This window comes from Cololabis saira, chromosome 21, assembly GCF_033807715.1.
Source record: "Cololabis saira isolate AMF1-May2022 chromosome 21, fColSai1.1, whole genome shotgun sequence".
Lineage (NCBI taxonomy): Eukaryota > Metazoa > Chordata > Actinopteri > Beloniformes > Belonidae > Cololabis > Cololabis saira.
Window position 1 is genome coordinate 34,064,913 of NC_084607.1, and position 144,179 is coordinate 34,209,091.

At 43.0% G+C, this 144,179-nt stretch overlaps 2 protein-coding genes across 4 annotated transcripts; both read left to right on the top strand.

Moving 5' to 3' along the window:
• Positions 1-4,190: 4,190 nt before the first annotated feature.
• On the top strand, positions 4,191-59,687 carry LOC133422209 (zinc finger protein 239-like). Of its 3 annotated transcripts, XM_061712152.1 has the most exons (4): positions 4,191-4,259; positions 4,381-4,441; positions 41,662-41,731; positions 57,929-59,687. In XM_061712152.1, the coding sequence occupies exons 2-4, from the start codon at positions 4,416-4,418 to the stop codon at positions 58,538-58,540; spliced, it is 708 nt and encodes a 235-aa protein (XP_061568136.1). In that variant the 5' UTR covers positions 4,191-4,259; positions 4,381-4,415; the 3' UTR covers positions 58,541-59,687. The 3 variants fall into 3 exon arrangements, with proteins under 3 accessions (XP_061568136.1, XP_061568138.1, XP_061568137.1); XM_061712154.1 differs by lacking the exons at positions 41,662-41,731; positions 57,929-59,687 and adding an exon at positions 27,782-28,026 and having other exon boundaries at positions 4,381-4,487; XM_061712153.1 differs by lacking the exons at positions 41,662-41,731; positions 57,929-59,687 and adding an exon at positions 18,021-19,774 and having other exon boundaries at positions 4,197-4,259; positions 4,378-4,487.
• LOC133421592 (zinc finger protein 665-like) lies at positions 41,437-113,769 on the top strand. The gene is made up of 5 exons (XM_061711244.1): positions 41,437-41,503; positions 74,571-74,749; positions 83,611-84,541; positions 96,187-96,299; positions 111,673-113,769. Exons 2-5 carry the CDS (start codon positions 74,606-74,608, stop codon positions 112,702-112,704), a joined length of 2,220 nt encoding a protein of 739 aa, XP_061567228.1. The 5' UTR covers positions 41,437-41,503; positions 74,571-74,605; the 3' UTR covers positions 112,705-113,769.
• Positions 113,770-144,179: the final 30,410 nt, after the last annotated feature.

Here is a 144,179-nt window from a genome sequence, read left to right on the forward strand (position 1 = left end):
CCAGACGGAACAGCATCCATTACAACTGCAAAGTCTTTTGGGGTCACAGGAACACCATAAACTGTAAGGAATTCAGTGTAATTTAGCAGATTACCATTTTCATTGAGCAGTTGGGTAACTAAAATAATGTTGTTGTTGAACCATAAGTTAAGAAATAGAGATTTATTTTTATATTTGATGTGTTGATTGTTCCAAATAAAGCATCTATGTGGAGAGAAATTGTGGACCATGCTAACAACATTTGTTTATGAAAGTTTGACAAAGCTAAGGGAAGTTTTTCTATTTTATAGTCACATAATAACACATATTCAAGACCTCCAATGGTAGAAAAAATAAATTTGGGTATAAAATTCCAAGTGGACGTAGGATTATGTAGGAACTGCTTTATCCAGTTAACTTTAAAGGTGATGTTGAGAGTGGTAAAGTCAAGAAAATTTAGACCACCAGAATCACAAGTGTTCATAATAACAGACTTTTTTACATAATGCGACTTGTTTTTCCAAATAAAATTAAATAGTAATTTGTCAAGGCATTACAGATTTTTTTGTCGACAGACAAGGGAATAGCTGCATAAGTAAGACGAGATAATCCTTCTGCCTTTGTTAGTAGTATTCGACCTTTTAGAGATAAATCTCTTTGAAGACATTGGTTTAGCTTTTTCCTTGTCTTATCAATAATCACATTAAAATTCTCAGAGCATCTATCTGTCTGATTTTTTACAATGGTAATCTTTTTTTTAGATTTAGATTTATTTATTTGCACAGTTAAACATTACACAAATAAAATTACCAACTTTACAAATTAAAGTGCAGGAAGAGGCGAAAACTCAAAAGAGCTTATCAGGTGCCTCCACCTATAGTTAACATAAAATTTAACATCATACAAAAATACAAAATATACAAATGAGCAGTTAGAAATCTATAAATGATAGAAATTAAAGGAAAATTACAAAGAATTTACACAAAAGAGAAATGATCGGATATATGAAAAACGATAGAGTACAATTTAATAATTAAGAAACAATCAAAAAATAAACGACTAAATAACAAACCAAATGAACAAAAACAAAAAATAATTTCAAGGAGGTTACACAAAACGATAAAATGTGTCGGTACATCCATTACTCATGCCGGAGCAGTTCCATTTACAAAACAAAAATTAAGTGGTGTTTCAGACATCCTTTAAAACCTTGTACAGAGAAGCATTTTTTTGCTAAATGGGAATATGTATTCCATAGTTTGACCCCCCTGTACCGTAGTGCATATTTAGCCCTGGTTGTAACACATTTTGGAGGATGCAGATCTAACGCTCGACGGGTTGCATAAGAATGGACCTGAGAGTTTGTAGTAAAATAATCTTTGAGGTGAGCAGGAATGCTTTCCTCCTTTAAGACCTTATAAATAAAAACACATGTCTGATAAATATTTATGTTATAAATGTTGAGAATATAAAGTTTCTGAAACAAAGGAGTGGAGGGGCTGTATGAATCTGAACAAGTTTTTATCCTGACAAAACGTTTCTGACAAACCAAAATTTTATGTAATGTTGTGGGAAAAGTACTGGCCCAGACTATATTACAATAAGAAAGATATGGGTAAATTAGACTATAATAAAGAGTGAGAAGACAATTAGTTTTAACCAAATGTCTAATCCGTCTAATAATGCCAAGAGATTTATGAATTTTTGTATTGACCCAATCAATTTGACCTTTCCAATTTAAGTTCTCATCAACCAGAATTCCCAGGAATCTAATTGAAGATACCTGGAGCATATCAACAGAGTCAATTTGAATTTTGGATAAAGCTTTTGGATAAGATTTTTTGCCACTGAAAATTATAAATCTGCATTTCTTTATATTTAGAGACAATTTATTTAACTTAAACCATTTCATATAGGCAGTTAGACCAACATTTGTTTCTCTTATCAATGAATTAAAATTACCGTTAGAGAAAACAAGGGTTGTGTCGTCAGCAAACATAATTGGTGAGAGGGTATTTGAAACATTTGATAAATCATTAACATAAATAAGAAATAGCAATGGTCCCAGAATAGACCCTTGAGGGACCCCACAGGTAAGCCTAGCTTTGTCAGAATAGCAATTATTAATGCAAACAAATTGATACCTATTGAAGAGATAATCTTTCAACCAATTGTATGTTGTGTTCTGAAAACCATATTTGACCAATTTTTGAAGCAAAACCTGATGAGTGACTGTATCAAAGGCCTTGGAAAAGTCTAGGAAAATACTACAAGTGAATTGCTGATTATCAAGTGCAGAAATAATTTTGTCAGTAAGGTGAAGCAAAGCCATGTAAGTGGAATGCTTTTCCCTGAAGCCATACTGATGTTTGTAGAGGACTGAGTTGTGGTTCAGATGAGACAGAATTCTGTTATATACAAGTTTTTCTAGTATCTTTGAAAAACAAGGCAAAATTGATATGGGCCTATAATTGTTAAAAGAACCTGGATCGTCTGCTTTAAACACCGGAACAACTTTTGCAATTTTTAAATCCTCCGGTACAACTCCTGTAATCAAGGACAGGGAAAAGATGTAAGTGAGTAATCCCTAGGTAGGTGATTTTGATTTTAACAGGTATATTGTAAATCACTGAAACATCGCAGTTTTTAAGAGGGAATAACTCACATTTCTTCAGGTTTAAGGCAAGGCCAGAGGCTGCAGAAAATGCATCTATTGTGTGGATAGCAATGGGAACCTGTGAAGCATTTTTTAAGAATAATGTGGTATCGTCTGCCAACTGACTGATTATAATTTCTCTGCCTGCAATAGAGATACCTTTTAATAAGCTATTTTTAATGTGAATAGAGAGTAGTTGAGTGCAAAGAATAAATAGATAAGGGGAGGCGGGACAGCCCTGTCGAATTCCCCGCTGTAAATCAAATCTCGGGGAGGTCCCGCTTTTTAGTCTGATGGAGCTGTTACCTTTGAAGTACAAAGTTTTAACAGCTTTATAAAAAAAATCACCGAATCCAAAATGTTCAATTGTCTGAAATAAAAACTTATGTTCAATGGTGTCAAATGCCTTGTAGAAATCAAGGAATAAGATAAAACTGTCATCAGCACACAGAGAAGAGTAATCAATTAAATCTAAAACAAGTCTAATATTATTAGAAATATGTCTTTTTCTCATAAATCCTGATTGGGTCTCATCAATAATTGGGTCTAAAACATTTTTAAGTCGTTTGGCAAGTACTGAAGCAAATACCTTGTAATCAGTGTTAAGTAACGAAATGGGTCGCCAATTATCAATAAGAAGATGGTCTTTTTTAGGTTTTGGAATCAATGTAATCAGACCTTGTGTAAGTGTGGGAGGCAAAGCTTCTTGTTCCACACTTTCTATAAATACCTTAAGTAGAAAGGGTACTAAGTCTTCAATAAATGTTTGTTAAAATTCCGCTGACAGACCATCAACTCCAGGAGATTTGTTAGTTTTGAGGCGTTTGATGACATAAGTGATTTCCTGTAAAGTAAAAATTCCGTCACAGAACTCTTTGTCATCTTTAGAAATTTTAGTGATGTTATTCAGAGAATTGAAAAAAGAAGCTGACTGATGACAGTATTTTGTTTTATACAGCTCACTGTAAAAGCTGGAACAAAAGTTTGCTATTCTATTAGAGTCATCGGTTATATCACCATTAATATTGAGTTGTTGGATTAAATTGAGTTTTCCGTGATTTCTTTCTAGGTTAAAGAAATAAGATGAATTCTGTTCTCCTTCTTCGATCCATCTCTTTCTTGATCTTACAAAGGCACCTTTAGCCTTAAGTAAATAGATATCATTTAGTTTAGTTTGTTCTGAGATCAAGTCAGATCGATCCCTATCTGACATATCAGCTGGCTCTTCTGTGATAATAAAATTATTTTGGAGACTACTCTCTCTTCCTCTAATCTTTGATTTTTGGTGTGAGTACTACCATAGTTCCTTAAATATTCAGCAGCTTTATATTTCAAAAGTTCCCAGTTGCTACCATAAACACCTTCAGCACTTGCCTTAGTGTTTTCCAATCCTGCTTTTCTAAATAGGCTGCGAGTGACGTCAATGTGTTTTCTCAAAACAACGACTCTGATTGGCTGAAACGAAACAACGACTCTGATTGGCTGAAACGAAACAACGACTCTGATTGGCTGAAACGAAACGCTCCTCCCTAGAGATGCGGAAGTAGAGCGGGGAAAAAAATAAAACAAGTAAAAGAAGCTGCCGTGGTTCCGTGAATCCAGTCCGTACCGACGCTACCAAGAGGTGAGTTTCTGTTAGACTCTATTAAACACTAGAGTGAATACAGCGCTGTCGGGGGGAGAACATTTCCCTCTAAATAGAACATTTTATGTATCCGGAACGATAATCCTACATTTACCAGCAGGAAACACTCGAGTGGTGGCCACGTGTTTGGAGGAGATGGACCGGGGTCAGAACCAGAACCAGGAGTCCAGCAGGACCAAAGCGGACTCTTCCTCCGCTGGTCTGCAGGTCAGTGTTCAGGTCCACGTTCCTCTTCGGTCTTTCTGTTGCTGCTGATCATCCAAACGCTTTATTTTTTTTTCAGTAGTTTGAACTGAGCAGCAGAAAACACAAACACGTGACCTTCCCAAGAGACTTTTAAACTGGTCTACGTCTGAATATATAATATATAATGATGAATGTGGCGGCGCTCACGGACGCAGCAGTCTGGAGGTTTACATTTATCCTTCAATTAAACGAGGCTGAATTCAAGGCAGAGAAAATTCCTCAATCTTGTTTTTGCAATAACCAGTCCTAAGAATGCTCTCAACATGTATACGGTAGGCAGGGCATTAGTGAATGGGATATGTGTATATATTTGTATATATATATTTGTATATATATATATATGTGTATATATATATATGTATATATATATTTATATATATGTATATATATATATATATATGAATTTTATATAGTGGGTTCAGTCCAGCCCTGATGGGATTCAAATTCAAAAGTATTTTTATTCATGTAATGACAAAACCTCTGAATAAACATTTCCATTTGGAGATTAATAACTTTATTCTCATTAATGTATTGAATGCAACACAATACATTTAACGGTCAAGGAATGAACAATAATAATAACTTAGGCTCATCAGTAGTAGTAACAATGAACATATCATTTTAAATGAACATGAAAAACCTTAAATTGGCTTCAAATCAGACAAAACCGTTTACTTTTATGTTTGCATAATTTCCACAGTTCAACTGTAGATAAACTCAACTTGTATTTCTTATGACAGTTTTCTTTTATTGCACCTGAAAAGTTTTTTTTGGGGGGGGGGTCTGGCACTTGTGGACTTTATTTAAAGTATGCGGACAGGAAATTGGTATAATAAGAGTCGGGAAGACGCACAGGAAAGAGCAACAGGCCAGGGGCCTCGTGTACAAAACGTGCGACGCACAAAAAACGTGCCTACGGCACTTTCTACGCTCACGGTCGGATGTTCAGAAAGTGATTTGAACGTGGAAAGTTGCGGTCCTTCACGTACAAATAATTTCTGGCTGGCGCACTTTTGGGAGGTTTTGTCCGTTGGCAGGGGCTGAGCATATGGGCTCAAAAGTATTTTGTATCTGTAAATAAACTTTGTACTTGTAGAAATATTTTGTGCGTGTGCAAAAAATATTTGTACTTGTAAAAATATTTTGTGCGTGTGAAAAAAATATTTGTACTTGTAGAAATATTTTGTGCGTGTGCAAAAAATATTTGTACTTGCAAAAAATATTTGTACTTGTAGAAATATTTTGTGCGTGTGAAAAAAATATTTGCACTTGCGAAACATATTTGTACTTATTGATACAAAGCTACAAACTTTTTACAAAGCTACAAACTTTTTTTTACAAAAGCTACAAACTTTTTTTCAAAAGCTACAAACTTTTTTTACAACTACGAGTTATGGCACTGTTTTGACGTGCCAAAACTAAGAGCCAATCAGCGATCTTTGGCACGGGTTTCAAAGCGTTTCTGGAGAGCCAATCAGCACATTGCATCGCCTACTGACGTCGCCGCCATATTGGATGTTCAAGACTGGGCTGCAAACTAATACAAGTAAATGGACTTATTTTCATAAAGCACCTTTCTACAAAGAAATGTATGTTTTACGTCTCATTTATTCATTCACACACGCACTAATATACTTGGGAAACAGTTAGGCACCAAATATAATATACCGTATTTTCGCGACCATAAGGCGCACATTTTTTTTTTTTTTTAAATGTCCCGGGCGCCTTAAGAAACGGTGCGCCGTGTCTATTACCTGAATTACGGTAATGTAAGGCCGCCCACCATGAGAACGGTAAAGGGGGCGGGTGAAGCCCCCGTGAGTTGCGACGTGAATGAGACTCCACTGAGCTGTTTAATGTGAAACAGATGATGAAGACTTTTAAGGATTTGCTTGATGTGTAAAGTGAAATAAAATACAATCAAACTAAGTTTTGCTCCGCTCTATTTAAATAAGCACACTTGTTCTGCAGCGCGCGTGTGTTTTGCATGTCGGGAACCGAGCATGCACCTGCCGTGGGTTTGCGGGGTCCGATCGCCGCATCCCCACGGCAGATCCGGCTGAAATGCCGGTGGTCTTTCCCCGGGAGCCCCTACTACCAGTCCATGTGGGTTCCTCCGGTCCCGGCCGGTCGGAACCGTCCACATTCCCCGGTTAAAGCCGCAGTGATCCGCGCTGCTGCAGCCCGACTTCCTGGTTCCCAAAGCGGTCCGATCGACCTGGTTCCCGGCCGCTTTAAGAGCAGAGATTTCTGGGGTATGTCTCAGGTCAGATCAGCTTCACACTCCGAGATTTGCAGCCAAATCTGTCGGTTACAAACCCGGTACCGGATCTCGACATGCGCATGTGTGTATTCGCGGTGGGAAACACACACATACTTATTTATGTGGTGCTTGCCTGGCGCAGCTGATGGACAGAAACTGTATGGGGATTTTTAAAAGAAAAACTTTAAATAAGACGTTTCCAGCCGGAGTCATTATAAGGACGAATGAAAAGGGGTGGCTGGATGAAGGGATGGTGATGATCAAGTGGCTGAGACAGGTCTGGAAATTCGGACTGGCGCAGCTGAATCAGTGGAGCCGAGCTCCTGTCGGATACAAACCCCAGTACCGGCTCCCCGACAGCGCGTGTGTGTGAGCGGGACCCGCGCGGGGGGCGGAGGAGGACCAGCGCGGGGGGGGGGGGCGGACCGGGACCGGGACCCGGGAACCCGGTCCAGCGCGCGGGGGGGGCGGAGCGGGACCCGTGACCCGTGACCAGCGCGGTCGGGATCCGCAGCACAACGGGGTATGAAAAGTGTATTTAGTCTTGTGCTTGCCTGTCACGCTGATGGACAGAAACTGCCGGCTATGGTGATTTTTAAAAGAAAAGCGTTGCCTAAACAGACTTTTCCAGCCAGAGTGAAATGAAAAGGGCTGGTGGCTGAGACAGGTTTATGTGCGGCGCCCCGGTGGTTTTTTAAAATTCTTTAATGCAGAAACAGAATATGAACCTTTTGAAGGGTTTGATTGATGTGAAAAGTGAAATAAAATATCAAACTAAGTTTTGCTTCTGCTCTATTTTTAGCGCGTGTGTGTTTTGCAGCGTGCGTGTGTGTGCAGCTCCGTCTCCGTAGACGGCGTCTTTTGGGTCGGTGCGCCGTATGTGTGTTTTAAAACCAAAAATGACACACAAAACTGAGGGTGCGCCTTTCCACACAGTGCGCCATATGGTCGTGAAAATACGGTACTTAATTTTCTCAGACGGCAAAAATAAGAACTTTATTGATCCCACATAGGAGTAATTCATGTTATATCAGCTATAGAGAACAAGGTAGTGTCGAAAAACAATATATATCCCCCCTCACAAAGAAAGACATATTTTTTTTATCAACAAAACAAATGAAAAAAAATTCAAATTACAAAATAACATATTTGAGCCATTTTTCAGACAATAAAATAACAATAAAATGTAATGTAACGTGTAAAAATGTAAAATATGCTTTGTTAATGAGAGAATATGTTTCTCTATTTTTCTTATTTTTGTGACAACAATGCTGGGAACGGCCAATGAGCCGGCAGCATGGTGGTTTATAAGAATCTTTTTGCCCAGAAGAAAAAGGAGTGACAACAACGACCCATAACTGTGTTCTTCTCTTGAAAAAAACACACCTGCACCACGGGCTTTAGAAGAAAAAGACTCTACAGAGCGAGTCAGAAGAGCAGTTTCTCCCGGTGATGGAGTCTGGGACCTGGACCGGTCTCTCCTCCCGGTGATGGAGGCCGGGACCTAGACCGGTCTCTCCTCCCGGTGATGGAGGCCGGGACCTAGACCGGTCTCTCCTCCCGGTGATGGAGGCCGGCACCTAGACCGGTCTCTCCTCCCGTTGATGGAGTCTGGGACCTGGACCGGTCTCTCCTCCCGGTGATGGAGGCCGGCACCTAGACCGGTCTCTCCTCCCCGGTGACGGAGGCCGGGACCTCGACTGGTCTCTCCTCTGGTAACGGAGGCCGGGACCTGGACCGGTCTCTCCTTCCGGTGATGTAGTCTGAGACCTAGACCGGTCTCTCCTCCTGGCGATGGAGGCCGGGACCTAGACCGGTCTCTCCTCCTGCAGCTGCACAACTCCAAGTTACAGCAACTTTGTTCTTTATTTCTCACGTTTGCACCTCGATAATCCCGTTGGCACAACTTGTCTTTATTTCTGCAGCAGAGGAATCAGATCGTGATGCTTCATGTTTTAAATATAAGTTTATGTTGTTCACATTGTTTTACTTATGAGAGAGGTGATCGCGGACATCCACAATGTGTAAGACTCAATAAACGTGTACATTGGGCTTAATCCATCAGTAGATAATATAATACGTCTGACCCAAAATGGAGGGATAAAGGAGTCTGGGTTTTTAAAGACATCATAGGAAGAAGTGGGCTTCGTGAATTCCATGACTTAGATAGGTCTTACAACCTACCAGGTACTTTTTACTTTTATTTACAGTTACGTGCAGCAATGCGCGCTCAAGGTGTTCCGTGGGGCACTGAGTTGGAAAACCATCCTCTCCATGCTCTTTTTGACACTAAAGGCAAAAACAATGGTATTGTTTCTTATTTATATAAATTCATAACCAAGGCGTCATACAAACCTCTATTTCTTAATAGACTCTGGAAGACGGATATTAGTACTCCCTCAGATCTAGATTGGCAAACTATATGGTCAAATGTATCTTTGTCTTCCAGAAATCCTGATCATCAAATGATACACTACAAATTTATTCATAGATCTTACTTAACTCCTCGGAGACTACAACAAATGAAATTCAGAGATAATCCATACTGTGATTTTTGTCCAGACAATACCATTGCTACTTTCTATCATATGGTTTGGCAGTGTCCGGAGGTAAATAGTTTCTGGAATAATGTTTCGTGTATCATGTCTAACTTAACTGGAAAGGCCATTCCTCACTCACAAGCTTTGCTTTTACTTAATGACACCTCATCTCTAAAACTAACTATAAACAACAAGTGTTTATTGTTGGCTGGTGTTACAGCCAGAAGCCAAGAATGATAGCCTGTCGCTGGAAACCACCACATGCACTGTCTGTGAGGGAATGGCTTTATTGCTTACCGGGATATTGCACAGCTTGAGCTTTCTACAGCTCGTCTACATCATGCCAAATCACCAAATATCAATTGCTGGTCAAATCTATTAGAGAAAATTTCTGAGAGGTTATGAATGTTTGTGGTCCAACTCGTCCATGGTTTACATGATCTTTGTCTGTTTGGTTTTATGTTTAGAATGGCTTATTTAGTGAATGGGAATGTCATGGGATTCCTGGATGGCAAGGGGAGGGGGTTGGGAGTGGTGTAGTGCTTTGTGTTTTGTTGCTGCTGTTTTGTGCTTTTTTTTTTTTTTTTTTTTTTTTTAATTTATTTATTTATTTTTTGGCTCTCTGCATTTGGATTCATTATTTGGGGGGGTATGGGGTGGGGGTGGAGTGGGTTGGTGGGAGTGGGAGGGTGTGGGAAGGAAGGGGGAAGAAGCATCTGAGCAGGTGGTGTTTTGTTGTATTTTTTTTTTCTCTCCCTGGACTGTGGGGACGCTTCTCTATATATATATATAAATGAAAAATAAATAAAAAGTTGATCACAAAAAAAAAATATAATACGTCTGACAAAGCGGAGCCGTTTTTCGTCCCACCAAGTTAGTTCTGGTGTCGGTTCTTAAAATACAAACAAGAAAAGGAGAGTGTAATGATGCACTAACGCTGCCCATAAACATTCACAAACCCTTACGATCATAATAAACCCACAATTCTTCACGGAACGCAACACAAAGCAAAGGACAACAATACCCATTGTAGTGACTATCTTTAGACTTAAAGGTATAGTCTGTAATTGTATTCAAAAACATTTATTGTTATACTGGGTGAAATGGTCCTTCCATCCTGAGAGTAGCCAGTGAATAATGTGTTCAGAAAAAGGAAAGAAAAAAATCCGACCTCTCTGACAGCTTTAATCCTGTAAAAACTCTGACCAATCTGTTATTTGCGCCCCGAATGGCACGGATTGGTCAGAGGACCAGAGGCTTGGCAAGGGGGAAAGAACCAATCAGATGCCTTCATTTTAAGTCCCGCCCACGCCCCCCTCCTTCCCATGCGCACACTCGTCACGTTATGTCTGCTTCCAGCCTGCACTCTGCTTCCAGCCTGCCTCCAGCCCCGTGTCCGCTTCCCACGGGTCCTCCTCGGGTCCTCCTCTTCAGAGTGTCCCAGTGTAACCCGCCCCCCCCGCTCCTCCAGACCGACTGGCAACCGCAGCCTGACATCGGAGGGCCCCCGCCGCTCCCGGCTTCACGTCGAATGTAACGGCTCGCCCTGCTAAAAAGGCTAAAAAAAGAAAGCCAAAGTGCGATTCTGCGGCGCAAGTTGTCCGCTACTGGGGTCTGCCACGGACGGTGGCTGCGGTGCTGCGGTGCCCTGGAGGCTCTGGAGGCACGGCTACGCGGCGACGCGCACCATTCTGCGTTGGTGTAAAGCCGAGGACACACCAACCCAACGTCGCCCGCTGTCGGCCGACTGCTGTGTCGCCTCGTGTTGCCTGTGTCGGGCTGGGTCGGGCTCAAAATGAAGTACTTGGACACACCGCAAAGACGACACCCAACGGCCAACTAACCTTCTGCGCAGTCTGCGTTTCAATTTGCTGCGATGTTTTCGGAGAAGAGCCGCCGGTCCGTGGTGCAGCAGCAGCTCACGTACAGACGTGATCGCCAGGTCAACCTGCCGTCGTCCCGGGGAGAAACCTGCAGCTCTGTGGAGAATTACCGCTGGCTGAAATAAATCATTTAGGAAGATAAATGTTGGTTTAATAGTTGTAGTTGTAGCTACGCCTGTTAAGAAATTTGCTCCGAGATTTCTGCCTGCCTGCTGGCTCGGGAGCTGATTTATGGTTCCGCGTTAAATCGACGCAGGTCTGAACAGCCAATCACAGAGTGAGCTGTTTGACCAATGGCCGACGCCGATTCGACATGTCGAATTGGCTGAAAAGCTGCCGACGGGCGGCCGACCTGTGGCGACGTGCGGGACACACCGGGAAAACTAGGCCGACAGACGCGCACCGACGCTCATCGACGGCCCGACAGTCGACAGTCGGCTTGGTGTGTCAGGGCCTTAAAGCAGAACCATAAATCAGCCTTACGGCGATCCCTATGCCGTAGGCTCTGCGTTGGTGTAACGCGGAACCATAAATCAGCTTTCAGTGTGTGCTCTGTGCTGTTCTGAACTTCTCTGCTGTGCTCATTTTGCTGGGACGTCGGGTCCCTCCGCCAAGACACAACTTTTGCGGTATGCGTTCTTTGTTGTGTCTAAAAATAATGCGCAGTGCCCACCCAATCAGAAACGGTATAGATATTCTGTGATATTTTTTTATATTTATAAAAAAATTAAATTATAAAAAAATAAAGGATCCCCATAACTTTGATTGGGTGGGCAGGACGCACGTTTGGGTGGGCGCAGACCACCCCCCCCCCCCCCCCCTAAAACCGGCCTCGCTTACAGGTGAATGAGACATGGGGTAGATTTGTTGAAAATGTGCTGTCCAAAATGTCCTGGAAAACTCGACTCCTGCAAATGCGCGTTCCCCAAAGTTTGTGGGGGCGTGGATTTTTAGTGACTCCTCCGCTCCCCCGCGCTGGTCCCGCGTCCCGGTCCGCTCCCCCGCGCTGGTCCCGCGTCCCGGTCCGCTCCCCCGCGCTGGTCCCGGGTCCTCCTCCGCTCCCCCGCGCTGGTCCCGGGTCCTCCTCCGCTCCCCCGCGCTGGTCCCGCTCACACACACGCGTGCATGTCGGGGATCCGGTACCGGGGTTTGTATCCGACAGGAGCTCCGCTAATTCAGCTGCGCCAGTCCGAATTTCCAGACCTTTCTCAGCCACTTGATCATCATCCCTTCATCATCCAGCCACCCCTTTTCATTCGCCTTTATAATGACTCCGGCTGGAAACGTCTTATGCAAAGTTTTTTTTTTTTTTTTTTAAATCACCATAGGCGTTTCTGTCCATCAGCGTGGCAGGCAAGCGCAACGTGTGTGTGTGTGTGTGTGTGTGTGTGTGTGTGTGTGTGTGTGTGTGTGTGTGTGTGTGTGTGTGTGTGTGTGTGTGTGTGTGTGTGTGTGTGTGTGTGTGTGTGTGTGTGTGTGTGTGTGTGTGTGTGTGTGTGTGTGTGTGTGTGTGTGTGTGTGTGTGTGTGTGCCGCGCCGCGAAACGCACACACGCGCATGTTGGGGATCCGGTACCGGGTTTGTAACCGACAGATTTAGCTGAAAATCTCAGAGGGTGAAGCTGATCCGACCTGGGACGGAGTCCAGAAATCCCTGCTCCCAAAGCGGCCGGGAACCAGGGGTGGACTGGCCATCGGGCATACCGGGCATTGCCCGGTGGGCCGATGGTGATTTTGGGCCGGGCCAAAAAAAAAAATTTTTTTTTTTTTTTTTTCTTTTGGCCCGGGCAGCCCCATCGCCCCATTTGATTTTGTTTTTTACCTGACAACAACTGGTACCACTGGCCGATTGGTTATGATGAGTTAGATTGGTTATGGGCTGGAGTCAGGGCCGCCGCAAGGGGTGTGCGAACCGTGCGACCGCTAGGGGCCTCGCGCTACGGGCCGTTTTTTTTTTTTTTTTTTTCTCTTTTTTTTTTTTTCGTTTTTTCCCTTATAAATATCAACAGTCACGTTCCATTACAGACCTAAATGTGTACTAGTCTGTGCATATCAATAAATATATGTGCAATGATGCGCGTGTCTGTTGTTCAGTACAACTGCGTCAGACCAAGCGCAGACACAAGCTGCTCTGATCCAGACGGGTGGAGTTGGAACAAACTGTCACACAATGTCGAGAGAACGAGACAGAATCAGGAAATTTCCATCAGGGGATGAAAAAAGAAAAAAAACTAAAGAAAATGGAAGAGTTTAATGCCTCTCTGAAAGGCTCGTTCGATAAATTTGTTACAAAAATCACCGATCTGACCGGGTCTCAAGCAGCCGTGGGGCCCCGCGTCGAGGCAAGCCAAATGATGATGAGGCAGGGTAAGGTGTCGAGTATTTTGCTAATTGAAGAGTTAAAATTGCGCATATAGACACCCGATCCGACCCAAAAAACCGAAAAAAAATTTGCGCGCGTGAGCCCCCCCCGGCCATTCCTCACAGGGCCTCGCAAGTCTCCCAGGCAGCTCTGGCTGGAGTAGTCACAACATTAGAGCGCGTGGCTTATTATTGATATTATTTATATTATTTGAAGAATGATGAGTTCATATTCAATATCTTATATATTCTATAAAACTAAATTACCAACTCCAAATTTAAGTTGCTTTTTTGACAGGGACAGTGGTGTTTGGATTCCTGATTGTCAATAAATTTTAATAATGCTGTGATTAATAGTGGGTGGGTGAAATAATACATCAATCTTTTTGGAGAAATGTTTACCTACAGTGATGCCATCGCAGCAAAGACTTTGTGTATATATACATATATTGGAAGAACCCACTGTTTAGGCAATTCATGGTCATTAGTTAGTAAAAACAGAGGCAGCGCTGCATTCCCCCTGTTTAAAATGGTCAAATATGATATCAGCCTGAAAGTCACAGGACTTATCTGTGGTGGTGAAAGAAGTCAGCAGTATGAATTTGAAAGATGTGTGAGCATCCCTTCATGATAAACAGAGGGGGAACGCATTCTGACAGCAGTATTTCACGCTGTCGGAATGCGTTCCCCCTGTTTAAAATGGGTTAATATATCATTGTAGATATCTGAAATGTTCTTTTTGACTAGGAAGAATTGAATTACAGATATCTGCAACACATATCCAGTCTAGCTATTAAATGTTAAAACGGCTTGCCATACATTGCTGGTCTACACAGAAACAGTACTAAGTACATCTATAACGGGACTGGGGGGGATGGTGTAGGTTTAGGTTTATTAGACAAGAACATACACACCAACAAGACAGTGTACAAGCGGTGTCACAAGAACGTTTGTTTTCATTCATAGGCTTCATTTTCTTTCCATCAATACATGGTGGGCCGGTCTAGGCTCAAAATGCCCAGGCCGATTTTTTTGTCCCAGCCCTGCCGGGAACCAGGATAATTCGATCGGATCCCGCTTTGGGAACCAGGAAGTCGGGCTGGAGCAGCGCGCATCACCGCAGCTTCAACCGGGGAATGTGACCGGTTCCGACCGGCCGGGACCGGCAGGGGCTCCCGGGGAAAGACCACCGGCATTTCAGCCTGATCTGCCCCGGGGATGCGGCGATCGGACCCCGCAACCCCACGGCAGGTGCATCCTCGGTTCCCGACATGCAAAACACACACGCGCTGCAGAACACACACACAAGGGAGCAAAACTTAGTTTGATTGTATTTTATTTCACTTTACATATCAAGCAAATCCTTAAAAGTCTTCATCGTCTGTTTCCGCATTAAACAGCTCTGTGGATGGTCTCATTCACGTCCGCAACTCACGGGGGCTTCACCCGCCCCCTTCTCTTTTTAGCGTTCTCATGGTGGCCGGCCTTACATTACCATAATTCAGGTAATAGACACGGCGCACCGTTTCATAAGGCGCCCGGCACATTTAAAAAAAATAATAATAATAATTTATGTGCGCCTTATGGTCGCGAAAATACGGTACCAAAGCAGCTGCCAAACACTCCTAAACAAGGTAGCCTAAGATGTGGGTTGTGCAGAACTGCGGCAGTAAATCCCTTCTAAAGAGTGGAGCTCCGACGAGGAGCTCCACTCTTTAGAAGGGATTTCATATGGATCCAAACCGTTAATAATCATTATTTTCTCCATATACTGCTTCCTGGCTTCTTTGTTTAAGGTATCCCGGTAAATTCCAGTTCCTTTCCAGCAGTTTAACATCTTTTTTTTTGTGTTCCGTCTGTTCACTTGGTGAAACAGAAAAGTCCGTCCCGTCTTCATTCACTATCAAAACAAATGCACGCGACGGGACAGGATCTTTCCGGCAGTACCCGCTGATGCTCATGGGAAACGTAATGTTCTTTCTGGTAAAGCACTACCGCTTTCGTCCAAAGGAGCCGCCAAACTCAACAAAAACTGAAAGTTACGTTGTGCTGCTTTTAAGTATTAATCACTAAAGTATAAAATAATAACTCTGAAAAATTTAAACTGAAATATATTCCCTCTGTGTAAACAACAAGGCATATTATGCAGTAAAAGAAATACATAAAAAATGCATGGCGCTTACACCCATAATGCAATGCAGCTTAAATCGGAAGAAATGCCCCCAAATAAATTATTTTTTCCAGGCCTCAACTTCTGACAGGAGGTTTTTTTTTTTTTTTTTTTTTTATTATCTTTGCAAGTTCCTTGTGAAAATGAACAGATAATTATCCTCATTATCATATTCAAATATATCTATTGAGAGAGGAGACAGGGCGGAGTGTTATGCTCCTGCGTGTGTGCTCAAATCCACGTTGATTGTGATGTTCAAAGAAACGTGTGGATTTGGGCGTACGCGCAGTTTTGAACATCAGAATTTTTTTTGCATACGCAAGAATTCCAGGCACGGATTCACATTGAAATCCATGCACTCTTTGTACATGAGGCCCCAGGATTTCAACCCTTCGCTCCCTGCATGAGGGCAATAGCCTTGTAAATGGGGCCTGATTGTTTACACATTGAGTACGGCAACAGAACGCTAAAACACTGTGTTGCTCCACCGTCACTTGTTTATTTAATGACTCACAAAAAACACAGTCCCGCACTTCCTCCTGCTACGGAAGCCCCACAGGCCCAAACTACAGAAACCGTTAAGGCAAAATAATTCTCAGTAGTATTATTTAAGTATTGATCAATAAAGTATAAAATAATAGCTTTCAAAATTTAATTGAAATATATTCCCTCTGTTTGAAACAACAAGGCATATTATGCAATAAAAGAGTTAAATTATAAGCTATACATGGCACTTACACATATTAAGGTAGTTTTGTAAAGATGGTCATACTACAAGTAAGGGATAATTCCAGACGAGGTGTACATTAACATAAATATATGGACGACACAGGGGCGTGAACCATCTAACGCGAAGCAGAGGACGGTTTGCCTCCGCGAAGTCCATATATTTATGTTAATGTACACCTCAAAGGGCATTATCCCGCTCATACCATGGTCACTTACCAAAGAAAATTAATATTGAATCAGTTATTCATGCTTTAATGTGTTTTCAGTTGAAATCATTAGTTTTATAACAAGCCACAGCTGAGCGAAGTTACAAAGTTTTTTAACAAACCACAACTCAGTTTCCCTGGTAACACCTGAGGGTCTGAGTAATACCTGGAAAAATCACTACCGTCCTATAAGGTCCTTATGCAAAGAACACAGTGTTGACTTCTCCAGTAACTAGGACGGACCTGAGGTACGACTTAGCAACGGGAGATATTCTAGTCCGCTCAGCTCCGCTCGGATATTTTCTTTTCTCTCCTCTTATGCATACCAGTCTTCAAAATTGTTAAATTCACAAAATAAGTTTAAAAGAAATTACAAAATCACTCATGTCGCCGTCCTGAGGTAGCCAGCTCTTCTTCTCTCAATCTCTGTTGCCGTGGTTACCACCTGGCAGTTGATCCAGCGCAATGATATTAAAGATATCAGGGAATTTGACCGAACTTGTTTTCTAGGTGTAGATTATCACTTTTAATGTACACCTGCCAGCCAATCAGAATCAATTATTCACACAGACCGTGGTATAATTGGTGTTAATCTATCTCAGGGGTAGGCAACCCTGGTCCTCCAGTGCCACTGTCCTACATGTCTTAGATGCTACCCTGCTTCAGCACACCGTGATAAAAGTACCTGTGTCATTAACAGAATTGTGCAGCCCTGGATGACAAGCTGATGACGATGATTAGTTAGAATCAGGTGTGTTAAAGCAGCGTAGCATCTAAGACATGCAGGACAGTGGCACTCGAGGACCAGGGTTGCCTACCCCTGATCTATCTAATGTAACTACTGTGGCTGACATTTATTGTTGTTTCTGTGTTGCTGTTTCTGTTGCAATTTCACTAAAGTACTTCAACTATAGATACCTAAATTATCCTTATTGCGTCGGGGTCTTTATTGGAGTGTGTTTAGCTCGCTGTATACACTGTGTACCACACACACAAGGTCAGGGCAGAAGAAGTGCTGACTAAGGACATTTTGAGTTTGTACAGAATGCATTAAACACACCATCAGTCATCTCAAGGAATTTATATAAACAAGTTATGATTTTGTTCTGAGGGTGGGTAACTTTAGCCCTTCACACTTTTGTTTTGACATATTGAGATGTTTTATCTTAATGTTTCTGGCTGTCAAGAGCCATTGATAACAGAGCATGCTTAACATAGCACTCAGACATAAAACTCTTCATTGTTTCACTGCGAACATGACAGACAGCACTTGACTTGAACTGAAAAAGGATTTGTCCGGTCAGCCAACAACAGGATCTAAGTCTTTTTCTCTTTCCTTACAGAAACATAAAGTCAAAGAGAGAACCACAAGTTACTGCTGTGATAGGAGGGATAAAGTCCTCACCACTTCACCAGGTCTGAAGGTCCGAAAGAGGATTCACACTGAAGAGAAGCTGTACAGCTGTGAACAGTGTGGGAAAGCTTTTACCACATCAACTATTTTAAAGATTCATCAGCGTATCCACACTGGAGAAAAGCCGTACAAATGTGATCAGTGTGGGGCAGCTTTTACCCAACAAGGTGATCTAAGGAGTCATCAGCGTATTCACACTGGAGAAAAGCCGTACAAATGTGATCAGTGTGGGGCAGCTTTTACCCAACAATATTGTCTAAGGAATCATCAGCGTATTCACACTGGAGAGAAGCCTTACAGCTGTGATCAGTGTGGGGCAGCTTTTACCAAAAAAGATAATCTAAGGAATCATCAGCGTATTCACACTGGGGATAAACCTTACAGATGTGATCAGTGTGGGGCAGCTTTTACCCGACAATATAGTCTAAGGGGTCATCAGCGTATTCACACTGGATTTAAGCCCTACAGATGTGATCAGTGTGAGGCAGCTTTTACCCTACTAGGTAATCTAAGGCGTCATCAGCGTATTCACACTGGATAAAAAATTGTCTGTTATCAGTGTGGGGCAACTTTTACTCAGAGAGCTCAGTTAAAGGTACCAATTTAGACATGAAATCCAGAGTTTTGTTTTCAGTTTCAACTGAAAAAAGTTTTTATCTTACCGTATTTTCACGACCATAAGGCGCATATTCTTCTTTTATAGCCTTTTTTTTTTTTTTTTTTCCAAAATGTGTGGCGCGCCCAATGTGTGTCGTTATTGTAAGGCGGACGTAGTTGAGGCCACCATGAGAACAGTAAAGGGAGAAGTATGGGCGCGTGATTTGCGGATGTACCTGAAGCCACCATGAGAACGACCAGGTGATTTCATGAATCACCATCGCTGTTGATCTGTGACTGTTACATGCCCATCTCACAGCCGATGTGGAAAAAGAAGTGAAACAAATGAACGCTGCGCTTGCTGTTATTCTGGGAGGTGTCAGGACTCAGCCCGTCGGGCTTCATCCGCAGCCTGATCGCGCTGAGACCAGGATAACTGTTAGAGAGTATGGTTACTGTTATATATATATTTTTTAATAAATAACAGTAACCATACTCTCTAGCGTAGCCAGGACACACGAGCTGTTGGCAGTCCCTCTTTTTAACTCCCATAAACAAATTAATTAATGCGCAGCAGCTGAGTGTTCAGAGCGTCAGAGCGCGCCCAGCTCGTGCCCATCGCCGAGCGCGCAGCTCTGAGCTGTTCTCCTGGTCTCAACGCGATCGGGCTGCGGATGAAGCCCGGCGGGCTGAGTCCTGACAGGAGGTCTGACAAGGGAACTCCAACCGCTGGACGTTGGTGTGAAGCGGCCGTTCAAAGTGAGGCTGCGAGCGGCATGGGAGCGATGGATCAGCGATGGAAACCAGTTTCACAAAGAGTGGAAGGCAGCGCCGGGCAAGTTACGCCACAGTCTGCGGATGGATTGTAGATGCGTGGGCTAACGTGTTTGCTGGGACTGTTGTTCGAGCTTTCGCAAAAGCCGGCATCATTTCCGAGGGGCCGCACGGCACGGAAAGTGACTCTGACAGAGAGGAAAGTGGAACTGGCATATTTGATTTAGCGCAGCTGTTTCATTCAGAAACGGAGGATGAGGACTTCGATGGGTTTGATTAATGCAATAATGATTGTAATAAAGACTTAAATAAAGCACAATCAAACTCAGTTTTGCTCCTGCTCTATTTTTAAATACGCGTGTGTGTGTGTGTGTGTGTGTGTGTGTGTGTGTGTGTGTGTGTGTGTGTGTGTGTGTGTGTGTGTGTGTGTGTGTGTGTGTGTGTGTGTGTGTGTGTGTGTGTGTGTGTGTGTGTGTGTGTGTGTGTGTGTGTGTGTGTGTGTGTGTGTGTGTGTGTTGTTGTAAGGCGGCGCGCCATATATGTGTGTAGACGGCGCCTTTTCGTACGGTGCGGCGTATTTGTGTGTTAAATACAGTAATGGCACACATAACTGATACTGCGCCTTTTTTATACGGAGTGCCGTATGGTCGTGAAAATACGGTAAATTTGACTTTTCACCAGTTTATGTTTCATTGTTATGCGTCTAGAAAGACATTTAAATAAGTTCTTTGTTTGCCTGCTGGATTTCAGTTTCCTGCTCACTGCAAACTCACAACAAGACGGTTAGAATATTAGAAAAGAGACACAGTAGTGCGTTTTTCATGTGGTTTTTATCACCATATGTACTATGGGGCGGCAGCAGCTCAGGTGGTAGAGCAGGTCGTCCAAAGATCAGAAGGTCGGCGGTTCGAATCACGCTCCGTCCCAGTTGCTGTCGTAGTGTCCTTGGGCGAGACACCTTACCCACCTTGCCTCGTGTGAATGTGTATGAATGTTGGTGGTGGTCGGAGGGGCCGTTTGCCGTGATATGGCAGCCACGCTTCCGTCAGTCTGCCCCAGGGCAGCTGTGGCTACAAATGTAGCTACCACCGGGGAGAATCTGTGTGAATGAATAATGATCGCTCTGGGTGCCTTGAAGGGCGCTATATAAATCCAAGTCATTATTATCATTATTATTCGTGCTGGATTTAAATTAGCTCTGGACCTGCAATAATTCTAAAATGACACCATGACATCTGTATTTTGTTCAGCTGATTCACACTAGATAAGTGAAGTCTGTGTTGTACTGCCCTCATTCTGTTGAACAATTCCCTTTATTTAACACTACATTTCAATATTGAGTCAAAAGCAACTGAGCAGACACTAAAGCATTAGATTTCAGTGACTACCACGTCACATTCTGAAAAGGGACCAAATTAAGAAAAAAGCGTTATTGGCATACAGTATGTTTTAAGTTGTTATGCTTGCGGTAAACTTAATGGTACCGACCTTTGTTAGACCCGCGTGGCGCCGCTAATAATGATAATGACTTGGATTTATATAGCGCCCTTCTAGGCACCCAGAGCGCTTTTACAGAGATCATTATTCATTCATACACATTCTCCCCGGTGGTAGCTACGTTTGTAGCCACAGCTGCCCTGGGGCAGACTGACGGAAGCGTGGCTGCCATATCGCGCCAAACGGCCCCTCCGACCACCACCAAACATTCATACACATTCACACGGGGCAGGGTGGGTAAGGTGTCTTGCCAAGGACACTACGACAGCTTCACCAGTTATTCGAGGTTTAAACACCGTGTCCGCTATTTCTCTTTTGTTCCACGTGGCGTAGCGCTGTTTTGAGACACACACACACACACACACACACACACACACACACACACACACACACACACACACACACACGCACACAGATGATCGGAAGATTTGCATCACATGATTTATTGTTTTTCTCCTTTATGTAGTTAACGTTTTATTGTTCTTTTTCTTCATAGTTAGTGTTTTGTGTTTTTCTATGTAGTGAGCCATCGGAATTTATCCAAGGTGTCGTTTTTTTCACCTGCTTGACACCTAATGTAAATAAATTCTGATTGATTTAAATGAGAGAAGTTGTTTGTGTTTGTTTTGCACGTATTTTATTACAAATGCTGGTTTGCCGGAGTTAGTGCCGAACTCGTAGCTGCCTTTACTATTATTCTGGTAGAATAATTCATACTTTGAGACTGATTTCTGCTGTTAAGTTATAATTTTCCTGATTAAATCAGGTGGTGCCCCGTTTTGATGAAGTAGTTTTTTGAAGTAATTTTGATCATTCAATTTGATAAATAATCGACTTTATTAATTATTAATAATTGTTGAAGGACAATTATTAATAACTCTTGATAACCTAAACTACGCCCCCTCCTGTTGCACAACACTTACCATTTTTCCTGATTCCATCAAGCGGTGCCCTGTTTTGATTAAGTCATTTTGATGATTCAATTTGATAAATAATGTACTTTATTCATTATCAAGGACTGTCGTCCGATAGTCATTAACTCTTTGATAACTGAACTAGTACCCACTGTGTGGCACAACACAACTTAAGGCAAGTTTATTTGTACAGCACATTTTAGCATCAAAGCAGTTCAAGGTGCTTTACAGAATAAAAATATTGAAAAAATAGTGTCAGAATAAAGGAAAGACTTAAACTAGAGTTACAATTTAGGACCAAAATGAACATTGTTTAAAGATAAATGAAGTATAGTTTACAAAGGCAGTTGTAAACAAATTAGTTTTTACCATTGATTTAAAGGAATTTAGGATTTCAGCGTTCTTGCAGTTTTCTCTTCCCGTAGTCGTGGGGGCCCCGCCCGCGGGTCCTTCAGCTTTCATATGTAACATATGTTTTTGACAAATGTTTCTCTGTTATTTCACTTGTAACGTTTAGTTCATGACTGTTTGGACTGTGACGGATACTTATTTCTGCTGGTGTAAATTGCTAAATTGGAATTTAAATGAGACAGTAAAGATTTAACATTGAAGTTTAAAAACAAATATAGAAACAGGATTTTCACAAGGTAAAAAGAGGAAGGGGTTTAGCGGCTTTTAGGGGCCTGCAGATCTTTTGGGTGAATGGGTAGTTTTGTTTATATTTATGTTCAGAAATGGGCAGCTAATTATATGTGTATGTATGCATGTGTATATACAGTATATGTGTGTGTATGTGTGTGTGTGTATATATATATATATACATATATATATATATATATATATATATATATATATATATATATTTATGTGTGTAAGTAGATATATACATAGATATAGAGCAGATGTAATTAATAGAGACAGTATGGTGTAAATAAGTATATTTATATAAATATTTATATGGGCATGTGTGTACAAATATATATATATAGAAATATTCAACTATGTGTATGTATGTATAGGTATCTGTGAGTATAATTACAGTATATAATAATAATAATAATAATACTGTTATTTAGCAGTGGGAGTACAGAGTGTGAGTATTTATAAATACGGGTTAAACGATTAGTGGGTAGGATTAAATAAGTTTACACTTCTAATTCTTTTTGCACATGTAAATTAAGATATCAAGTGTTAAAGTATGAAATTCTTTGTTTTGTTGTTTTGTTTTCTTATCTTCTCTTGAATTGTTTTTTACATGTACAAAATAAATCAAATCAAAATCAAAATTTACCAACGTTTTAGCTCTAATTCAAGTTCTACTCTAATTCAATTTCTACTATGGAGGGTGTGGCGACATCTAGTGGTAGAAACTGAAAACAGCAGCCAGCCCTTACTAGAGCGCATGAGACATGCCGTCTGTTCCTGGACAGTCATGTCTAAACTACAGTCAGAGCTGCAGCCACGACTAACAACATCACTGGAATATTGTCTGTATCTGATTTTGTTTGCGTCAGAGGTTTTCTTTTGCTTCAGTGTCATCACATATTAAATCTTTACTGTGGTTGATATAAACACACCTTTTAGTGGTAAATCCTGGGTCTGCGTGGTGACAATGCGGATGGCTGGATCCCAATGAGCAGCTTCCACTTGAGCTGGATCTGTCTGCCCTGGACGTCTCCCAACTAAATTTCTACAATTAAAGTACACAAACAAAGATTTAGAACACAATGCACATTGTGGATAAATTCTGAAATAAATTGTGAATAGACAATAAATCTGATGAGGGGGTGGTAAGTACAGCCAGTGCATTATGTCACAGTGTTTGATTTCCCTACAGACGGCAATGAGTAAGAAAACACTGCAACAAAGTGGTGTTGGGTTAAAGGGGCCTCTTTGTTGGGCTGTTACCTTGTTGAGCCGAGCGGCGGCTTCAGCTAAGATGCTTGTGAAGATCCTGTCAGGATCGTGATGCAGTGTGGAGAAGGTCATGCAGGTGTGCACAGCATTTCTTAAAGTCACAATTAAACACTTCAACTAATAAGTGTTCTCAAGAGATGCCTCAAAGAGTTGTTTGAATTGTTGTTGTGGTGGATAGAAGTGGGCAGCGAAAGAGGTGTTAAGTCTTTCCACCGTTTTGGGAGATTTATTCAGAAACACAAAGCACAGATGCTTCAAACATCAGCAAACAGAATCCCAGAATCCTTTTCCTGCTTCATTGCTTCATCTAGAGTTCTCACACCTCATCTACTTTTTCTGGGATATTTCTTGTAATGTGTCAGCAAAGCAGGAGGTCGGGGCTCATTTCTGCTTGCCCACCAGCTGCGCTCACATTTCTCACAATGTCAGTCAGCAGGGCTGAATCTTTCTTTGGTTCCTCATCAACACAAGCTTCTTTCAATATGTGCTTTCCTCTGTGGGATTCACTTGGTCTGTAAAAAGGGACTCTTTAACGCCCCAGTCTGGAGAAATGTGGAGGAAACATCATCGTCACACATAAATCTGTTGCCTGTGACATCCAGGCATCAGTTGCTAATGCTGGTCACTCTGTATTTTTATAGCTGTTTCTTAACATCATATTTTATTTTGTTGTACAACTCTGGTAAACAAATGTTGTTGTTTTGGTATCTCCTACCTTTGCTCCAACATCTTTATCTTGTCCCGATAGAGAAGCTATTGGCCTTTGCTGAGTTGTGGCCAAGATGAGGCTGGAACCTTTTCTTTCTACTTTAGCATTTTCTGTTTCCTTACTTGTGCTAGCTGAAGCTTCCAAAGCCTCCTCATGTCCCGTGCAGTGTTTGTCATGCCGGCTCAGGGAGTGATGAAATTTGTAGTTTCATCAAAATACTTTGTAGCAGTTCTCCAGACCATTGAAAAGGACAAAGTTTTGTCCAGTTTTCCATTCATGTTGAAAAATCCAAATTGCTTCAGAGGGTCAAATTAAAGGTTAGTGCTGCTCTGTGGTATGAAGTTTGTAGAATGTAGTGGCTTTCCTGTCCAGAACGGCAGGCTGCGCTCCACAGTCAGCTGATGGGATGTGGATGCAGATATACAACGTCTGCTGCAAACACTGAACTACATGAACTTTGTCAAGCTGAGAAGTCTGTTCTGTCCAGTCTTATACACATCAGATAGATATATAGATAGATAGATAGATAGATAGATAGATAGATGCTGCTCACATTACTAAAGACAAAGTTTTTTTTGTTTTGTTTTTTTGAAAGGGAAAGAAAAAGTAGTTTAAAAAAGGAAAGGTATCAACATTTGTCCCAGTTTTAAGGAATAAAATGTCTTTAGGAGGGTCAGCCCTCCCTAACCCGCCCTCTGACAATGATCCATCCAGCTATGTTTACTACTGCTCACATTCACTACAAGATACATCAGTTGAAATAATGTATAGAATTGATCAATTATAGACAACGATAATTTAATTGGTCAAACTGATTAAAGTATCAAAAAGAAGGATTATTTCAGTAGTTAAACCCATACATGAACTGCAGTAAATAACAGCTGGATAGAATATTGTCAGCAGACCCTCCTAAAGCTCTGTATTTTTTTACTTTTAGGTAATCTACAGTCCTAATCAAATACATCGACAATCATTCCGTAACTTTCAAACAATCTTAACATTACTAAAGAAAAAGTGTTTTTTGTTGTTTTTTTTTTGTTGTTTTTTTTAAAGAGAAAGAAAAAGTAGTTAAAAAAAGTAAAGACATAAAGCGTGGTGTTTGATGTCATATATATATTAGTGCTGGCCAACGATTACAATTTTTAATCTTAATTAATCCATGATTTCTGTAATTAACTGCGATTAATCGCATATTTATTGCATATTTATTGCATATTTATTCACACATTTTGTGCTGTTCTAAATTACCTCAAGGCATTTTTTTTTAATGTTTTTAATACTGTTAACAAAATGAGAAAGGGCAAATATGCTGCTTTATGCCAATGTTTATTCAACTTTCCACAAAATCTTTTGACCTGAATGTAACATTCCTTCATAAATACAAACATAATGTAGTCCCAACTTTACACTTGGAAAGACTAACATATATGTATATATGTATATATGTATATATATATATAATATATATATATATATATATATATATATATATATATATATGTGTGTGTATATATATATATATGTATATATATATGTGTGTATATATATATATTTGTATATATATATGTGTATATATATATATATATATATATATGAATTTTATATAGTAGTAAGTATATATTAATTTTTTTTGCTCAAAAAAGGAAAATAGAGCTGGAAAAAAGCAAAGCACATCTACAATCTAACAAGTTATTAAATAATATTTTTTAACTCTGTAAGATAAAAACTATGTACATACCTAAACCAACTTATCAATGGTAGAAGTTCTTTTTTTTTATTTTTTTTTTTAGAAAGAGCAGAAGAAAGGAAGGTTTTCCACTCCACCAAATAAAGAAGAAAAGACTGAACGACAAATGGAAGACTTCCAGGCATTAGCGTGTGTGTGTGTGTGTGTGTGTGTGTGCATGAGTGTGTGTTGGTGTGTTCAGGTGGACAGCTCACATCTCCCGCGTGTACGGAGAGTCAGTAATCCACTGCAATGTTGCTGCCCTCATCTCCTCAACCACAGAAGATGGCATATCACGAAGGTTGTGAAAGACTAGAAGCGAGGACGGATCGGGGTGATGAGGAACCTTCAGGGACAAAGAGGGAAAAAGAGAAAACTTCATCCACGCCGTTCACACTGATGCACTATGATAAGATACACTAGTGTGGGATCAATCAAACAGATGCAGTTTGTGACCAACAGAAGGGCGTGGAGCAGGTGCAAGCTAACATTTACACATCCAGATAGAGAACCCACCAGCACAGGTCCGGTCTGTGTCCCAGACGTGGACGGCTGAGGGTCGTCATCACTCTCGTACACTCTGCTTTCTGAAAGCTCTTGTGAGTCCGTCGAGCTGCTCTCCTCATCCCAGAGTCTCTGGAACAGACACAAATTACAAGATCGGATTTAGTTCCTTCATTTAAAGTCCGTTCAGACTGGTTCTCTACCAGAGGTAAATCAAACTGGGATATATTGTTTCTGCTTAACAGGAGAGTATAAAGCAGGTGAAAGGTAACATTTAAACATCCAGATAGAGACGTCACCTCCACAGGTGTGGTCTGTGTAGCAGAGGTGGACGGCTGGGGGTCGTCATCACTCTCATAGACTCTGCTGTCTGGAGGCTCCTCGGAGTCTGGAGTTGAGCTGCTCTCCTCATCCAGTCTCTACAACAAACACCAACAAAGGCACAGATTAAAAGGTCTGATTCACTTCCTTCATTTAGTGTTCTTTTAGGGTTTTTTTCAGGTTTTTTCAAGTTTTTTCAAGTTTTTTCAGGTTTTTTCAAGTTTTTTCAGGTTTTTTCAGGTTTTTTCAAGTTTTTTCAGGTTTTTTTCAGGTTTTTTCAAGTTTTTTTCAGGTTTTTCAGGTTTTTCAGGTTTTATACAGGTTTTTTCAAGTTTTTTCAGTTTTTTTCAGGTTTTTTCAGGTTTTTTTCAGGTTTTTTCAGGTTTTTTCAGGGTTTTTTTCAAGTTTTTTCAGGTTTTTTCAGGTTTTTTTCAAGTTTTTTTTCAGGTTTTTTCAGTTTTTTTTCACGTTTTTTCAGGCACGCACACACACACGCACGCACACACACGCACACATTCACACACACACACACACGCACGCACACACACATTCTCACACACACACGCAAACGCACGCACGCACGCACACACACACACACGCAAACGCATGCACACACACACACACGCACACATTCTCACACACACACACACACGCACGCACGCGTTCTGTGCTCTGTCCTCTACAATGTGTGAATTAAATCAAACCGGGAATGTTTTGTTTCTGCCCAACAGGAGAATGTGAAGCTGCTGAAAACCAGCACCTGCACCTACAAATGGAGCACTCACCTCCACCAGTCCGGCCTGTGGAGCAGAGGTGGACGGCTGGGAGTCTTCAACACTCTGAAAAGCAAAGCCAAAACCCAGTGGCACCGCCACCGAGTCAATATCGGTACGTGACGTCTGATGCGGGTCGTAAAAGTAGAAATGCAGCTCTGGCAGATCCACATCAGGGTCAGCGGTAGCCTTAAGAAACAAAGAGGGGAAAAGACAGAATAACAGAATGGTTCAGCTACACCATTAGACCCATACACTAAACACAATACGCGTGTGAGAGCCGTCACATTGAGGCAATGTTTTGGACTAAAAGAAGAGCATGAAGCTGTTGAAAACTACCATTTTCACATATAGATGGAGCATTCCCCTCCAACTAAATGACTTTGCTGCACTCCTATCGCATCTGTCCACACCCTCTACTAATACAATACTCATGGTGGATTTTAACTTTTAAATGGACAATACCAACGACATCCTACATCGTCCCTGTGGAAGCCTATCCTTGTTAGCCTTGTTTCTTAGCAACGCTTTCAAAAAAATACACAAACGCACACTCTACAGTCTACACACTTCTATGGCAAAGTACTGAAATCAATAATCCATAAATTACATGAAAAATAAATGTGCAACAAGTTATTGAAAAAAAGCATGTAATACCCTAAACAAGAGTTGATTGAAAGTTAAATCTTTCATATTAACATCTTTGGATATGTGTAATTGTACTGTACATGTACATGCCAGCTTAGTATCAATGCTGGTAGTTAACGTGCTACTTTTTATCAGTTAGCAACAAACTAAAAATTATTTCATAAAAAGTTCAAGTACTTTTATTCTTACATTTGGCGTGATGGACGATCGTGAATAAGTGAATAACAGGTAGTTTTCTGTTGAAACTGTCTCAGGAGTTTTCAGAAACCACAAGTTAATATACACATACCTTGCGTTGGCCGGCACACAGCTGATCAGAGGCGCCGCCACGGGGCAGGCAACCCAGGGAATTGCCTAGGGCCCGAGCTGAAGGGGGCCCCGAGGGACGGCTGACGACAAAATAACAGAACTACTTTAGACGCTGCAACCACAATGCATCAGAAATGCCCTGCACAGGGCCCTTTCCAAGTTGTCACTGGCTAGTGGATAGTAGGGGGCCCGACAGACGGCTGATATCGCTCCATATCAGCGACACAACTTGAAACCCCCATAGACACTGCAGAATCTCCCTATTGGGGCGCCCTTAATAGCCAGCATCGATGTGCGGCAATAGTGATTCACAATTTGAAAAAAATGAACCGAATGAACAATACATGAAAAAAAAAAAAACAAGAAGAGGAGGAAAAGAATAAGAGTAAGAGGGAATGTGTAAGCTACGTGTGTTACATTATAAAAAAGTAGTGCTGCAAACCAGCCTGCCACTATATCCCAAACTCCCAGTCATCCATCAAGCAAGTTTACTGCACATTATAATAATAATAATAAACTTTATTAAGGACACAAGGTCCATAGCACAACAGACAACAGACAGAGGGTACAAAAAATCATTAAACATTAAAGTCTGTGTAAAGTGAATTCAGCCATTTTCTTCTAAACACATTCATAGCCACATAATACTTGTATGTTAGTAGGTATGTAAAGTTTGCATGAAGAAAGTTATGTTATTTATTATTTATCTTAATTGTTTAATAAAAGATTGTGTTCTGTGTTCCTGGACTTCATTCATCATGATTCTGGGGGGCCCCATGGTCTCTCTTGCCCGGGGGAAGTCTAGAAACACCCCTGCACGTTCCTACAGGATCCAGACGGAGAGTGGATTGTCTTTGAGGAGGAACCGTACAGATCTTCAACTACAGCCGACTGGAGAGAACACAACAGCTCAGGAGACGGTTCAGGAGGACATGGCTGAATCAACAGAACCAGCTGACAGCGGGCCTGACCACGCTGACAGTCCAACTGCAGCGTCTGCATCACCAGCTGCTGAGAGACTCTCTAGATTGATGAAATCACCAGCTATAGAAAGACAGTAGCCAGAGGTGTCGGACTCCAGTCCTCGAGGGCCGGTGTCCTGCATGTTTTAGATGTTTCCCTGCACCAACACACCTGATTCTAATTAAAGGTCCTCATTAGCTTGTCACTAAGGTCTGCACAGCTCTGTTGATGACACAGAGTTTCACTGCTTTAAAGGAGCTGTATGTAAGAGCAATAATAAAACGAATCATAAAATGACCCCGATATGTCAACAGACATTTAAAAATCATGTTCATTTTAAATACTTATGTCACTGACAACAGCACTCAAGCCAGGATATTCCAGTTTAAAAAGAGGAGTTGCAGCCCTCAACTGATGTTTATGTTGTCATTTTTTGTTTTGGCCTGAAGCTCCACCCTCCACCTATCTCCCAATCACCAAGTCAGTATTGTTTCTGAAGCTCCACCCTCCACCTATCTCCCAATCACCAAGTCAGTATTGTTTCTGAAGCTCCACCCTCCACCTATCTCCCAATCACCAAGTCAGTATTGTTTCGGCATCCGGGTTGCCAGCTCGGCTCTAATTATCGCAGCCATGGCAGCCTACGTTCCTGCTGCATTCTGCAGCCTAACCTGGTAACCTCTGGTCGGGGGGAGGAGGGGGAGGGTACACGCCGCTCAACAATATTTTGAAAGTGACTGCAGTACCAGTTTTGGCCATTTCTTACAGACGGCTCCTTTAACACACCTGATTCTAATGAATCATTGTCACCAGCTTGTCGTCAAAGTCTGGATAGTTCTGTTGATGACACAGCTCCTTGTATCACGGTTTCATAAAAAAGGGACACATCTAAAACATGCAGGACACCGGCCCTCGGGGACTGGAGTCCGACACCCCAGGCACCTACGAGGTTGTTTGAGAGTCGCTGAATAAGAATGGACTGTTTAGTATTATAAGTTGCTGAAAAGGAGCTGAAAAGGAGCAACATGGACTGTTTATAGTTTAATACTTACCGGAAAAAAAAGAGAGACTTTTAGGATTTTTATTCCTACCTCTGTTTTGAGTCACAGTCTTATTTATTAAAAAAAAAAAAAATAAATAAAATTGTTGACACGATTCTAACTTGTTATTTTGAATACTTGAAGTTTGCACTTTAATATTTTCTTATGGCAGATGCAAGTATATTTAAAAAAAGTTAAATAGAGTTTAATAAGTAAAGTCACTATGTTTGGGAAAAGCTAGTCTCAAAACACACTTGTTTTGTTGTAAGGGGTAAATATTATTTATTTTATAGGGGGGAAAGATGTGATGTTACGAATGTGACATGAAAACCACATTTCCCAGCATGCCACAGTAGTCAGGAGCATGCGCAGTAGCCCCGCGGCAGTCGGACGCGGGGCCTCGTCTGCTGATTAAAAAGACAAGACAGACAACACACACAGGTAGCTATCTTGGCTACCAGCCCAGTGTTTTCCAATCCTTTTTTTTTTTTTTTTTTTTTTATTAACAGAACAAACAACACAACAATACAAGCAAGTCTTATCAATGAAATATCAAACAGAACATCAGCCAGGGGGTAGGCTGCTAAAACAAGGTGCACAAATCACAAGTTTTCATAGCTTTCTTGTTATTCGAGTCACAAATACTTTGCATGTACTGTTCAGATTCCTTTTGGAATGCAATAAAGGATGGTTTTGAGTGAGTAAATTTACTTTTGTGTATGTGATACTTCCATAATATTATTATCAAGTTTATGACATACAGTTCTTTCTGTTTCTTACTTTTGACATCGTGGACACCAAAAAGTACATTGTTCCAATCTAAAGAAAAATCAGAGTCAATCTTCAAGGTGATGTAACGGGTTACTTCTCTCCAGAAGGTGGCAGTAGAGTTACAGAGCCAAAATAAGTGTATTACAGTTCTATTTCGTCCCTACTGACCGCCAGGCGGTGCTGTAAGCACTGGATATCTCCCCCTCGCGCATGCGCATGTCGAGTACAATACCAACAATGTCACGTCACCCGTGACCCCTGCATGACCCCCGGAAGGGTATATCTTCCGGCGTCAGCATGGGATCTTCTCCTTATTCTTCTCGCGTCGCGCTGAAGTACAGGACGGAAATAGAAGGCTGGTTAAAAGCTTCTTCCTTTCCTCCCTAAAACCGCCGGCCCCCGTGCAGCTTCGTGCCGTAAGGTAGGAGTAACGATCTCTGTCGTCCTCCAAGAGGCTGTGGCCGCGCGGTATTTATTGGTATTTATTGGTGTTCGTTGCGGCGGCGGCGGCGTCTCCCCGCCCCGCCCCCCTGGCCCAGCTGACAGAAGGTAAGCTGTTGGCTGCGCCCGACACCTGAACATTCTGTGCAGTTATTTTTTCTGCTGGAAAAAAAAAAAAAAAGAAGACAGAAAGGGATTATTTTTTTCTTTGAAAAAAAAAAAAAAGAACACCTTTTTTTGTCCTTCTTACAGCCGTGGTGAAGGCCACGCCCTCTCCCACCGGCACATTTGTGGTGACGGCAGCGTTTTGCTCCCTCTCCCACTTTATTAATGTGACAACATTGTTTTTTTCCTTGCAATTATTTTTTCTTAAAAAAAAAAAAAAAAAAGGAAAAGAAAAAGGAGAGGATTGTTCTCTTCCTTTTGAGTAAAGACGCCTTTTTTTGCCTTTTCTCATAGCCGTGGTGACGGCAGCGTGGCCCTCCCCTCTCCCACCTGCACATCGGTGGTGACGGCAGCGTGCTCGCTGTGGTGACGGCAGCGTTTCCGCTCCCCTCTCCCACTGACACACCCGTATTGACGGCAGCGTGGCCCTCCCCTCTCCCACCTGCATATCGGTGGTGACGGCAGCGTGCTCGCTGTGGTGACGGCAGCGTTTCCGCTCCCCTCTCCCACTGACACATCTGTGCTGACGGTAGCGTGGCCCTCCCCTCTCCCGCCTGCATATTGGTGGTGACGGCAGCGTGCTCGCTGTGGTGACGGCAGCGTTTCCGCTCCCCTCTCCCACTGACACCTACGTGGTGACGCAGCGTGTCCGCTCCTCTCTCCTGCCAGCACATCCGTGGCGACGGCAGCGTGTCCGCTCCCTCTCCCACCGGTCGCTGTGATGGAGCGTTCATGCTCAGGGTGCATGGCCGCCCTGGATCCTGCGGTTGACCAGGACCTCTGCGTGTCATGCCTGGGCCCTGAGCAGCCGGGGCCGTCGGCCAGCCTCCCCTCATCCCAGCCGCAGTCTTCTCTGAAGCGATCGGCAAAGAGAGTGGTGGGGGCCCCCAAACAACGGCGGATGACGAGCCAGCTCTCCTCGAAGGTGGATCGCTTGGCTGCCGACATGGAGCAGATGAAGGCGCTCCTCCTCAATCTGCAACCTGGTACTGGCCAGGTGGAACCTGCCATGCCAGAGTTTGCTCTGGGGTCGCCACCGCCGCTGCCAGAGGACGCCATCTCCATTGCAGCCTCGGCGAGCCACTTCAACGTGCCATCAGGGGACCCGGCCTCACAGCGCTCGGGGTTCTCCTCGCACTCATCTGCCCAGAGCTCTCGGGAGGGGACGGCTTGTTCCTCCGTGGAGAGCGTGATCCGCACTGCCCTGGCACACTTGCAGCTGGATGCACCGCGTGCGGAGGTGGCCTCTAGCGCCTTCCACAGGCGCAATCCTTCTCCGGTGGAATTCACCATTCCGCCGTCGTCGGATTTTTTGAGGGAGCTCCACTCATGCTGGAGAGATGTCACAGCCCTCTCCAGGCTGACAGCTGATGACCGCGCTCTGACGGCGATGGAGGACGCGGCAGTGGCTGGTCTCCACCACATGCCCCCCATCGAGCCCTCCATTGCAGCGCTGATAGTGGCTCCTGATGAGGCTCTTAAGCCAGATCCCAAGTGCCCCTCTACCCAGTGTAGGGTTACTGATGGGCATATTTGTAAGGCTTATGACACAGCGGCGCGCATCGGCCGGCTGGGGAACACCCTTTCTCATCTGCTACTGGCTCTCTCCACCTCCCTGCAGGGTGCACAGGTGGACGGTTCCACACGGGACTTGTGTGATGTGTCCCTACAGGCTTTTGCCTCCCAGACGAGGGAGCTGGGGCGGCTGATGTCCACCCTGGTGCACACACGCCGTCATGTCTGGCTGGCGCAGTCACCCCTGACAGAGACTGCTCGCAGGGCTCTTCGTCAGGCACCGGCAGAACCGGGGGAGCTGTTTGGGGCAACTGCCCTGGAAGCTCTGGACCGCACCGCCCTGGCCGATGAGACCAGGCAGCGACTGGTGCACCTTCACAGGAGGGCGCCCGCTTCCAGTACACCGAGGGGTCCTTCGTCCGCCCCTGGACGTCGCCCCCAACCACCTGCCCACGGGAGCCAGCGCAGCTCCCAATGGCCCGTTGGACAGCCTGCCGGGGGCTTTCGCCCCCCTGTGCGCGGACCGCCCCGGCAGAGTCTGGGTGTTGACCTCGACCATCGCCCCCCCGGCACGTCCAGAGGCCGGGGGAGACGACGCTAGGGCCATGGGGCCGGTCGTCGGCTGCTTTTCCCGGCAGCAGCTCAGTTACTGGGCTGCCTGCTCATCGGGGCCCGGGTGGTTTCCACCCTAGCCCAGGGGTACGTATTGCAGTTCCGACACCGGCCTCCTACCTCCAGCCGGGTTGAGATGACCATCGTCAGAGACCCGGCAAACATTCTGGCCCATCATAGCACCATCATGCCGGTGGACCCCCCGCCGCGGCCTGGGGGTTCTACTTGAGCTACTTTCTCGTCAGCAAGAGAGACGACGGACGTCGTCCCATCTTGGCCCTGAGGGACCTCGACGAATACGTGAAGGTCCTGCCCTTCCGGAGGCTTGACCACAGCAGATGCTCTGCGTTGGTCAGGAGGAAGTGGTTTGCAACTGTGGACCTACAGGGCGCTTGTTTCACGTGCCGGTCGCGGCACGTCACCGGTGGTTCCGGGGGTTCGCCTACCGGGGCCACCGTTGTCGGTTCAGGGTGCTCCTGTGCGGACCCTCCCTGTCACCGAGGATTTTTTCACCAGGTGCGTGGTGGCAACCCTTGCCCCTCTTATACCTTTGGGCCTGCTGTCGCTACGCCCCCTGCAATGTGCAGCCCTCGCCTGGATGGCAAGACGCACAGGCGCAGGCTGGTCAGGGTTTCGCAGGTGTGTGTCAATACCCTTGCACCCTGGAAAGACGGGACATTCCGGCTGAGGGGTGTGCCCTTAGATGCTGTCCCCTCCCTGCCGGGAGGCTGTCATCAGTGGTCCTCCCGGGTCCGCACGCGCCGCATCAACGTGCTGGAGCTCTGGGCTCTGCACTTCACACTAACATTTTTTTTTTTTTTTTTTTTTTTTGCAACTCCTGTGGGGGGGGGCACGTGCCGGGTCAGTCAGACAGTGTGTCCACTGTTCCTTGATCGGCCACCAGAGGGGGCCCCGACTCTGCACAGCTGCTGCAGGTGTCCCGGGGCCTCCTAGCGTGGACAGCTCCTCGCCTGCCCGGCCTTCGGGCGATGTTCCTGCCTGGAGACAGGAACCGGGTGACGGACTTCCTCTCCCGGCGCAAGCCGCCTTTTGCAGAGGGTCCTCCAGAGGGCTCACGGGCTCCTCTTGGTGGCCCCCTTCCGACCGGGGAAACGTAGTTTCCACTGCTGCGGAGGCTCTGCTGCGACACGACATGACGCCCCCCAGAGGGACCGTCTTTTCCAGCCGGGGATTCAGGTTTTGCACCCCGACCCCGTCGTTTTTGGCTCTGAGTCTGGCCGCTGCGGCGCCCGACCCATTGTTGTCAAGCTGTCCTGAACCCGTCAGGGCTGGCATCTCGAATGCCCATGTGCCTCCCACCCGCCTCTGGTATAAGTGCGAGTGGGGGAGATTCTCTGCCTGGTGTGCAGACGGGGCAGAGGACCCTGTTCTTTGCCCCGTGGCCACGATCCTGGGGTTCCTTTCGGTCCCTCCTGGATGGTGGCCGTGCTCAGTCCACTTTAAGGGTGCATGTGGCGGTCATTTCATCGCAACATGCCCTGGTTGAGAATGCCACCGTGGGGTGCCTCCGGCTGGTTTCTCTTTCTCAGGGGGGCTCTGAGGCTACGCCCCCCCCACCCCCCCGAGGGGCCCAAAGGCCCCAGTTTTTGGTTCCATTCGATTTTATTTATATAGCGTCTAATACAACAGATGTTGTCTCTAGACGCTTTCCAGAGAACCAGAACATATACGTGAATATAAACCCCCGAGCAGTGTGGGACCTGCCCATGGTGCTAGGTGCCCTCTCTTCTCCACCCTTTTGGGCCCTTGGCCCGGGTGGGCCTGAAGTGGCTCTCTATGGAGATAGCTTTTCTCCTCGCCATGACATCGGCGAGTCGATGAGTTACATGCCCTGTCAGTCAGCTCGGGGGCTATGTTGTGGCCGAACGTGGCGTTCCTGCCCTAGGTCCTGCAGAGAGTGGGCCGAGCCCTTTGTGCCCCGTACGGGCCCTTGCTGCTTATGCTACCGCGCCTGTGCGACGGTCGGAGCAGCTTGTTCTCTGCCATGGTGGCCCCAACAGGGGGCGTGCTGTTTCTGGACAGCGCCGTCCCACTGGGTGGTGGACACCGTCGAGCGCGCCCACAGGGCCAGTGGCCGCCCCTTACCAGTGGGGGTAAGGTGCCACTCGGCCAGAAGCGTCGCAGCTTCTTGGCTGCCCTGCAGGGGGTGCCTCTGGAGGACATCTGCACCGCGACTTCGTGGACGTCGCCAGACACGTTCTCCAGGTTTTACCGGATCAATGTCGCCACTCCCCAACCATTGGGCGTGGTTCTACTCCCGGGTCCTTCTGCCCCTGATCAGTGAGGTATGTGACCGGGATTCTATGTGACATTGTTGGTATTCGTCATCCAGTGCTTACAGCACCGCCTGGCGGTCAGTAGGGACGAAATAGAACGAAAGTTACGCCTGTAACTACGGTTCTATGAGTCCCGGATGACCGCCAGGCCTGCCGGTCACTCCGAATCCTCGTGCTCTCGCGAGAAGATTCTAGGAGAAGATCCCATGCTGACGCCGGAAGATATACCCTTCCGGGGGTCATGCAGGGGTCACGGGTGACGTGACATTGTTGGTATTGTACTCGACATGCGCATGCGCGAGGGGGAGATTACAGGCGTAACTTTCGTTTCAGGTTCAGATTCACACAGGGAACAATTCACACACAAATCTTTCTTAAATTTTAACAAATAATGTTTGGCAGGGTAACATCTATGAATTAGTTTGTAAGACACTTCTCTAACTTTATTCGTAATTAGATATTTGTATGGAAGGTTCCATATATGGATCCAGTTCAGTCCAGGAACAATATTAGACCAGTACGGAACAACATATGGAGTAGAGGTGATGTCAGTCTGAAAAAGAGATCTTATTAAATAATTCCTTTTTTTAGTTTTAACAAAAAAACACACTCGCCCCACTGGTGTTAATATAGGATCTAAGGGAGGACAGACTGGTTTACCAGCGCCTCTTAATAGATTTAGAATACCAGACGGAACAGCATCCATTACAACTGCAAAGTCTTTTGGGGTCACAGGAACACCATAAACTGTAAGGAATTCAGTGTAATATAGCAGATTACCATTTTCATTGAGCAGTTGGGTAACTAAAATAATGTTGTTGTTGAACCATGAGTTAAGAAATAGAGATTTATTTTTATATTTGATGTGTTGATTGTTCCAAATAAAGCATCTATGTGGAGAGAAATTGTGGACCATGCTAACAACATTTGTTTATGAAAGTTTGACAAAGCTAAGGGAAGTTTTTCTATTTTATAGTCACATAATAACACATATTCAAGACCTCCAATGGTAGAAAAAATAAATTTGGGTATAAAATTCCAAGTGGACGTAGGATTATGTAGGAACTGCTTTATCCAGTTAACTTTAAAGGTGTTGTTGAGAGTGGTAAAGTCAAGAAAATTTAGACCACCAGAATCACAAGTGTTCATAATAACAGACTTTTTTACATAATGCGTCTTGTTTTTCCAAATAAAATTAAATAGTAATTTGTCAATGGCATTACAGATTTTTTTGTCGACAGACAAGGGGATAGCTGCATAAGTAAGACGAGATAATCCTTCTGCCTTTGTTAGTAGTATTCGACCTTTTAGAGATAAATCTCTTTGAAGACATTGGTTTAGCTTTTTCCTTGTCTTATCAATAATCACATTAAAATTCTCAGAGCATCTATCTGTCTGATTTTTTACAATGGTAATCTTTTTTTTAGATTTAGATTTATTTATTTGCACAGTTAAACATTACACAAATAAAATTACCAACTTTACAAATTAAAGTGCAGGAAGAGGCGAAAACTCAAAAGAGCTTATCAGGTGCCTCCACCTATAGTTAACATAAAATTTAACATCATACAAAAATACAAAATATACAAATGAGCAGTTAGAAATCTATAAATGATAGAAATTAAAGGAAAATTACAAAGAATTTACACAAAAGAGAAATGATCGGATATATGAAAAACGATAGAGTACAATTTAATAATTAAGAAACAATCAAAAAATAAACGACTAAATAACAAACCAAATGAACAAAAACAAAAAATAATTTCAAGGAGGTTACACAAAATGATAAAATGTGTCGGTACATCCATTACTCATGCCGGAGCAGTTCCATTTACAAAACAAAAATTAAGTGGTGTTTCAGACATGCTTTAAAACCTTGTACAGAGAAGCATCTTTTTGCTAAATGGGAATATGTATTCCATAGTTTGACCCCCCTGTACCGTAGTGCATATTTAGCCCTGGTTGTTACACATTTTGGAGGATGCAGATCTAACGCTCGACGGGTTGCATAAGAATGGACCTGAGAGTTTGTAGTAAAATAATCTTTGAGGTGAGCAGGAATGCTTTCCTCCTTTAAGACCTTATAAATAAAAACACATGTCTGATAAATATTTATGTTATAAATGTTGAGAATATAAAGTTTCTGAAACAAAGGAGTGGAGGGGCTGTATGAATCTGAACAAGTTGCTATCCTGACAAAACGTTTCTGACAAACCAAAATTTTATGTAATGTTGTGGGAAAAGTACTGGCCCAGACTATATTACAATAAGAAAGATATGGGTAAATTAGACTATAATAAAGAGTGAGAAAACAATTAGTTTTAACCAAATGTCTAATCCGTCTAATAATGCCAAGAGATTTATGAATTTTTGTATTGACCCAATCAATTTGACCTTTCCAATTTAAGTTCTCATCAACCAGAATTCCCAGGAATCTAATTGAAGATACCTGGAGCATATCAACAGAGTCAATTTGAATTTTGGATAAAGCTTTTGGATAAGATTTTTTGCCACTGAAAATTATAAATCTGCATTTCTTTATATTTAGAGACAATTTATTTAACTTAAACCATTTCATATAGGCAGTTAGACCAACATTTGTTTCTCTTATCAATGAATTAAAATTACCGTTAGAGAAAACAAGGGTTGTGTCGTCAGCAAACATAATTGGTGAGAGGGTATTTGAAACATTTGATAAATCATTAACATAAATAAGAAATAGCAATGGTCCCAGAATAGACCCTTGAGGGACCCCACAGGTAAGCCTAGCTTTGTCAGAATAACAATTATTAATGCAAACAAATTGATACCTATTGAAGAGATAATCTTTCAACCAATTGTATGTTGTGTTCTGAAAACCATATTTGACCAATTTTTTAAGCAAAACCTGATGAGTGACTGTATCAAAGGCCTTGGAAAAGTCTAGGAAAATACTACAAGTGAATTGCTGATTATCAAGTGCAGAAATAATTTTGTCAGTAAGGTGAAGCAAAGCCATGTAAGTGGAATGCTTTTCCCTGAAGCCATACTGATGTTTGTAGAGGACTGAGTTGTGGTTCAGATGAGACAGAATTCTGTTATATACAAGTTTTTCTAGTATCTTTGAAAAACAAGGCAAAATTGATATGGGCCTATAATTGTTAAAAGAACCTGGATCGTCTGCTTTAAACACCGGAACAACTTTTGCAATTTTTAAATCCTCCGGTACAACTCCTGTAATCAAGGACAGGGAAAAGATGTAAGTGAGTAATCCCTAGGTAGGTGATTTTGATTTTAACAGGTATATTGTAAATCACTGAAACATCGCAGTTTTTAAGAGGGAATAACTCACATTTCTTCAGGTTTAAGGCAAGGCCAGAGGCTGCAGAAAATGCATCTATTGTGTGGATAGCAATGGGAACCTGTGAAGCATTTTTTAAGAATAATGTGGTATCGTCTGCCAACTGACTGATTATAATTTCTCTGCCTGCAATAGAGATACCTTTTAATAAGCTATTTTTAATGTGAATAGAGAGTAGTTGAGTGTAAAGAATAAATAGATAAGGGGAGGCGGGACAGCCCTGTTGAATTCCCCGCTGTAAATCAAATCTCGGGGAGGTCCCGCTTTTTAGTCTGATGGAGCTGTTACCTTTGAAGTACAAAGTTTTAACAGCTTTATAAAAAAAATCACCGAATCCAAAATGTTCAATTGTCTGAAATAAAAACTTATGTTCAATGGTGTCAAATGCCTTGTAGAAATCAAGGAATAAGATAAAACTGTCATCAGCACACAGAGAAGAGTAATCAATTAAATCTAAAACAAGTCTAATATTATTAGAAATATGTCTTTTTCTCATAAATCCTGATTGGGTCTCATCAATAATTGGGTCTAAAACATTTTTAAGTCGTTTGGCAAGTACTGAAGCAAATACCTTGTAATCAGTGTTAAGTAACGAAATGGGTCGCCAATTATCAATAAGAAGATGGTCTTTTTTAGGTTTTGGAATCAATGTAATCAGACCTTGTGTAAGTGTGGGAGGTAAAGCTTCTTGTTCCACACTTTCTATAAATACCTTAAGTAGAAAGGGTGCTAAGTCTTCAATAAATGTTTGTTAAAATTCCGCTGACAGACCATCAACTCCAGGAGATTTGTTAGTTTTGAGGCGTTCGATGACATAAGTGATTTCCTGTAAAGTAAAAATTCCGTCACAGAACTCTTTGTCATCTTTAGAAATTTTAGTGATGTTATTCAGAGAATTGAAAAAAGAAGCTGACTGATGACAGTATTTTGTTTTATACAGCTCACTGTAAAAGCTGGAACAAAAGTTTGCTATTCTATTAGAGTCATCGGTTATATCACCATTAATATTGAGTTGTTGGATTAAATTGAGTTTTCCGTGATTTCTTTCTAGGTTAAAGAAATAAGATGAATTCTGTTCTCCTTCTTCGATCCATCTCTTTCTTGATCTTACAAAGGCACCTTTAGCCTTAAGTAAATAGATATCATTTAGTTTAGTTTGTTCTGAGATCAAGTCAGATCGATCCCTATCTGACATATCAGCTGGCTCTTCTGTGATAATAAAATTATTTTGGAGACTACTCTCTCTTCCTCTAATCTTTGATTTTTGGTGTGAGTACTACCATAGTTCCTTAAATATTCAGCAGCTTTATATTTCAAAAGTTCCCAGTTGCTACCATAAACACCTTCAGCACTTGCCTTAGTGTTTTCCAATCCTGCTTTTCTAAATAGGCTGCGAGTGACGTCAATGTTTTTTCTCAAAACAACGACTCTGATTGGCTGAAACGAAACAACGACTCTGATTGGCTGAAACGAAACGCTCCTCCCTAGAGATGCGGAAGTAGAGCGGGGAAAAAAATAAAACAAGTAAAAGAAGCTGCCGTGGTTCCGTGAATCCAGTCCGTACCGACGCTACCAAGAGGTGAGTTTCTGTTAGACTCTATTAAACACTAGAGTGAATACAGCGCTGTCGGGGGGAGAACATTTCCCTCAAAATAGAACATTTTATGTATCCGGGACGATAATCCTACATTTACCAGCAGGAAACACTCGAGTGGTGGCCACGTGTTTGGAGGAGATGGACCGGGGTCAGAACCAGAACCAGGAGTCCAGCAGGACCAAAGCGGACTCTTCCTCCGCTGGTCTGCAGGTCAGTGTTCAGGTCCACGTTCCTCTTCGGTCTTTCTGTTGCTGCTGATCATCCAAACGCTTTATTTTATTTTCAGTAGTTTGAACTGAGCAGCAGAAAACACAAACACGTGACCTTCCCAAGAGACTTTTAAACTGGTCTACGTCTGAATATATAATATATAATGATGAATGTGGCGGCGCTCGCGGACGCAGCAGTCTGGAGGTTTACATTTATCCTTCAATTAAACGAGGCGGAATTCGAGGCAGAGAAAATTCCTCAATCCTTTTTTGCAATAACCAGTCCTAAGAATGCTCTCAACATGTATACGGTAGGCAGGGCATTAGTGAATGGGATTCAGGGGTGGACTGGCCATCGGGCATACCGGGCATTTGCCCGGTGGGCCGATGGTGATTTTGGGCCGGGCCGGCCCAAAGACACCATCGGCCGGCCCGATTTTGGGCCGGCCGATTTTTTTTTTTTTTTGGCCCGGGCAGGCCCATCGGCCCATTTGATTTTGTTTTTTACCTGACAACAACTGGTACCACTGGCCGATTGGTTATGGGCTGAAGTCAGGGCCGCCCCAAGGGGCCTCGCGCCCCAAGGGGCCTTGTGCTATGGGCGTTTTTTTTTGTTTTTAAAAAAAAAAAAAAAAAATTCCGTTTTTTTTTCGTTTTTTCCCTTATAAATATTAACAGTCACGTTCCATTACAGACCTAAATGTGTACTAGTCTGTGCATATCAATAAATATATGTGCAATGATGCGCGTGTCTGTTGTTCAGTACAACTGCGTCAGACCAAGCGCAGACACAAGCTGCTCTGATCCAGACGGGTGGAGTTGGAACAAACTGTCACACAATGTCGAGAGAACGAGACAGAATCAGGAAATTTCCATCAGGGGATGAAAAAAGGAAAAAAAACTAAAGAAAATGGAAGAGTTTAATGCCTCTCTGAAAGGCTCGTTTGATAAATTTGTTACAAAAATCACCGATCCAACCGGGTCTCAAGCAGCCATGGGGCCCCGCGTCGAGGCAAGCCAAATGATGATGAGGCAGGGGAAGGTATCCAGTATTTTGCTAATTGGAGAGTTAAAATTGCGCATATAGACACCCGATCCGACCCGAAAAACCCAAAAAATTTCGCGAGGGCCCCCCCAGCCGTTCCACACAGGGCCTCGCAAATCTCCCAGGCAGCTCTGGCTGGAGTAGTCACAACATTAGAGCGCGTGGCTTATTATTGATATTGTTATTTATACTATTTGAAGAATGATGAGTTCATATTCAATATCTTATATATTCTATAAAACTAAATTAGCAACTCCAAATTTAAGTTGCTTTTTTGACAGGGACAGTGGTGTTTGGATTCGTGATTGTCACAAAATTTTAATAATGCTGTGATTATTAGTGGGTGGGTGAAATAATACATCAATCTTTTTGGAGAAATGTTTACCTACAGTGATGCCATCGCAGCAAAGACTTTCTGTATATATACATATATTGGAAGAACCCACTGTTTAGGCAATTCATGGTCATTAGTTAGTAAAAACAGAGGCAGCGCTGCATTCCCCCTGTTTAAAATGGTCAAATATGATGATATCAGCCTGAAAATCACAGGACTTATCTGTGGTGGTGAAAGAAGTCAGCAGTATGAATTTGAAAGATGTGTGAGCATCCCTTCATGATAAACAGAGGGGGAACGCATTCTGACAGCAGTATTTCACGCTGTCAGAATGCGTTCCCCCTGTTTAAAATGGGTTAATATATCATTGTAGATATCTGAAATGTTCTTTTTGACTAGGAAGAATTGAATTACAGATATCTGCAACACATATCCAGTCTAGCTATTAAATGTTAAAACGGCTTGCCATACAAGTTTGCTGGTCTACTCAGAAACAGTACTAAGTACATCTATAACGGGACTGGGGGGGGATGGTGTAGGTTTAGGTTTATTAGACAAGAACATACACACCAACAAGACAGTGTACAAGCGGTGTCACAAGAACGTTTGTTTTCATTCATAGGCTTCATTTTCTTTCCATCAATAGCTGGTGGGCCGGTCTAGGCTCAAAATGCCCGGGCCGATTTTTTGTCCCAGTCCAGCCCTGATGGGATTCAAATTCAAAAGTATTTTTATTCATGTAATGACAAAACCTCTGAATAAACATTTCCATTTGGAGATTAATAACTTTATTCTCATTAATGTATTGAATGCAACACAATACATTTAACGGTCAAGGAATGAACAATAATAATAACTTAGGCTCATCAGTAGTAGTAACAATGAACATATCATTTTAAATGAACATGAAAAACCTTAAATTGGCTTCAAATCAGACAAACCGTTTACTTTTATGTTTGCATAATTTCCACAGTTCAACTGTAGATAAACTCAACTTGTATTTCTTATGACAGTTTTCTTTTATTGCACCTGAAAAGTTTTTTTTGGGGGGGGGGGGTCTGGCACTTGTGGACTTTATTTAAAGTATGCGGACAGGAAATTGGTATAATAAGAGTCGGGAAGACGCACAGGAAAGAGCAACAGGCCAGGGGCCTCGTGTACAAAACGTGTGACGCACAAAAAACGTGCCTACGGCACTTTCTACGCTCACGGTCGGATGTTCAGAAAGTGATTTGAACGTGGAAAGTTGCGGTCCTTCACGTACAAATAATTTCTGGCTGGCGCACTTTTGGGAGGTTTTGTCCGTTGGCAGGGGCTGAGCATATGGGCTCAAAAGTATTTTGTATCTGTAAAAAAACTTTGTACTTGTAGAAATATTTTGTGCGTGTGCAAAAAATATTTGTACTTGTAAAAATATTTTGTGCGTGTGAAAAAAATATTTGTACTTGTAGAAATATTTTGTGCGTGTGCAAAAAATATTTGTACTTGCAAAAAATATTTGTACTTGTAGAAATATTTTGTGCGTGTGAAAAAAATATTTGCACTTGCGAAACATATTTGTACTTCTTGATACAAAGCTACAAACTTTTTACAAAGCTACAAACTTTTTTTTACAAAAGCTACAAACTTTTTTTCAAAAGCTACAAACTTTTTTTACAACTACGAGTTATGGCACTGTTTTGACGTGCCAAAACTAAGAGCCAATCAGCGATCTTTGGCACGGGTTTCAAAGCGTTTCTGGAGAGCCAATCAGCACATTGCATCGCCTACTGACGTCGCCGCCATATTGGATGTTCAAGACTGGGCTGCAAACTAATACAAGTAAATGGACTTATTTTCATAAAGCACCTTTCTACAAAGAAATGTATGTTTTACGTCTCATTTATTCATTCACACACGCACTAATATACTTGGGAAACAGTTAGGCACCAAATATAATATACCGTATTTTCACGACCATAAGGCGCACATTTTTTTTTTTTTTTTTAAAATGTCCCGGGCGCCTTAAGAAACGGTGCGCCGTGTCTATTACCTGAATTACGGTAATGTAAGGCCGCCCACCATGAGAACGGTAAAGGGGGCGGGTGAAGCCCCCGTGAGTTGCGACGTGAATGAGACTCCACTGAGCTGTTTAATGTGAAACAGATGATGAAGACTTTTAAGGATTTGCTTGATGTGTAAAGTGAAATAAAATACAATCAAACTAAGTTTTGCTCCGCTCTATTTAAATAAGCACACTTGTTCTGCAGCGCGCGTGTGTTTTGCATGTCGGGAACCGAGCATGCACCTGCCGTGGGTTTGCGGGGTCCGATCGCCGCATCCCCACGGCAGATCCGGCTGAAATGCCGGTGGTCTTTCCCCGGGAGCCCCTACTACCAGTCCATGTGGGTTCCTCCGGTCCCGGCCGGTCAGAACCGTCCACATTCCCCGGTTAAAGCCGCGGTGATCCGCGCTGCTGCAGCCCGACTTCCTGGTTCCCAAAGCGGTCCGATCGACCTGGTTCCCGGCCGCTTTAAGAGCAGAGATTTCTGGGGTATGTCTCAGGTCAGATCAGCTTCACACTCCGAGATTTGCAGCCAAATCTGTCGGTTACAAACCCGGTACCGGATCTCGACATGCGCATGTGTGTATTCGCGGTGGGAAACACACACATACTTATTTATGTGGTGCTTGCCTGGCGCAGCTGATGGACAGAAACTGTATGGGGATTTTTAAAAGAAAAACTTTGCATAAGACGTTTCCAGCCGGAGTCATTATAAGGACGAATGAAAAGGGGTGGCTGGATGAAGGGGTGATGATGATCAAGTGGCTGAGACAGGTCTGGAAATTCGGACTGGCGCAGCTGAATCAGTGGAGCCGAGCTCCTGTCGGATACAAACCCCAGTACCGGCTCCCCGACAGCGCGTGTGTGTGAGCGGGACCCGCGCGGGGGGGGGGGGCGGACCGGGACCGGGACCCGGGAACCCGGTCCAGCGCGCGGGGGGGGCGGAGCGGGACCCGTGACCCGTGACCAGCGCGGTCGGGATCCGCAGCACAACGGGGTATGAAAAGTGTATTTAGTCTTGTGCTTGCCTGCCACGCTGATGGACAGAAACTGCCGGCTATGGTGATTTTTAAAAGAAAAGCGTTGCCTAAACAGACTTTTCCAGCCAGAGTGAAATGAAAAGGGCTGGTGGCTGAGACAGGTTTATGTGCGGCGCCCCGGTGGTTTTTTAAAATTCTTTAATGCAGAAACAGAATATGAACCTTTTGAAGGGTTTGATTGATGTGAAAAGTGAAATAAAATATCAAACTAAGTTTTGCTTCTGCTCTATTTTTAGCGCGTGTGTGTTTTGCAGCGTGCGTGTGTGTGCAGCTCCGTCTCCGTAGACGGCGTCTTTTGGGTCGGTGCGCCGTATGTGTGTTTTAAAACCAAAAATGACACACAAAACTGAGGGTGCGCCTTTCCACACAGTGCGCCATATGGTCGTGAAAATACGGTACTTCATTTTCTCAGACGGCAAAAATAAGAACTTTATTGATCCCACATAGGAGTAATTCATGTTATATCAGCTATAGAGAACAAGGTAGTGTCGAAAAACAATATATATCCCCCCTCACAAAGATAGACATATTTTTTTTATCAACAAAACAAATAAAAAAAAATTCAAATTACAAAATAACATATTTGAGCCATTTTTCAGACAATAAAATAACAATAACAATAAAATGTAATGTAACGTGTAAAAATGTAAAATATGCTTTGTTAATGAGAGAATATGTTTCTCTATTTTTCTTATTTTTGTGACAACAATGCTGGGAACGGCCAATGAGCCGGCAGCATGGTGGTTTATAAGAATCTTTTTGCCCAGAAGAAAAAAGAGTGACAACAACGACCCATAACTGTGTTCTTCTCTTGAAAAAAACACACCTGCACCACGGGCTTTAGAAGAAAAAGACTCTACAGAGCGAGTCAGAAGAGCAGTTTCTCCCGGTGATGGAGTCTGGGACCTGGACCGGTCTCTCCTCCCGGTGATGGAGGCCGGGACCTGGACCGGTCTCTCCTCCCGGTGATGGAGGCCGGGACCTAGACCGGTCTCTCCTCCCGGTGATGGAGGCCGGGACCTAGACCGGTCTCTCCTCCCGGTGATGGAGGCCGGCACCTAGACCGGTCTCTCCTCCCCGGTGACGGAGGCCGGGACCTCGACTGGTCTCTCCTCTGGTAACGGAGGCCGGGACCTGGACCGGTCTCTCCTTCCGGTGATGTAGTCTGAGACCTAGACCGGTCTCTCCTCCTGGCGATGGAGGCCGGGACCTAGACCGGTCTCTCCTCCTGCAGCTGCACAACTCCAAGTTACAGCAACTTTGTTCTTTATTTCTCACGTTTGCACCTCGATAATCCCGTTGGCACAACTTGTCTTTATTTCTGCAGCAGAGGAATCAGATCGTGATGCTTCATGTTTTAAATATAAGTTTATGTTGTTCACATAGTTTTACTTATGAGAGAGGTGATCGCGGACATCCACAATGTGTAAGACTCAATAAACGTGTACATTGGGCTTAATCCATCAGTAGATAATATAATACGTCTGACCCAAAATGGAGGGATAAAGGAGTCTGGGTTTTTAAAGACATCATAGGAAGAAGTGGGCTTCGTGAATTCCATGACTTAGATAGGTCTTACAACCTACCAGGTACTTTTTACTTTTATTTACAGTTACGTGCAGCAATGCGCGCTCAAGGTGTTCCGTGGGGCACTGAGTTGGAAAACCATCCTCTCCATGCTCTTTTTGACACTAAAGGCAAAAACAATGGTATTGTTTCTGATTTATATAAATTCATAACCAAGGCGTCATACAAACCTCTATTTCTTAATAGACTCTGGAAGACGGATATTAGTACTCCCTCAGATCTAGATTGGCAAACTATATGGTCAAATGTATCTTTGTCTTCCAGAAATCCTGATCATCAAATGATACACTACAAATTTATTCATAGATCTTACTTAACTCCTCGGAGACTACAACAAATGAAATTCAGAGATAATCCATACTGTGATTTTTGTCCAGACAATACCATTGCTACTTTCTATCATATGGTTTGGCAGTGTCCGGAGGTAAATAGTTTCTGGAATAATGTTTCGTGTATCATGTCTAACTTAACTGGAAAGGCCATTCCTCACTCACAAGCTTTGCTTTTACTTAATGACACCTCATCTCTAAAACTAACTATAAACAACAAGCGTTTATTGTTGGCTGGTGTTACAGCCAGAAGCCAAGAATGATAGCCTGTCGCTGGAAACCACCACATGCACTGTCGGTGAGGGAATGGCTTTATTGCTTACCGGGATATTGCACAGCTTGAGCTTTCTACAGCTCGTCTACATCATGCCAAATCACCAAATATCAATTGCTGGTCAAATCTATTAGAGAAAATTTCTGAGAGGTTATGAATGTTTGTGGTCCAACTCGTCCATGGTTTACATGATCTTTGTCTGTTTGGTTTTATGTTTAGAATGGCTTATTTAGTGAATGGGAATGTCATGGGATTCCTGGATGGCAAGGGGAGGGGGTTGGGAGTGGTGTACGTGCTTTGTGTTTTGTTGCTGCTGTTTTGTGCTTCTTTTTTTTTTTTTTTTATTTATTTATTTATTTTTTTTTTTTTTGGCTCTCTGCATTTGGATTCATTATTTGGGGGGGTGTGGGGGTGGAGTGGGTTGGTGGGAGTGGGAGGGTGTGGGAAGGAAGGGGGAAGAAGCATCTGAGCAGGTGGTGTTTTGTTGTATTTTTTTTTTCTCTCCCTGGACTGTGGGGACGCTTCTCTATATATATAAATGAAAAATAAATAAAAAGTTGATCACAAAAAAAAAATATAATACGTCTGACAATAAAGCGGAGCCGTTTTTCGTCCCACCAAGTTAGTTCTGGTGTCGGTTCTTAAAATACAAACAAGAAAAGGAGAGTGTAATGATGCACTAACGCTGCCCATAAACATTCACAAACCCTTACGATCATAATAAACCCACAATTCTTCACGGAACGCAACACAAAGCAAAGGACAACAATACCCATTGTAGTGACTATCTTTAGACTTAAAGGTATAGTCTGTAATTGTATTCAAAAACATTTATTGTTATACTGGGTGAAATGGTCCTTCCATCCTGAGAGTAGCCAGTGAATAATGTGTTCAGAAAAAGGAAAGAAAAAAATCCGACCTCTCTGACAGCTTTAATCCTGTAAAAACTCTGACCAATCTGTTATTTGCGCCCCGAATGGCACGGATTGGTCAGAGGACCAGAGGCTTGGCAAGGGGGAAAGAACCAATCAGATGCCTTCATTTGAAGTCCCGCCCACGCCCCCCTCCTTCCCATGCGCACACTCGTCACGTTATGTCTGCTTCCAGCCTGCACTTTGCTTCCAGCCTGCCTCCAGCCCCGTGTCCGCTTCCCACGGGTCCTCCTCGGGTCCTCCTCTTCAGAGTGTCCCAGTGTAACCCGCCCCCCCCGCTCCTCCAGACCGACTGGCAACCGCAGCCTGACATCGGAGGGCCCCCGCCGCTCCCGGCTTCACGTCCAATGTAACGGCTCGCCCTGCTAAAAAGGCTAAAAAAAGAAAGCCAAAGTGCGATTCTGCGGCGCAAGTTGTCCACTACTGGGGTCTGCCACGGACGGTGGCTGCGGTGCTGCGGTGCCCTGGAGGCTCTGGAGGCACGGCTACGCGGCGACGCGCACCATTCTGCGTTGGTGTAAAGCCGAGGACACACCAACCCAACGTCGCCCGCTGTCGGCCGACTGCTGTGTCGCCTCGTGTTGCCTGTGTCGGGCTGGGTCGGGCTCAAAATGAAGTACTTGGACACACCGCAAAGACGACACCCAACGGCCAACTAACCTTCTGCGCAGTCTGCGTTTCAATTTGCTGCGATGTTTTCGGAGAAGAGCCGCCGGTCCGTGGTGCAGCAGCAGCTCACGTACAGACGTGATCGCCAGGTCAACCTGCCGTCGTCCCGGGGAGAAACCTGCAGCTCTGTGGAGAATTACCGCTGGCTGAAATAAATCATTTAGGAAGATAAATGTTGGTTTAATAGTTGTAGTTGTAGCTACGCCTGTTAAGAAATTTGCTCCGAGATTTCTGCCTGCCTGCCGGCTCGGGAGCTGATTTATGGTTCCGCGTTAAATCGACGCAGGTCTGAACAGCCAATCACAGAGTGAGCTGTTTGACCAATGGCCGACGCCGATTCGACATGTCGAATTGGCTGAAAAGCTGCCGACGGGCGGCCGACCTGTGGCGACGTGCGGGACACACCGGGAAAACTAGGCCGACAGACGCGCACCGACGCTCATCGACGGCCCGACAGTCGACAGTCGGCTTGGTGTGTCAGGGCCTTAAAGCAGAACCATAAATCAGCCTTACGGCGATCCCTATGCCGTAGGCTCTGCGTTGGTGTAACGCGGAACCATAAATCAGCTTTCAGTGTGTGCTCTGTGCTGTTCTGAACTTCTCTGCTGTGCTCATTTTGCTGGGACGTCGGGTCCCTCCGCCAAGACACAACTTTTGCGGTATGCGTTCTTTGTTGTGTCTAAAAATAATACGCAGTGCCCACCCAATCAGAAACGGTACAGATATTCTGTGATATTTTTTTATATTTATAAAAAAATTAAATTATAAAAAAATAAAGGATCCCCATAACTTTGATTGGGTGGGCAGGACGCACGTTTGGGTGGGCGCAGACCACCCCTCCCCCCCCTAAAACCGGCCTCGCTTACAGGTGAATGAGACATGGGGTAGATTTGTTGAAAATGTGCTGTCCAAAATGTCCTGGAAAACTCGACTCCTGCAAATGCGCGTTCCCCAAAGTTTGTGGGGGCGTGGATTTTTAGTGACTCCTCCGCTCCCCCGCGCTGGTCCCGCGTCCCGGTCCGCTCCCCCGCGCTGGTCCCGGGTCCTCCTCCGCTCCCCCGCGCTGGTCCCGGGTCCTCCTCCGCTCCCCCGCGCTGGTCCCGCTCACACACACGCGCGCATGTCGGGGATCCGGTACCGGGGTTTGTATCCGACAGGAGCTCCGCTAATTCAGCTGCGCCAGTCCGAATTTCCAGACCTGTCTCAGCCAGTGTGTGTGTGTGTGTGTGTGTGTGTGTGTGTGTGTGTGTGTGTGTGTGTGTGTGTGTGTGTGTGTGTGTGTGTGTGTGTGTGTGTGTGTGTGTGTGTGTGTGTGTGTGTGTGTGTGTGTCGCGCGTGTCGCGCGTGTCGCGCGTGTCGCGCGTGTCGCGCGTGTCGCGCGTGTCGCGCGTGTCGCGCGTGTCGCGCGTGTCGCGCCGCGAAACGCACACACGCGCATGTTGGGGATCCGGTACCGGGTTTGTAACCGACAGATTTCGCTGAAAATCTCAGAGGGTGAAGCTGATCCGACCTGGGACGGAGTCCAGAAATCCCTGCTCCCAAAGCGGCCGGGAACCAGGGGTGGACTGGCCATCGGGCATACCGGGCATTGCCCGGTGGGCCGATGGTGATTTTGGGCCGGGCCAAAAAAAAAATTTATTTTTTTTTTTTTTTGGCCCGGGCAGCCCCATCGCCCCATTTGGTTTTGTTTTTTACCTGACAACAACTGGTACCACTGGCCGATTGGTTATGATGAGTTAGATTGGTTATGGGCTGGAGTCAGGGCCGCCGCAAGGGGTGTGCGAACCGTGCGACCGCTAGGGGCCTCGCGCTACGGGCCGTTTTTTTTTTTTTTTTTTTTTTTTCTCGTTTTTTTTTCTTCGTTTTTTCCCTTATAAATATCAACAGTCACGTTCCATTACAGACCTAAATGTGTACTAGTCTGTGCATATCAATAAATATATGTGCAATGATCCGCGTGTCTGTTGTTCAACACAACTGACCAAGCGCAGACACAAGCTGCTCTGATCCAGACGGGTGGAGTTGGAACAAACTGTCACACAATGTCGAGAGAACGAGACAGAATCAGGAAATGTCCATCAGGGGATGAAAAAAGAAAAAAAACTAAAGAAAATGGAAGAGTTTAATGCCTCTCTGAAAGGCTCGTTTGATAAATTTGTTACAAAAATCACCGATCCGACCGGGTCTCAAGCAGCCGTGGGGCCCCGCGTCGAGGCAAGCCAAATGATGATGAGGCAGGGTAAGGTGTCGAGTATTTTGCTAATTGAAGAGTTAAAATTGCGCATATAGACACCCGATCCGACCCAAAAAAACGAAAAAAAATTTGCGCGCGTGAGCGTAGCGAGCGCGCGAGGGCCCCCCCCCGGCCATTCCTCACAGGGCCTCGCAAGTCTCCCAGGCAGCTCTGGCTGGAGTAGTCACAACATTAGAGCGCGTGGCTTATTATTGATATTATTTATATTATTTGAAGAATGATGAGTTCATATTCAATATCTTATATATTCTATAAAACTAAATTACCAACTCCAAATTTAAGTTGCTTTTTTGACAGGGACAGTGGTGTTTGGATTCCTGATTGTCAATAAATTTTAATAATGCTGTGATTAATAGAGGGTGGGTGAAATAATACATCAATCTTTTTGGAGAAATGTTTACCTACAGTGATGCCATCGCAGCAAAGACTTTGTGTATTTATACATATATTGGAAGAACCCACTGTTTAGGCAATTCATGGTCATTAGTTAGTAAAAACAGAGGCAGCGCTGCATTCCCCCTGTTTAAAATGGTCAAATATGATGATATCAGCCTGAAAGTCACAGGACTTATCTGTGGTGGTGAAAGAAGTCAGCAGTATGAATTTGAAAGATGTGTGAGCATCCCTTCATGATAAACAGAGGGGGAACGCATTCTGACAGCAGTATTTCACGCTGTCGGAATGCGTTCCCCCTGTTTAAAATGGGTTAATATATCATTGTAGATATCTGAAATGTTCTTTTTGACTAGGAAGAATTGAATTACAGATATCTGCAACACATATCCAGTCTAGCTATTAAATGTTAAAACGGCTTGCCATACATTGCTGGTCTACACAGAAACAGTACTAAGTACATCTATAACGGGACTGGGGGGGATGGTGTAGGTTTAGGTTTATTAGACAAGAACATACACACCAACAAGACAGTGTACAAGCGGTGTCACAAGAACGTTTGTTTTCATTCATAGGCTTCATTTTCTTTCCATCAATACATGGTGGGCCGGTCTAGGCTCAAAATGCCCAGGCCGATTTTTTTGTCCCAGCCCTGCCGGGAACCAGGATAATTCGATCGGATCCCGCTTTGGGAACCAGGAAGTCGGGCTGGAGCAGCGCGCATCACCGCAGCTTCAACCGGGGAATGTGACCGGTTCCGACCGGCCGGGACCGGAGGAACCCACATGGACTGGTAGCAGGGGCTCCCGGGGAAAGACCACCGGCATTTCAGCCTGATCTGCCCCGGGGATGCGGCGATCGGACCCCGCAACCCCACGGCAGGTGCATCCTCGGTTCCCGACATGCAAAACACACACGCGCTGCAGAACACACACACAAGGGAGCAAAACTTAGTTTGATTGTATTTTATTTCACTTTACACATCAAGCAAATCCTTAAAAGTCTTCATCGTCTGTTTCCGCATTAAACAGCTCTGTGGATGGTCTCATTCACGTCCGCAACTCACGGGGGCTTCACCCGCCCCCTTCTCTTTTTAGCGTTCTCATGGTGGCCGGCCTTACATTACCATAATTCAGGTAATAGACACGGCGCACCGTTTCATAAGGCGCCCGGCACATTTAAAAAAAATAATAATAATAATTTATGTGCGCCTTATGGTCGCGAAAATACGGTACCAAAGCAGCTGCCAAACACTCCTAAACAAGGTAGCCTAAGATGTGGGTTGTGCAGAACTGCGGCAGTAAATCCCTTCTAAAGAGTGGAGCTCCGACGAGGAGCTCCACTCTTTAGAAGGGATTTCATATGGATCCAAACCGTTAATAATCATTATTTTCTCCATATACTGCTTCCTGGCTTCTTTGTTTAAGGTATCCCGGTAAATTCCAGTTCCTTTCCAGCAGTTTAACATCTTTTTTTTTTGTGTTCCGTCTGTTCACTTGGTGAAACAGAAAAGTCCGTCCCGTCTTCATTCACTATCAAAACAAATGCACGCGACGGGACAGGATCTTTCCGGCAGTACCCGCTGATGCTCATGGGAAACGTAATGTTCTTTCTGGTAAAGCACTACCGCTTTCGTCCAAAGGAGCCGCCAAACTCAACAAAAGCTGAAAGTTACGTTGTGCTGCTTTAAGTATTAATCACTAAAGTATAAAATAATAACTCTCAAAATTTAAACTGAAATATATTCCCTCTGTGTAAACAACAAGGCATATTATGCAGTAAAAGAAATACATAAAAAATGCATGGCGCTTACACCCATAATGCAATGCAGCTTAAATCGGAAGAAATGCCCCCAAATAAATTATTTTTTCCAGGCCTCAACTTCTGACAGGAGGTTTTTTTTTTTTTTTTTTTTATTATCTTTGCAAGTTCCTTGTGAAAATGAACAGATAATTATCCTCATTATCATATTCAAATATATCTATTGAGAGAGGAGACAGGGCGGAGTGTTATGCTCCTGCGTGTGTGCTCAAATCCACGGTGATTGTGATGTTCAAAGAAACGTGTGGATTTGGGCGTACGCGCAGTTTTGAACATCAGAATTTTTTTTGCATACGCAAGAATTCCAGGCACGGATTCACATTGAAATCCATGCACTCTTTGTACATGAGGCCCCAGGATTTCAACCCTTCGCTCCCTGCATGAGGGCAATAGCCTTGTAAATGGGGCCTGATTGTTTACACATTGAGTACGGCAACAGAACGCTAAAACACTGTGTTGCTCCACCGTCACTTGTTTATTTAATGACTCACAAAAAACACAGTCCCGCACTTCCTCCTGCTACGGAAGCCCCACAGGCCCAAACTACAGAAACCGTTAAGGCAAAATAATTCTCAGTAGTATTATTTAAGTATTGATCAATAAAGTATAAAATAATAGCTTTCAAAATTTAAACTGAAATATATTCCCTCTGTGTGAAACAACAAGGCATATTATGCAATAAAAGAGTTAAATTATAAGCTATACATGGCACTTACACATATTAAGGTAGTTTTGTAAAGATGGTCATACTACAAGTAAGGGATAATTCCAGACGAGGTGTACATTAACATAAATATATGGACGACACAGGGGCGTGAACCATCTAACGCGAAGCAGAGGACGGTTTGCCTCCGCGAAGTCCATATATTTATGTTAATGTACACCTCAAAGGGCATTATCCCGCTCATACCATGGTCACTTACCAAAGAAAATTAATATTGAATCAGTTATTCATGCTTTAATGTGTTTTCAGTTGAAATCATTAGTTTTATAACAAGCCACAGCTGAGCGAAGTTACAAAGTTTTTTAACAAACCACAACTCAGTTTCCCTGGTAACACCTGAGGGTCTGAGTAATACCTGGAAAAATCACTACCGTCCTATAAGGTCCTTATGCAAAGAACACAGTGTTGACTTCTCCAGTAACTAGGACGGACCTGAGGTACGACTTAGCAACGGGAGATATTCTAGTCCGCTCAGCTCCGCTCGGATATTTTCTTTTCTCTCCTCTTCTGCATACCAGTCTTCAAAATTGTTAAATTCACAAAATAAGTTTAAAAGAAATTACAAAATCACTCATGTCGCCGTCCTGAGGTAGCCAGCTCTTCTTCTCTCAATCTCTGTTGCCGTGGTTACCACCTGGCAGTTGATCCAGCGCAATGATATTAAAGATATCAGGGAATTTGACCGAACTTGTTTTCTTTTTTTTTGTAACTTATTTTTTATTCAAATTTTCTTTCAACAATTACAGTGTCAGGGTAAATCAAACATGCATAGTTAAGCACTCATCCTTATATCAGTGTCCTTGTTCAGTAACAATGGTGGTGTCCTCTTCTCGTCTTCTGTAATCAGTCCATTTTTCACATTTATCCTCGAATTGTGCCTCTTGTAGTCTCAGTTTATGTGTAATTTTCTCCATTAAAAAAAATCTCTTCCACAGTGCACATCCACTGCTCCTCAGTCGGAGGGTCCACTTTGTACCACATTCTGGTAATTGTTTTTTTACTAGCTGACAGCAATACTTTGACAAGGTACTCATCTTCTTTCTGTATCGTATCTTGTGTTAAGTTCCCCAAGTAAAGTAGCTTACATGATTTTGGTATCTCATACCCTATTATCTTTTGTAAACCCCTCCATATTTTGTCCCAGTATCCCTTCAACTTTTGACAGGACCAGAATATATGTGTATGATCAGCATCCATGTGGCCACATGCTCTCCAGCATGGCTGCTGAGTAGACACCACCCCTTTCCTAATCTTTGGGGTAATAAAAAATCTGACCATATTCTTCCAATTAAACTCTCTCCAGATCCTGGAGCTAGTGGACGTGCACTGTGTTTTACAGATATTAAACCACTCTTCCTCTGTTATTTGTTCTTCCAATTCCTTTTCCCATTTTTCTTTGATATAAAAGGAAGAATACTTTCTACATGACATCAAACTTTTATAAAGGGCTGAGATTACTCTGCATTTTTTACCTTCATAAGCTCTCTGAAATACCTCAACAACCTCACTTTCAGTGTCAGTTTTTATCTCTTTCTCATAATAATCCTTTATTTGCAGGTAGCGATATCGTTCATGTTCGTCTAGTCCAAATCTATCCTTCAACTTCTCAAAACTCTGCAGCTTACCCCGTTCAACCATTGTACATATTGCTGTGATCCCTCTACTTGCCCATTGTTTGAACCCTTTATCATTTGTCCCAGGTATAAACCTATCATCAAATGCGAACCAACTCAATTTCTTTATCTCTTTCTCCAGTTTATACCTTTCAACGACGGTATTCCATATTTCAATTGTATTTTTAGTTATTACATTCAAATGGTTACCTATTTTTCCCAATAGGCCTTTATATGCTATCAAGTTTCGTACTTCAACGCCCGCCTGTTCTATCTCAATACTTTTCGACCGAACTTGTTTTCTAGGTGTAGATTATCACTTTTAATGTACACCTGCCAGCCAATCAGAATCAATTATTCACACAGACCGTGGTATAATTGGTGTTAATCTATCTCAGGGGTAGGCAACCCTGGTCCTCCAGTGCCACTGTCCTACATGTCTTAGATGCTACCCTGCTTCAGCACACCGTGATAAAAGTACCTGTGTCATTAACAGAATTGTGCAGCCCTGGATGACAAGCTGATGACGATGATTAGTTAGAATCAGGTGTGTTAAAGCAGGGTAGCATCTAAGACATGCAGGACAGTGGCACTCGAGGACCAGGGTTGCCTACCCCTGATCTATCTAATGTAACTACTGTGGCTGACATTTATTGTTGTTTCTGTGTTGCTGTTTCTGTTGCAATTTCACTAAAGTACTTCAACTATAGATACCTAAATTATCCTTATTGCGTCGGGGTCTTTATTGGAGTGTGTTTAGCTCGCTGTATACACTGTGTACCACACACACAAGGTCAGGGCAGAAGAAGTGCTGACTAAGGACATTTTGAGTTTGTACAGAATGCATTAAACACACCATCAGTCATCTCAAGGAATTTATATAAACAAGTTATGATTTTGTTCTGAGGGTGGGTAACTTTAGCCCTTCACACTTTTGTTTTGACATATTGAGATGTTTTATCTTAATGTTTCTGGCTGTCAAGAGCCATTGATAACAGAACATGCTTAACATAGCACTCAGACATAAAACTCTTCATTGTTTCACTGCGAACATGACAGACAGCACTTGACTTGAACTGAAAAAGGATTTGTCCGGTCAGCCAACAACAGGACCTAAGTCTTTTTCTCTTTCCTTACAGAAACATAAAGTCAAAGAGAGAACCACAAGTTACTGCTGTGATAGGAGGGATAAAGTCCTCACCACTTCACCAGGTCTGAAGGTCCGAAAGAGGATTCACACTGAAGAGAAGCTGTACAGCTGTGAACAGTGTGGGAAAGCTTTTACCACATCAACTATTTTAAAGATTCATCAGCGTATCCACACTGGAGAAAAGCCGTACAAATGTGATCAGTGTGGGGCAGCTTTTACCCAACAAGGTGATCTAAGGAGTCATCAGCGTATTCACACTGGAGAAAAGCCGTACAAATGTGATCAGTGTGGGGCAGCTTTTACCCAACAATATTGTCTAAAGAATCATCAGCGTATTCACACTGGAGAGAAGCCTTACAGCTGTGATCAGTGTGGGGCAGCTTTTACCAAACAAGATAATCTAAGGAATCATCAGCGTATTCACACTGGGGATAAACCTTACAGATGTGATCAGTGTGGGGCAGCTTTTACCCGACAATATAGTCTAAGGGGTCATCAGCGTATTCACACTGGATTTAAGCCCTACAGATGTGATCAGTGTGAGGCAGCTTTTACCCTACTAGGTAATCTAAGGCGTCATCAGCGTATTCACACTGGATAAAAAATTGTCTGTTATCAGTGTGGGGCAACTTTTACTCAGAGAGCTCAGTTAAAGGTACCAATTTAGACATGAAATCCAGAGTTTTGTTTTCAGTTTCAACTGAAAAATGTTTTTATCTTACCGTATTTTCACGACCATAAGGCGCATATTCTTCTTTTATAGCCTTTTTTTTTTTTTTTTTCCAAAATGTGTGGCGCGCCCAATGTGTGTCGTTATTGTAAGGCGGACGTAGTTGAGGCCACCATGAGAACAGTAAAGGGAGAAGTATGGGCGCGTGATTTGCGGATGTACCTGAAGCCACCATGAGAACGACCAGGTGATTTCATGAATCACCATCGCTGTTGATCTGTGACTCTATGTTACATGCCCATCTCACAGCCGATGTGGAAAAAGAAGTGAAACAAATGAACGCTGCGCTTGCTGTTATTCTGGGAGGTGTCAGGACTCAGCCCGTCGGGCTTCATCCGCAGCCTGATCGCGCTGAGACCAGGATAACTGTTAGAGAGTATGGTTACTGTTATATATATATATTTTTTAATAAATAACAGTAACCATACTCTCTAGCGTAGCCAGGACACACGAGCTGTTGGCAGTCCCTCTTTTTAACTCCCATAAACAAATTAATTAATGCGCAGCAGCTGAGTGTTCAGAGCGTCAGAGCGTGCCCAGCTCGTGCCCGTCGCCGAGCGCGCAGCTCTGAGCTGTTCTCCTGGTCTCAACGCGATCGGGCTGCGGATGAAGCCCGGCGGGCTGAGTCCTGACAGGAGGTCTGACAAGGGAACTCCAACCGCTGGACGTTGGTGTGAAGCGGCCGTTCAAAGTGAGGCTGCGAGCGGCATGGGAGCGATGGATCAGCGATGGAAACCAGTTTCACAAAGAGTGGAAGGCAGCGCCGGGCAAGTTACGCCACAGTCTGCGGATGGATTGTAGATGCGTGGGCTAACGTGTTTGCTGGGACTGTTGTTCGAGCTTTCGCAAAAGCCGGCATCATTTCCGAGGGGCCGCACGGCACGGAAAGTGACTCTGACAGAGAGGAAAGTGGAACTGGCATATTTGATTTAGCGCAGCTGTTTCATTCAGAAACGGAGGATGAGGACTTCGATGGGTTTGATTAATGCAATAATGATTGTAATAAAGACTTAAATAAAGCACAATCAAACTCAGTTTTGCTCCTGCTCTATTTTTAAATACGCACACTTGTATGCTTGTGTGTGTGTGTGTGTGTGTGTGTGTGTGTGTGTGTGTGTGTGTGTGTGTGTGTGTGTGTGTGTGTGTGTGTGTGTGTGTGTGTGTGTGTGTGTGTGTGTGTGTGTGTGTGTGTGTGTGTGTGTGTGTGTGTGTGTGTGTGTGTGTGTGTGTGTGTGTGTGTGTGTGTGTTGTTGTAAGGCGGCGCGCCATATATGTGTGTAGACGGCGCCTTTTCGTACGGTGCGGCGTATTTGTGTGTTAAATACAGTAATGGCACACATAACTGATACTGCGCCTTTTTTATACGGAGTGCCGTATGGTCGTGAAAATACGGTAAATTTGACTTTTCACCAGTTTATGTTTCATTGTTATGCGTCTAGAAAGACATTTAAATAAGTTCTTTGTTTGCCTGCTGGATTTCAGTTTCCTGCTCACTGCAAACTCACAACAAGACGGTTAGAATATTAGAAAAGAGACACAGTAGTGCGTTTTTCATGTGGTTTTTATCACCATATGTACTATGGGGCGGCAGCAGCTCAGGTGGTAGAGCAGGTCGTCCAAAGATCAGAAGGTCGGCGGTTCGAATCACGCTCCGTCCCAGTTGCTGTCGTAGTGTCCTTGGGCGAGACACCTTACCCACCTTGCCTCGTGTGAATGTGTATGAATGTTGGTGGTGGTCGGAGGGGCCGTTTGGCGCGATATGGCAGCCACGCTTCCGTCAGTCTGCCCCAGGGCAGCTGTGGCTACAAATGTAGCTACCACCGGGGAGAATCTGTGTGAATGAATAATGATCGCTCTGGGTGCCTTGAAGGGCGCTATATAAATCCAAGTCATTATTATCATTATTATTCGTGCTGGATTTAAATTAGCTCTGGACCTGCAATAATTCTAAAATGACACCATGACATCTGTATTTTGTTCAGCTGATTCACACTAGATAAGTGAAGTCTGTGTTGTACTGCCCTCATTCTGTTGAACAATTCCCTTTATTTAACACTACATTTCAATATTGAGTCAAAAGCAACTGAGCAGACACTAAAGCATTAGATTTCAGTGACTACCACGTCACATTCTGAAAAGGGACCAAATTAAGAAAAAAGCGTTATTGGCATACAGTATGTTTTAAGTTGTTATGCTAACGGTAAACTTAATGGTACCGTCCTTTGTTAGACCCGCGTGGCGCCGCTAATAATGATTATGACTTGGATTTATATAGCGCCCTTCTAGGCACCCAGAGCGCTTTTACAGAGATCATTATTCATTCATACACATTCTCCCCGGTGGTAGCTACGTTTGTAGCCACAGCTGCCCTGGGGCAGACTGACGGAAGCGTGGCTGCCATATCGTGCCAAACGGCCCCTCCGACCACCACCAAACATTCATACACATTCACACGGGGCAGGGTGGGTAAGGTGTCTTGCCAAGGACACTACGACAGCTTCACCAGTTATTCGGGGTTTAAACACCGTGTCCGCTATTTCTCTTTTGTTCCACGTGGCGTAGCGCTGTTTTGAGACACACACACACACACACACACACACACACACACACACACACACACACACACACACACACACACACAGATGATCGGAAGATTTGCATCACATGATTTATTGTTTTTCTCCTTTATGTAGTTAACGTTTTATTGTTCTTTTTCTTCATAGTTAGTGTTTTGTGTTTTTCTATGTAGTGAGCCATCGGAATTTATCCAAGGTGTCGTTTTTTTCACCTGCTTGACACCTAATGTAAATAAATTCTGATTGATTTAAATGAGAGAAGTTGTTTGTGTTTGTTTTGCACGTATTTTATTACAAATGCTGGTTTGCCGGAGTTAGTGCCGAACTCGTAGCTGCCTTTACTATTATTCTGGTAGAATAATTCATACTTTGAGACTGATTTCTGCTGTTAAGTTATCATTTTCCTGATTAAATCAGGTGGTGCCCCGTTTTGATTAAGTAATTTTGATCATTAAATTTGATAAATAATCAACTTTATTAATTATTAATAATTGTTGAAGGACAATTATTAATAAATCTTGATAACTGAAACAGCGCGCCCTCCTGTTGCACAACACTTACCATTTTTCCTGATTACATCAAGCGGTGCCCTGTTTTGATTAAGTCATTTTGATGATTCAATTTGATAAATAATGTACTTTATTCATTATTAAGGACTGTCGTCCGATAGTCATTAACTCTTGGATAACTGAACTAGTACCCACTGTGTGGCACAAAACAACTTAAGGCAAGTTTATTTGTACAGCACATTTTAGCATCAAAGCAGTTCAAGGTGCTTTACAGAATAAAAATATTGAAAAAATAGTGTCAGAATAAAGGAAAGACTTAAACTAGAGTTACAATTTAGGACCAAAATGAACATTGTTTAAAGATAAATGAAGTATAGTTTACAAAGGCGGTTGTAAACAAATTCGTTTTTACCATTGATTTAAAGGAATTTAGGATTTCAGCGTTCTTGCAGTTTTCTCTTCCCGTAGTCGTGGGGGCCCCGCCCGCGGGTCCTTCAGCCTTTCATATGTAACATCTGTTTTTGACAAATGTTTCTCTGTTATTTCACTTGTAACGTTTAGTTCATGACTGTTTGGACTGTGACGGATACTTATTTCTGCTGGTGTAAATTGCCAAATTGGAATTTAAATGAGGCAGTAAAGATTTAACATTGAAGTTTAAAAACAAATATAGAAACAGGATTTTCACAAGGTAAAAGGAGGAAGGGGTTTAGCGGCTTTTAGGGGCCTGCAGATCTTTTGGGTGAATGGGTAGTTTTGTTTATATTTATGTTCAGAAATGGGCAGCTAATTGTGTGTGTGTGTGTGTGTGTGTGTGTGTGTGTGTGTGTGTGTGTGTGTGTGTGTGTGTGTGTGTGTGTGTGTGTGTGTGTGTGTGTGTGTGTGTGTGTGTGTGTGTGTGTGTGTGTGTGTGTGAGTAGATATATACATAGATATAGAGCAGATGTAGTTAATAGAGATAGTATAGTGTAAATAAGTATATTTATATAAATATTTATAAGGGCATGTGTGTACAAATATATATATATAGAAATATTCAACTATGTGTATGTATGTATAGGTATCTGTGAGTATAATTACAGTATATAATAATAATAATAATAATACTGTTATTTAGCAGTGGGAGTACAGAGTGTGAGTATTTATAAATACGGGTTAAACGATTAGTGGGTAGGATTAAATAAGTTTACACTTCTAATTCTTTTTGCACATGTAAATTAAGATATCAAGTGTTAAAGTATGAAATTCTTTGTTTTGTTGTTTTGTTTTCTTATCTTCTCTTGAATAGTTTTTTACATGTACAAAATAAATCAAATCAAAATCAAAATTTACCAACGTTTTAGCTCTAATTCAAGTTCTACTATGGAGGGTGTGGCGACATCTAGTGGTAGAAACTGAAAACAGCAGCCAGCCCTTACTAGAGCGCATGAGACATGCCGTCTGTTCCTGGACAGTCATGTCTGAACTACAGTCAGAGCTGCAGCCACGACTAACAACATCACTGGAATATTGTCTGTATCTGATTTTGTTTGCGTCAGAGGTTTTCTTTTGCTTCAGTGTCATCACATATTAAATCTTTACTGTGGTTGATATAAACACACCTTTTAGTGGTAAATCCTGGGTCTGCGTGGTGACAATGCGGATGGCTGGATCCCAATGAGCAGCTTCCACTTGAGCTGGATCTGTCTGCCCTGGACGTCTCCCAACAAAATTTCTACAATTAAAGTACACAAACAAGGATTTAGAACACAATGCACATTGTGGATAAATTCTCAAATAAATTGTGAATAGACAATAAATCTGATGAGGGGGTGGTAAGTACAGCCAGTGCATTATGTCACAGTGTTTGATTTCCCTACAGACGGCAATGAGTAAGAAAACACTGCAACAAAGTAGTGTTGGGTTAAAGGGGCCTCTTTGTCGGGCTGTTACCTTGTTGAGCCGAGCAGCGGCTTCAGCTAAGATGCTTGTGAAGATCCTGTCAGGATCGTGATGCAGTGTGGAGAAGGTCATGCAGGTGTGCACAGCATTTCTTAAAGTCACAGTTAAACACTTCAACTAATAAGTGTTCTCAAGAGATGCCTCAAAGAGTTGTTTGAATTTTTGTTGTGGTGGATAGAAGTGGGCAGCGAAAGAGGTGTTAAGTCTTTCCACCGTTTTGGGAGATTTATTCAGAAACACAAAGCACAGATGCTTCCAACATCAGCAAACAGAATCCCAGAATCCCTTTTCTGCTTCATTGCTTCATCTAGAGTTCTCACACCTCATCTACTTTTTCTGCGATATTTCTTGTAATTTGTCAGCAAAGCAGGAGGTCAGGGCTCATTTCTGCTTGCCCACCAGCTGCGCTCACATTTCTCACAATGTCAGTCAGCAGGGCTGAATCTTTCTTTGGTTCCTCATTAACACAAGCTTCTTTCAATATGTGCTTTCCTCTGTGGGATTCACTTGGTCTGTAAAAAGGGACTCTTTAACGCCCCAGTCTGGAGAAATGTGGAGGAAACGTCATCGTCACACATAAATCTGTTGCCTGTGACATCCAGGCATCAGTTGCTAATGCTGGTCACTCTGTATTTTTATAGCTGTTTCTTAACATCATATTTTATTTTGTTGTACAACTCTGGTAAACAAATGCTGTTGTTTTGGTATCTCCTACCTTTGCTCCAACATCTTTATCTTGTCCCGATAGAGAAGCTATTGGCCTTTGCTGAGTTGAGGCCAAGATGAGGCTGGAACCTTTTCTTTCTACTTTAGCATTTTCTGTTTCCTTACTTGTGCTAGCTGAAGCTTCCAAAGCCTCCTCATGTCCCGTGCAGTGTTAGTCATGCCGGCTCAGGGAGTGATGAAATTTGTAGTTTCATCAAAATACTTTGTAGCAGTTCTCCAGACCATTGAAAAGGACACAGTTTTGTCCAGTTTTCCATTCATGTTGAAAAATCCAAATGGCTTCAGAGGGTCAAATTAAAGGTTAGTGCTGCTCTGTGGTATGAAGTATGTAGAATGTAGTGGTTTTCCTGTCCAGAACGGCAGGCTGTGCTCCACAGTCAGCTGATGGGATGTGGATGCAGATATACAACGTCTGCTGCAAACACTGAACTACATGAACTTTGTCAAGCTGAAAAGTCTGATCTGTCCAGTCTTATACACATCAGATAGATAGATAGATAGATAGATAGATAGATTTTTTTTGTTGTTTTTTTGAAAGAGAAAGAAAAAGTAGTTTAAAAAAGGAAAGATATCAACATTTGTCCCAGTTTTAAGGAATAAAATGTCTTTAGGAGGGTCAACCCTCCCTAACCCGCTCTCTGACAATGATCCATCCAGCTATGCTTACTACTGCTCACATTCACTACAAGATACATCAGTTGAAATAATTGGATTCATTGATCAATTCAAGAAAACCATCGATTTACTTTGTCAAATTGTTTAAAGTATCAAAAAGAAGGATTATTTCAGTAGTAAAACTCGTACATGAACTGCAGTAAATAACAGCTGGATAGAATATTGTCAGCAGACCCTCCTAAAGCTCTGTATTTTTTTTAACTTTTAAGTTAAGTTTTAACATTACTAAAGACAAAGTTTGTTTTTTTTTTTTTTTGAAAGAGAAAGAAAAAGTAGTTTAAAAAGTAAAGACATCAAACGTGGTGTTCGATGTCGTATGTATGTATGTATGTATGTATGTATGTATGTATGTATGTATGTATGTATGTATGTATGTATGTATGTATGTATGTATGTATGTATGTATGTATGTATGTATGTATGTATGTATGTATGTATGTATGTATGTATGGATTTTATATAGTAGGAGGTATATATTAATTTTTTTTGCTCAAAAAAGGAAAATAGAGCTGGAAAAAAGCAAAGCACATCTACAATCTAACAAGTTATTAAAGAATATTTTTTAACTCTGTAAGATAGAAATTATGTACATACCTAAACCAACTTATCAATGGTAGAAGTTTTTTTTTTAGTTTTTTTTTTTTTTTAGAAAGAGCAGAAGAAAGGAAAGTTTTCCATTCCACCAAATAAAGAAGAAAAGACTGAACAACAAATGGAAGACTTACAGGCTTTAGCGTGTGTGTGTGCATGAGTGTGTGTTGGTGTGTTCAGGTGGACAGCTCACATCTCCCGCATGTACGGAGAGTCAGTAATCCACTGCAATGTTGCTGCCCTCATCTCCTCAACCACAGAAGATGGCATATCACGAAGGTTGTGAAAGACTAGAAGCGAGGACGGATCGGGGTGATGAGGAACCTTCAGGGACAAAGAGGGAAAAAGAGAACACTTCATCCACGCCGTTCACACTGATGCACTATGATAAGATACACGTGTGTGCAATCAATCAAACAGATGCAGTTTGTGACCAACAGAAGGGCGTGGAGCAGGTGCAAGCTAACATTTACACATCCAGATAGAGAACCCACCAGCACAGGTCCGGTCTGTGTCCCAGACGTGGACGGCTGAGGGTCGTCATCACTCTCGTACACTCTGCTTTCTGAAAGCTCTTGTGAGTCCGTCGAGCTGCTCTCCTCATCCCAGAGTCTCTGGAACAGACACAAATTACAACATCTGATTTAGTTCAGACTGGTTCTCTATCAGAGGTAAATCAAACTGGGATATATTGTTTCTGCTTAACAGGAGAGCATAAAGCAGGTGAAAGGTAACATTTAAACATCCAGATAGAGACGTCACCTCCACAGGTGTGGTCTGTGTACCAGAGGTGGACGGCTGGGGGTCGTCATCACTCTCATAGACTCTGCTGTCTGGAGGCTCCTCTGAGTCTGGAGTTGAGCTGCTCTCCTCATCCACTCTCTACAACAAACACCAACAAAGGCACAGATTCAAAGATCTGATTCACTTCCTTCATTTAGGGTTTTTTCAGGTTTTTCTTCAGGTTTTTTCAAGTTTTTTTCATGTTTTTTCAAGTTTTTTCAGGTTTTTTCAGGTTTTTTTCAAGTTTTTTCAGGTTTTTTTCCAGGTTTTTTCAAGCTTTTTCGTTTTTTTTTCAGGTTTTTTCAGGTTTTTTCAGGTTTTTTCAAGTTTTTTTCAGGTTTTTTCAGTTTTTTTTCAGGTTTTTTTCAGGTTTTTATCAGGTTTTTTCATGTTTTTTCAGGTTTTTTTCAGGTTTTTTCAAGTTTTTTTCAAGTTTTTTCAGGTTTTTTCAGGTTTTTTCAGGTTTCTTTCAAGTTTTTTCAGGTTTTTTTCAAGTTTTTTCAGTTTTTTTCAGGTTTTTTTCAGGTTTTTTTCAGGTTTATTTCAGTTTTTTTCACTTTTTTTCACGTTTTTTCACGTTTTTTCAAGTTTTTTTCAGGTTTTTTCAGGTTTTTTCAGGTTTCTTTCAAGTTTTTTCAGGTTTTTTCAGGTTTTTTTCAAGTTTTTTCAGGTTTTTTTCAGGTTTTTTTCAGTTTTTTTTTCAGTTTTTTTCAGTTTTTTTCACGTTTTTTCAGGTTTTTTCAAGTTTTTCTCAGGTTTTTTTCAGGTTTTTTCAAGTTTTTTCAGGTTTTTTTCAGGTTTTTTTCAGGTTTTTTTCAAGTTTTTTCATGTTTTTTCAAGTTTTTTCAGGTTTTTTCAGGTTTTTTTCAAGTTTTTTCAGGTTTTTTTCAGGCACACACACACACACACACGCACGCACGCGTTCTGTGCTCTGTCCTCTACAATGTGTGAATTAAATCAAACCGGGAATGTTTTGTTTCTGCCCAACAGGAGAATGTGAAGCTGCTGAAAACCAGCACCTGCACCTACAAATGGAGCACTCACCTCCACCAGTCCGGCCTGTGGAGCAGAGGTGGACGGCTGGGAGTCTTCAACACTCTGAAAAGCAAAGCCAAAACCCAGTGGCACCGCCACCGAGTCAATATCGGTACGTGACGTCTGATGCGGGTCGTAAAAGTAGAAATGCAGCTCTGGCAGATCCACATCAGGGTCAGCGGTAGCCTTAAGAAACAAAGAGGGGAAAAGACAGAATAACAGAATGGTTCAGCTACACCATTAGACCCATACACTAAACACAATACGCGTGTGAGAGCCGTCACATTGATGCAATGTTTTGGACTAAAAGAAGAGCATGAAGCTGTTGAAAACTACCATTTTCACACAAAGATGGAGCATTCCCCTCCAACTAAATGACTTTGCTGCACTCCTATCGCATCTGTCTACTATGGAGGATTTTTTGTGCCAAAATTAAATAAATAAATACATCATTAATTAATTAAAATGGGAATGAAATATATCATTAATTAATTAAATGTGTCATTTAAATACACCGAATTTACTTTCCTAAAGAAAGTAAATTCACACACACACACCGAATTTACTTTCCTAAAGAGGAGCAGGATGTTTTAGCTAAGACCTATTACACTTTCTTTCAAATCTGGTCCGCAGCTGACATGTACGTATGACCTCTTGTATCAAGTGAAGATGAAGTCAACAACTGGAGGAGGAGGTTTGGATTGGAGGTTCTTGTCATTTGAATTTGACTGACTTTTACCTTCAGTCTGTAGGTGACGGGTGAATCTGCACAGTGGAAGTTTCAGGCTGAGGTTTGTATCTGGTCCTGTGGAGGACTGAGGATATGTCATGTCACATGACCCTGTCAGAGTCCAGTAAGACCAAAGGACATGATGACATCACGGAACATGATGACATCACAGCAGCTGACCTCATAATAGAGTAAGTTCCATTTTCATTCACAGCATCACTGGTCACACATCAGTCTGGGCACAGAGATCCCTGCAAGACAAACTAAAAAACTAGTTGAACTACACAGTTGACAGGTTTCTCTTACAAGCACTGAAGAAACAAGATCATATAGTTTGAAACAAAGTCTTGAAACATCTCAATAATGTAATCAGAGGCTCTGGAGATCATTTAAGCCAGGCAGACACTGTGCGATTGTCGGCTCGTTTTGAGCCGATTTTCCAGTCGTGCAACTTTATTTTGATCAGGCCGGATTTCGACCCAATCGTTAGTCGTTCCTCGTGCAGTGTACGTGGGGTAACGACGACAGATTAACACCTCACAACAAGCTCCCGATCACAAATCGTGTGCTGGCAAGAAAATCAAGCGAGTTTGAAATCCTGGTCGCTCCTCGTGAAGGAATCACAGTTGAAGCAGCTACGACCCGATTTGACTCATCCTTTCACAGAGAGCATGCACAATCTCTGATGTCACGTCAAAAACTATTATTTGTAGTTTAAGTGTTGCAAATTCACATTACAAATCATGTTTTAATAGCCGAAAAAAAGACCGCATTTCCCACGTACGGTGCGGGTCGCCGCGTACCCTACGTCGTAGGCTCTGTGTTGGTGTAACGCGGAACCATAAATCAGCCTTCAGTGTGTGCGCTGTCTGCTGTTCGGAACACTTCTCTTTTTTCTCTTCCGAGACACAATTTTTGCGGTATGCGTTCTTTGTTGTGGCTAAAAATTATGCGCAGTGCCCACCCAATCAGAAACGGTACAGATATTTTGGGATTTTTTAAATATATATATATATATATAAATAATTATAAAAAAATAAAGGATCCCCATAACCTTTGATCGGGTGGACAGGACGCACGTTTGGGTGGGCACAGCCCACCCCTGCCCCAAAACCGGCCTCGAGTTCCAGTACACAGAGGTCCGACTGGAGGATTATGATCGTATAGTGTGAGCAGACGGGTCGCATCAGAGCATCGGGTCGTACAGTGTGACAACATAAATCGTGGGCTCTGAACTTTTGAACTCAGTGATCTAGTCGTGCAGTGTGAGATGGGGCTGAATCAAACGATTTAAAATATCGCACAGTGTATGCCCAGCTTTAGAGGTGTTGTTGTCAAGGTTCATGCATCCACAATAAGAGTTTGCACAAATTTCACCAGCATGGGAGGGTCAATTGCAGTCCTGACAGCCGCAGAAATGTTTTGTTTCCAAATGGGAAGACTGGCTGCGCACATTTACGCACGTGTCTAAGCAGATATTTGATCAATAAACCCTTTAAGAAAGACCATTTAAATATTAAAATATTGAGTTTTGTTTACATCAGAGTAAGTGAGGACATGTTTAACTTTTTTTTATTTTTTATTTCACTTTTATTTAACCAGATAAGACCCATTGATATCAAGACCTCTTTTGCAAGGGTGACCTGGCCAAAGATGGCAGCAGCACACGTCCACAAATAACACACAAATAACAGCAATCACAAAATAAACATTAAAATGAGAGTGCAAACTGTTTTCAAACTTTTCTTCTTGTTTGTACAGCGCTACACATACCTTGCGTTGGCTGGCACACAGCTGATCAGAGGCGCCGCCACGGGGCAGGCAACCCAGGGAATTGCCTAGGGCCCCGAGCTGAAGGGGGCCCCGAGGGACGACTGACGACAAAATAACAGAACTACTTTAGACGCTGCAACCACAAGGCATCAGAAATGCCCCGCACAGGGCCCTTTCCAAGTTGTCACTGGCTAGTGGATAGTAGGGGGCCCGACAGACGGCTGATATCGCTCCATATCAGCGACACAACTTGAAACCAACATAGACACTGCAGAATCTCCCTATTGGGGCGCCCTTAATAGCCAGCATCGACGTGCGGCAATAGTGATTCACAATTTGAAAAAAAATTAACCGAATGAACAGTACATGAAAAAAAAAACCAAGAAGAGGAGGAAAAGAATAAAAGTGACAGTGGTAAGAGGGAATGTGTAAGCTATATGTGTTACATTATAAAAAAGTAGTGCCGCAAACCAGCCTGCCACTATATCCCAAACTCCCAGTCATCCATCAAGCAAGTTTACTGCACATTAAAGTCTGTGTAAAGTGAATTCAGCCATTTTCTTCTAAACAGATTCATAGCCACATAATACTTGTATGTTAGTAGGTATGTAAAGTTTGCATGAAGAAAGTTATGTTATTTATTATTTATCTTAATTGTTTAATAAAAGATTGTGTTACTGATCTGTGTTCCTGGACTTCATTCATCATGATTCTGGGGGGCCCCATGGTCTCTCTTGCCCGGGGGAAGTCTAGAAACACCCCTGCACGTTCCTACAGGATCCAGACGGAGAGTGGATTGTCTTTGAGGAGGAACCGTACAGATCTTCAACTACAGCCGACTGGAGAGAACACAACAGCTCAGGAGACGGTTCAGGAGGACATGGCTGAATCAACAGAACCAGCTGACAGCGGGCCTGACCACGCTGACAGTCCAACTGCAGCGTCTGCATCACCAGCTGCTGAGAGACTCTCCACATTTATGAAATCACCAGCTATAGAAAGACAGTCTAGAATCTAGACCTAAGAGACATATTCAGCCACCTACGAGGTTGTTTGAGAGTTGCTGAATAAGAATGGACTGTTTAGTATTATAAGTTGCTGAAAAGGAGCTGAAAAGGAGCAACATGGACTGTTTATAGTTTAATACTCACCGGAAAAAAAAGAGAGACTTTCAGGATTTTTATTCCTACCTCTGTTTTGAGTCACAGTCTTGTTTATTAAAAAAAAAAAAAAAAAAAAAATTGTTGACACGATTCTAAGTTGTTTTGAATACTTGAAGTTTGCACTTTAATATTTGCTTATGGCAGAAGCAAGTATATTTAAAAAAAAAGTTAAATAGAGTTTAATAAGTAAAGTCACTATGTTTGGGAAAAGCTAGTCTCAAAACACACTTGTTTTGTTGTAAGGGGTAAATATTATTTATTTTATAGGGGGGAAAGATGTGATGTTACGAATGTGACATGAAAACCACATTTCCCAGCATGCCACAGTAGTCAGGAGCATGCGCAGTAGCCCCGCGGCAGTCGGACGCGGGAGGTCCGCGGACAAATTAATGTCGTGGCTGTTTATTAAAATAAAGGCTTCAGACCAAGATAACGCCTCGTCTGCTGATTAAAAAGACAAGTCGGACAACACACACAGGTCGCCATTTTCATCTTCTCGCCATCTTCGCTGAAACGAAAAAACGAATCTGATTGGCTGAAACGAAACAACGACTCTGATTGGCTGAAACGAAACAACGACTCTGATTGGCTGAAACGAAACAACGACTCTGATTGGCTGAAACGAAACGCTCCTCCCGAGAGATGCGGAAGTCGAGCGAGGAAAATAAACAAGTAAAAGAAGCTGCCGTGGTTCCGTGAATCCAGTCCGTACCGACGCTACCAAGAGGTGAGTTTCTGTTAGACTCTATTAAACACTAGAGTGAATACAGCGCTGTCGAGGGGAGAACATTTCCCTCTAAATCAGGGGTGTCAAAGTGAATCCCAGAAGGGCCGGTGTCCTGCATGTTTTAGATGTTTCACTGCTTTAACACACCTGATTCTAATGAATCATCGTCACCAGCTTGTCATCAAAGTCTGGATAGTTCTGTTGATGACACAGTCACTTGTATCATGGTGCAATGAAGCAGGGAAACATCTAAAACCTGCAGGGACACCGGCGTCCAACAACCCTGCTCTAAATCAAGGGCGTAGGTTTGGTCTCAGGTTTGGTAGGGACGATATAACAGCATAAACTGCATGTACTTTTTGCTGGGGACGGGACATTAATAAGACCAAACAGATTGGGTGAACGGGGTTTCAAAGTTTATTTAGACGGGACAATGCATATTAATGTACACTACATTAAGCAGTGTAAATACACCGGGTTTTAGCAGAAATGCTAGTTTCCAACGGCAGTCCCCACAAACAACCAGACACACTCACACTCACACTCACACCTACGGGCAATTTAGAATCATCAATTAACCTAGCATGCATGTTTTTGGACTGTGGGAGGAAGCCGGAGTACCCGGAGAAAACCCACGCAAGCACGGGGAGAACATGTAAACTCCACACAGAAAGACCCTGCTGGGCCTGGGAGTCGAACCGGGAACCTTCTTGCTGTGAGGCAACACAGTGGGTCAGGGCTACATTTGTCACGAATATGAACCTATTTAATTGATAGGCTTAAATGATCAATGCAAAATAAATCTGTATTGACATACTAACTTTCATGTGTATTGGTTCACCTGATACACGGTTCCATTCAAACCTTTGTTTTCAAAAACTACTAAAGAAACATTTTGAAAACTTGAGCCAGAATATTCCAGGATTTTATTAGCAATTTAAATTGCAATATTTGAACATAATTTAAATTATATTAACATACACAATAAATGTATTAAGTGTACTTATTAATAATCTCTAAACTATCCAGAATGCAAAAATTAAACATTTGTCTTAAGACCACTCAACATTGTCTGTCTAAATAAATAAATTAAATATAACTGAAAAAACTAAAATAAATAAAAATGGAACCTTCCTTCAGGTTAAACACTACTGCTTTTGTCCACAAGCACAGCCAAACTCAACAAAAAATGAACGCTCCTTTCGGCTGCTTTAAGACCACATAAATAAAATACAAATTAAACTTGGGGAGAAGGGGGTAAACCTCGGTTTGATTTCTTATCTATTTTTGTCCTTCACCACAAGAGTAATACATTGCTTTAATTGGTTGTCTCTTTCACCTTCTTCTCCCTTATTTTCATCTCTAAAATGCATCAGTGGGTTGAGCAATTATGGAAAAAATCTAAATCAAGATTAATTTAACTTTTTACCTCGATTATGATTAATGTATGATTATCTGAAACAATGTCTGCATAGGCTGCAAATACAAATATTTTTAAATAAATAATGTAGAAAATAAATAAATACATTTTAATAAATAAATGCACTAATAGGTATTTGGTTTCAAAAGTGTCTAAAAGGGTCTAAACCAGGCCGTTTACAAGAAGAAAAGCAGCAGCTTTTTTGATTGTCAAACACACACAGACTGGAACCTCTCTCTCTCTCTAAGGACACTTCTCTCTAAGCAGCTTCCTACCCGAGTTTTCTACACTGTCCTACACTGACGTCTTTTTACATGACTTACAGTGGCTGCTGCTGCTGCTGGCTGACAAAAACTCCTAATATCCTCCTCTTGAAGGGGGCGGAGGAGGCGGCATGATTTCTGTCGGGGCTGTGTGAGTGTGTGGGGGGGAGAAGGGGGGGGTCAAGTCATCAGCCAATCAAACGTGCGTTTGAGGAAAAAAATGTACCGGCAAATTCAGCAAGTGAAAAGGGGTAAATGTAAGTCTGAACATAATGAAAATAATTCACTTAATAATGGTAGGGTTAATTCTATCCTTAGAACATTTGGGAAGACAATCTAAATTACCTTTATATCTGAACTCATTATATAATGCAAGTAAGGTTGCTTAAAAGTTGGTGGGGACAATTTGAGCCTCCTGAAAAGTTGGTAGTGTTATGTCCCTACCGTCCCTATGCAAACCTACGCCCTTGCTCTAAATCAGGGGTCACCAATCCTGGTCCTCGAGGGTCGGTGTCCTGCAGGTTTTAGATGTTTCCCTGCTTTAACACACCTGATTCTAATTAATCATCGTCATCAGCTTGTCATCCAGGGCTGCACAATTCTGTTGATGACACAGTCACTTGTATCATGGTGCAATGGAGCAGGGAAACATCTAAAACCTGCAGGGACACCGGCCCTCGAGGACCAGGATTGGTGACCCCTGCTCTAAATAGACCAGTGCTTCTCAATCCTGGTCCTCGAGTACCACTGTCCTGCATGTTTTAGATGTTTCCCTGCACCAACAAACCTGATTCTAATTAAAGGTCCTCATTAGCTTGTCACCAAGGTCTGCACAGTTCTGTTGATGACACAGGTACTTGTATCACAGTGTGCTGAAGCAGGGTAGCATCTAAAACATGCAGGACAGTGGTACTCGAGGACCAGGATTGAGAAACACTGAAATAGACCATTTGATGTCTCCGGTACGCTAATCCTACATTTCCCATCAGGCAACACTCGAGTGGTGGCCACGTGTTTGGAGGAGATGGACCGGGATCAGAACCAGGACCAGGACCAGGAGATGGACCGGGACCAGATCCAGGACCAGGACCAGGACCGGGGTCTCAACCATAACCAGGACCAGGAGTCCAGCAGGACCAAAGCGGACTCTTCCTCCGCTGGTCTGCAGGTCAGTGTTCAATCTTTCATCATCATCTTCATCTTCATCTTCATCATCATCATCATCATCATCATCATCATCATCATCATCATCATCATCAACTTTATTTGTGCAGACTATTAAAAACATACAGACACATAAAAACACTAAGAGAACATAAATACATAAAAACAACAGCTACAACAAGAGACTCTCATACCAGTGTCTCCAGAACGGAGACTGATATCTTGTTGCACTGAGGCCGGGGTTTGTTGTTTGATAATAGAGTTTTGAGACTCGTCCAAACGACTCATAAATCTGTACATCAAGTTTCTCAGGAGTCCATGAAAAGAATTAATGCGCATTGTCTGTCTGCTGCTGATGATCCAAACGCTTTATTTTATTTTCAGTAGTTTGAACTGAGCAGCAGAAAACACAAACACGTGACCTTCCCAAGAGACTTTTAAACTGGTCTACGTCTGAATATATAATATATAATGATGAATGTGGCGGCGCTCACGGACGCAGCAGTCTGGAGGTTTACATTTATCCTTCAATTAAACGAGGCTGAATTCAAGGCAGAGAAGATTCTGAATTTTACAGGTAGCCAATGGAGCGACGCTAACACTGGAGAGACGTGGTCTCTCCTGCTGATTCGTGTCAGCACTCGTGCTGCTGCATTCTGGATCAGCTGGAGCCTATTCAGCAAATTACTTGGACATCCTGCTAACAACACATTACAGTAATCCAGTCTAGAAGATACAAACGCATTAACTAGTTTTTCTGCATCACTCTGCGAGAGGATTTTCCTAATTTTTGCAATATTACGGAGATGGAAAAATGCTATTTTACAAACCTGATTAACATATGTTTTAAAGGACAAATCCTGATCGAAAACAACACCAAGGTTTCTCACAGTTGCACTGGAAGCCATCGCAACACCATCTAATTCCTTCCTAAAATGCTCTGGACCAAGAATGATAACCTCTGTTGTCTCTGAATTTAGAAGCAAGAAATTTCTGGACATCCAGTCCTTGATGTCCCTAAGACATGCCTGAAGTTTAACTAACGGTTCTGTTTCATCCGGCTTCATAGACAAATAGAGCTGCGTATCATCAGCATAGCAATGGAAGTGTGTGTCGTGATTCTGGATTATACTTCCCAATGGCTGCATGTATAAACTGAACAAGATTGGCCCTAGCACTGAACCCTGCGGAACACCATAACAGACCCTTGACTGTTCTGAAGAAACCTCATGTACATGAACAAACTGGAACCTGTCTGATAGATAGGATTTAAACAAACGTAGAGCTGTCCCTTTAATCCCAACAACATGCTCTAACCTGTGCAGTAAAATGCCATGATCAACGATCAAAAGCAGCACTGAGGTCCAGTAGAACCAATATGGACACTAGTCCCTTATCTGAGGCCATAAGAAGGTCATTCGTGACTTGAACCAGTGCTGTCTCTGTGCTATGATGCATTCTGAACCCTGACTGAAAGATTTCAAACAGATCATTTCTATACAAATAGTCACATAACTGGCTTGAAACGGCCTTTTCCAGAATTTTAGATACAAATGGAAGGTTGGAAATTGGCCTATAATTAGCTAAGGTGTCTGGGTCAAGAGAAGGTTTTTTAAGTAAAGGTTTAATTACTGCCACTTTGAAAACCTGTGGTACATATCCTAAGCTTAGGGATAGGTTGATTTGGTCCAGTATTGTCACACCAATAAGAGAAAAAACATTTTTGAATAGTCGAGTCGGGATGGGGTCTAACATACATGTGGTAGACTTAGCTCTATTAACAAGTGAAGTCAGCTCAGGGAGGTCTATAGGATCAAAACAGTCTAGAGACAAGTCAGAGTCTAGGGAAGTCGCTAAGCTGACGAAACGCCCACAACCGGCTGGTTGATTTCTTCTCTAATTCTCGTAATTTTACTGTTAAAGAAGCTCATAAAGTCCTCACTACTGAGAGCTGCAGGAATGCACGGCTCAACAGAGTTGTGACTCTTTGTCAGCCTGGCTACAGTGCTGAACAGAAAACGTGGGTTACTTTTGTTATCCTCTATCAACGTTGAATAAAAAGCTGTTCTGGCTTTGCGAATGGCTTTTTTATATACTATTAGAATATCTTTCCATTCACGATAGGAGTCTACAGACTTACAAGAGTGCCACTTCCTTTCCATTTTACGCACGTTTTGTTTCAACATGCGAATATCTGAATAATACCAGGGAGTTAAGCTCCTGTGGCTAGAAACCTTCCTTTTCAAAGGAGCAACTTCATCTAAAGCTGAGTGCAACAGATCAGCAGTTTTACTAACAAGAAAATCAACATCAACAGAACCCAGGTCACTGGCCTCTATTGCTTCAGTAGGGGCTTCACTATTTTCCACTGTCGCAAGATGAGCAATGGCCTCCTTAAATTTAGCAATAGCTTCATCAGACAAACATCTGCTAAAATAATACCTCCTGCCCTGCACTTCAACATCGACAACATTAAATTCAAACGTTATTAAATAATGGTCGGATAAAAGGGAGTTTACAGGTGACACCAACAGATCATCAGTTTTAACACCGTAGGTGAGAACGAGATCAAGAGTATGATCAAAACAATGCATCGGTCCGTCCACTTTTTGTGAGATACCCATTGATTCTAGAAGAGAATTGAAAGCTAATTTAAGATTATCGCTTTCAACATCCATATGAATATTAAAATCACCCACTATGATGAATTTATCTGTACTGATCAATAATCCAGAAAGGAAATCTGAAAATTCAGACAAAAACTCTAGATAAGCGCCAGCAGGGGGCCGATACACTACCACTAACACAACTGGCTTCTCTGATTTCCAGCTCGGAAATTTCAGACTAAGCGTGAGGCTTTCAAATGTATTATAATTGGACTTAGGTTCAATTTTTGGAGACTGGAGTTATAAATTGCTGCGACTCCTCCGCCTCGGCCCGTATTTCTAGGAATGTGATGATTAAAATAGCCGGGCGGAGTCGATTCATTCAAACTAACATACTCTTCCTCCTGTAACCATGTTTCTGTTAAGCAGAAAACATCACTCCTACTCTCTGTAATTATATCATTTACTAACAGAGACTTGGAGCTTAACGATCGTATATTTAGTAGTCCGCATCTAATTTTTCGGTCTCTTATTGGTACCAAATGTTTTAATTTTTACAAGATTATTCTGGTTAACGCCTCTATAACGCCGCACCTGGTGAACTTTTGGAGGGTGGGGAACTGCAACCACTTCTATTTGCTAGGCACCTGGTTAGAGTTACCCATTACATCATGTAAACCCTTAGTTTTAGAGTCGCCAAATACATAATGCAATCCTACAGTTTTGTTGGCAGGCGTTGGTCCTCGAGAAGCAGCAGAGAAGTTTGTTAAACTACAGCTCTGCATCCTGGCCTGGACCCTGCGATGTCAGGGAGAGGGTATAATAAAACAGGCCAAATTACTAGAGACAAGAGCAGCACCAACCCGGGTGGGATGAATGCCGTCTCTTCTAATCAGACCGGGCTTTCCCCAGAACGTTTCCCAATTGTCAATAAAGGCCACGTCGTTTTCTGAACACCACCGATACAACCAGCGACGGAGCGAGAGCATGTGTTACACGCCCAGGATGTGGCTTTGTAACAGATTATATTTTTTTTAAACTGCTCTGCCAGGTAAACCTGAATAAACAGGGAAAAGCACGGGACAGAGTCAGTTTGAGTGCGTTTCTCTCTCTCTCCTTGCGCATCTGATTTATTATCAATCATCTTCACAAAATATATATAACTCACATTTCCTTCAGTCATATATGTCTTAACCATTACAATATCTTTTTATATTCATTTATGTTCATATTCCCATATGTTTTCTCTTCCTCAGCATCAACATACTGTAATCATGTTTGCTTTTTTCCCACAATCATGTTACTTATTGCACAGAATTAATCATTCTTTTTTTTATATATATATCGTTACATCCCTAATAACTGTGTGGTTATTCTAAACTGTCCCATAACTAAAAACATATTTATACAATAATGAAACCAAACTGAATTCCTTCTGTTCTGATAACAGGTTAACTCTACATTGATAAAATACAATGTATAAAGGAAACTAGATATAATTCAAGGCAGAACTGAAGAGAATTAACAATATATAAAGAAAAAGGAAATGTACTTCTTCATTTTTAACATTAATTCACACATTAAACACAAAACAGGAGTATTTACAACTAAAGGGAGCTACATACAAAATAACAGCCATGCAAACAACCAACAAGTCACATATTAAACGGCCCCAACGGCTGTAACGGCCGCCGGCATAAAAAAAGTGTAAAATCCTAAATTTCGGCTATATACATCAAATTAATACAAAGTCATGTCATTAAACCAGGTCCGGTTTTTGATTTAAAGCATAAAGTAATCCTTATAAACTCGTTTCAAACCCGAAACGTTATATTTACCTGAATAAACAGGGAAAAACACGGGACAGAGTCAGTTTGAGTGCGTTTCTCTCTCTCCTTGCGCATCTGAAGCGAAGGGAGGATGATGTCACACCTGTCAACCGACCTCTCAACGTGTTGAGGCGCCACCTGGTGGTGGAAGGTGGAACAGGAGCATTCCTGGGATACCGATCCCTATTCATTTCCAATGCTCACCAAAGGCCAATCAAAATAAAAAAAAGTATATAATAACAAAAATGTGACTACACTTTTGTGTATTTCACACATGCGAGTAAACATGTCATCGCTGGTCAGATTGGGGAGGGGACCAGAGAAACCTACGGAGTCCGACATGGTTTTGGCGTAGTTACAGACCGAGACAATATTCATTTTGGTCACTTCCGACTGGCGAAGACGGGAATCATTAGCTCCGACATGGATGATAACTTTACCATATTTACGATTACCCTGCCATTAGCTTCAAATATGCTTCTATGTCGCCCGCTCTGACCCCCGGGATACACCTAACTTTGGTCGCTGGAGTCGGCTTCACATGCCGGACTATGGAGTCGCCAATCACCAGGGTCGGCTTCTCAACTGGGGGTGTCGCTGAGTGGGGAAAATCTGTTAGACGCATGAAGCGGGTGGTGGTGTTCCGTGAGCCCTTTAGGACTACGCTTCCTCCGAACCGTCACCCAGCCGCCCTGACTGGCCGGCTGCTCGGGAGCTGCAGGGGAGCGGCTACCCTCAGCTGCTACAGGCTGGTCTGCCGCTAGCTTAGCCTGGTTAGCTGAGGAAGCTATCGGACTATGGTCAAATTGGCAGAACCGGACCTCTAACTGACTGAGCCTCGCCTCCAGCCCTGCAAATAAACTACATTTTAAGCACTTACCGTCTTCACTAAAGGAGGCAGAGGAATAACTAAACATTTCACACACTGAGCAGCAAAGAGGTGAAACGGTGGAAGACGGAGAGGCCATGCTAAGATGCTAACAGAGGCTAACGGACAGAAAATGTATCTGTGATTGGTGACAGTGAAAGTTACGGAAGAGAAAATGAGCGAGTGTTGAAATAAAGACAGTAGTGTACCAGATATAGTGCTATTTTACCAGAAAACAATCTAAGTTTTAGACAAAAAAGTCGGGAGAGATCTGAGCCTGCACGCCGTGCAGCAGCAACAGACCGCAACACCAGGAATCCCACGCAGTTCACCTTTCACGTCTCGCTGCTTCACGGATTTGCATCGTGCATCGTGTTCTGCATTCTGATTGGCTAAACAGTCTCCCTGCTTCACTTTCTGTGTTAATAACGTCGGCCGCTTAGCAACAATGCTGAGAACGGCCAATGAGCTTCAGCAGCAGCATGGTGGTTTATAAGAAGAAGAAGAAAGAAAGAGTGACAACAACGACCCATAACTGTGTTCTTCTCTTGAAAAAAACACACCTGCACCACGGGCTTTAGAAGAAAAATGTGCAAATGTGCGCAGGCCGGGATTCGAACCTGCGACCGCTGCAGGAGGACTGTAGCCTCAGTATATGAGCCGCTGCTTAACCCACTGCGCCACCGAGCGGCCTGACTTTGTTCTTTATTTCTCACGTTTGCACTTCGATAATCCTGTTGGCACAAGTTGTCTTTATTTCTGCAGCAGAGGAATGAGATCGTGATGCTTCATGTTTTAAATATAAGTTTGTTGTTCACATTGTTATACTTATGAGAGAGGTGATCGCGGACATCCACAATGTGTAAGACTCAATAAACGTGTACATTGGGCTTAATCCATCAGTAGATGACATAATATGCCTGACAATAAAGCGGAGCCGTTTTTCGTCCCACCAACTTATGTTCTGGTGTCGGTTCTTAAAATACAAACAAGAAAAGGAGTGTGTAATGATGCACTAACGCTGCCCATAAACATTCACAAACCCTTACGATCATAATAAACCCACAATTCTTCACGGAACGCAACAGAAAGCAAAGGACAACAATACCCATTGTAGTGACTATCTTTAGACTTAAAGGTATAGTCTGTAATTGTATTCAAAAACATTTATTGTTATACTGGGTGAAATGGTCCTTCCATCCTGAGAGTAGCCAGTGAATAATGTGTTCAGAAAAAGGAAAGAAAAAAATCCGACCTCTCTGACAGCTTTAATCCTGTAAAAACTCTGACCAATCTGTTATTTGCGCTCCGAATGGCACGGATTGGTCAGAGGACCAGAGGCTTGGCAAGGGGGAAAGAACCAATCAGATGCCTTCATTTTAAGTCCCGCCCACGTCCCCCTCCTTCCCATGCGCGCACTCGTCACATTATGTCTGCTTCCAGCCTGCCTCCAGCCCCGTGTCCGCTTCCCACGGGTCCTCCTCCTCAGAGTGTCCCAGTGTAACCCCCCCCCCTGCTCCTCCAGACCGACTGGCACCAAACAGGCCCAAACTACAGAAACTGTTAAGGCAAAATAATTCTCAGTAGTAATATTTAAGTATTGATCAATAACGTATAAAATAAGAGCTCTCAAAATTTAAACTGAAATATATTCCCTCTGTGTGAAACAACAAGGCATATTATGCGATAAAAGAGTTAAATTATAAGCTATACATGGCACTTACACATATCAAGGTAATTTTGTAAAGATGGTCATACTACAAGTAAGGGATAATGCCAGACGAGGTGTACATTAACATAAATATATGGACGACACAGGGGCGTGAACCGTCCAATGCGAAGCGGAGGGCGGTTTGCCTCTGCGAAGTCCATATATTTATGTTAATGTACACCTCAAAGGGCATTATCCTCCTCATACCATGGTCACTTACCAAAGAAAATTAATATTGAATCAGTTATTCATGCTTTACTGTGTTTTCAGTTGAAATCATTAGTTTTATAACAAGCCACAGCTGAGCGAAGTTACAAAGTTTTTTAACAAACCATAACTCAGTTTCCCTAGTAACACCTGAGGGTCTGACTAATACCTGGAAAAATCACTCCCGTCCTATAAGGTCCTTATGCAATGGACACAGTGTTTTTTTTTTTATACTTTATTTTTGTAGAAAAATCATACAGAATAACATACAACAACAGTCGGTCACCTATACATTGATACACACCCTATTCTCATGAGGATACATGTCAGTCCATACAGAAGTGGGTCAGTGGACATCTCTTGTGGTCATATACACAATCCATTTATCCCAGTATTGCAGATATTTTTCCATCCGTAGATTTAGTGAGAAGGTCATTCTTTCCATATTTTGAATGTTAGACACAGTATCTATCCAGTCTGTCTCTGTCGGAGGAGAAGCCTGTGCAATGGACACAGTGTTGACTTCTCCAGTAACTAGGACGGACCTGAGATACGACTTAGCAACGGGAGATATTCTAGTCTGCTCAGCTCCACTCGGATATTTTCTTTTCTCTCCTCTTCTGCATCCCAGTCTTCAAAATTGTTAAATTCACTAAATAAATTAAAAGAAATTACAAAATCACTCATGTCGCCGTCCTGAGGTAGCCGGCTCTTCTTCTCTCAATCTCTGTTGCCGTGGTTACCACCTGGCAGTTGATCCAGCGCAATGATATTAAAGATATCAGGGAATTTGACCGAACTTGTTTTCTAGGTGTAGATTATCACTTTTAATGTACACCTGCCAGCCAATCAGAATCAATTATTCACACAGACCGTGGTATAATTGGTGTTAATCTATCTCAGGGGTAGGCAACCCTGGTCCTCCAGTGCCACTGTCCTGCATGTCTTAGATGCTACCCTGCTTCAGCACACCGTGATAAAAGTACCTGTGTCATCAACAGAATTGTGCAGCCCTGGATGACAAGCTGATGACGATGATTAGTTAGAATCAGGTGTGTTAAAGCAGCGTAGCATCTAAGACATGCAGGACAGTGGCACTCGAGGACCAGGGTTGCCTACCCCTGATCTATCTAATGTAACTACTGTGGCTGACATTTATTGTTGTTTCTGTGTTGCTGTTTCTGTTGCAATTTCACTAAAGTACTTCAACTATAGATACCTAAATTATCCTTATTGCGTCGGGGTCTTTATTGGAGTGTGTTTAGCTCGCTGTCTACACTGTGTACCGCACACACATGGTCAGGGCAGAAGAAGTGCTGACTAAGGACATTTTGAGTTTGTACAGAATGCATTAAACACACCATCAGTTATCTCAAGGAATTTCTATAAACAAGTTATGATTTTGTTCTGAGGGTGGGTAACTTTAGCCCTTCACACTTATGTTTTGACTTATTGAGATGTTTTATCTTAATGTTTCTGGCTGTCAAGAGCCATTGATAACAGAACATGCTTAACATAGCACTCAGACATAAAACTCTTCATTGTTTCACTGCGAACATGACAGACAGCACTTGACTTGAACTGAAAAAGGATTTGTCCGGTCAGCCAACAACAGGATCTAAGTCTTTTTCTCTTTCCTTACAGAAACATAAAGCCAAAGAGAGAACCACAAGTTACTGCTGTGATAGGAGTGATAAAGTCCTCACCACTTCACCAGGTCTGAAGGTCCGAAAGAGGATTCATACTGAAGAGAAGCTGTTCACCTGTGATCAGTGTGGGAAAGCTTTTACCACATCAAGTAATCTAAAGAGTCATCGGCGTATCCACACTGGAGAAGAGCTGTACAAATGTGATCAGTGTGGGGCAGCTTTTACCCAACAAGGTAATCTAAGGAGTCATCAGCGTATTCACACTGGGGATAAACCTTACAGATGTGATCAGTGTGGGGCAGCTTTTACCCAACAAGGTAATCTAAGGAGTCATCAGCGTATTCACACTGGAGATAAGCCTTACAGATGCGATCAGTGTGAGGCAGCTTTTACCCTACAAGGTAGTCTAAGGAGTCATCAGCGTATTCACACTGGAGAGAAGCCTTACAGATGTGATCAGTGTGGGGCAGCTTTTACCCAACAAGTTAATCTAAAGAGTCATCAGCGTATTCACACAGGGAATAAACGTTACAGATGTGATCAGTGTGGGGCAGCTTTTACCCGACAAGATGGTCTAAGGGGTCATCAGCGTATTCACACTGGATTTAAGCCCTACAGATGTGATCAGTGTGAGGCAGCTTTTACCCTACATGGTAGTCTAAGGAGTCATCAGCGTATTCACACTGGAGAGAAGCCTTACATATGTGATCAATGTGGGGCAGCTTTTACCATGTCATGTAATCTAAAGCATCATCAGCGTATTCACACTGGAGAGAAGCCTTACAGCTGTGATCAGTGTGGGGCAGCTTTTACTGAACAAGGTAGTCTAAGGAAACATCAGCGTATTCACACTGGAGAGAAGCCTTACATATGTGATCAATGTGGGGCAGCTTTTACCATGTCACGTAGTCTAAAGCGTCATCAGTGTATTCACACTGGATAAAAAATTGTCTGTTATCAGTGTGGGGCAGCTTTTACTCAGAGAGCTCAGTTAAAGGTACCAATTTAGACATGAAATCCGGAGTTTTGTTTTCAGTTTCAACTGAAAAATGTTTTTATCTTACGTATTTTCACGACCATAAGGCGCATATTCTTCTTTTATAGTCTTTTTTTCGGATGTAGTTGAAGCCACCATGAGAACGACCAGGTGATTTCATGAATCACCATCGCTGTTGATCTGTGACTCTATGCGTGACCATCTCACAGCCGATGTGGAAAAAGAAGTGAAACAAATGAACGCTGCGCTTGCTGTTACTCTGGGAGGTGTCAGGACTCAGCCCGGCGGGCTTCATCCGCAGCCTGATTGCGCTGAGACCAGGATAACTGTTAGAGAGTATGCTTACTGTTATATATATATATTTTTTAATAAATAACATTAACCATACTCTCTAGCGTAGCCAGGACACACAAGCTGTTGGCAGTCCCTCTTTTTAACTCCCATAAACAAATGAACTAATACGGTGCGGCGTATTTGTGTGTTAAATACAGTAATGGCACACATAACTGATACTGCGCCTTTTTTATACGGAGTGCCGTATGGTCGTGAAAATACGGTAAATTTGACTTTTCACCAGTTTGTTTCATTGTTATGCATCTAGAAAGACATTTAAATAAGTTATTTGTTTGATTGATTTCAGTTTCCTGCTCACTGCAAACTCACAACAAGACTCTTAGAATATTAGAAAAGAGACACAGTAGTGCATTTTTCATGTGGTTTTTATCACCATATGTACTATGGGGCGGCAGTAGCTCAGGTGGTAGAGCAGGTCGTCCAAAGATCAGAAGGTCGGCGGTTCGAATCCCGCTCCGTCCCAGTTGCTGTCGTAGTGTCCTTGGGCGAGACACCTTGCCCCGTGTGAATGTGTATGAATGTTGGTGGTGGTCGGAGGGGCCGTTTGGCGTGATATGGCAGCCACGCTTCCGTCAGTCTGTCCCAGGGCAGCTGTGGCTACACACGTAGCTACCACCGGGGAAAATCTGTGTGAATGAATAATGATCGCTCTGGGTGCCTTGAAGGGCGCTATATAAATCCAAGTCATTATTATCATTATTATTCGTGCTGGATTTAAATTAGCTCTGGACCTGCAATAATTCTAAAATGACACCATGACATCTGTATTTTGTTCAGCTGATTCACACTAGATAAGTGAAGTCTGTGTTGTACTGCCCTCATTCTGTTGAACAATTCCCTTTATTTAACATTACATTTCAATAATGAGTCAAAAGCAACTGAGCAGACACTAAAGCATTATATTTCAGTGACTACCATGTCACATTCTGAAAAGGGACCAAATTAACAAAAAAGCGTTATTGGCATACAGTATGTTTTAAGTTGTTATGCTAACGGTAAACTTAATGGTACCGACCTTTGTTAGACCCGCGTGGCGCCGCTAATAATGATAATGACTTGGATTTATATAGCGCCCTTCTAAGCACCCAGAGCGCTTTTACAGAGATCATTATTCATTCATACACATTCTCCCCGGTGGTAGCTACGTTTGTAGCCACAGCTGCCCTGGGGCAGACTGACGGAAGCGTGGCTGCCATATCGCGCCAAACGGCCCCTCCGACCACCACCAAACATTCATACACATTCACACGGGGCAGGGTGGGTAAGCTGTCTTGCCAAGGACACTACGACAGCTTCACCAGTTATTCGGGGTTTAAACACCGTGTCCGCTATTTCTCTTTTGTTCCACGTGGCGTAACGCTGTTTTGACACACACACACACACACACACACACACACACACACACACACACACACACACACACACACACACACACACACACACACACACACACACACACACACACACACACACACACACACACACAGATGATCGGAAGATTTGCATCACATGATTTATTGTTTTTCTCCTTTATGTAGTTAACGTTTTATTGTTCTTTTTCTTCATAGTTAGTGTTTTGTGTTTTTCTATGTAGTGAGCCATCGGAATTTATCCAAGGTGTTGTTTTTTTCACCTGCTTGACACCTAATGTAAATAAATTCTGATTGATTTAAATGAGAGAAGTTGTTTGTGTTTGTTTTGCACGTATTTTATTACAAATGCTGGTTTGCCGGAGTTAGTGCCGAACTCGTAGCTGCCTTTACTATTATTCTGGTAGAATAATTCATACTTTGAGACTGATTTCTGCTGTTAAGTTATCATTTTCCTGATTAAATCAGGTGGTGCCCCGTTTTGATTAAGTAATTTTGATCATTCAATTTGATAAATAATCGACTTTATTAATTATTAATACTTGTTGAAGGACAATTATTAATAAATCTTGATAACTGAAACAGCGCCCCCTCCTGTTGCACAACACTTACCATTTTTCCTGATTACATCAAGCGGTGCCCTGTTTTGATTAAGTCATTTTGATAATTCAATTTGATAAATAATGTACTTTATTCATTATTAAGGACTGTCGTCCGATAGTCATTAACTCTTTGATAACTGAACTAGTCCCCACTGTGTGGCACAACACAACTTAAGGCAAGTTTATTTGTACAGCACATTTTAGCATCAAAGCAGTTCAAGGTGCTTTACAGAATAAAAATATTGAAAAAATAGTGTCAGAATAAAGGAAAGACTTAAACTAGAGTTACAATTTAGGACCAAAATGAACATTGTTTAAAGATAAATGAAGTATAGTTTACAAAGGCAGTTGTAAACAAATTAGTTTTTACCATTGATTTAAAGGAATTTAGGATTTCAGCGTTCTTGCAGTTTTCTCTTCCCGTAGTCGTGGGGGCATCTGTTTTTGACAAATGTTTCTCTGTTATTTCACTTGTAACGTTTAGTTCATGACTGTTTGGACTGTGACGGATACTTACTGGTGTAAATTGCCAAATTGGAATTTAAATAAGGCAGTAAAGATTTAACATTGAAGTTTAAAAACAAATATTGAAACAGGATTTTCACAAGGTAAAAAGAGGAAGGGGTTTAGCTGCTTTTAGGGGCCTGCAGATCTTTTGGGTGAATGGGTAGTTTTGTTTATATTTATGTTCAGAAATGGGCAGCTAAGTGTGTGTGTGTGTGTGTGTGTGTGTGTGTGTGTGTGTGTGTGTGTGTGTGTGTGTGTGTGTGTGTGTGTGTGTGTGTGTGTGTGTGTGTGTGTGTGTGTGTGTGTGTGTGTGTGTGTGTGTGTGTGTGTGTGTGTGTGTGTGTGTGTGTGTGTGTGTGTGTGTGTGTGTGTGTGTGTGTGTGTGTGTGTGTGTGTGTGTGTGTGTGTGTGTGTGTGTGTGTGTGTGTGTGTGTGTGTGTGAATATATACATAGATATAGAGCAGATGTAATTAATAGAGACAGTATAGTGTAAATAAGTATATTTATATAAATATTTATATGGGCATGTGTGTACAAATATATAGAAATATTCAACTATGTGTATGTATGTATAGGTATCTGTGAGTATAATTACAGTATATAATAATAATAATAATACTGTTATTTAGCAGTGGGAGTACAGAGTGTGAGTATTTATAAATACGGGTTAAACGATTAGTGGGTAGGATTAAATAAGTTTACACTTCTAATTCTTTTTGCACATGTAAATTAAGATATCAAGTGTTAAAGTATGAAATTCTTTGTTTTGTTGTTTTGTTTTCTTAACTTCTCTTGAATAGTTTTTTACATGTACAAAATAAATCAAATCAAATCAAAATCAAAATTTACCAACGTTTTAGCTCTAATTCACGTTCTACTATGGAGGGTGTGGCGACATCTAGTGGTAGAAACTGAAAACAGCAGCCAGCCCTTACTAGAGCGCATGAGACATGCCGTCTGTTCCTGGACAGTCATGTCTGAACTACAGTCAGAGCTGCAGCCACGACTAACAACATCACTGGAATATTGTCTGTATCTGATTTTGTTTGCGTCAGAGGTTTTCTTTTGCTTCAGTGTCATCACATATTAAATCTTTACTGTGGTTGATATAAACACACCTTTTAGTGGTAAATCCTGGGTCTGGGTGGTGACAATGCGGATGGCTGGATCCCAATGAGCAGCTTCCACTTGAGCTGGATCTGTCTGCCCTGGACGTCTCCCAACTACATTTCTACAATTAAAGTACACAAACAAAGATTTAGAACACAATGCACATTGTGGATAAATTCTCAAATAAATTGTGAATAGACAATAAATCTGATGAGGTGGTGGTAAGTACAGCCAGTGCATTATGTCACAGTGTTTGATTTCCCTACAGACGGCAATGAGTAAGAAAACACTGCAACAAAGTGGTGTTGGGTTAAAGGGGCCTCTTTGTTGGGCTGTTACCTTGTTGAGCCGAGCGGCGGCTTCAGCTAAGATGCTTGTGAAGATCCTGTCAGGATCGTGATGCAGTGTGGAGAAGGTCATGCAGGTGTGCACAGCATTTCTTAAAGTCACAGTTAAACACTTCAACTAATAAGTGTTCTCAAGAGATGCCTCAAAGAGTTTTTTGAATTTTTGTTGTGGTGGTGGGCAGCGAAAGAGGTGTTAAGTCTTACCACCGTTTTGGGAGATTTATTCAGAAACACAAAGCACAGATGCTTCAAACATCAGCAAACAGAATCCCAGAATCCCTTTTCTGCTTCATTGCTTCATCTAGAGTTGTCACACCTCATCTACTTTTTCTGCGATATTTCTTGTAATTTGTCAGCAAAGCAGGAGGTCAGGGCTCATTTCTGCTTGCCCACCAGCTGCGCTCACATTTCTCACAATGGCCGGGTTTCCCAGATCCAACCTCTCTTAAGGATTTAAGAGAGGTTCAAAGAAGGTTTGAACTAAGAGAGAACCCTAAGATAACCCTTAGATATGAGGGAAGATGGAGGGGGGAGTATGGATGACTGTCTTACAATGGCTAAGCTTGTGAGAGCAGTTAATAAAGCAAAACCTTCAGCTCCAGGTGGAGATCAGGGGCCTTATGTACTAAGAGTGCGGCGCACAAAAAACGTGCGTACGCCACTTTCAACGCTCACGGTCGGATGTACAAAGAATGACGTGAACGTAGAAAGCTGCGGTCCGTCACTCACACATTAAGGCTGTTGTACGCACTTTTCTGAGGTTTTGTCCGTTGGCGACACTCACTGGTGATGCAGTGAAGTGCAGAATATGAGGAAACGTAACGTCAACAATAAATTCACGACCACGTGAAGGACATGACAATCCCGACATCACCAGATAAATTAAACAAGAGTGGAACTGCAACAATCTCACAATCAACCACATGATCTGAACAAACAACTAGAGGCAGGAGCTCAACGATGGAACCAGCAAATGGTGGATGGCGATGGAGCTTTGGCTCCGTTAGATGAACCTGCAGATGGCAGGATCGGGAGCGAGTCCTCAGGCACCACACCGACCTGCTGGTCCAGGACTAAGACTGAATCATCAGCTGGTTCAGGTACCAAGAGGATCTTCTGGATCTCTGCCCTGAACTGAACCAACTGCTCCGGTTCAGACCAACATGATGCTTCAGCTGGAGCTGCAGGTCGGACATATCCGTCGTCATGATGACCGTATGGGACGAGTACTGGAGATTAAAGCCAGATCCTAAACATCCCATAACTGTGTCTGGACAGAAAAACATTAAAATACATTTTGCAGCAAAAACCGGTTCTGTAAAGATGTCTTAAATTAAAAAAAAGGTGTTACGGAAAGGTTGGTTGCGAACTGATGTGATTCAGCATGAAATAAGTTTTTATTGAATGTTTAGGCAACTTTCAGAGTCTGATATGGGGTCGGCTGCAGGTTCTGCAGGATCCAGAAAGTGTTTCTCCGGTGATGGACCGGTGTTGTGCCAAAAAGTGATTGCCTGCCAGAATCTGATTTCTTCTGATTTGTGGCCGCGGGAGCGCGCACAGCAGCCCGTTGAGCGAGAGCGCTAAAACGTCAGAGTTTCAGATTATGAAACTCAGGAATGAGATCAAGTCAGATTTAGGCAGAAACAACTTTTCATTAACTGTATTTGGCCTTCAATCAATATTTGGCAGGTAAAAAGACCCATTTTCAGGGGAGAAATCAGATTCTGGCAGGCAATCACTTTTTGGCACGACACTGGGATCTAGACCGGTCTCTCCTCCTGCGGATGAAACACTCGAGTTACAGCAACTTTGCTCTTTATTTCTCACGTTTGCACCTCGATAATCCCATCGGCACAAATTGTCTTTATTTCTGCAGCGGAGGAATCAGATCGTGATGCTTCATGTTTTAAATATAAATTGTATATTGTTCACATTGTTATACTTATGAGAGAGGTGATCGCGGACATCCATAATGTGTAAAACTAAATAAACGTGTGCATTGGTCTTAATCCGTCAGTATACAATACGCGTGACAATAAAGCAGAACGAGGAGCCGTTTTTCATCCACCAAAAATTCTGGTGTCGGTTCTTAAAATACAAACAAGAAAAGCAGAGTGTAACGATGCACTAACGCTGCCCATAAACATTAACAAACCCGTACGATCATAATAAAACCACAACTCTTCACCGAACGCAACGCAAAGCAAAGAACACCATAATGTAGGTGTCAAACTGAATCCCAGAAGGGCCGGTGTCCTGCATGTTTTAGATGTTTCACTGCTTTAACACACCTGATTCTAATTAATCATCGTCACCAGCTTGTCATCAAAGTCTGGATAGTGCTGTTGATGACACAGTCACTTGTATCATGGTGCAATGAAGCAGGGAAACATCTAAAACCTGCAGGGACACCAGCCCTCGAGGACTGGAGTCCGACACCCAGCTCAGAGCCGATGTTTTCTTTTTTTATTTGTTTTACCTGTTTTTGCACGTCTTGTTAGGATGAGCAGTTTTTAATGGATAATTATCTTCATTATCATATTCAAACATATTTGAAGGAGGAGACAAGGCGGAGTGTTGTGCTCCTGCATGTGCGCTCAAATCCACGCTGATTGGGATGTACAGAGAAACCTGCGTGGATTTGGGCGAACGCACAGCTTTGTACATATTAATTTTTGCGTTCTTGTTAATTCCACGCACGGATTCAAGTTGAAATCCACGCACTCTTAGTACATGAGGTCCTCGAGGCACCCCTATCCTGCATGTTTTAGATGTTTCCCTGCTTCAGCACACCGTGATACAAGTGGCTGTGTCATCAACAGAAGTGTCAAGATGACAAGCTAATTAGGACCATTAATTAGAATCAGTGATGAACGGAAACATCTACTACATGCAGGACAGGGGTGCCTCGAGGACCAGGGTTGGGAAACACTGCTTTAGGGCACAAGTGTCAAACTGAATCCCAGAAGGGCCGGTGTCCTGCATGTTTTAGATCAGGGGTCACCAATCCTGGTCCTCGAGGGCCGGTGTCCCTGCAGGTTTTAGATGTTTCCCTGCTTCATTGCACCATGATACAAGTGACTGTGTCATCAACAGAAGTATCCAGACTTTGATGACAAGCTGGTGACGATGATTAATTAGAATGAGGTGTGTTAAGGCAGGGAAACATCTTAAACATGCAGGACACCGGCCCTCGAGGACCAGGGTTGGAGACCCCTATTTTAGATGTTTCACTGCTTTAACACACCTGATTCTAATGAGTCATTGTCACCAGCTTGTCATCAAAGTCTGGATAGTTCTGTTGATGACACAGCTCCTTGTATCACGGTTTCATAAAAAAGGGACACATCTAAAACATGCAGGACACCGGCCCTCGGGGACTGGAGTCCGACACCCCAGCCACCTACGAGGTTGTTTGAGAGTTGCTGAATAAGAATGGACTGTTTAGTATTATAAGTTGCTGAAAAGGAGCTGAAAAGGAGCAACATGGACTGTTTATAGTTTAATACTTACCGGAAAAAAAAGAGAGACTTTCAGGATTTTTATTCCTACCTCTGTTTTGAGTCACAGTCTTGTTTATTAAAAAAAAAAAAAAAAAAAAGAAAATTGTTGACACGATTCTAAGTTGTTGTTTTGAATACTTGAAGTTTGCACTTTAATATTTTCTTATGGCAGATGCAAGTATATTTAAAAAAAAGTTAAATAGAGTTTAATAAGTAAAGTCACTATGTTTGGGAAAAGCTAGTCAAAACACACTTGTTTTGTTGTAAGGGGTAAATATTATTTATTTTATAGGGGGGAAAGATGTGATGTTACAAATGTGACATGAAAAACCACAATTCCCAGCATGCCACAGTAGTCAGGAGCATGCGCAGTAGCCCCGCGGCAGTCGGACGCGGAGGTCCGCGGACAAATGAATGTCGTGGCTGTTTATTAAAATAAAGGCTTCAGACCAAGATAACGCCTCGTCTGCTAATTAAAAAGACAAGACAGACAACACACACAGGTCGCCATGTTGGCTACCAGCCCAGTGTTTTCCAATCCTGCTTTTCTAAACAGGCTGAGAGTGACGTCAATGCGTTTTCTCAAAACAACGACTCTGATCGGCTGAAACGAAACAACGACCATGATTGGCTGAAACGAAACAACGACTCTGATTGGCTGAAACGAAAAACGACTCTGATTGGCTGAAACGAAACAAACGACTCTGATTGGCTGAAACGAAACGCTCCTCCCGAGAGATGCGGAAGTCGAGCGAGGAAAATAAAACAAGTACAAGAAGCTGCCGTGGTTCCGTGAATCCAGTCCGTACCGACGCTACCAAGAGGTGAGTTTCTGACTGTTAGACCCTATTAAACACTAGAGTGAATACAGCGCTGTCGGGGGGAGAACATTTCACTCTAAATCAGGGGTGTCGGACTCCAGTCCTCGAGGGCCGGTGTCCCTCCAGGTTTTAGATGTTTTCCTGCTTCATTGCACCATGATACAACTGACTGTGTCATCAACAGAACTATCCAGACTTTGATGACAAGCTGGTGACGATGATTAATTAGAATCAGGTGTGTTAAAGCAGTGAAACATCTAAAACAGTGCTTCTCAATCCTGGTCCTCGAGTACCACTGTCCTGCATGTTTTAGATGTTTCCCTGCACCAACACACCTGATTCTAATTAAAGGTCCTAATTAGCTTGTCACCAAGGTCTGCACAGTTCTGTTGATGACACAGGTACTTGTATCACGGTGTGCTGAAGCAGGGTAGCATCTAAAACATGCAGGACAGTGGTACTCGAGGACCAGGATTGAGAAACACTGATCTAAAACATGCAGGACACCGGCCCTTCTGGGATTTACTTTGACACTTGTGCTCTAAATAGACCATTTTATGCATAGATATATATAAAGGCTAGATTACTCAAGGCGGAGTCTCCAGCGTCGTTCACCGGCGGCCATCTTGCCACAGGAGAACTCGCTCACTCATAACATTGTGTTTAATGGTGCATGTACTGCTTAAACAACCTTAACTTGCTCAATTCTCAACAGATTTTCAAACAGTTTGGTTTGTTATGAACGTCAGAGATGTAGTTATGACACTGCATACTTGTGAATAATTATAAACATTGAAAAACGTACTTTTGTATGAAAATAACAAGAAACAGATAGCTATGACATGGTATTTATATTAAATCAATATTTCTATAGTATTCTTAGTAATATTTATATTTACATTATAAAATATATATATTATTACCTTATAACATGTATGTATGTATATATATATATATATATATATATATATATATATATATATATATATATATATACACATGTTATAATGTCATGATATAAATACATCATAATGTAATAATATCATAATGAATCATAATATATATATATATATATATATATATTATAAGGTAATAATATATGTTATAATGTAAATATAAATATAACTAAGAGCACTGTAGCAGCTGTACATCACCGTGTCTCCTGATGACACAGGGCCACTTGATGCCCTTTTTAACTTTAAGTCATGGATGGCAGATAATTTCCTACAGCTCAACCAGGACAAAACAGAGGTTCTAGTTATTGGTCCTGAAGGCCAGAGAGAGAAACTTTTACCAAAACTACAAGATTTTAAACCTTTGCAATGTGTAAAGGACCTGGGTGTTATTTTTGACTCTGAGCTCACTTTTATTCCACACATAAAGAATATTACGAAGATAGGTTTTTGCCGTCTTAAGAATATAGCCAGAGTCCGCCCATTTCTCTCTCAGGCCAGCACGGAGGTGCTGATGCATGCTTTTATCTGTAGTCGTTTAGATCAGCATTTCTCAACCTTTTTTCAGTCATGACACCTTTCAAAAGTGAATAAAATCTCACGACACCCCCAGAGTAAAATATAATTTAAAACCACACTGGATCGCTCTGACTGTAAATGCATATGTCCCGTTTATTTTGTATCAATAACTGCACCAGAGTAGGCCTAAGCTTCTTTTTGCACGGTGGCGATCCGCACAATGGGGTATGAGAAGTCATCGTTCACTGTTGTGCTTGGTTGCCACGCTGATGGACAGAAACTATGGTGATTTTTAAAAGAAAGACTGCCTAAAGAGACTTTTCCAGCCGGAGTCATTATAAAGGCAAATGAAAAGGGCTGACTGGATGAAGGGATGATGTTAGAGTGGCTGAGGCAGGTCTATGTGCAGCGACCCGGTGGTTTTTTCCACACATCACCATCGCTGCTGATCTGTGACTCTATGCGTGCCCATCTCACAGACAATGTGAAAAAAGAAGTGAACAATATGAACGCTGTGCTGGCTGTTATTCCGGGAGGTCTGACGAAGGAATTTCAACCGCTGGACGTCGGTGTGAACCGGCCGTTGAAAGTGAAGCCTGAATTATGGTTCTGCGTTAAATCGACGCAGAGCCTACGCCAGAGGTTATGCGGCAACGCGCACTGTATGTTCGCGTCGCCGCATAACCTCCGGCGTAGGTTCTGCGTTGGTGTAACGCATGTCACCAGTCCACTTACTGTGTGTGTGTGTGTGTGTGTGTGTGTGTGTGTGTGTGTGTGTGTGTGTGTGTGTGTGTGTGTGTGTGTGTGTGTGTGTGTGTGTGTGTGTGTGTGTGTGTGTGTGTGTGTGTGTGTGTGTGTGTGTGTGTGTGGGCGTGTGTGTGTGGGCGTGTGTGTGTGGGCGTGTGGGCGTGGGCGTGTGGGCGTGTGGGCGTGTGGGCGTGTGTGTGTGGGCGTGTGAGTGTGTGCACATGTGTATGAGTGTGAGTGTGTGTGTGGGGGGTGGGGGGTGGTGTCGTATGGGATGTTTTAAATTGTGTTTTTGATTGTTATTTTATTCTGCATGTGAAGCACCATGTGTTGCAATTGTATGATTTGGTGCTATATAACTAAATAAAGTTTGAGTTTGAGTTATAGAAATATTGATTTAATATAAATACCATGTCATAGCTATCTGTTTCTTGTTATTTTCATACAAAAGTACATTTTTCAATGTTTATAATTATTCACAAGTATGCAGTGTCATAACTACATCTCTGACGTTCATAACAAACCAAACTGTTTGAAAATCTGTTGAGAATTGAGCAAGTTAAGGTTGTTTAAGCAGAACATGCACCATTAAACACAATGTTATGAGTGAGCGAGCTCTCCTGTGGCAAGATGGCCGCCGTGTGACTACTTCGCTCTGCATTGGCAGCAGCGCGGGCGAGTCATCTAGCCTTTATATATGTCTATCATTTTATGTCTCCGGGACGATAATTTCCCATCAGGCAACACTCGAGTGGTGGCCACGTGTTTGGAGGAGATGGACCGGGGTCAGAACCAGAACCAGGACCAGGAGTCCAGCAGGACCAAAGCGGACTCTTCCTCTGCTGGTCTGCAGGTCAGTGTTCAGTCTGTCTTTCATCATCATCATCATCATCATCATCATCATCATCATCATCATCATCATCATCAACTTTATTTGTGCAGACTATTAAAAACATACAGACACATAAAAACACTAAGAGAACATAAATACATAAAAACAACAGCTACAACAAGAGACTCTCATACCAGTGTCTCCAGAACGGAGACTGATATCTTGTTGCACTGAGGCCGGGGTTAGCCAGCAGTTTGATAATAGAGTTTTGAGACTCGTCCAAACGACTCATAAATCTGTACATCAAGTTTCTCAGGAGTGCATGAAAAGAAATAATGCACATTGTCTGTCTGCTGCTGATGATCCAAACGCTTTATTTTATTTTCAGTAGCTTTGAACTGAGCAGCAGAAAACACAAACACGTGACCTTCCCAAGAGACTTTTAAACTGGTCTACGTCTGAATATATAATATATAATGATGAATGTGGCGGCACTCACGGACGCAGCAGTCTGGAGGTTTACATTTATCCTTTAAGTAAACAAGGCTGAATTCAAAGCAGAGAAAATTCCTCAATCTTTTTTTGCAATAACCAGTCCTAAGAATGCTCTCAACATGTAGACTGTAGGCACTAGGCAGGGCATTAGTGAATGGGATTCAAATTCAAAATATTTTTATTCATGTAATGAGAAAACTTCTGAATAAACATTTCCATTTGGAGATTAATAACTTTATTCTCATGTTAATGTAAATGTAAATGTTCAGAAATTGTTCACTCTTAGTCAAGGTCCTCACAGCATGCGCAGCGTGCTGCAGTTTCAACAGAAAAAGATAAGGACAACGATGGGAAGCCATAGTTTGTCAGTAGCTGGTGTGAAAATGTGGAATAGCCTAAACAATGAATTAAAGTTAGCAAGAAATGTAACTGTTTTCAAACATGGGTTAAAGAAACTGTTATTGAAGGATTATCAAACCTAGGTACAGGAATGGCAATGTCTGGCTATGTGTACAAAACAATGGCAATGTGGGAAATTCAGCACTGGAACACCTGGCCTAACCCTCCCCCGTCCAGTACGAGCGGAGGGGGCAAAGGCGGCTAGAGAGCCAGAGGACGGCGACTAATCAAAATCTGCATTGACACACGCACCTCCATTGCAAAGTGGATTGCATGCAAAAAGAGGCTTGGACATAAAAATAACTGAACAGTGGACACAGTAGTAAATCACAGGAACGGTGATCAGGATGAGTGGACTGGACACGTGTACAAACATACATGCTATCTGGACTGTGAATGATGAAATTAGACAAATTGCTATGTGGTAAACTATGTATCTTACTGAATTCTGTTGTTGATGTGATCATGAATCTTACATAGAACGGGGCGGGACTTTGATAAGCGTCAGCTTCTCCCGTACCCTTTTCGTCATGTGCTGAGTATGCAATGTATAATGTTCTGGAGATGAAATGTGTCTATATAAACATGCCGAAATAAACGAAATAATAATAATAAATAATAAATGTATTGAATGCATCACAATACTTTTAACGGTCAAGAAATAAACAATAATAATAACTTAGGCTCATCAGTAGTAGTAACAATGAACATAATTTTAAATGAACATGAAAAACCTTAAATTGCCTTCAAATCAGACAAAACCGTTTATGTTTTTGTTTGCATAATTTCCACAGTTCAACTGTAGATCAACTCAACTTGTATTTCTTATGACAGTTTTCTTTTATTGCACCTGAAAATTTTTGGGGGGGGGGGTTTGGCACTTGTGGACTTTATTTAAAGTATGCGGACAGGAAATTGGTATAATAAGAGTTGGGAAGACGCGCAGGAAAGAGCAACAGGCCAGGGGCCTCATGTACAAAATGTGCGGCGCACAAAAAACGTGCCTACGGCACTTTCTACGCTCACGGTCGGATGTTCAGAAAGTGATTTGAACGTGGAAAGTTGCAGTCCTTCATGTACAAATCATTTCTGGCTGGCGCACTTTTCTGAGGTTTTGTCCGTTGGCAGGGGCGGAGCAGGGGTCCCAGCCCAGGGGGGGCGAAGCATTGTTGATGGGCCCTTGTGGCCAAAACAGCCCCATTAAAACATACAGTCAATCCGGAAAGTATTCAGAACGCTTCACTTTTCCCACGTTTCTTTTATGTTACAGCCCTATTGATAATAGGAATATTTTTTTTTTTTTCTCAGAATTCTACACAAAACACCCCATAATGACAACATGAAAGAAGTTTTGATGCGACTTTTGTAAATTTATTAAAAATAAAAATAACAAGAAATCATATGAGCATAAGTATTCATAACGTTTGCTTAATACTTTGTAGAAGCTCCTCTGGCAGCAATTACAGCCTCAAGTCTTTTTGAATAGGTTGCTACAAGTTTGGCACACCTATTCTTGGGCAGTTTTGCCCATTCTTCCTTACAGACCCTCTCAAGCTCCATCAGGTTGGATGGGGAGCGTCGGTGTACAGCCATTTTCAGATCTCTCCAGAGATGTTCGATGGGATTCAGGTCTGGGCTCTGGCTGGGCCACTCAAGGACATTGACATGGTTGTTCTGAAGCCACTCCTTTGATATTTTGGCTGTGTGCTTTGGGTCGTTGTCCTGCTGAAAGATGAAGCGTCGTCCTAGTCTGAGGTCAACAGCACTCTGGATCAGGTTTTCATCCAAGATGGCTCTGTACATGGCTGCATTCATCTTTCCCTCAATCCTGACTAGTCGCCCAGGTCCTGCTGATGAAAAACACCCCCACAGCATGATGCTGCCACCACCATGCTTCACTGTAGGGATGGTGTTCTCCAGGTGATGAGTGGTGCCTGGTCTCCTCCAAACACGACGCTTGGAAGTCATGCCAAATAGTTCAATCTTTGTCTCATCAGACCAGAGGATTTGTTTTCTCATGGTCTGAGAGTCCTCCAGGTGCCTTTAGCCAAACTCCAGTCGGGCTGCCATGTGCTTTTTAGTAAGGAGGGGCTTGCGCCTGGCCACTCTACCATACAAGCCTGATTGGTGGATTGCTGCAGAGATGGGTGTCCTTCTTGAAGTTTCTCCTCTCTCCACAGAGGAACGCTGGAGTTCTTACAGAGTGACCGTCGGGTCCTTGGTCACCTCTCTGACTAAGGCCCTTCTCCCCCGATTGCTCAGCTTAGGCGGGCGGCCAGCTCTAGGGAGATTCCTGGTGGTTCCAAACTTCTTCCATTTAAGGATGATGCAGGCCACAGTGCTCACTGGGACCTTCAAAGCAGCAGAAATTTTTCTGTACCCTTCCCCAGATTTGTGCCTTGAAACAATCCTGTTTCAGAGGTCTGAAGACAATTCTTTTGACTTCATGTTTGGTTTGTGTTGCAACATGCACTGCCAACTGTAAGAACTTATATAGACAGGTGTGTGTCTTTCCAAATCAAGTCCAATCAACTGAATTCACCACAGGTGGACTCCGATTAAGCTGTAGAAACAACTTGAGAGAGATTAGTGGAAACAGAATGAACCAGAGCTCAATTTTGAGCTTCATGGCAAACGTTCTGAATACTTATGCACAGGTGATATTTATAGTTTTTTATTTTTTATAAATTTACAAAAATCATAACAAAACGTCTTTCATGTTGTCATTATGGGGTATTTTGTGTAGAATTCTGAAAAAAAAAATGTATTCCTATTATCAATAGGGCTGTAACATAAAAGAATGTGTGAAAAGTGAAGCGTTCTGAATACTTTCCGGACTGACTGTAATCGCTAAAAAGAAAAATGCCACGGATCGGCCCCTCTGACACACAACCACAGCAGCAGGCGACACGGTCAGAACCATCCAAATGAGGTTTCAGCACCATGGATTTACCAGTCATTATGTCAAACCTAATCATAAGCCTAATGCAGACTTTAAGATATAGGTATCAAACTAGAGATAAAAATCTAATGACTTCCAGTGATGTCGGATTCAGTACAGCCAAGTAGCACAATTCAGACACACGTGTTCAACCTACACGACAACATTTTACAATTTGCGACGACATGTATTTAACACAATGACCGAGCGACACGGCAGTCAAACAGCAACAAACAATATAGGAAAGGCCATATATTCAGCATTATGACAATGTTATCAGAAATAATTAATATTATGACAGCTTACCATTGATGGTTTCATCCAGCACTGAGCAGAGAACCACAACAAAACCTATTTCCATCCAAGAGGGGGGAAAGTACACCTTGAACCACCCAAAATGCGAAAACTTTATTTAAGGCTACACTTCTGATGCAACAACTAGCTAAATGTAAACAGACAACATGCGCGCGCACGTACCCATGCATGACAGGCAGACACACAAGGGGAGAAGGGACTATTTCTTTCATTTTTATTTTTTAAACAACTTTATCCTTATGAACGCAAGTGTTATAAGTAATCAATTCAATTCAATTTTATTTATATAGCGTCTAATACAACAAATGTTGTCTCTAGACGCTTTCCAGAGATCCAGAACATGAACATAAACATAAACATAAACCCCCGAGCAATTATTACATAAACAATGGCAGGTAAAAACTCCCATAGTGGGAGAAAAGCCTTAAGCCAAACAGTGGCAAGAAAAACTCCCCTTTAGGAGGGAAGAAACCTTGAGCAGGACCAGGCTCATAAGGGGGGGACCCTCCTGCCGAAAGCCAGGGGGAGTCGGGGACGTCAGCAGCACACAGCAGTCATGTGGAAGCAGCAGCGGGATGACCAGAGGGGGGGGGCGCAGGCAGGCGGAAGCAGCAATGGGATGACCGGGGATGGGGGGGGGGACCGGGACCGCAGGCCAGAACGCAGCTCCCGAGGCTCCGGCCTGCAAACATGCACAAAAGAAAAAAGGAGGGCGGCACAAGAAACTACAGGAACGATGGACAAAAATGATAGCTATGAGATATTTATAATAAATAAAAATGGTAATGGAGAAGAGAGGAAGGGAAAAGGAGAGGAGAAGAAGGGTGAGAGGCACTGCCCAGTGGATCATGTCGGTGCCCCCCTGCAGCATAAGCCTATAGCAGCATATCTACCGCGAAGCTATATTTGAGACTAACTATTATAGTCTTGTTCTATAGCTGCAACTATGACTACTGACTCTAACACACTAGAGTTTACACTACCTAGAGATTTACCAACACCAGCTAAAGGTTTACTAAACACTAACTATAGGCTTTACTAAACAGAAAGGTTTTAAGTTTAGTTTTAAAGGTGGAGGTGGTGTCAGCCTCCTTAACCCAGATTGGAAGTTGGTTCCAAAGTAATGGTGCCTGATAGCAGAACGCCCGCCCTCCAAATCTACATTTAGATACTCTAGGAACTACGAGTAAACCTGCACTTTGGGAGCAGAGAGCTCTGCCAGGAACATAAGGCACTATCAAATATTGTAATTAATGTGGAGCTAAGCCGTTTTGGGCTTTATATGCAAGTAATACAATTTTAAATTGGATTCTGAATTTTACAGGTAGCCAATGGAGCGACGCTAACACTGGAGAGACGTGGTCTCTCCTGCTGATTCCTGTCAGTACTCGTGCTGCTGCATTCTGGATCAGCTGGAGCCTATTCAGCAAATTACTTGGACATCCTGCTAACAACACATTACAGTAATCCAGTCTAGAAGATACAAACGCATGAACTAGTTTTTCTGCATCACTCTGCGAGAGGATTTTCCTAAATTTTGCAATATTACGGAGATGGAAAAACCCTATTTTACAAACCTGATTAACATATGGTTTAAACGACAAATCCTGATCGAAAACAACACCAATGTTTCTCACAGTTGCACTGGAAGCCATCGCAACACCATCTAATTCCTTCCTTCCTTCCTTCCTTCCTCTGTTTTATCTGAATTTAGAAGCAAGAAATTTCTGGACGTCCAGTCCTTGATGTCCCTAAGACATGCCTGAAGTTTAACTAACGGTTCTGTTTCATCCAGCTTCATAGACAAATAGAGCTACGTATCATCAGCATAGCAATGAAAGTGTATGCTGTGATTCTGGATTATACTTCCCAACGGCTGCATGTATAAACTGAACAAGATTGGTCCTAGCACTGAACCCTGCGGAACACCATAACAGACCCTTGACTGTTCTGAAGAAACCTCATGTACATGAACAAACTGGAACCTGTCAGATAGATATGATTTAAACCAACGTAGAGCTGTCCCTTTAATCCCAACAACATGCTCTAACCTGTGCAGTAAAAGGCCATAATCAACAGTGTCAAAAGCAGCACTGAGGTCCAGTAGAACCAATATGGACACTAGTCCCTTATCTGAGGCCATAAGGAGGTCATTCGTGACTCGAACCAGTGCTGTCTCTGTGCTATGATGCATTCTGAACCCTGACTGAAAGACTTCAAACAGATCATTTCTATACAAATAGTCACATAACTGGCTTGAAACTGCCTTTTCCAGAATTTTAGATACAAATGGAAGGTTGGAAATTGGCCTATAATTAGCTAAAGTGTCTGGGTCAAGAGAAGGTTTTTTAAGTAAAGGTTTAATTACTGCCACTTTGAAAGCCTGTGGTACATATCCTAAGCTTAGGGATAGGTTGATTTGGTCCAGTATTGTCACACCAATAAGAGAAAAAACATTTTTGAATAGTCGAGTCGGGATGGGGTCTAACATACATGTGGTAGACTTAGCTCTATTAACGAGTGAGGTCAGCTCAGGGAGGTCTATAGGATCAAAACAGTCTAGAGTCAAATCAGAGCCTAGGGAAGTCGCTAAAGCTGAAGAAACGCCCACAACCGGCTGGTGGATTTCTTCTCTATTATTCATTCATACACATTCTCACCAGTGATGGTAAGCTACATTGTAGCCACAGCTGCCCTGGGGCAGACTGACGGAAGCGTGGCTGCCATATCGCGCCTAACGGCCCCTCCGACCACCACCAACATTCACACACATTCACACACATTCACACGGGGCAAGGTGGGTAAGGTGTCTTGCCTAAGGACACTACGACAGCAAACTGGGACAGAGCGGGATTCGAACCGCCGACCTTCCGATCATTGGACGACCCGCTCTATCACCTGAGCTACTGCCGCCCCTCTATACATGGCACTTACACATATTACGGTAATTTTGTAAAGATGGTCATACTACAAGTAAGGGATAATGCCAGACGAGGTGTACATTAACATAAATATATGGACGACACAGGGGCGTGAACCATCTAACGCGAAGCGGAGGCCGGTTTGCCTCCGCGAAGTCCATATATTTATGTTAATGTACACCTCAAAGGGCATTATCCCGCTTATACCATGGTCCCTTACCAAAGAAAATGAATATTAAATCAGTTATTCATGCTTTAATGTGTTTTCAGTTGAAATCATTAGTTTTATAACAAGCCACAGCTGAGCGAAGTTACAAAGTTTTTTATCAAACCATAACTCAGTTTCCCTGGTAACACCTGAGGGTCTGACTAATACCTGGAAAAATCACTACCGTCCTATATGGTCCTTATGCAAAAAACACAGTGTTGACTTCTCCAGTAACTAGGACGGACCTGAGGTACGACTTAGCAATGGGAGATATTCTAGTCCGCTCAGCTCCGCTCGGATATTTCCTTTTCTCTCCTCTTCTGTATCCCAGTCTTCGAAATTGTTAAATTCACAAAATAAATGAAAAGAAATTACAAAAACACTCATGTCGCCGTCCTGCGGTAGCCGGCCCTTCTTCTCTCTCAATCTCTGTTGCCGTGGTTACCACCTGGAAGTTGATCCAGCGCAATGATATTAAAGATATCGGGCAATTTGACCAAACTTGTTTTCTAGGTGTAGATTATCACTTTTAATGTACACCTGCCGGCCAATCAGAATCGAGTATTCACACAGACCGTGGTATAATTGGTGTTAATCTATCTAATGTAACTACTGTGGCTGACATTTATTGTTGTTTCTGTGTTGCTGTTTCTGTTGCAATTTCACTAAAGTACTTCAACCACAGATACCTAAATTATTCTTATTGCGTCGGGGTCTTTATTGGAGTGTGTTTAGCTCACTGTCTACACTGTGTACCGCACACACATGGTCAGGGCAGAAGAAGTGCTGACTGAGGACAATTTGAGTTTGTACAGAATGCATTAAACACACAATCAGTCATCTCAAGGATTTTCTATAAACAAGTTATGATTTTGTTCTGAGGGTGGGTAAGTTTAGCCCTTCACACTTTTATTTTGACATATTGAGATTATTCTGTCCCTGATACGTGTATCATCTACGCACCACTGACAGATAGCTAACAGACAGGATTCAGAGAAAGTCGAACGCAGTTTCTCTTCTTTCCATTCTTTATGTAAAACTGAAATAAACACAAATTTACAAAGCTTTAGTTACGAAAAATATACAACATAAATGAATTTACATTGCTTACGTACACCTGTTACGACAAGAAGCTACATTTAGCTTGGCTTAGTATTTTTAACAAACTAAACATATGAATTTCAAATAATATATAAGTATATCCATTTCCCCAAAACATTAAAAGGTGATGAACTTACAAGCAAAGAGTCTCCAAGGCACAAACGCGAAGAAAAGAGGAGAGAAGCTGTCTCTCTGACCACATGGAGAGCTTTTCCTGGCTGACTGAGTCACATGATCTGAACTAACCACTCAGAAACACTTAACTTACACTACTAAACTACCACCAGGTGGTGCAAAAGAGAAATAATTTGAGGCCACAGAATGTGTGCCATGACACTCCCCGCTTGGTATTAATTATATACCACTATGTAACTAACTAAGAACATAGGAATGTCTACTAAAGTGCACCAAAATATCAGCAAGGCGACATAAGGAGAACTGTTTCTGAAACAGGTCTGAGGAATGTCTTAATTGTCCCATGTTTTGCGACCCTCAACTCAATTTTCCTGACTTTCCCATCGCTGCCAGGAAATGTCTTGGTCACAAGTGCCATCGGCCAGTCATTGCGCTTGGCTTGAGAATCTTTAAGAAGGACAACGTCACCCTCCTTCAGGTTTGGTCTGTCCTCTTGCCATTTCCTTAGGCTCTGAAGTGTTGCCAAGTATTCACGCCTCCATCTACTCCAGAAAATGTCAGCAAGATGCTGCACCTGCCTCCATTGTTGTCTGTGCAGGTCAGATTCCTTGAAGTTGCCTGGGGGAGGAGAGAGAGTGCAGACCTTTTGAGTTAGGAGCATGGCTGGCGTCAACAAGAAAGGTGACTCTGGGTCCGTCGAGATAGGAATTAGAGGCCTTGAATTGACGATTCCAGTGACCTCTGCCATCAGGGTAGAAAGCACATCATGTGTCAAACGAGAGGGACTGTTCTGTTGTAGCATAGAATCAAGTATGCGTCTTGAGACACCTATCATCCGCTCCCAGGCTCCTCCCATGTGGGATGCATGAGGTGGATTGAAGACCCATGAACAGCCCTCTTCGCTAAGGTACTTCCTTACTCTGTGTTCATGGGGGACGGTCAGCAGCATTTCCAGGTCTTTGCAAGCCCCTGTGAAATTAGTCCCACAATCTGAGCGTATCTGCTTGGCGGGTCCTCTCAGAGCAAAAAAACGTCTTAAGGCATTTATGAAGGTGGAGGAGTCCATGCAGTCAATCAACTCAATATGTATGGCACGAGAGCTCATACAGGTGAAGAGAACAGCCCATCTCTTACTTTGCAACTGCCCTCCTCGCGTACGTCTTGCAACAACTGTCCAAGGACCAAACACGTCCAGTCCTACATACGTGAATGGTGGTTCGGTGGACAGGCGATCGATGGGTAAGTCTGCCATCTTCTGCTCGGTTGCCTTTCCACGAAGCTTGTTGCATTTCACACATTTGTGAATAATGCTGTTGATACGCTTCCTGGCACCAACAATCCAATACCCTGCAGTGCGAACAGCAGCTTCAGTAAACACTCGACCTTGATGCTTTACTCTGTCATGATAGTGTTCCACAAGAAGCTTTGCGACATAGCTGCTGCCTGGAATAAGCACAGGGAACTTTTCTTTGAAGTCCAACGCAGCATGCTTAAGCCGACCTCCTATCCTGAGGAGGTCTCCATCATCCAAGTAAGGGTCCAGTTTCTTCAGAACACTGTTCTTTGGAATGTCTTTTCCGCTAGCAATACAAGCATGCTCTTCTCCATAAGCTTCTCTTTGCACACTTTTGATTATGACAGTCTCTGCTTGTTGCAGTTCTTCCACGGTACAAGGTTTTGTACAGTGGTGCCATGATTTGCAGGTTCTGTCCTGAACGTCAGCCTTATAAGACTTGGCAACATGTATTAGTGAAGCTGTGGCTCTCACTAATGACTTCCACGAAGAGAAACGCTCAAAGCGTTGAGATCCTAGGAGGGGACTCTGAGTAGATAGAGTGGTGGAGAATGAACGAACTTCTACATCCAAGTCCGGATCAACAAGGTCAAACTTGTCCTCTTCCAAAGGAGGTTCTTTTCCTGTTTGTGATAGGAATGCAGGTCCTGTTAGCCAGGTGGTGGAGCTTAACTGAGCTGCTGGTACAGAGCGAGTGGCATGGTCTGCAGCATTATGCTTTGTAGAAACATAATGCCATTGTGTTGGGCTTGAGACCTTCCTGATGCGCTGCACTCGATTGCTGACGTACACGTAGAATCGCCTTGTCTGGTTATGGATATAACCAAGCACGACTCTGCTGTCGGTGTAAAACTCCACAGCATCTGGGATGAGATCCAATTCACTTGTGGCTATCTCCGCTATCTCTGCAGCTAGAACAGCAGCTCCCAGTTCCAGTCTAGGAATAGTGTGAGCAGCTTGTGGAGCTAGCTTCGCTTTACCAAGAACAAATCCAACATGACATGCCCCTTCTCTGTCGATGACACGGAGGTACACTACTGCTGCAACTGCTTTGACAGAAGCGTCCGAGAAAATGTGAAGCTCCTTTCTCAGGGCTGTAGAGAGAGTGGAGGGAGCATATGGCCTGGGAATCTCCAACTGTTCAAGATCATGGAGCGATTTCCTCCAGGTGTTCCATTGTTCTTCCTTTTCCTCAGGAAGAGGGGAATCCCAGTCAAGAGCCTCGCTTGATAATTCGCGTAGCAGGAACTTTCCTTGGATGCTGATGGGCGCGATGAACCCGAGCGGATCAAAGAGACTGTTGACAGTGGCAAGTACTCCTCTACGTGTATACGGCTTCTCTGTGTCAGCTACGCAGAAGGTAAACACATCTTTCTTCAGATCCCAGCTAAGTCCGAGGCTGCGTTGGATAGGAGCAGGATCTTTCTCCAGGTCGAGGTCCTTGAGTCCTTTAGCACGATCGTCAATGGGGAACGCTTCCATTACCTCCTTACTGTTAGAGGCAAACTTATGAAGTCTCAGGTTCGAGTCAGCGAGCATCTCCTGTGTTCGTGCTAACAGGTCGATAGCTTCAGTAGCTGTGGGCACTGACAGAAGTCCATCGTCAACATAAAACTCTCTGTCAACAAAGTGTTTAGCATCTGAGCCATAGTCCTCTTCACCATGAGCAGCCGCACATCGGAGACCATAAATGGCCACAGCAGGGGACGGACTGTTACCAAACACGTGCACCCTCATGCGGTACTCGATGATCTCTTTGCTGGTGTCGTTGTCTTTAAACCATAGAAAGCGGAGAAAATCTCTGCTGTCCTCCCTGACGATGAAACTGTGGAACATCTGCTCGATGTCTGCAGTTACGGCGACCAATTCTCGTCTGAAACGTAACAGAACTCCCAGTAGACTGTTGTTTAAGTCTGGGCCAGAAAGCAGAACATCGTTCAGAGAGATGCCTTGTTTTTGTGCACTAGAATCGAACACGACTCTGATCTGACCTGGCTTCTGAGGGTGGTAAACCCCGAAGATCGGTAGGTACCAACACTCCTGACCCTCTTGCAGGGAAGGGGCTACCTCAGCATGGTCACGATCAAAAATGTTCTGCATGTAGTTGACGAAGTGTGTTTTCATCTCAGGCTTCTTCTCCAGAGTGCGTAGTAAGGATGTTAAACGTGTCAACACCTGGTCTCTATTGTTGGGGAGCCGCTTTCGTGGTGTCTTGAATGGGAGCGGTGCCACCCAACTGTTGCTGTCATCTATGAACATCTCTCTATTCATGATTTTCAAGAAGTGTCTGTCTTCAATAGACGGTCCAACTTTATCGTCGTTCTTTGACCTTTCAAAGATGGCACTCCCTATGGCACAGCTGTCGAAGGTGAGAGTGTCGCATTCAAGAGAAACTTCAGGCGGATGTTCAACGCTGAACTTCTCCTTGACACAGAACCGGTTGGGACATGGAGGGAAAAGAGAAGGACGTCCATTTTCTAGTACATGGGTGCGGTAGGCACTTACAGCTGCAGACTTGTGCACTGATCCTAGGCAGACGTCTCCTACCACAACCCAACCCAGATCAAGTCTGTGTGCATAGGGGGTGTTGTGGGGTCCATTCCGCTGCTCTCGCACTTTATGGAGCTGAAGGATGTCACGACCCAAGAGAATGAGAATCTGGGCTTCTGGGTCCAGTGGAGGAATGTAATGAGCAATAGGTTTTAGGTGAGCATACACCTGCGCTGCCTCTTGAGTCGGTATTTCTGTCCGGTTATCTGGCATGTCATTACATTCAATCAGAGTTGGCAGTTTTACCTTTGTCGATCCATCTAAGGACTCCACTATGAACCCTGTGGCCCTCCTGCCTGTGGTTTCTATCACGCCTGCACAGGTACGGAGTGTGTATGCTGAGCTTACTCCTTCGATGTTCAACAGGTCGAAGAACTCGGTTCTGCAGAGTGAGCGATTACTCTGTTCATCTAAAATTATGTAAAGCTTCACTGCTTTCTCTGGGCGGCCTTCTGGATACACTTTAGCTAGGCAGATCTTCGAGCACGACCTTGAGCCTCTCTCATCTCCACAGACGTCAGTACATTTAGAAGTAACATCAGGTTGAGCAGCCTCGGTCTCTCCCTCCCCGCTTTGCTCGATTGGTGTTAAAGGGGGTGGTCCCGGATGAAGGGCTGCAATGTGAGTGTCACTATTACATTCCTTACATCTGATTGCTATGTTGCAATTCCTGGCCAGATGAGTGGTTGTAGCACAGCATCTGAAGCAGATGCCATTTTCTTTTAAGAAAGTCTTACGTTCCTGTAGGGGTTTGTTCCTAAACCCTCGGCAGCGTCTGAGAGGATGGGGTTTCTTATGTAGAGGGCAATTTTTGTCAACATCATCTAAATGACCGCTTGAACCTCTTGTTTGACTCGCAGTCTCTGGTAAGACTTCCGTCTTGTGGGTATAGACTGAGCTTTTCACTTGTCTTTTTACAGGCTGCTCCATTTTTGTCAGACCTGTCCTGTCTGGTCCTGATGAAAGAGCAAAACTTGGGTCGTTTCGTGTCCGTGCCTCTCTGCTGACAAAGTCACAGAAGAACGAAAATGGAGGAAAGGCTACTTTACGTAGAGTTTTGTACTGAGAACCTTGAGCCATCCACTTCTCTTGAAGACCATAAGGTAGCTTATCTACAATAGGCGCTACGCCGCGAGCTGTGTCTAGATAAGCGAGTCCTGGCAAGAAACCTTCATATTTAGCAGACTCCACTTCCTGTAGAAGATCTCCAAGCTCACGGAGTTTGTTGGCATCTCTATTACTTATCCTTGGAAAGTTGTCGATCCTGTCAAAGAGAGACTTTTCTATTACCTCAGGAGAGCCATAGCAGTCTTCCAAGCGCTCCCACACCTTTACTAGGCCTTTAGTTGGATCTCCTACATGCACGGCTCGAATCCTCCTCACGTGACGTGCTGAATGCTCACCCAACCATTTTGATAGAAGGTCTAGCTGCTCACCAGCTGATAATTGCAACCCGTCTATGGTGTTCATGTAGGAGGATTTCCACGCCCAATAGCTCTCAGGACGATCATCAAACTTGGTAAGTCCTGAGGTAATAAGCTCACGTCGTGCTAAGTACCTAGCAACATCACCCACATTGTTATCTCCAGTGAGTAGTGTTTTTGGAGCAATAGGTGAAAAAGTGAATGGAGGTGCCGGTGAGATGGGATGAGGCGCTGGTGTTAACTTTTGAGGTTGCTGTACTTCATCATTATTAAGCATTTCGGTAAGAGCTGTAACATTTTGAGCTGTAAGGCGATTCTGCCTCGTTGGTGTTTCAGGTCTGAGTACATGGATAATAGGTTCTACTGGTTGATATGGCTCAGCCTCTACAGGAGTCGTTAATCCCAGCTGGGACTGGCTCTTTATGTAGTCGCGGATGCGTTCGGAGATGTCACCTGAATCTGAGTTCTTTCCATGCTCGCTTCCTGCTGCTGCCTCTAGCACCTCTGTCTCAGCGATGGCTGCGGCCACTTCTCCATCATGCTTTATAGCTGCTAGTGTTGCTTCCATACGAGCCTCTGTCACTTTGAGTTTAGCTTTTTCAATCATAATTTCAGATTCCTTCTTGATGAACTCGGCCTTGACTCGGGCTGCCTCTAGCTTGGCACGGGCCTTGGCAGCAGCGGTGCTAGCTGATGAGCTGCGTGATCCACGTGATGAAGCTGAGGCTATGGATCTGGTCTTGAGAGTTTCATTTTGCTCCTTTGCATCTTCACCCCTTAATGCTTTCTCCGACATCATGTATTTCCGTTGCCTACCAGGCGTATGGAGCGTGATGATGTGTGAGGAATACTTGAGGTGAAGCTTGCTTTCTTGAGCTGTTGTGCCCGCTGTAGCGTTGCTTTTTTACTATTCTGTCCCTGATACGTGTATCATCTACGCACCACTGACAGATAGCTAACAGACAGGATTCAGAGAAAGTCGAACGCAGTTTCTCTTCTTTCCATTCTTTATGTAAAACTGAAATAAACACAAATTTACAAAGCTTTAGTTACGAAAAATATACAACATAAATGAATTTACATTGCTTACGTACACCTGTTACGACAAGAAGCTACATTTAGCTTGGCTTAGTATTTTTAACAAACTAAACATATGAATTTCAAATAATATATAAGTATATCCATTTCCCCAAAACATTAAAAGGTGATGAACTTACAAGCAAAGAGTCTCCAAGGCACAAACGCGAAGAAAAGAGGAGAGAAGCTGTCTCTCTGACCACATGGAGAGCTTTTCCTGGCTGACTGAGTCACATGATCTGAACTAACCACTCAGAAACACTTAACTTACACTACTAAACTACCACCAGGTGGTGCAAAAGAGAAATAATTTGAGGCCACAGAATGTGTGCCATGACAGAGATGTTTTATCTGAATGTTTCTGGCTGTCAAGAGCCATTGATAACAGAACATGCTTACTGTAACATGGCACTCAGACATAAAACTCTTCATTGTTTCACTGCGAACATGACAGACAGCACTTGACTTGAACTGAAAAAGGATTTGTCAGGTCAGCCAACAACAGGATCTAAGTCTTTTTCTCTTTCCTTGCAGATACATAAAGCCAAAGAGAGAACCACAAGTTACTGCTGTGATAGGAGTGATAAAGTCCTCACCACTTCACCAGGTCTGAAGGTCCGAAAGAGGATTCATACTGAAGAGAAGCTGTACAGCTGTGATCAGTGTGGGAAAGCTTTTACCAAATCAAGTCTTTTAAAGCGTCATCAGCGTATCCACACTGGAGAAAAGCCGTACAAATGTGATCAGTGTGGTGTGGCTTTTACCCGAATAGGTGATCTAAGGAGTCATCAGCGTATTCACACTGGAGAGAAGCCTTACAGATGTGATCAATGTGGGGCAGCTTTTACCATGTCATGTAATCTAAAGCGTCATCAGCGTATCCACACTGGAGAAAAGCCGTACAAATGTGATCGGTGTGGGGCAGCTTTTACCCAACAAGGTGATCTAAAGATTCATCAGCGTATCCACACTGGAGATAAACCTTACACATGTGATCAGTGTGGGGCAGCTTTTACCCAAAAATATAGTCTAAGGAGTCATCAGCGTATTCACACTGGAGATAAGCCTTACAGATGTGATCAGTGTGGGGCGGCTTTTACCTTGTCAGGTAATCTAAGGAGTCATCAGCGTATTCACACTGGAGATAAGCCTTACAGATGTGATCAGTGTGGGGCAGCTTTTACCCGACAAGATATTCTAAGGAGTCATCAGCGTATTCACACTGGAGATAAGCCTTACAGATGTGATCAGTGTGGGGCGGCTTTTACCCAACAATGGGATCTAAGGAGTCATCAGCATATTCACACTGGGGATAAGCCTTACAGATGTAATCAATGTGGGGCAACTTTTACCCAACAAGGTAATCTAAGGCGTCATCAGCGTATTCACACTGGAGATAAACCTTACAGATGTGATCAGTGTGGGGCGGCTTTTATCCAACAAGGTCACCTAATGAGTCATCAGCGTATTCACACTGGGGATAAGCCTTACAGTTGTGATCAGTGTGGGGCAACTTTTACCAAACAAGGTTATCTAAGGCGTCATCAGCGTATTCACACTGGATAAAAAATTGTCTGTGATCAGTGTGGGGCAGCTCTTTTTTTTATTTTTTTTATTATCCATGATTTTTTACCCATTTTATCACCCAGTGCTAATACCTAAGTGACAGTCCTGGGCATTGCTGCCCTCTGCCAACCCCAGGGAGGCCTAACTGAGCTCACGTCTCCTTCTTATCCTGAGGAGCGTGGTGGCCGCTTCTTTTCACCAGACAGGGTGGGGCTTCTCTGGCCGGACGTAGCGCGTGGAAGGATCACGTTATTCCAGCCGGATCCTCCCCACCCCATCTGTTGCCCCGGTTGGCCAGAGGGGGCATGTTTAGCCCAGGACTGTGTGCATGTTTTTGTGAGGGTAGCTCACATTAGCTACCCTGGGGAACACGGGTAGAACATGGGGCAGCTTTTACTCGGAGAGGTCAATTAAAGAAACACATTTAGACATGTTATGTTGTTCTGAGAAAAAAAGAAATTAGGAGTTTTGTTTTCAGTTTCAACTGAAAAATGTGTTTATCTTAAATTTGACTTTTCACCAGTTTGTTTCATTGTTCTGCGTCTAGAAAATCATTTAAATAAAAAAGTTCTTTGTTTGCCTGCTGGATTTCAGTTTCCTGCTCACTGCAAACTCACAACAAGGCATCACTGTCAGAATATTAGAAAAGAGACACAGTAGTGCGTTTTTCATGTGGTTTTTATCACCATCTGTACTATTCATGCTGGATTTAAATTACCTCTGGACCTGCACTAATTCTAAAATGACACCATGACTTCTGTATTTCGTTCAGCTGATTCACACTAGATAAGTGAAGTCTGTGTTGTACTGCCCTCATTCTGTTGAACAATTCCCTTTATTTAACACTACATTTCAATATGGAGTCAAAAGCAACTGAGTAGACACTTAAGTATTAGATTTCAGTGACTACCATGTCACATTCTGAAAAGGGACCAAATTAAGAAAAAAGCATTATTGGCATACAGTATGTTTTAAGTTGCTATGCTAACGGTAAACTTAATGGTAAATGTAATCAGAGTTTCCGTTGAAGCTCTCTATGTTCTTTGAGTTTGAATAAAGATTTAAAAAAGCTGTTTTTTTGTGGGTTTTTTTGTTTTTTACTATATGATGCGGCCACATGTGTCCTCTCGTTATTCTGCTGATCTGGATTTCTTCAAAGACCCCGTGTGAAGCTTGATGTTGGTTAATTTATGTATGAATATCATCTAAAAATATCAGATCACTACACTATATGGGGTGCATATGTAGTGGAAAATCCTGGTCCCCCTACATTCATTTCTATAAGTATTATAAGTATTAGAAAATAAGTCAAGAGTCAGATCCGTCCTGGTGTTCCGTTCAAATACTGCAGAGGTCTTTATTGCAAATTACAAATATACTTTTGAAGGGTCTGGGGACCACACCCATTTATCCAACAAAATCCCTCAAACCCTCTCCTCATGTCAATTCAACCAGTGGTACAGAAATAAATCATTCACCTTCTTACATCACTATCTACCCTCCCCAGCGTCTTTTTTACCACCATAGGTGCCATCTCCCACGTCTCGTGTCATTGCTCAAAATCTGGAGATCATTTTGGGCCTCACAGGGAGGATTCCCCGAGAGACACTTGTTTATTACTAATCTTGGTGTAAATTGTTCAAACAGGAGCTACCTCTAGACACCTGGTGTGATGTATGACGCTCCTTGTACCCAAGAAAGGGGAGATAATTTTGAACATACACAGAGTGAGGCCTATTTGCAAGAGGCCCATGCATGTGTTTCCTTCCAATCTGAGCAAATACAAGCAGATACTTTATAGCACACACATTCCTTTGATAGAGTTGCAGTGATTCTTTACGGACACCAAAGCTTTAAAAACAACCATGATTATACAAAAGTGTCACTCTCTCTCCACTACTAGGGAGGGGCAGATGGGGAAAGAAACTCACAAACGCACACACACACCTATACCCACACACCCACACACATACAGGGAAACAGAGGGAGAGAGACTTTTTGAAGTTAGACTTTAGCATTTTAAAAAGACAGATATAAATCCTTTCTCCTACAATTTCCCCCTGTGGCCATAAAAAGGGCCACCCATCATAATCCTTAGTTCTTGACATACATTTTCACTCTTAGGGTATGTAAATACAGCACACAGATTACTGAGGTATATGATTACTTAACAGTCTATCCCACAGTGAGTATCACCATCTGAGACACTGTCCCAGCCGCTAAGGCGGCTGGATGACCATGACTCGAAACCATCTCGGGACTAGCCCATCCTGATGATTCAGTGATAATCACTGCTGGGCCCCTACTAGCCGACCCTTGCGGACATGGCAAGTGAAACATCCTCCCGTCTGTATAGTGACAGGAGATGGGAGGTAAAAACCCTTGCCAGGTGGCAACGTCAGCAGCACACCATTTCCACAATTTACGAGTAATATAAAATTCATAAAATCACACGTGAGCATGCAATCAGATATATTGGTGAATAATAAGATTAATAACAGCACACATCAAACCATGTCTATTCTGCTTACACAGCTAGTTACTGTTGGTTTGTCCTAGGGAAGATTCCCTGGTACGCTAATGAGGAGTAATCCTCTTAACTTTTCCTTTTCTTCTTTTTTTGTAACAAATTTTTCTTATTTGTTTTCAGCTTCCTTGCCACTATGATCATTAGTTCAAGGCTTGCTTGTAAGAATCTAACTAAAACATTTTTCACCCATCATGCCCTTGTTCTAACAGGCTAACCTTTCAACATTCGGGGTTAACTCCCCTGGTACTCCAACAGTCATATTGTTATATAACAATATACTACTTCACTGTGCTTCTGCACTGGTGAATTCATCACAGGTCCAGACACATAGTCTGGTCACTATTCTTAACCTTCTAATCATTTTTATAGGTAATTACGAGTTATTCATTAATCATCTCCACACTTGTTTCTGGTGTTTATCAGCCTTCTTGATACATCTCATTTTCTCACATATGATGCTCAAGTCTCTTCCCCCTATTGTCTCCTTGGTGGAGGGTCGTGGAAGTCTTGATGGGGTGTGGGGGTTTCCTCCACCCCTCTTCTAAGTCCGGCTTCCATTCCACTGACAGCCGCAGCATGTTGTAGCAGTCTGGCCTGACAGACTTTGAGGAGAGTGATATTGGCCTGCTGTAGCTGTGCCATGATCTGCTGAGTTTGACGGTGGGCAGCTTGCATATGCTCCATTTCTCTTCGCATGCTCCGCAGAGCTTGATCATGGGCAACTTGCATCTGTTCCCTCTCTCTTTGATGCATGTTGACTGCTTGTCGAGCGAACTCTAATTCCCGAGTCAGATTCTCATCATCTAGTTTCAGTTCTCTCCTACGTAGCTGGCTCTTGTGTCTATAAGCAAGGCCCCTGATCTTCTGGATCTGCTTACGGGCAGCAAGAGTTAGACCCGATCGCAGATCTGAATAAGTTCTGCTATGGCGCTTTTGCACTAGTCTCACTTCTCCTCGGTTCTACCCGCTACGGCCCCATTTTGAGCTTTCGCACTAGGGCTGAGACGGGTAAAGCCGCTCCAAGTCGATACTATTTCTGTAACCATTTCAGTGAGGTTCTTTGCGGGCTGAGCAGGGATTATTTCTGAGGTCACCACCCTCCTCGCCACCGATTGGTCGGGGGGCGGGGCCGTCACCACCCTCCACACCTCTGATTGGTCGGGGGCGGGGCCGTCAGACGTTTGAATCAGGAAGCGGGAGTCAGCGCCAGAGTTATTATCGTTCACGAAAACGAACGAAATAACGAAAACTAAAATTGAAAAAACAATTTCGTTAACTGAACTAAATAAAAACGGAAATTAAAAGGCAAAAACGATAACTAACTGAAACTATATTGCGTGTTTAGAAAACTAACTAAAACTAACTGAAATTATAGATATCATTTCCTCCGTTTTCGTCCCTGTCAATATAAGCCTCATTGTATGATTCATTTTTCCGCTCCAGCCGTTTATCTCCGACTGGCAGCTGCGGCACCTTAACGCCTCACGGTCCGTGACGTCACCCCTTTTTACGCAGCATCAAGTCATGGCGGCAGCAAAAGTTGGAAGAAAGCGGCAAAGTCCCATATGGGACTTTTTCGAATATGACAAGGAGAGAGGTAAAAGCAAGTGTCTTGTCTTGGAAACAGACAAAATATGCGGCTTGCTTCTCAAGGGGAAAAACCCCACCAATCTTAAAGTCCATTTAAGAAGCTCGCACAGCGCGGCTAACGTCGAGTACCTTAACAAGCTGGCTGCTGTGAGCAGCCCGCCGCCCGCAGAAAGATTAGCGACATCCTCCCGGCCCGGTGGCACGGGGAAGGAGAGAACTTTAATGGACTGCTTTCACCGACGACCAAACAGCTGCTGGTTAGTAAATACAGAAGAACACCACAAGCGGGAAGATGCACTGGTTAACATGTTTATTGAGACCGGAATGTCGACACGGCTGTGTGACTCCAGCGCCTTCAAAGGGTTCTGCACTTTACTCGAACCGAAGTTTAAATCTCCCGGTGCTGCAAGAGTGAACAACCTTTTTGGAGCTAAGATGGAAAAGGCAAAGCACAAATTAAAAGAAATGTTAACGGACGTGAGGAAGCTAACCCTCTGTGTGGATGGTTGGAGCAAGAAAGGACTAACAGCATCCTTCTTAGGTGTGTCAGCATGTTTTTATCATCCACCCCGAGGCCAAGTTTACCATGCTCTGCTGAACCTACACCGAATAGAACATCCACACACAGGGGAGGCTATTGCTCGCTGCATTGATGACACATTAAATGCATGGGATATATGCGAAGACAAGGTGCTGCTGATTGTGACAGATAACGGCTCCAACATTGTAAAGGCTGTACGGCTGATGCGAGATAGAAGCCGAGAACAAAGAGAGGAGTCCACAGATGGTTCACGGGGTCAACCAGGAGACGCTAGGGAGGAAGGCCTGGATGAACTGTGTGTCCAATCAGAATCAGAGGAGACAGACGAGGAGGATGAGGAGACTGGAGACATTGGTAAGTGTGGTTATCGTGCTAAATATGTCTTAATAAGATGTCACAATGATCTACAGTAAGCAGCAGTATTGTAAGCTAAGGCCGGCAATAAAAATATAAATATTCTATCATGATATATCACAATAATGACATCACAGTAGAACACATTTAATGTACAAACAAATTAAATAATGTACTTTGTAATGGCCTGAGTGATATAGTTGAAATAACTTCCATGATAGTGAATTGTATATTGGTTAATATAAATAATTATTGGTTGTAAGTGCTGACTTGTTCAAAGGGCAAAGGGCTTGTGCAAAGGGCTAAAGTGATAAGGTTAAGGTGAACATCTCAAAACTGTGACAATATTTTAAGGATGACTATTGGTGTTTTCACAAAATATTAGTCTAATGAGATTAATATATTAATGAGAAAAAAAAGTATCATCCATGCTCTAAAACCAAGGGTTACCACAGAAAAGTCCTAATTCATAAATAATTATTTATTAAACTGCACTATTCTTTTGTGTGTTTAACATTTGATGATAATATTTGTTTTTCTGTTCTCTCTGTTTGCTTTGCTAAGAGCTTGAGCTGCCAGATGATGTGGAGAACAAGTTCCAGAGGATGCCATGCCTGGCCCACACCCTTCAACTCAACCTGAAAGATGCTATGAAGCACCCAAATGCTGAATCGCTTATATCAAGAGCAAGAAAGCTGGTGCATACTGTGAGGAAATCATCTGTGGCAAATGAGGCATTGATCAAAAAGTGTGGCAAAACTCTGGTCCGAGATTGTAGCACACGCTGGAACAGCACTTTTGATATGCTGAGAAGACTACTGGAGATCAGAACTGAAGTAAACCAAGTACTTGAGGAGTTGGGCATGGACACACTTCTCACAAGCGATTGGGCTAAGATGGAGAACCTGGTCAAGCTACTTGAGCCCTTTGCCATTCACACAGACCAGCTTCAGAGTGACAGCCAGTCACTCTCACAGGTAGTGCCATGTCTGCTCAACCCGGAGGCACATTTACAGATGACTACAGCTCCTGGGAAACAATTAGCTCAAGTCCTGCTGAAATCCTTGCGAGATCGTTTCGCAGCCATTCTTAGCCCTGATTACTCACAGTTTGATGCCACACCAGCAGCAGCCTGCCTGTTGGATCCAAGTGTTTCACTGATTCTTCAAAGCGCAGATATGGTGCCACTGAGGAGGGCAGCACAGTCCTTAGTGGAGAACCTGGCAGCACAGTATAACCCAGCCACTACTCCTCAAGATACTGTCACTGCCACTCAAACTGCAGCAGACTCTCCTCCTACTGTCCTGCAGAAATACCGCTTCCTTGCATCTCGTATGGAGGTCCATGTGTCATTGACAAATCAGCATGATCATGTGACAGACAGTGTGTTGACTGAAATGAAGAGGTATGTTGATAATGTTAAACAGGGTGTGTGCAATGAGACACCATTGCAATTCTGGAGATCAAGAGAGGCTGTCCATCCAAAACTGGCCCCTGTGGCACTGGATCTCGTTAGTGCCCCTGCCTCACAAGCCTTTGTGGAGCGCATCTTCTCTGTGTGCGGACTCTTGTCATCTGGACTGAGAAACAGAGCAACCACATCTCTGGAGCAACGTGTTTTCCTCAAAATCAACAAAAAATTGTTGCTTGACTGAACTACACACACACACACACACACACACACACACACACACACACACACACACACACACACACACACACACACACACACACACACACACACACACACACACACACACACACACACACACACACACACACACAAACAAACTCACACACAAACAAACTGTCTCATCTGATGTTTTGAGATTTTTTTCATTTGGTTTGATTCAGATTGTTCACACCTTATTCGGCTGTTCAGAGTGAACGTCTTTGTTGGTTTGTCTGTGTGGTTACAAGATCTGTCTCAGTGACACACACAATGTTCATTTGCAATGCACTTTATATGTATTCATTAAGGGAGTAATTAAAATAAAAAGTAAGTGATTGTTAACTCACCCCTTTTGTATCTTTTGTTGAATTTTATTATACGTTACATTACAGGACTGTCTCAGAAAATTAGAATATTGTGATAAAGTTCTTTATTTTCTGTAATGCAATTGGAAAAAAAAAAATGTCATACATTCTGGATTCATTACAAATCAACTGAAATGTTGCAAGCCTTTTATTATTTTAATATTGCTGATTATGGTTTACAGTTTAATATTAAGATTCCCAGAATATTCTTATTTTTTGAGATAGGATATTTGAGTTTTCTTAAGCTGTAAGCCATGATCAGCAATATTAAAATAATAAAAGGCTTGCAATATTTCAGTTGATTTGTAATGAATCCAGAATGTATGACGTTTTTGTTTTTGTAATTGCATTACAGAAAATCACAATATTCTAATTTTCTGAGACAGTCCTGTACATACGTTCGGGATTTAAAAAGGTAAGAACCTTTTTAAATCCCGAACCTGACAAATAACCCAACATATGAAAAAACTAAAACTAAAACTGAAACTAATAAAAACTAAACTAAAACTAAGCATTTTTGAAAATATAAAAACTAATAAAAACTAGCAAACCCACACTAAAAACTAATGAAAACTAACTGAATTGAAGGAGAAAAAGTCAAAACGAAATAAAACTAAACTAAAATGAAAAATTCAAAACTATTATAACCCTGGTCAGCGCGAGGCGACTCGCGGCTCGCAGCGATTTTATTATAAAGCGCAAAACGTCTGTTTGGTGATCCAACTCTGAGGTGCAGATGTTCATAAACCTGGTGGCTGTCGAGAAAAAATTTAAAAAGCGATGTAGACGGGCTGTTTTACTCTCAGCCGCTCCCGGCTCCAGCTGATTTCTCATCAGCGCCGACATGAACAAAGCGGTTGCGCAATCGAGTACGTCACAGCAGCTTCACCCCAACCCTCCCACTTCTCCCCTGGCAGTGCGAAAACACACGTGTGGAACCGTGCCATGCCGCGCCGAGCCGAGCCGAGCCGGACTGAGCCGATACTAGTGCAAAAGTGGCTCTAGTCATATCGCAGGTAGGCGAAGGTCGTTAAGGCACGTGTACTGCTCAATAGAGAGGGTCAAAAATCTTAAAAGGAACCCTGGCTATTAAGACATGTAGGTCTTAAAAGTTAAATGTTGGTATCAATTATAACAATGTGATATAAAAAACCTTTTTGATGTCTTCGTTTCTATAAAATTTGAAAATATAATTTAACTAGTAGGTCGCCATTGTTGTTTACATTCTGGGTAGTGACGTCAGACAGTGGCTCCTGCTAGCCCCCGTACACTGTTTTGACACCCAGAAAAAGATGAAAACACAGCTAAACAGGTGACGGCGCACCAGAAACACAGATCAAAACACAGCTAAACATTAAGGTAACGGTGCACCTACAAAAAAGTAAAAAAAAAAAAAAAAAAAAGTGCCGCACCATACAGCATGAACTACAAAAACACCATAAAACTCAGATAGACTAACAGACCACACATTTCAACTAGCAGATAACCGATGCTACACTAAAAACCCCAGCCAGATCTGGCTTCATTAAATTAAATAAAGATGTTCTTGCCTATTTGAAGCGAAGTCTGCGCCTCCCGTTTCGTCAAAGTCCCGGGCCAGTCCCCTCAGCCTCTGGTCTGTCATCAAACGGTGGATCCAGCCCCGAGGCCGGTTTTAGGGGGGGGCAGGGGTGGGCTATGCCCACCCAAACGTGCCTCCTGCACACCGGCGTCTCCATCCCGGCGGCGGCGAGAGAGGAGAGAGGAGAGCGGAGAGCGGATGGCAGATGGCGGTGCGCTGCAGGCTCTAAAGCCCCGGCTACGCCGTCTACGCAGGAGCCTAATGCACTGGTAAGATGCGCACGACATTGATCATTTTTGCAGATCTCCCGTGCATCACAGAACTTTGATCCAGTTTGCCTGAACCGAGACGTCTTATGGGCTCCCTCGTCAGCCTCCACGGCCGGGAGAATGCTGCTCATCTATGTTTTAGATACCTGTCCCAGTTAAACTAACGCGGCTTATCTTCCCAGAGCCACCGCTCTACGTCATCGCTCCCAGAATGCATTGCGCTGGTAGAACATGGCGCCTCCCGCAGGTCAAAATATGTGATAAACATTGTAGATTTTTAAAGCAATTAGATTATTTTATGTGTTTCTAACAACATATTTTAGTATAAGAGAACAATTGTGGCTAATTAGGGACTACATGTCTTAATAGCCAGGGTTCGTTTTAAGATGTGATCCCTGTCTGGGCCACTCGGTGGTGCAGTGGGTTAAGCAGCGGCTCATATACTGAGGCTACAGTCCTCCTGCAGCGGTCGCAGGTTCGAATCCCGGCCTGCGCACCTTTGCTGCATGCCGTGCCCATTCTCTCTCTCTACCCCTTTCATATCTGCATCTTCAATAAAGGGCCACTAGAGCCCAAAAAAATCTTTAAAAAAAAAAAAAAAAAAAAAAGATGTGATCCCTGTCACTCTGGTTGAGGGTGAGGTAAGGTGGTGGAGGTCTCGGCGTTGCTGGTCCGTCGCGGACTTTCGGCAGTTGTCCTCGATCCTCAGGGTTTTCCGGACTCTCTGGGCTGGATTGGGGTCGTGGGGTGGCAGCTGGCCACCGGACTGCAAGCGGGGTGAGCAGCGCCTCTTCTGGATCCCCCTTGGTGATGTAGGAAGAGGGTACCACTCTGGTCCCCACGCCGGTGGGTTGGGGTACCCCTCGTCCTGCAGTGGCTCGCTCGGATGCCTGTTTGGGACAAATGTGCTCGTAGCTAGTCGACGTTGTGTCCCTAAGGGTGTGTGTGTGTGTTGTCTCCTCTGCTAGAACTGTGCCCCTGCCCAGAATCCATGGACACTTGGCACGTTAAAGAACGCTTCCGCCATAGTCTGTGATGGAGACATAGCGATTTTAGTGTTGTTATTACATTTATTATGCATGCATATATATTTTTATTCACTATCGCTAAAGTTTAGTCGTTCCTATATATATATCCATATACCTATTTACATTTATATCTCGTGAGGAGCAGGCAGTGATCAGCACATCCCTTTAACTATGTCCCTACAGCCTGTGCGGCTAGAATTCTTCTGGCTTGGGATGATATTGCACCTGTATCAATGGGAATTGTCCCGTCATACTGATAAAGATGCGTGAAATCAGGACGCGGAGCAGAGGTATAACGCAGCAGATCACCAGTAACACCACTAGTATAATTACTCCCAGTACCATTCCAGCCATTTTCAGGTATTTCAGCCATCCCAATTTTCCCAGCCAGTCCCAAACGCCTGTAATTTGCGTATTCCAATTAGAATTTTTTACATGTTCCTCGCTTAGCCGTTTCATTTCTTGCAGGACTCCAGTCAGACTACCATTGGAGTCCGTGTGTGCATAGGAATTAAAGTACAGCATTCTTCCCCAATTATGTCACAGACCCCCTGGTCTCCTGCCACACTTCTATCACAAACCTGTTTTGCAGGGCCATCATTGACGTTGCCTGTAATTGTTCCTGTACTAGTGACATCCCTTTTATAGTGAAATTCATAAATCTTTGTTGGTTATACCAGAGGAGATTAATCCAACGGCTATTTCGAGCTATGTATTGGGCATTTGTAAAAGTTCCCCATACTGGAACTGATCCCAATACCCTCCCCATCGTTATCCATCCAGATGCTATTGCAGTTTGGTCCTCCGGTACCCCTAGCGGGATTTGGTCCCATGTGATATAAATTTCCTCAGACTGTTTCCAATTTCATTCTCCTTCTTGGTCGGAGTTCTGAGTGTTCCGTTTACTTCTGTGGAGTGATTGGCTGTGAGTTAATTTCGTCGTAGTAATCAGCGATAGCTGTCTTGTTAACATTACTGGAGCACATATACCTGTCCATTCTGCAGGTAAGTGTGACATTATAGTATCATTATTTTCACACGTCCAAAAAATGTCTCCCAGTGGTGTTGTTCCATCATCACAATTTGGTAGCGCACATCGACTTAAGGATGTGTCATTTAGTTGGTACATTACTTCTACCCTGTTAGGAACTGTTTGTTTACATTGAATTCGAGCTTTCGGGCTGGTCTCACATAGTTTGTAGGAGTAGTCATATCTTCCCCAGCGGTATCTTAACTCATTGACTGCCAGCCATTTTCAGAACAGAGAGCTCCATACTGCCAGAGTTTTTGGGCATTTTGGCTGATGTTCAAAGACCCAATCAATGAATATTGAGTTTTAGGAGTACATAAACATTGAAACTACGTCAAGAAACTTTAGACTCTCGTGAACATCAGGGAAAAAAAGTTTGTGTTTATCATTTTCTGTTCTTTAGATATCAGCAGTAGAACATAGGGTGGTTTCAGCGAAAACGAAAAGAAGGTTTGGACCAAAAAACGGAGATAATGAGCTTTTTGTGCAGAGAGGCAATTTGAGCAGAACGGTGACTTTGATGTCAATATTTTTTGTTGTAGTGACCCCTACATAATCTGAACAGTTGTTTACTTCTATGAAACAAAAAATGCAAAGGAAAAAATTGACTTTTGATGACAAAACAATGTATTCAAAACAATTTATACAGGCCATACAATGACAATAAAGGCTTTTCTGATTCTGAAGTGATTCTGATTCTGAAGTGATTCTGTGTGTGTGTGTGTGTGTGTGTGTGTGTGTGTGTGTGTGTGTGTGTGTGTGTGTGTGTGTGTGTGTGTGTGTGTGTGTGTGTGTGTGTGTGTGTGTGTGTGTGTGTGTGTGTGTGTGTGTGTGTGTTAACCCCTACAAATAATTATTTTTTGTGTGGTAGGCTGTGAAACATTCTCCTGCATGCAGGGGGACACAACAGGATCGGCACCACATTTTGGTCTCGGTACGCAGACCCCTGCGTATACAAACTCGACACCTCCTCCTTGGCCTCATCATTTTGTCAGTAGGCTGCATGTATACAAGCTTATGATTTCTCCTCTGCCCATCTAGACGACTCTCTGGGTCTGTGTTGTAAGGGGCCCTCTGTTTGCCTCTGCCTTGCTCGGAGTCCCCGCCCCCCTCAGCCCCCACACCTGCAGGATCCTCCTCCTCCTCCATCTGCTCTCCCACCTCATCCTCATCCTCATCCACTTGTCGTTTTGAAGTCCAGGACCTTACTACATCCCTAATGAATTCCAAATGGGATTTGCACTCCCCTGGGTTCTTGGCTCTGTATAGGACATTGGCGTTGAACATAGCAATGTTACAGCCATGGCTGTACCTCCCCTCTTCCCCTGTGTTTCCCTGTGTTCTCCCCTCCCTTGTGTTTCCTTGTGTCACTCCCTGTGTTTTGTTTTGTGTGGTCATCTGCCACTCACACTCAGCTCCTGGATTCCTCCACACCTGTCTGCCATCAGCTCATCAGCTCCCTCAGTCTCCACACCTGCCATCCATCAACTCATCACCACTGCAGTATATCTACACTGGCTTTTCCACCACTCCTCGCCAGATTGTTGTCAAACCTCCGTGGTGCGCACTTCAGGCCGATCCCAGTGAAAACCTTAGTTTAAATTCTTGCTGTTCTTTGAGCTTGTTTACTGACTGCTTTTTTCTGCTGTTCCCCAGGACCATTATCATCTGCCAGCTCCAACCAGCCTGTTCTCCCAGCCACCCTCCAGCTCCAAGCTACCCCTGTCTTCCATTCAGCCCTCCATCGTCCTCTCCTCCCCACGCCAGCCATTCCCCGTGCCAGCAACCACCTCTGCCCTAACCGGACCCCCTTTTTCACCTTCCCTTAAATAAATTCATTCTTCACTCCACCACTGTCTCGCTCTTGGGTTCCCCCTTGTGAGTCTGTCACAAGCAATCTGAAACAGATAGGCTACAAACTTTTTGGACCAGTTTAGTGACCTTCGGATAAAGGGGTAATAAGCAATGTTCTGATCTAACTTGTCAACCCCATTCATGCAAGCGTTGTTTGCAACGATGCATTCTGGCTTCAGCTGGGACACCTTGTTTTTTTGTCCTTTCTGCCACACGTCCACCCGCTCCATCCTATCTTGGTGGCAGGTTGTCACCATTTTCACAACCCGTTTGTCCTCCCACGCAAGAATCATTACCCCCCCCATTGTGGCGCACAATTTTTCCTTCCGTCCCCAAGTCAGACAATTGTCACCTCAGTGATGACCTTTGGTTCCCCCCTGTTTTTGCGGAGGGTTCCACACATTGACATTTGCTGCTACCAAACGCTCACAAAGTGCCACAGAGTTGTAGAAATTATCCATGTATAGTGTGTAACCGTGACCTTGGAGACGATCTAAGAGCCCAAACACTGTATCTGGCAGAGTGCTACCTACCCCGACATAAGGCTTCATGTTGAAACAGTACCCTGTGGCGGAGTCACATAATATATACGATTTAATGCCGTATTTCACAGGCTTTTGAGGGTTGTACACCCTGAAGGAAGGAAGCATCATCCCTTCATCAATGCATATATTCTGCCTAGGTTGGTACAGCTCTTTGAATTTATCCACAATGTAATCCAACACTGTCCGGACTTTGTACATCCGGTCAGTGGGATCCTGGGCCCTCATTTATCAACAGTGCGTAGAAAAGGTCCTAAATTCTGTCGTAGGAGTGAAATTTAGAATGTGTGTAAGTACAAAAAAATCCGGATTTATCAAACGTGCGGACGCTGGTCGTACGCACATCAGTGATGATAAATCCCACCTGTTCTAAACTGCCGTGCTCGTGCATGGTTACCGTCATTTGCATTCAGAAACGCCTCCAATTGACCATATATGGAGCAACAACAGCTCCCGCTTGGAGGTTTACAAACTTTATTGAACAAAATTCTGTAGAGTTTACAACAAAAGGCAAATGAAACAAAATAATCAATTATCTACAAATATTCAACATTTGGGGGGGTTGAGAGCAAAAAAAAAAAAAAGATACATTTACTGACAAGCTATGGGAAGTGTATTAATAAAAATGAAGAAACAAAGACATCGTTTCATATAAGCTTTTGGCAATATCGTATTTTTCACGGATTAGTTTTAGAGACGCTTCTCAACCCTGGTCCTCGTGGGCCCCTGTCCTGCATGTTTTAGATGTTTCCCTGCACCAACACACCTGATTCTAATTAATGGTCCTAATTAGCTTGTCACCAATGTCTGCACAGCTCTGTTGATGACACAGGTACTTTTATCACGGTGCGCTGAAGCAGGGTAGCATCTAAAACATGCAGGACAGGGGCCCATGAGGAACAGGATTGAGAAACACTGGCCGCTAAATACAGTTTACATTCATTTTTCAGATGTACAATGGAGGGGTTTTCTGTTATTCCATTTGCATTTATGTATGTGATATTTACCTAGTAAAATAATTATGTTGACCATGTTTGATATATTTCTTGGAAGATTATCCATAAATTAAGATTTGGTTGGAGTCAAAAGCTCCTGCTTGGAGGTGCAAACACCAACCGAGCTGTTCTGCAGAATAAATGAGTGTTGCATTCCTGCAGGCCACCGGGCAACGATCGGGCAACAGAGACATAGTTGCATCGCAGATTATTTGTGCATTGATTGAATGAAATCCTTTCATGTCCACGTAACTGAATTCATTATGTGATGGTGCTTTTATGGCAATGTGGGCGCAATCTAGCTCCAATTATGTTTGGGAATCCGGCGATCGCATGACATCCTCGTTTAATTTCGATTTGGTGATGTGTGTATGGAAACTGGGTGTAAATTATGGCCAGAGAAATTATTGCATCCAACACTGCCGGCATGATTTTGCTTAGTGTCGGCTGCGAAATGCCGCATATGTCAAAATGTTCCGGTGGCAAAAAATCCCAGGGTGGACAGGAGCTGGATGTGACTGGGATGGCTTGCGTTTTGTCTCTCGCTCCATTATAGGTTGTAAATCACGGCATAAATCCATCAGAATGTTTTTGGGGAAGCGGTACCTGCTGAGCAGCCGCTCCGTGCTCTCACAGATCAACAGATCAGTGCGCTCTTTGAAAACGCGCTCCCTCGGAGCGCAAATCCTCCAACACTGCAAGATAAGCCATGGTACTTGTATTTTCTTTTCAGGTCGTCCTGCCAAAGCTGTCTTTTATAGCTTGTCACACCAATTATTCAAAATGTCTGATGTCTTATGGATAATTTTTATTAATTGGAGGAAACGGGGAACATGTGCACATGTTCCCCGTTCAGTCACAGTTCAGCGATCTCAAACTTCACATGTAAAGTTTGAGACTCTTTTAATGGCTTCTATTTGTAGTTTTACTGTTCTACCACTAGGTTTTGTGTGTACGCATGGTCGGAGCTGTGCGTATATTTACACGTGTTTCTGCGCACAGTTACATGTTGATAAATTCCATACTTTGCGTGGGAATGCTCGTACGCACGCTTTACGCACAGATCTGTGCGTACGCACGGTTGATAAATGAGGGCCCTGGGCTCTGTTATCATTGAAATTAAGGAACCTCCATATGAGCTGGAACCTGTTTCGTGACATAGTCTTGGAGAAATACGGGGTGGCATCCACCTCATCCACACTCCAATAAAGCTCCAAGTTTGGCTTTTTTACATAGCCAGTGAGGAATGTTAGCCCAAAGAATGATTTAATTTCTTGGACTGACACCGGTTTCCATGCGTTTTGCCTACTGTCTGATGGGGGAGTGTAGGGGTGGGCCTCAAAATACTGATGTGCATATAAGTTTGTCTGCTCTACAATGTGGCCTAACAGCTCATCAGTTAGTAAGAGCTCAAAGAAGTCTGCTGGCGATTCAGAAGTCAGCTCTGCAGCAGCGCTCTGCGGACCAGGGGCCTTATGTACTAAGAGTGCGGCGCACAAAAAACGTGCGTACGCCACTTTCAACGCTCACGGTCGGATGTACAAAGAATGACGTGAACGTAGAAAGCTGCGGTCCGTCACTCACACATTAAGGCTGGTTCACGCACTTTTCTGAGGTTCTGTCCGTTGGCGACACTCACTGGTGATGCAGTGAAATGCACAATATGAGGAAACGTAACGTCAACAATAAATTCACGACCACGTGAAGGACATGACAGTCCCGACATCACCAGATAAGTAACACAAGAGTGGAGCTGCAACAATCTCACAATCAACCACATGATCTGAACAAACAACTAAAGGAGCTCAACGATGGAACCAGCAAATCCCGATGGAGCTTTGGCTCCGTTATAGAGGAACCAGGATCAGGAGCGAGTCTTCAGGGACCAAACTGATCTGCTGGTCCAGGACTAAGACTGGACCATCAGCTGGTTCAGGTACCAAGAGGATCTTCTGGATCTCTGCCCTGAACTGAACCAGCTGCTCCGGTTCAGACCAACATGATGCTTCAGCTGGAGCTGCTGACAGGTCGGACCCCTGTCACCATGACGACCGTATGGGACGAATACATCGAGATAAAAGCCAGATCTTAAACATCCCATAACTGTGTCTGGACAGAAATACATTAAAATTAATTTTGCAGCAAAAACCGGTTCTTTAAAGTTGTCTTAAAAAAAAAAGGTGTCACGCAAAGGTGATGATGTGCATGTGTGAACTAATGTGATTCAGCAATGATGAAATAAGTTTTTATTGAATGTTTAGGCAACTTTCAGAGTCTGATATGGGGTCGGCTGCAGGTTCTGCAGGATCCAGAAAGTGTTTCTCCGGTGTTGTTGTGCCAAAAAGTGATTGCCTGCCAGAATCTGATTTCTTCTGATTTGTGGCCGTGGGAGCGCGCACAGCAGCCTGTTGAGCGAGAGCGCTAAAACGTCAGATTTTCAGATTATGAAACTCAAGAATGAGATCAAGTCAGATTTAGGCAGAAACAACTTTTCATTAACTGTATTTGGCCTTCAATCAATATTTGGCAGGTAAAAAGACCCATTTTCAGGGGAGAAATCAGATTCTGGCAGGCAATCACTTTTTGGCACGACACCGGGATCTAGACCGGTCTCTCCTCCTGCGGATAGACCGGGACCCAGACCGGTCTCTTTATTTCTCACGTTTGCACCTCGATAATCCCGTCGGCACAAATTGTCTTTATTTCTGCAGCAGAGGAATCAGATCGTGATGCTTCATGTTTTAAATATAAATCCATGTTGTTCACATTGTTATACTTATGAGAGAGGTGATCGCGGACATCCACAATGTGTAAGACTCAGAGGTGGACAGAGTACTCGACCCCAGTACTTGAGTAAGAGTACAAATACTACTGGTCAAAATTTACTCCGTTACAAGTAAAAGTAGCTCAGTCAAAATATTACTCGAGTAAGAGTAGAAAAGTACTTGCTTTTAAAGGTACTTAAGTATCCAAAAGTAAATGCTTTTAAATTTACTTTAAGTAAAAGTAAGAGTAAGAGTAAGAGTAAATTTCTTATTTTCCACATCAGTAAATTACTATATTTTCTCTAAATTAATTTAAGGATCTTTTAACTCTTGTTTCTGAGAATTCGATGTTGAGTTGTTGAAAGCAGAGAGGTAGTTCTGCTTCGGCAGACACAATAAACATTTGAAAATAAATGTCTGTGGTTTGTCTGTGCCCTCGTTTTTTACTCGGTCGAACTCAAACATTGAGTTAAGATACGGCCAAGGATTTAGTGAAAGTCCCTGCTCCGAGTCCGGCTCATTATCAGACTCAGACGACTCAGCGGGTTGTCTTTCTTCTCCTGACGCAGGCGTAGCCATTGTTGCGGCTCTGTCTTGACTTGTTGCGGCTCTGTCTTGACAAACGCAGGCTACTTTGGCGGTATCGTTTTGAGGAGGCTTGACGTATTTCCGCTTTACGTACATCCCAGTGGAGAGCGTGCACTGTGATAGGTCTCCTCCTTTGACAAAAACAGCTTGTGTCCAATAGGATTTTAGGGAAGAAGAAAAAAGAGCAGACCTGAAAGTAACGAGTACTTTTCAGCCTTCCTAGAAATTTACTCTAGTAAAAGTAAAAATATTTGTCTTGGAAATGTATTCAAGTAAGAGTAATAAGTACCAAAGAAATCTAATACTCAAGTAAAGTACAAATCCTCTGGATATGTACTTAAGTACAGTACTCAAGTAAATTTACTCCGTTACTGTCCACCACTGGTAAGACTAAATAAACGTGTGCATTGGTCTTAATCCGTTAGTACAGTGATTCTTAACCATAGGGCCGCGGCCCACACTTGGGCCGCGAGCGCCATCTAGTGGGCCGCGAAAAAAAATCAGTTTTGTACGTGTGGGCCGCGAGGGCCGCGGGACTGCATAGCAACTCCCGACCAAATGAGGAGAAGACACTCAGCTAGCTTTACGTGTAATAGTAAGAGAAATGGTGTGTATTTATAGAGAAAATCCTTCATTTTGCACAGAGTAGGTTTAGATCCGCCAGGATCAGGGATCGATTACTTGGGTCTGCGCCCAGAGCGAGCGAGCGCGGCGTGCTCATTTATCCTGACTCGTCCGCGCAGCCGGGGAGGTCGGTGCCGCTCGGGCGGCTCCGTCGTTACTGCTGAAGGATTGTACATGTAGATGTGTCTGCTGGACTGGACTGTTGTTCGGGCTCGCAAAAGCATCGGAAAGTGACTCTGCTGCAGCAGCCAGAGAGCTGCGGGTTCTGCCCGTCTCAGCTGATCAGGCTCGGATGAAATCCGACACGCGCAGTCCTGACAACTTATTAATGTAAATAAAACTTAGTAAGTTACTTAGTAAGTAATTAGCTTGACTCTTACAGAGATGAGAAGCCTAACAGGTGGAAAGGGAAGTTCAACCCGGAATGGACAGATTCATCCTGTTCAGTCTTCCCACTGGGACAAAACCAGTGTCTCATACGTTCAGAGACCGTGGCGTTCAAAGTGCGAAAGTAAAACGCCACTGAAACAAAACACAAAGTTTTTCATCAAACATATCCACTCAAGTCTGAACTGAAGTCACAGAAAATAAGCTGACCATCTTAAACATGTTTGGGTCCACATACAGCTGTGAAGCAGCTTTCTCCACAATGAACATAATTAAAACTAGAAAATTTCTGGAAATTTTGATATGGGCATGCCCTACAGCCCATTCGTCCCCTCTTGCTGCTTTGGTTTGGGGCTGTAGTGGTTGTGTTTAGGGTGGTTCTATGTCAGTTTGAGGTGTTTTTACGCTTGTATTTCATTCATTCCTGTGCTCCCAATAGTTATTAATGGGGCGCGCTTTTTGGCATCTAGCGTTGCCACGGTAACGCTTTTGACTGAGAATAGTAATGCCCATCGAGGCAAGATGGAGACGCATGTAACGATGTATGCCATGCATGGGTGCATGTTCCGGTTCAGGCTACGTTAACGGATAGGTTTTTTTTTTCACCATGGTACAAAACCCCATCCGAATGAATGGGGCCATTTGGCATGGATTTTGACATAAAATTTCCTTAAATCCCAGCTTCATGAAATTTGAATATGTTGAAGTCCACAGCGTGCCGAGTCAGGGGACATTTGTACGATGTCTCTACGATAACCTGTTGCCTAGCAACAAGCGTCCAAATTCAAACAGAAATTTAAAAAAAAATGAAAGGCCAATATCTAAAAAAACTGTAATAATTAGCATAATGAGGTTGTACGTAGCGTTAGGGACAATCGGGCCGAGTGTTTGAAAGTTTGAACGATGTCTCTACGATAAAGTTCGACCGAGCAATAAGCGTCTGAATTTTTGCCTTTTTTTTTGCTTTTTGGCATCTAGCGTTGCCACGGTAACACTTTTGACTGAGAAAAGTAATGCCCATCGAGGCACGATGGAGACGCATCCAACGATGTATGCCATGCATGGGTGCACATTCCGGTTCGGGCAGCATTAACAGATTGTTTATTCACATGGTCCCCCATACAAATGCATTGGTTTTTGTTGCCATGGTAACAAGCCCCATAGGATAGAATGGGACAATTTGGCTTTAATATCTCAAAAGCTGTAAACGACAGCGTAATGAGACCTCAGTATGTTGTAGTCCACATGAAGCTGAGTCTTTTAACGTTGGAACCAAGTCTCTGCGATACCGCGTTGCCGCGCAACAAGCATCCGAAGTTCCGTTAGCATCAAAATGAACAATGTGGAATATCTCAAAAACCGTAATAGCAAGCATGACGAGACTAAAATATGTTGCAGTACAAAGCGTCCCGGGTTGGTCAATGTTGTAATGATGTCTGTACGATAAACCGTTGCCTAGCAACAAGCGTCCAAAATAAAAGTGATTTTTTTTTTAAATTGAAAGTTAAATATCGCAAAAACCGTAATAACTAGCATGATGAAGTTGTATGGTCCTTTAAAGACTATCGGGCCGAGTGTTTCAAAGTTTGAACGATGTCTCTACGATAAAGTTCGGCCGAGCAATAAGCGCGGGAATTTTCGCCTTTTTTTTTGCTTTTTGGCATCTAGCGTTGCCACGGTAACCCCTATTACTGAGAAAAGTAATACCCATCGAATCACGATGGAGACGCATCCAACGATGTATGCCATGCATGGGTGCACGTTGCGGTTCGGGCCGTATTAACGGACAAAAAAAAGTGCGGAATAATAAGAATAATAACTAGAAAATTTCTGGAAATTTTGATATGGGCATGCCCTACCGCCCATTCGAGCCCTCTCGCTGCTCTGGTTTGGGGCTGCAGTGTTTGTGTTCGGGGCGGTTTTATGTCAGTTTGAGGTGTTTACGGTTGTATTTCATTCATTCCTGTGCTCCCAATAGCTATTAATGGGGCGTGCTTTTTGCCGTCTAGCGTCCCCACGGTAACGCTTTTGACTGAGAAAAGTAATCCCCATCGAGGCAAGATGGAGACGCATCTAACGATGTATGCCATGCATGGGTGCACGTTCCGGTTCAGGCTACGTTAACGGATAGGTTTTTTTTCCACCATGGTTTAAAAAAACCCATCCGAATGAATGGGGCCATTTGGCATGGATTTTACATTAAACTTTCCTTAAATCACAGCTTCATGAAATTTTAATACGTTGAAGGTCACAGCGTGCCGAGTCAGGGAACATTTGTATGATGTCTCTACGATAATCTGTTGCCTAGCAACAAGCGTCCAAAGTCAAACGGAAATTAAAAAAAAAATGAAAGGTCAATATCACAAAAACTTAAAAAAATGGCATAATGAGGTTCTAGGCTCCGTTAGTGCCAATCAGGCCGAGTGTTTGAAAGTTTGAACTATGTCTCTACGATAAAGTCCGGCCGAGCAATAAGCGTCTGAATTTTCGCCTTTTTTTTGGCTTTTTGGCATCTAGCGTTGCCACGGTAGCACTTTTGACTGAAAAAAGTAATGCCCATCGAGGCACGATGAAGACGCATCCAACGATATATGCCATGCATGGGTGCACATTGCGGTCCGAGCTGTATTAACAGATTGTTTATTCACATGCTCTCCCATACAAATGCATAGGTTTTTGTTGCCATGGTAACAAGCCCCATAGGATAGAATGGGACAATTTGGCTTTAATATCTCAAAAGCTGTAAACGAGAGCGTAATGAGACCTCAGTATGGTGTAGTCCACATCAACCTGAGTCTTTTAACGTTGGAACAAAGTCTCTGCGATACCGCGTTGCCGCGCAACAAGCATCCGAAGTTCCGTTAGCATCAAAATGAACAATGTGGAATATCTCAAAAACCGTAATAGCAAGCATGACGAGACTAAAATATGTTGCAGTACAAAGCGTCCCGGGTTTGTCAATGTTGTAATGATGTCTGTACGATAAACCGTTGCCTAGCAACAAGTGTCCAAAATAAAATAGATTTTTTTTTTAAATTGAAAGTTAAATATCGCAAAAACCGTAATAAGTAGCATGATGAAGTTTTATGGTCCTTTAGTGACTATCGGGCCGAGTGTTTGAAAGTTGGAACGATGTCTCTACGATAAAGTTCGGCCGAGCAATAAGCGTGGGAATTTTCGCCTTTTTTTTTGCTTTTTGGCAACTAGCGTTGCCACGGTAACCCCTATTACGGAGAAAAGTAATGCCCATCGAATCACGATGGAGACGCATCCAACGATGTATGCCATGCATGGGTGCACGTTGCGGTTCGGGCCGTATTAACGGACGAAAAAAAGTGCGGAATAAGAATAATAATAATAATAATAATAAAAATAAGAAAAGGGAAACCTTTTCTGGGTACTAATTTACGCCTTCATTTTCATGTTTTTCCTCATTTTTTCGGCCGTGTTTTACTTTTTGGGGATTTTTTTTTCCCACATCAGTGCGGGGTCATGCTGTACACCCGCTGGTGCGCAGTGGGACTTTTGCGACTTTAGCATGCTAGCAGCATTGCCCTTTGGGCCATTCTGGACGATTGCAATATGGTCATGCCACTACTTGGCATGCCCATAATAATAAAAATAAGAAAAGGGAAACCTTTTCTGGGTACTAATTTACGCCTTCATTTTCATGTTTTTCCTCATTTTTTCGGCCGTGTTTTACTTTTTGGGGATTTTTTTTTCCCACATCAGTGCGGGGTCATGCTGTACACCCGCTGGTGCGCAGTGGGACTTTTGCGACTTTAGCATGCTAGCAGCATTGCCCTTTGGGCCATTCTGGACGATTGCAATATGGTCATGCCACTACTTGGCATGCCCATAACTAGAAAATTTCTGGAAATTTTGATATGGGCATGCCCTACCGCCCATTCGAGCCCTCTCGCTGCTCTGGTTTGGGGCTGCAGTGTTTGTGTTCGGGGCGGTTTTATGTCAGTTTGAGGTGTTTACGGTTGTATTTCATTCATTCCTGTGCTCCCAATAGCTATTAATGGGGCGCGCTTTTTGCCGTCTAGCGTCCCCACGGTAACGCTTTTGACTGAGAAAAGCAATGCCCATCGAGGCACGATGGAGACGCATCCAACGATGTATGCCGTGCATGGGTGCACGTTCCGGTTCAGGGTACGTTAACGGATAGGTTTTTTTTCCACCATGGTTTAAAAAAAACCATCCGAATGAATGGGGCCATTTGGCATGGATTTTACATTAAACTTTCCTTAAATCACAGCTTCATGAAATTTTAATACGTTGAAGGTCACAGCGTGCCGAGTCAGGGAACATTTGTATGATGTATCTACGATAATCTGTTGCCTAGCAACAAGCGTCCAAAGTCAAACGGAAATTTAAAAAAAAATGAAAGGTCAATATCACAAAAACGTAAAAAAAATGGCATAATGAGGTTCTAGGCTCCGTTAGTGCCAATCGGGCCGAGTGTTTGAAAGTTTGAACTATGTCTCTACGATAAAGTCCGGCCGAGCAATAAGCGTCTGAATTTTCGCCTTTTTTTTGGCTTTTTGGCATCTAGCGTTGCCACGGTAGCACTTTTGACTGAAAAAAGTAATGCCCATCGAGGCACAATGGAGACGCATCCAACGATATATGCCATGCATGGGTGCACATTGCGGTCCGAGCAGTATTAACAGATTGTTTATTCACATGCTCTCCCATACAAATGCATAGGTTTTTGTTGCCATGGTAACAAGCCCCATAGGATAGAATGGGACAATTTGGCTTTAATATCTCAAAAGCTGTAAACGAGAGCGTAATGAGACCTCAGTATGTTGTAGTCCACATCAACCTGAGTCTTTTAACGTTGGAACAAAGTCTCTGCGATACCGCGTTGCCGCGCAACAAGCATCCGAAGTTCCGTTAGCATCAAAATGAACAATGTGGAATATCTGAAAAACCGTAATAGCAAGCATGACGAGACTAAAATATGTTGCAGTACAAAGCGTCCCGGGTTTGTCAATGTTGTAATGATGTCTGTACGATAAACCGTTGCCTAGCAACAAGCGTCCAAAATAAAATAGATTTTTTTTTTAAATTGAAAGTTAAATATCGCAAAAACCGTGATAAGTAGCATGATGAAGTTTTATGGTCCTTTAGTGACTATCGGGGCGAGTGTTTACAAGTTTGAACGATGTCTCTACGATAAAGTTCGGCCGAGCAATAAGCGTGGGAATTTTCGCCTTTTTTTTTGCTTTTTGGCAACTAGCGTTGCCACGGTAACCCCTATTACGGAGAAAAGTAATGCCCATCGAATCACGATGGAGACGCATCCAACGATGTATGCCATGCATGGGTGCACGTTGCGGTTCGGGCCGTATTAACGGACGAAAAAAAGTGCGGAATAAGAATAATAATAACTAGAAAATTTCTGGAAATTTTGATATGGGCATGCCCTACCGCCCATTCGAGCCCTCTCGCTGCTCTGGTTTGGGGCTGCAGTGTTTGTGTTCGGGGCGGTTTTATGTCAGTTTGAGGTGTTTACGGTTGTATTTCATTCATTCCTGTGCTCCCAATAGCTATTAATGGGGCGTGCTTTTTGCCGTCTAGCGTCCCCACGGTAACGCTTTTGACTGAGAAAAGTAATCCCCATCGAGGCAAGATGGAGACGCATCTAACGATGTATGCCATGCATGGGTGCACGTTCCGGTTCAGGCTACGTTAACGGATAGGTTTTTTTTCCACCATGGTTTAAAAAAACCCATCCGAATGAATGGGGCCATTTGGCATGGATTTTACATTAAACTTTCCTTAAATCACAGCTTCATGAAATTTTAATACGTTGAAGGTCACAGCGTGCCGAGTCAGGGAACATTTGTATGATGTCTCTACGATAATCTGTTGCCTAGCAACAAGCGTCCAAAGTCAAACGGAAATTAAAAAAAAAATGAAAGGTCAATATCACAAAAACTTAAAAAAATGGCATAATGAGGTTCTAGGCTCCGTTAGTGCCAATCAGGCCGAGTGTTTGAAAGTTTGAACTATGTCTCTACGATAAAGTCCGGCCGAGCAATAAGCGTCTGAATTTTCGCCTTTTTTTTGGCTTTTTGGCATCTAGCGTTGCCACGGTAGCACTTTTGACTGAAAAAAGTAATGCCCATCGAGGCACGATGAAGACGCATCCAACGATATATGCCATGCATGGGTGCACATTGCGGTCCGAGCTGTATTAACAGATTGTTTATTCACATGCTCTCCCATACAAATGCATAGGTTTTTGTTGCCATGGTAACAAGCCCCATAGGATAGAATGGGACAATTTGGCTTTAATATCTCAAAAGCTGTAAACGAGAGCGTAATGAGACCTCAGTATGGTGTAGTCCACATCAACCTGAGTCTTTTAACGTTGGAACAAAGTCTCTGCGATACCGCGTTGCCGCGCAACAAGCATCCGAAGTTCCGTTAGCATCAAAATGAACAATGTGGAATATCTCAAAAACCGTAATAGCAAGCATGACGAGACTAAAATATGTTGCAGTACAAAGCGTCCCGGGTTTGTCAATGTTGTAATGATGTCTGTACGATAAACCGTTGCCTAGCAACAAGCGTCCAAAATAAAATAGATTTTTTTTTTAAATTGAAAGTTAAATATCGCAAAAACCGTAATAAGTAGCATGATGAAGTTTTATGGTCCTTTAGTGACTATCGGGCCGAGTGTTTGAAAGTTGGAACGATGTCTCTACGATAAAGTTCGGCCGAGCAATAAGCGTGGGAATTTTCGCCTTTTTTTTTGCTTTTTGGCAACTAGCGTTGCCACGGTAACCCCTATTACGGAGAAAAGTAATGCCCATCGAATCACGATGGAGACGCATCCAACGATGTATGCCATGCATGGGTGCACGTTGCGGTTCGGGCCGTATTAACGGACGAAAAAAAGTGCGGAATAAGAATAATAATAATAATAATAAACTAGACAAAATTCCCGGGAAATTTTGAAGTGCCACGGACTACTGCCGGATGATCGCGGGCCTTATTTGCACCCATGAAGGTCAAGGACTCGATACAGATTCCAATGACACCACCCATGACTCTCTATGTCAAACCATTCAAAAGTTATTACAGAAAATATAGAACCGCTAACTGAACCGCTAACGGGATCGCTAACGGGATCGCTAACGGGACCGCTAACGGGACCACTAACCGAGCCGCTAACGGGATCGCTAACCGAGCCGCTAACAACCGCTAACGGAACCGCTAACGGGACCGCTAACGGGACCGCTAACGGAACCGCTAACGGGACCGCTAACGGGATCGCTAACGGGACCGCTAACGGGATCGCTAACGGGATCGCTAACGGGATCGCTAACGGGACCGCTAACCGAGCCGCTAATGGGATCGCTAACGGGACCGCTAACAACCGCTAACAGAACCGCTAACGGGACCGCTAACAGAACCGCTAACAGAACCGCTAACGGGATCGCTAACAACCGCTAGCGGAACCGCTAACGGGACCGCTAATGGGATTGCTAACGGGACCGCTAACGGGGTCGCTAACTGGACCGCTAACGGGATCGCTAACTGGACTGCTAACGGTACCGCTAACGGGATCGCTAACGGAATCGCTAACTGAACCGCTAACGGGGCCGCTAACCGAGCCGCTAACGGGATTGCTAACCGAGCCGCTAATGGGATCGCTAACGGGACCGCTAACAACCGCTAACGGAACCGCTAACAGGACCGCTAACAGAACCGCTAACAGAACCGCTAACGGGACCGCTAACGGGATCGCTAACAACCGCTAGCGGAACCGCTAGCGGAACCGCTAACGGGGTCGCTAACTGGACCGCTAACGGGATCGCTAACTGGACCGCTAACGGGACCGCTAACGGGATCGCTAACGGAATCGCTAACTGAACCGCTAACGGGACCGCTAACGGGATCGCTAACAACCGCTAGCGGAACCGCTAACGGGACCGCTAACGGGGTCGCTAACTGGACCGCTAACGGGATCGCTAACTGGACCGCTAACGGGACCGCTAACGGGACCGCTAACGGGATCGCTAACGGAATCGCTAACTGAACCGCTAACGGGACCGCTAACCGAGCCGCTAACGGGATCGCTAACCAAGCCGCTAACGGGATCGCTAACGGGATCGCTAACAACCGTTAACGGGACCGCTAACGGGATTGCTAACGGGACCGCTAACGGGGTCGCTAACTGGACCGCTAACGGGATCGCTAACTGGACCGCTAACGGGACCGCTAATGGGATCGCTAACAGGACCGCTAACAGAACCGCTAACGGGACCGCTAACACCAATAACACTACCATCCCATAATAAACACCTACCATCCCATAATAACACTAACATCCCATAATAACACTAACATCCTATAAAAACACCTGCCATCCCATAATAACACTAACATCCTATAAAAACACCTGCCATCCCATAATAACACTAACATCCTATAAAAACACCTGACATCCCATAATAACACTAACATCCTATAAAAACACCTGTCATCCCATAATAACACTAACATCCTATAAAAACACCTGACATCCCATAATAACACTAACATCCTATAAAAACACCTGACATCCCATAATAACACCTATCGTGTGTGTGTGTGTGTGTGTGTGTGTGTGTGTGTGTTCATCTAAGGTTAAAAGTTCAGGGTTCAGATTTCTCCATTTTCCAGGTTATACTATGAAGTCTGTACTGAGTGAGTCATGTGACCAGTTCTGGGTCAGTCTAATCAGTCAACAGCTGAGCTCTGGTTGCTAGGGGCAACAAGAACCTGATACAGAGGGAGCGGGAATGACTCAGCTGGATTTTTGGTTGTGACAAACCTGAAATCACTCCACTTTGCGCTCAAACCGTAGCTCTTAGCAGAAAAACGAAAACATTTTGAGAAACAGAGAACCTACCAGATTATCTAAATGTTATTTTCATACAGATATTCCTTAAAATGTGTTAGTAACGGCAATTCGAAAACAAAAATGAGATTTTTTTTAAGAAAACTTCATTTAACATGGGAGTCAATGAAGAGAGAGACAGGAACTGGCGTGTCTGTTGGCTCCCCCGTTAAAATTTTGTGCACACCACGCCTGTCAAAGTCACATTTTATAAATCACAACACCTATGTCTATATTCTGACCAAAAATTATCTGTCTACCTTTTACGGTTTGGCCGTGACCTCGAGTTACAAATAAGAAATCATGTTTTTTTTTCAGTGTAACTACACTCTAGCAAACTGACTCCCGTGCTCTAGATTTGAAAAAAAGTGATTTCCAGTCCTCGCTTGAGGGCTCATATCTTGAAAAGTGTACATTTTAGGAAAAAACTGTTTCGGGTTTGGAGAGAGAAGAGAAGTTTTCCTCCGTTTTGAAGTTTGAATGACGTTTCTACGTGCAAGTATGAGAAAGATACGTGACTCAGAAAAAAGGTGAATTTTGTCTTTTTTCTCGACATTTTCCCATCCGCTTTGAATGGCGCCATAGGAATACATAGGGAAAATGAGCTCCCCATTAGTTTGGAAATTTGGAAATGTTTTTGCACTTCGTGCAAAAACTATTCGTGCCATCGTTCTGAAAATCCACAGGACTGTAGTTAAATTCAGGGCCTACAACTTTCTAAATCGGTTCATAATTTTTCGAGTAACGGTGTGCGAGTGGTGAGGCCCCAAAGTTCACGCAATGCGTTCCGGATGGGGCAAAAAGCGCACGTTTGTGCACGTTGCGCAAAAACGTGCACGCCAATCGCTAATAAAAGTCATACCCATCGATTCCCGATTAAGGCGCACGTTTCTACGTTTTTACTTTTCGCGTTTTCTCAAAGCTGTAGGAGGAGTAGCCGGACAAAGTTTTTACGGAAGAATATATAATAAATAATAAATAAGCCTGAGCAATAGTATGAGTGCCTCGTGCTGCGCACGAGGCACTCCTCCTCCATTGAGCTTGCGCAGCTCAATGGAGGAGGCGTGCCACGTGGCGCAGCCGTGGCACTAATAAGAAAAGGGAAACCTTTTCTGGGTACTAATTTACGCCTTCATTTTCATGTTTTTCCTCATTTTTTCGGCCGTGTTTTACTTTTTGGGGATTTTTTTTTCCCACATCAGTGCGGGGTCATGCTGTACACCCGCTGGTGCGCAGTGGGACTTTTGCGACTTTAGCATGCTAGCAGCATTGCCCTTTGGGCCATTCTGGACGATTGCAATATGGTCATGCCACTACTTGGCATGCCCATAATAATAATAAGAAAAGGGAAACCTTTCTAGATACTAATTTAACGCCTTCATTTTTCAGGTTTTCTCGGACGTGTTTCAGTTTTTGGGGATTTTTTTTTTCCACAACAGAGCGGGGTCATGCTTTACACCCGCTGGTGCGCAGTGGGACCTTTGCGACTTTAGCATGTTAGCGAAACGCTAGCAACATTGCCTTTTGGGCCATTCTGGACGATTGCAATATGGTCATGCCACTACTTGGCATGCCCATAACTAAATATCGTTCCAGGTTCATCAATGAGCACCTTCTCATGTGCATGAGAACCTGACACCATCCAGCCCAGATTTAAAGTCCTGGCAGGAGAAATTAGAGCTCAGTTCTCTCACTGAACGACAGAAAGTGAGGGCATAAGATTAAGGGGAAGAAAGAAAAACTGCAAAACTTTTAAATTGCTAAGATGTGTTTATATTAATTTATTATAAAAATGTGTTGAGACAATTAACAAAGAAAAGGGGAAATTCAAACTGCTAGTAAATAAATAAAATAAGATAGCATTTGAAAAATAAAATAAAATCTTATTTATTTATTTTATTTTTAAGAGAAAAAAATGTGTAATTGAAGTTACACATGTTAATGGGCAAATATGTACTTTTTTAATATAACAGTCAGATGCAGATGTTGATACAACTATGAGGCTACTTGAATATATATATATATATATATATATATATATATATATATATATATATATATATATAGGCTACTTGAATATATATATATATATATATATATATATATATATATATATATATATATATATATATATATATATATATATATATATTTATTATGATGTTCTGGACCTTCGCTGCTATACAGTGTTAATATTTAACGGGCCTCGGGCCACTCTGTACTGAAAAAATTGGGCCCCAAGGTCAGAAAGGTTAAGAACCCCTGCGTTAGTATATAATATGCATGACAATAAAGCAGAACGAGGAGCCGTTTTTCATCCACCAAAAATTCTGGTGTCGGTTCTTAAATTACAAACAAGAAAAGCAGAGTGTAATGATGCACTAACGCTGCCCATAAACATTAACAAACCCGTACGATTATAATAAATAATTTTTTAATATGTTTTACCTGTTTTTGCACATTTCTTGTTAGGATGAGCGGTTTTTAATGGATAATTATCTTCATTATCATATTCAAACATATATTTGAGGGAGGAGACAAGGCGGAGTGTTGTGCTCCCGCATGTGCGTTCAAATCCACGCTGATTGGTTTGTACAGAGAAACCTGCGTGGATTTGGGCGTACGCACAGTTTTGTACATATGAATTTTTGCGTTCTTGTTAATTCCACGCACGGATTCAAGTTGAAATCCACGCACTCTTAGTACATGAGGCCCCAGGTCTTGCACTGAAGGGGATCTTGTGTGGCTGCCAGTCACTTTCCTGCCAATCAGGATCCTGCCCACAATCTCTGCTCGATGCACGACCTATAAATTATACATACATATATTCCATTACCTATATGTTATACATACCAGATGCCATTATCATAAAAATACAATGTACCGTGAAGATTTTTTTTACCCTTTTTTTTTTTACCACTGCCAACAGGGTGTCTGGGATCCATGCCCGATGCATCATCTGTGAATTACAAAAAAAAACAACGTATATTTATAACTGTAAAAATAAAAAATTTTATCACTACAGTGTAATGTGGAGATTTATTTTACCTTTCTTCTTTCCACTACCACCAGGAGTGGGCCCGGGCCCTCTGGTAGTGGAGCGAGATGTAGGCCTATGATCTGTGAATTATAGAAATAAATATGTGAATCAACCTGTGAAAGACAGTAACATTAGTTGCATTGCTGAGTGAAGACGCTATCATTACTAAGCTGCTACCTCGTCGCTAAGTTGCTAACAAGTTCACTTCTTTCCTCGTGGTCTTGGCAGCTCTGGGGAAGATGATCGGCTGCTATCCGTCAATCCCGAGGGATACCACTCTTCCGAAGAATCAGGATCAGGTTCACTGAATTCTTCATCGCTTGGTTCATCTTGATCACCCACTCGATCCTTTGATGTGCCCAAACGAAAGCTATCGTGAAGCGTTAGCTGCCGGTATTCTCTGTGTCGTCTCTCTGTTGTCTCGCCATTTCTCTTCTGCACCGTCTTCCTTCTTCTTCTTCTTCTTCTAGCCCCTCCCCCGCGATCACTCATCCAAATAGGCCCTTTGGTGCCAACTACTGGCCTGATATTTACTGACAAGTTGCGCCAGACTTTTTGCAAGCCTCTCACATTAAAAAGCCTAATTGACGCCATATGGCGTCAATGGCAATGAACGGTTGTAAATAAATTGACGCCAATCGGTGTCAATGGCAGTGAATGAGTTAAATACTTGACTGCTACTATGCTGCATTTCACCAATCCCTCTGAATCTGTCATTAATGGTGACTCTAGAACAACTTCTTCCAATTCTTTTCCTCTTGCTAGGCAGAAAGGAAAAACGAGATCATCCGGTTTATGTACTACAGGGGGGAGCATTCGTATTGTCTCATGGTCC

What these genes read in the sequence shown, in the direction of transcription:
- LOC133422209 (XM_061712152.1), top strand. Translation starts at nt 4,416, where the DNA reads ATGGACCGGGGTCAGAACCAGAACCA. An exon ending in CGGGGTCAGAACCAGAACCA is followed by an intron (nt 4,442 to 41,661) that starts GGAGTCCAGCAG and finishes TTTGGAGGAGAT; the next exon opens with GGACCGGGGTCAGAACCAGA. An exon ending in CTTCCTCCGCTGGTCTGCAG is followed by an intron (nt 41,732 to 57,928) that starts GTCAGTGTTCAG and finishes CTTTCCTTACAG; the next exon opens with AAACATAAAGTCAAAGAGAG.
- LOC133421592 (XM_061711244.1), top strand. Translation starts at nt 74,606, where the DNA reads ATGGACCGGGATCAGAACCAGGACCAGGACCAGGAGATGGACCGGGAC. An exon ending in CTTCCTCCGCTGGTCTGCAG is followed by an intron (nt 74,750 to 83,610) that starts GTCAGTGTTCAA and finishes CTTTCCTTACAG; the next exon opens with AAACATAAAGCCAAAGAGAG. An exon ending in CTTCCTCTGCTGGTCTGCAG is followed by an intron (nt 96,300 to 111,672) that starts GTCAGTGTTCAG and finishes CTTTCCTTGCAG; the next exon opens with ATACATAAAGCCAAAGAGAG.